The sequence below is a fragment of the Phasianus colchicus genome, chromosome 4, assembly GCF_987193195.1.
Source record: "Phasianus colchicus chromosome 4, bPhaCol1.hap1.1, whole genome shotgun sequence".
NCBI lineage: Eukaryota > Metazoa > Chordata > Aves > Galliformes > Phasianidae > Phasianus > Phasianus colchicus.
In genome coordinates, this window is record NC_143439.1 from 59,495,203 (window position 1) to 59,615,425 (window position 120,223).

General features: G+C 36.4%; 1 long non-coding RNA gene and 1 pseudogene across 1 annotated transcript; both read right to left on the reverse strand.

Moving 5' to 3' along the window:
* Positions 1 to 44,974: 44,974 nt before the first annotated feature.
* LOC116225802 (uncharacterized) lies at positions 44,975 to 112,387 on the reverse strand. Its single transcript, XR_016466210.1, has 6 exons — positions 111,879 to 112,387; positions 67,676 to 67,729; positions 65,620 to 65,685; positions 65,047 to 65,122; positions 52,260 to 52,388; positions 44,975 to 45,221 (listed from the first exon to the last, which is right to left on the reverse strand). It is a non-coding gene; the product is annotated as an uncharacterized LOC116225802 (long non-coding RNA).
* LOC116226063 (U2 spliceosomal RNA) lies at positions 66,300 to 66,442 on the reverse strand (annotated as a pseudogene).
* Positions 112,388 to 120,223: the final 7,836 nt, after the last annotated feature.

Consider the following 120,223-nt stretch of genomic DNA (forward strand, 5'->3'; position numbering starts at 1 on the left):
ATTCTTCATGGACACAAAACCAACAACTTTTCCCTTCCCATCATATTTTTTTCTTTTTGATCTTGAGGTACACATCTGTGCCATCTTCACTTCAGTGTTGTGCTTCACTGTTATGTAAAGGGCTCACTCTCCCACCTCACCTGATACTTCCTGGCCATATTTGTGAAAATTGATTTGTTCAGATTCTAAATTGCACTTCTTTTTAAAACATGAATGGAAAAAAATATCCAGACATACATAAAATCCTATGGGAGGGAAGGGAGAGAAAGGTATAAAGGTGTATCTTTGAATCAGACAGTCAGGTTAGCACGAAACTACTTATTTATTTAATTAAAAGAAACTGCGGACAATGGGATGATAAATAAGCATAGAAATATTAAATTCCATTAAAAAATCCTCCTAGCTAATAAAAGACCCTCCTAGCTAATGAAAACTTAATATAAAAGGATTTGAGGATTATTAATTACAGAGGCACCGAGGTTTGTCAATAAGACAGTCCAAACCACAGATGGGAATTTTGTCTGCATTTCAACCAACAAACACAAGCTGTAATGAAAGCTCAGACACAAAGCCATCAAAGATTGAAGGATCACTTGTTAGCAGAATAAGAGAAGCTGAGATGTTTGGCTCATGCAGGACTGCAAGAAGTTAGCAGGACATAATTTCATTTGTTTATGGTACATAAAGAATGTGAAATGAGTTAAATAAATGGAGATATGGTATTCAATCCTTGATTGACTGCACCTGAAGCATGCCAAAAGAATAAATTAATCAAAAGTTTGCAAACAGAAAAATACATATGATCTTTTGCTATTAACAATATAGGAAAACAGCACTGTATGGTGCAGCAACAATTCTGAAGATGTCTACCTACTTACACAATCAGGCTGCATTCTAAAATACATACAACGCATTACCTATATTCCCTTTCTACTCTGACAAAGATTCAAGACAACATTTTGCAAGAAATGGATTGGAAGATCAATTTGTTCTTTATAAAAGTTAAATCAGACAGCTATTGTATTGATTAAATACCTACAAAACCTTACAAGCCCTAGATAGGTATAACTGCTTCCTAGGGATGTTATTTACCCATTGTGGAGGTGAAAGTTTTCTCGATTTCAACAGAACAGAAAGAGGTAATGTGTAGAGGATCCAAACAGCCAGAAACATTTGAGAGGAAAAATCTGCCCCATGATTTTAAATTTATAAAGGTGTAAGGAGGTCTGCAGAAGAAGAGGTCAGTGCATACTCCAGGTCAATATTACTGAATTTCCAATGAAATGTGCTTTTAACTTGGAAAGTTTTAGGAAGCTGGAGGGTCTTACAAGAGTTTTTATAATGAAAATTTATTTGCAGTCCAAACCCATAGAAAACATGTGTAGGTCTGTTGTTACTTCCTTTGTCTTATTTTTTCTAGCTGCATTAAATCATAACTTTTTGTGGAAATTGTGTTACCTACACAATACACCTGAAACAGTTGTAGACATATTGAAGGTCAGAATTTTTTTTTGAGGACAGGAAGGAAAGAAATATAAAACACACTTATCTTGCATAGATTTGTCATCCCAGGACAGAGCAGGGGAGCAGGAATCAGCAGCTGTTATACCACGTCTGTGTGTAAACAGCCCACCTTGTGAACAAACACTTAATGGATAACAATTATAACATTCCCTTCAGGTGCTGCAGAGCCATAATGGCAGCTATGGATCAGCAGTTGCCAGTAAAGAATTCTCCTCTTCTGTGTTATGTTTCAAACTAGAGCTCGTGGTTGGCTGCCTGCTGATGGCCACACAGAAGGATCACCAGTTAGTGCTCTCATTTTGTTCTGCTCTGGGATTGGGACACCAATGTATAGGGAATATAATCAAATATTACCATTAATCTGATGTGATCCTAGCTACTGAAGATTCATGATATGCTTGTATAGCTATATATAGAGATATTTAAAATGACTATACTCCCAATCAGATGCATTGCTGTTTTGTACCATTTATTTGAAGACATAGTTTTGTTGCTCTAGAAGAACTAATTACTGAATGTGTTTGTCAGACTCTAGTATTGAATACAGGAGGGTGGAAGGGATACGCTGGTGATAAGGGGATACTGAGGAAATCACAGATCTTTGCTTCTGATGAAATTAGAGTGATGGCGCTTTGGGGGCAAACATGCAGAAATCTTTTTGTTTCTTCCAGTAATTTAGAACAATTGCCTACATGTGAATCTTATAAAACATGCAGAATATGGTCAGGAAAGAAGAGGTGTCTCTGAGAAATACTAGTTAAACTGACCCCGATAAAGTAATTTAGCCATGTCTCATTATGCTCCACAATAAACTTCTGTTTAGTTCAAAACAGAGTTTGAGAAAAACACCAGGAAAACATACAAAATGCCAAAGGAGGAGGGAGATCTGAGCATGACTGAATGTTACTTTTAAGCCTATATTCTTCCTTTGATGCAGGCTTATAAATCCAATTAACATTAATGAGAAATGTGTTGTGCCCACATGCTAACAATCAGCTGAGAACCCCTACTGCCCCCTCCTAGATTTCTTTGTATGTTTCAAATATTGATCTGTTACATTTAAAGCATATTTTGATTTGAAGATTTTCAAAGTTTTATGTTCATTCTGCATTAATAAAAGCGAATAGTGGCAAAATGTGATTCCTTCTAAAACATTTTGCAAAAACATCAATAGCATCTTTTAATTTTCTGCACATTTGAAAAAAAAAGACAACAACAAAAACAACAAATAATGTAAATGTATTTTGCACAGATCACATAACGCACATTGTCTAAATCACAAAGTGCTGGTGGTTCTGTAAATAGTGTTTTGTGACGTGTTCATGTTAGATTTCTAAAAAGAGAAATAATAAACCAAGTGAAAAGAGTGTGAGAAAATGGGTCTTGATCTGGAGTAAATTAATCAGTGGTGTCAATAAGAGCTTAGATCTGTAGAAAGACTACTCCCTCTTCAAAGAAACAAAAATCTTCAAAATAGAATGAAAGACTTCAATTGTTTCCTGAAACAGATTTTAAAATGAGGAAAGTAACTCATCTGCATTATTAATCACAAAAACACATCCTACGAATTTTAATATTGTATTTAAAATTTCCTACTCAACACAGTATTCCTCACAACCTGACAAGGTGACAATCCCAGAACCGGAACAGATGGTCTTTAAAAAGATATGCAGATCCTCGTTTCTACTGAATCTCAAGAATCCTTCAGGATTTATAATAAAGCAACACTTAGGTCCCTTCCAACCCAAACAATTTCATGATTCTACTCATCCATATAAAAAGAAATGTACTTCTTCAGTAGCTTCTTCAGCAATACTTCTATGAAACCAGTTAGCTATGTCTGGAAGGTTTTATTTCTAACTTAAGGGACATCTTCCTGCCCCACAGATGATGTTACAATGCTATCTTTTAAGCATTAATTGAACTTTTCCCTATCTGGATCAGGATGTTTGCATACTTTTATTAATATTCTCAATTTTGGTATGACAGCTACTTCAGATTCAGATCTTTTTATTTTCCCTGATAGCCCTTTCATGACTTTCCTATTTGATCTTCTTGGCATAGGAAAAAACAAACAAACAAACAAAAAAACCAGCATCAAAATTTCTCAATCTTCCACTGGATTCTTTCTCATTCTCTACCTGAACTGTGAGTCAACTGTTCACTCTTCTTTTGACAAATTAGCCAAATGAAGATCTGCAATGATGGCATGTTATCTAATATGACTAGTTTGAGGATTTCATTCTGTCTTGTTTTCAAAGTCATTGTGAAAACTTTTCAAACTATCCTCTAAATTACAGAATGCAATATAATGATAAGTAGAAAGGAGATGCTTCCTAAAATTCTTGGCAGAATATATCTATCTCATTTCTGACATCATAATGGATCTATCTCTCCTAGAAAAAACTTACACAACTTTTAAACTATATTTTGTTGTTGGTTTATTTTATTATTTTATTTCACTGTAACTTCTGTGAAATACACAGAAACCATTTTCTACTCCTGAAATCCTTCAGTTAACTGCAGAGTCTATCACACAGTTGTGCAATTTCCGTTACTGTCACATTTGGCTCTTTTAATTCTTCCTCAATCCTTTCTCTCTAACCTCTGTTGATCATTGCTGATGTTGACCATACTACCTCTTCTCTGTGATAATGGGATGCTGCTTGTAATTTTCTATAGGAATCTCTCCTAAGAGAGATTAGAGTTTCAATAATATTTGAAATTCTACATGTATTGAGTTTCTGATAGCAAAGATGTGGAGCTTTAGTGTGTGCCTCCCAATAGCCCCCAGCTAGTAGAAATTCTCTTGTTGTTCAAGTGGAACAGGCCTATGATTTCAGAGAAGAAAGTTGTAATTTCCTCTTCATTCATCCATTCAGTCTGCTGGTAAATGTGATTTCTGAGTATACAAGCATCCATGAATGGTTTTATAATGATCCTGCAGTAAATTAATGTGATTTAATCTGAAGAGACTTGAAGGCTGCAGCTGCATCAGATAATGTTGCCTTCCTCCTGAAATGTAACAGTAGTTTTGGTGGTATACAGAAAACCAAGTATACAGAGGGTCCAGTGGTAAACAGAACAGAAATACAGATAGATATATATATGTCCAGATGTACATAAATATCAGACCATTATCTCAGCTACCTTACTAACAATAGGACTGCAGAAAAGTTGCTGATGATGGACTGTAGATTCAAAAAGAAAAGGGGTGGGCAAGTGGAACTGAAGAGAGGGAAATGTAGCCAGAAGGAAAATAAAGATGTTGAGTTAGAGCTTACATTGTGAAATATTAAGAAGCAGAGAGCCCTTGCAAAATGTAGCTCAGTGAAACCTGCAGGGCATAGCCACAGCCACAAATATAAAAATATGGACAATTCATTCATTTGTAAACACTCCAGTTTTCCTTGAAGGTAAAACAAGATAGTGAAAAAAAAAAAAAAAAAGAAGAAGAAATCAAAATTCAGAGAAAAAGCTACTAAAAATACAACCTTAGAAATGCATATGTACAGAAATGTAATATTCTGTCAGAGAAGTTAAGAAACTGCAGATGGAACTTGTCCCATTGAACTACATATAGCACATGAAAGAGAGGGAGGTGATAAGAGACAACCAGCATGGCATCACCAAGGGAACATCCTGCCTGACCAACCCGGTGCCCTTCTATGATGACATAACTTCATCAGAGGATAAGAAAAAAGCCACTGATGTCATCTATCTGGACTTCAATAACATATTCTACTTAAATGGGAAAGATATGAATATAATGGGTTGACCATTCAAAGGATAAGGAACAAGGAATGTTGAGAGCAAGATCATATGCGAGAGTCAATGGGTCAGTGACTGGATGGAGATCAGTGATAAGTGACCAGGGGTCAGTACTGGCACCAATGCTTTTCAATATCTTCATCAATAATATTGGGAGTGGGATTGAGTGTACCCTCATCAAGTTTGCTGATGACACCAAGCAGGTTGATGAAACCGACAAGCCTGAAGAATAGGATGCCATCCAGGAAGACTTAGATATGTTCTAGCGGTGGGCTTGGGGGAACCTTGTAAATTTCAACAAAGACAACTGCAAGTTTCTGTATCTGGGTTGTGGCAACTCCCACTATCAGTATAGGCTGGGGGATGTAAGGATAGAGAAGAGCCCTGCTGAAGAGGACGCTGGAGTACTGGTGGATGACAAGCTGGACATGATTCAGTATCGTGTCTTCACAGCCAAGAAAGCCAACCATATCCTGGGCTGCATCAAAAAAACAGTGGCCAGCAGGGTGAGGGAGGTGATTCTATTCCTCTATTCTGCACTAAGGAGACCTCACCCGGAGTACTGTGTCCAGATGTGGAGTTCTCAGTACAGGAGAGATGTGGACCTGTTTGAGAGGGTCCAGAGGAGAGCTGCAAAAATGTGCCAAGGGATGGAACATCTCTCCTATGAGGACAGGCTTACAGTGCTGAGGCTGTTCAGCCTGGATAAGAGAAGGCTCTGCTGATACCTGAGAAGAGACTTTTTGTATCTAAAGGGAGGCCTACAAGAAATAAGAGGACAGACTCTTTAGCAGGGTCTGTTCTGACAGGACAAGAGGAAATGGTTTCAAACCAGAAGAGGGGGATTTAGACTGGATATAAGAAATAAGTTTTTTATGATCAGGGCAGTGAGGCACTGGCACAGGTTGCCCAGAATATGTAGTGGATACTGTGTCCCTAACATTCAAGGTTAGGTTGGATGCGGCTCTGAGCAAACTGATCAAGCTGTAGATATCTCTGTTCAATGCAAGTACGTTGGGCTAGATGACATTTATGCATCTCTACCAACTCAAACAATACTATGAGTCTGATTTCTTGGGCTATTTTGCTTTACTTTGTTTTCCTCAGAGAAGGATCTGTTTGGTTTCTAGACGCAGATGACTGTTCTTCATAAATCCTAGCAGAACAATCTCTTATAGCAGACTTATGAAGAACCCACCAAGAAAAAACAGGAGGTGGAATGAGCGTTTACAAGGGTGGATAGTGATAGGAAAAGGGGGAATGGCTTTAAAATGAGACAGGGGAGGCTTAGGTTAATTATTTTTAGGAGGAAGTTTTTCACACATAGCATGGTGACGCACTGGAACAGGTTGCCCAAAGAGATTGTGGATGCCCCAACCCTGGAGGCATTCAAAGCAAGGCTGGATGTGGCTCTGGGCAGCCTGATCTAATGATTGGTGACCCTGAACATAGCAGGGGGGTTGAAGCTAGGGGTTGAAATGATCATTATGGTCCTTTTGAAACCAGGCCATTCTATGATTCTATGATTCTACAAAAAAGTCATTTTCTCAAAATCTATATAAGAAATGAAGAAAGGACGCGTTGCATCTCCTCCCACACCAGGAACTCAATTTTGTTCTAATTTCAATTAGCAGAGTTAATGGGGATACTGTTAAAGAGCTCAAGTCTCTGATTCAGCCTACATCTGACCTCTAGAAAGGGGTTAAGCACTGAAAGTTCTGATAGCTCATCTGTGTTAACCCATTTGATCAAAACCCTCCTGTGCATATACAGTTCATTTGCTCTCAGATTTTACTTTGGAAGTTATGAATAATAAAACACCTACACATTTCTAAAAATGCAAGAGGGTATAGTAATATCAGATATTACACATAAAAATCAATACTTACTTAAATCAGTGGTTAGAAAAATGCAAAGTGGGAGAGGGTTAACCAGTTAAATCTGATACAGCTCAGAGAAACAGATGCTTTTAAAAATATTTTCCAATGATTTATAAATATCAGTGAAACTGAACATGCTTATTTTTCATTCATTTCGTAAAGCAACTTTTCTTTCACAGTTCAGTTTCCCCACTACAACATTTTTATGCTCTTATAATATTCAGCACTTGAAATTCTTGTCTTCCAACATACCGTGTTTTGAAAAATAGACAATACACATTTTTCTCAACCCTTCCAAAGGACTTAATTCAGTAGAGTCTCTACAGTACAGTTGTTTCTACATTCAGATCATTTATTTTTTGCTAGTACTTACTGGTACCACCTTGGTTTTATGCATTTTATATGTATGCAATGTAAATGAGGAATGCTGGCAAAAGTTTAATTTTCTGGAATTATTTCTGTGTTCTGGTATTACACTATCTAAGTATCTGGATTAAGGTGCTGCATAAGAAAAAAACTTCAATGAATGGAATTTTGATGAAAGAATTCCATGTACTATTTAGCAGTAAAGAATTTTCACAGCTGGAAAAATGTAAGCCATACAAGTATTATTTGCATGAGATAAGTTAAGAGATAGACTTATGTCATGGATAATGGACACACACCATTTTTTCATTTTAAAACAAAACCAGCAAGTTATTCAAATATTATTGAATTTGTTTTGCCCCACTCAAACATTCTGAATGAACAAGCCAGCAAAACAAATAACACACATACCAAAACCCATAAAGTATAAAAACTTAAAGAAACAAAAGACACTGTCATCAGCAATCATCAAGGAAAAACTGTTGAAAATTCTGCAGCTTCTTTCATATTCCCTAATATTTTTATTTTTATTTTTCATAAGTCACAATAATATCCAGAGTACAAATATGTTCACTGCTCCTTCCCCAACTTTAGCAATTAAAAAAAAATGCAATCTATAATTACAAAAAATTGAGAGTAAAGAGGAAGTTTGTTATCTGGGAATCACTTTGTTTATTCTATCACTTTGTACATATTTGTCTCAGCACTGTTTTATTTATAAACATACACTGGGGTGGGGGGGTTAGGTGAACCTCAAGGTTACAAATAAGATGAATGATGGGAAGATCTTGTGAGACTCCGAGAAGGGAAGGTTCAGGAGTGAAAAGCAGAAACCTCGGGAGACTAAAAGTATCTGGGATGAAAGTTAGTGTACAGAAAAGAAACCTTTACTGTAAACATGGAAGAGGACAGAATGGAATGGGAAAAAATAGGTCTGAATCGTATGGCAAAGAGCAGAAAAGACCAAGGAAAAAAAAAGGATAATTAAATAAAAGGTGGCAAAGTTACCCAATGCTTAAGTTGCTTATTTATACCCATATACAAGATTCAAGGTTTGAGGTCGAACAAAGTTTGCCATTCTGGTATATATGCACTATATTATGTACTAAACTACAGGAAGTAAACTTCCTACAACAAATTCTGTTAGAATGAACTGTTTGTCATCCTCACTCACATAGCACTCCAGCAGGAAGAGGTTAACGTGGAAAGAAGAAGCTGGCCCCATGCCATGTGTCAGGAAAACTCACAGGATACACCCTTCAAGACTCTTCCTGAAAGGAAAGAAAGTTTGGGTGGAGTTTGGCAATGCATAAAGCAGAAATCCCAGGCATATCCGCGCTGAAGTTTAAAAGCAAATTTGTTCCTCCCAGGAACTGAGTATCATATCAGTAGGGCTGCATCTCGGCTAGCAAATCAATAAAAGGACAGGATAATAGAATATTACTCTGTAGCTGTAATTTTTTCTCCTAAAAAGAATGAAATAAACTATTTTTTATTAGGACCCAAGTTCAGTGGAATTTTTGACTGCTATACCTGTATATATATACATGTATTTAGTGGAAATATATTGACCTACTAAAATAGGACAAATATCTTGGAAAAAAAAATAAGTAAATACAGTTAACATTAATACTAGAATGCTACATTTCTGAAATCCTAGCAATGAGTGGTATTCAAGGTTGAGCTGTCAATATTTTTGGTTGCAGTGGAATGTCATCCTCTTGAATATGAGCAGTAACAGGTAGCCAGAAGGGATGGAGTGCAAAACATTTACAGGGAATAATTTGAGTCTCAGATGTCTTCATTATGCTTAGAAAGTAGAACACCCAAACGTGTGCATGAGCATGCAGACATAAAATGTCTATGTGCAAAAAATCTGTGTGCAGTTCCTTCTTTTACTGCAGGAACGCGTGATGAAACGTTCTCATGCATATGCATTTTAAAATCATCTTTCTTTTTTTAGAGAGTTAACAGAGGGTTAAAAAGCAAAACAAGTAAAATGTTCTGCCTTTAACTACAAAGACCTTGAAGAAATATAATGAAACCATTTTATAATTGTGTCTCAATTGTTTCTGCATAAAAGAGTGGAAGGTAAGCAGGCTGAAGTACATGATTTCAAGTTCCATTCAGTATTTGATTTAATATGTACAAAATCCGAATAAGGACTATGGGAATAGATGTATAAAACTCATCCAAGTTTGTTTGGGAACCGGTGAACATCAGCAATTAACAATTTTAGCATTTTCCTCTATTCAGTAAAAACTGTAGAACTTAACCGAATTCTCACAGAAGTCAAAGACAATCTACGTGCTGCTTTCTAGTCACCAAGAATTGGATCTTTTGTCACGGGCTATCTCATAAGGAATTCAAGGATCTATTCATTGATGTACATTATACATTTCAAATAAGCCCTTTCTGTAAGATTAATTGCTATTATATGATAATGCAAATGACAAGCTTATTTTCTAATACACAATTTTCAGATAATAACTTGAATGTGATGTGCTAAAGTGTTGCACTGAGGTATACTGAATTACTGGAAGTCAATTCAGACAAGATATTTAGCAGTAAGCATATATAATAACATTCACCAGGCACAAAGAAAATAAGTCATTTTCTTTTTAGATGAAGAAGAATGAAGCACATTTTCTTAATGTGCATTTGTGTTTGGTAAATTGTGAAACTTAGACGTCCTTGTAGTAATAGACTCTCACAAGTTCTTGAGCACAAAAATACTTCGAACACTCAACTCTCTTAGAATCAGTAGGAATTTTGTCCCATTCTCACCTGAACTAATCTTGGAGTGTTTACTTCTTTACTGCTTTTTGAAGGAGAATCACAAGAAACTTAGCTTAATTACTGTTTTGGGTTTTTTTTTGTTTACTTCTTTGTTTCTGTAGGATACTATCACAATATATGTTTTTATAAACAGTATGAAGCAAGCAATCTCAGGTTAAAAAGGCAGATGGAAAAGAAAACCAATAAATTCATTATTGCTTCCTTTGCAAAGAGCTGGGGTTTCAATTTGCTGTTAAGAATAGTGAAACCCAGAGACAAACACAAATAAAAGAAAATTTGATGGCACTTTTTTTCAGAAGTGCATCTGTTTTGGAGTACTGGTAGAATCTAGATGGGCAGTTGATGGAGGTTCCCTGATTCAAACACTTTTAAAATACATAAATCAGAAATAAATGTCTGGAACAGGTGTTCTTTTTGTAGTAAACACTGCGAGAAAAGCTTTGCAGAAGAGTCATCTGTGGATTTCTGCATGTAATGAAGAACTATTTCCAAATGTCTGCTTTTTTAAAAAATTCTTTTTTTAAATCATCATCTAATAGAACTTTCTGTCCAAAATGCTTGTGTTACATATTCTCTGGGATCCAATGAACAATGTTCTCTAGGTCACTACAAAACACATGCTCATTATCATGTGTTACATTCAACATACGCTACAGCCACTGAGGTCTGTTCTGATTCTTTGATAACATATACTGAAGAATTTCACTCCCATTCACTCACTAACTTCTACATTACACTGCCTAACTTCTGGTTAAAGTAACACATATGCCTTTTTTTAAGTCCCACTCTGGTAAAGATTTCAAGTGTTCGTAAATTCACACTTTTTCTAGTTGGTTGAAATAGTAATTAAATAGATTTAAGAGGAGATGCCAGTTCCTGCTTGAATTTGATTAATCTTTTTTCAACACAAAATGCTTCAAACTTACAAGAGGAATCTGGGCTGAAATTGTCTTCATTTCATAACCTGTGCGCTTCAAAGACTCATAGGAAGGACAGATTTTGTTTCACTAGTGCTGAAGAACAGCACAAGTAATTTCTCTGGACTGAGAAAAGGTCTATTAAATGCTTGGGAGACAAAACTTTGTCAATTCCCCCTTTTTAAGTCAATGACAAACACAACTGAGCTTTACAGCAGCAGTGCTGTTACAGATACAATTGACAAAAGATCCAAAGTAATTTTTCGGCAATACTTTGAGACGTTATTGTTTTTGTTTCCTCTTAGGGATTGTCACAAATTAGGCATGGAAACACAAACTACACCAAATTTAGTGCTGGGATATTTAAATAAAATTAAATTCTACACCACAAAGTTTTGGAGATTAACACCAGAACTGGATTTACTTTCAGCTGTAATTTGGAAGGAGTGGCAATCCCGCATCACAAGAAATGTCATTCAATGTTTCAGTACAACACAGCCTCTCCTGATAACACTAAAAAGAGACAAAATCTTGTAGAGCTAGTCCACCACAAAAAAATAAATACCTTGGAATTTTTATAGTTGGAGAAAATAATTTATTCTAGAAAATGAAAGCCAATTTATTTTTCACAAATTATTGTATAAAAAATAGACACTCGTATTTTTGAAAATATAATAACAATATTTTGATCGGATATTAATTACTTTCTTACCCTCTGATGCATCCCACTGCAAGATTGGAAATATGTTGGGTACCCTCTAGTGGGCAAAATATCATATAACTTCTTATAAAAAATGAGAATTTGTGCATGCATTTCAAGACGGTGAAATATTAATTTCAACTTTAGAAAGAGTATGAAAAATTCTGATGTAGCTATGATCTAAAACATAAAGGAAATGTAGACATGACTGCTAAAAGAAAAGATAGTCAACATTTCATTTTGTTTCTAAGAATAAATCATGGGACTACAGCCACATATGAGATTCCTTTCCCCTCTTACAGGCTGGAATGTGTCACTGTAATTTCATGGCATTTACATGCCTGTTAAATCCCAAGGTAATGGTTGTGTTCTTCAGCATCCTATCAATAGATGCACAACAGTCTCTTCAGAATGAAAGGTAAACAAAAAGCTCATACTAGGACATAATTATCTTTTTTGTTTGTTTGTGGTAGAGTATGTAAGAAAGTATAAGGTGAAAGTGCTATTAAAAATCCTCTTTAGAGGATTTTTTAATAGCACTTTCACCTTATATATATATACATTTTTTAAAAAAATTTATTTATTTTTAACAAAGACTCAGGAATTCCCAGCTCCTGCTGACCTCAGATTCATACTCATTTTTTATCTCAGTTCATCTACACACTAGACACTCAGTGTTGGAAGATATGGATCAGACATCATAGATGTTATTGGTTTTCTCTACAGAGAAGCTGTGAAAACTTACAGATGGAACTGAGGATTATTGTGGTACATAGATGCTGCAAACACTTTGTCTAATAACAGGCATTAAAAGGCATCGTCAGAACAATCATTACTAGCTATGTGGAACAAGCAGTAAATCAGACATGGTATATTCGTTTTTTTCCCCTTTAATTTGTTCTTATCTCCTATCTGTCATTTCTTTGAGGAATGTGAACTTTCTGATGTTTTGACGGTCACTACGTAATTTACACTGACTAATTTCTCTTCCTCCATGCAACTGACTTACATCACTGATTTGACAGATCAATTAACACTTTGTCAGTCTTTTCTTCCCACATTATTCATTAGTAGGTCACCTTCATTTATATACCATCTTTGTATCTTTTCATTTCATAGCTATTTCTAACACTAATTTGACACGTGTATTATTAGTGCTTCTGTTTTCTGGATGCAAATCAGATGCATTTAAGAATGTTTCACTCCTTACCCATGATAGAAAATTTCATAATGGAAATTTCATGTTCTCTTTGTATCAGTCATTCCTTTCTCATTTCAGGAGCCTAGGAGAGCACACAATAAAGGATTTATGTGCTTGAAACCAGTGCAGGAGTTCTTTAAAAAGGAATATATGTTTTCTAGGCATGGACTTGTGTATCTGAGAATGGGAAACAAAATATCTGGCATGCAGAATAAACACAGACCTTCTGTTAGCAGGTTTCAGATGGAAGGATAACCAAACTTATTCCTTTTGAGAGCATAGATTTAGAGACTCCCTTCATTCATGGCATGAGCCAGGCTCAGCCCTGGAGCTCAGCTGGTGACCACACAGTACAACCCTCCAGGTCCTATCCAGGATATGCAAAGTCAGAGTTTTGACTTTCTTCATAGATTCAGATGCTTATCAGAAGGAAAGAATGAAGTTATCTGTATAAAAATACTCTGGGGAGCTTTCTATTTTGTCTCCCACTGCCCCCCTGTTCACTATGGCTAAACTTCTCTCATGTGAGAGCAGAGAAAAATCTTTTTATTCTATTGAAAAGAAAAATCGTTTTTCAAGGAACAAGGAACAGAAGTTTCAGGACAATCATCTTCTATGCACCAAAAAAAAAAAAAAAAGATCTACTGTAAAGTCCTAATGGCAACAACTCAAGATTAGATTATAGAACTGCCTTTCCAAGGTTTATGCAATCTCCATACTTCAGGCAAAACCTTTTGTTCATCTTCATACTTGAAAGATGGAATATAACTTCCTTACCTCATGTGGCTTTTTTTCTCAGAAGCAATGATATTCATATTTATAAGAGAGTTTACATGTATACTATACTCCTGGGAGTTTCTCTCTGGTATAAAAGACTGATTAGTATTTCTTTCATGCCTGAATCGAGTTCAAAATGATCTCAACAAGAAGCAGGGGAGGGGAACCCAAGCCTTTTTCTCTAACAAATCCCTTGAGCCTCACAAGAGCTCAAAAGGTAAGGTGAAATCATAACACCCATGTAGAGCAATTCTGTTCCTATTTCCCTCAGAGAAGTGACACAAACCACACTTAAAATCTAAATCAAGCTTCTAGTAGTAACCCAGAGGAATAACTGAATCTTGAAAAACAATTTAATCTGATTATTTCTATGGTTAATCACTGTTCAGCATAATATTTCCTATAAATACCACAGCTCTATGTAGCTCCTCTGTTTTGCTTTCTGTATAGATATTTTTAACACATCATATGTTTAGGACAATAGGCTAAATTAAGCTTGCTTCTTCAGTCTAAGATTCTAGTGGCAACTGTATTTTTGTGAAGAGCTTAAAAGGGTTGGCTTAAACTTCAATCCAAACATTTTGTAAAATTAAGCAGATGGCTGCTGACTCCATAGTATTATCTAACAGAAATGAGTGCTGGAAAGACTACACTCCTGTTCAGGCAATGTAAATATTTCTGAATTTAAATAATCAAAACAAGCAGCTCATCTCAAAATTAACATATTCTTTGGTGAATACATGTACACCAATAAAGGAAAAAGGTAGGAAATTGTAGGTACTTAAATAATGATGGTTTAATAATCCTGAAAAGAAAGGCACTTTAAAAGGGACAGGACATTCAAAGATGTTAGCCCATTTCCCAGTTTAGGTAAGTACATAGCTGCTTCATCTGTGGCTCCATTTCCATGGCAATAGCAGAAGACAGAGTCATGGGGTAATTTTCAGGTTCTGTTCCCTTAACATAAATGTTCTGATGTAGTCATTAGATCAAAGCAAAGAGACCATTACCAATATCTTTAAGCAAAATGGTTGTCCTAGGCTCTGAATACATTTCTAGCTATGTTCACCGCTTATCTCGTGAGGCCATTCACAGGAATAAGACTTCCCCCACATCAGATCACAGGAACTGCTTGTATCCCTGGAAAAAGCATGAAACAGGAAGGAACCTGATTTAGGAAAGGGCAGAACCATGATATCACCCTCTTCTCATGCAGTGGAGGAATGTGAATGCGGGTAATACAGATTTCCTTCTGACAGCTCAACCCAGGGACAATGAGGTAAGGCCTTGAAGGCTTCAAGTACAGCTCCACCAGTCCAGCTCTGTGTTCTTCCTAGCCCCAGCCTCCCCCAGCCTCCTCCTGCAGGTCCTCCTGGGCTGCTGCCTCTAAACAAGGCTTTCTCAGCATTTCCCTACCACTCCTTCACACTGCCCAGCAATGTCCTTGCCATGTTCCTTGCTCTGTTCCCAAAATTCACCTACAAAATATCTCCAGTCCTTAGCTTCTCACATGCATTCTGCACCTGAGAGACACTACTCTTTGTCTGGCTAACTACAATATAGGAGATAAGTACCATCTGGATGCTTGTATTAAAAGTATTATAAATCACTTAATTGTCCACTAATTTTGAACTCTGGAAGACATTCTGTTTTTAGATGCCAAGAAAATAAATCATATATTTTCTGAATGTGTGTATTGTGCCATGTTCATAGAATCATAGAATCATTATGATTGGAAAAGACCTCTCAGATCATCTACTCCAACTATCCTCGTACCACCAGTATTGCTCACCAAACCATGTGCCTCAGTGCCACATCTTGAACACCTTTCTTGAACACCTTCAGAGACAGTGACTCCACTTCTCTTGACCCATACTGAACTTGAACTACCAATAACAACTATAAAAAAATCATACAGATAATGCTTTAAATACTACTTGAAAGCTTTATCCTCTTATTCCTCAGTCTTTAAATTCCAGTGCTGCACCGATATCTTCACTTCAGCAGATGTTTCCCCATTGAGCTTTTCCTGTTTAATATATTTCAAACTGAAGTTTCAATCTGCTTGCTCACCTCTCTCTACTTCAATGGATCAGCTGACATGGAAGTAGAAAAATAGCTCAAACAGATGTTTCAGAAGTTAGAAATGTTAGAAAAAAGTAGAAGATGCTAATGTGGATATTATATTTGTGTGTGGCAGCATTAACAGATGCTCACTGAGACTAATAACTACTTCTATCATTCTCCATGGAAACTGATAGCGAATTTGAATTTTAAAAGTTGCATTGAAAAGCTCACATGGAGTAATATGATTTATTACACACAGTGAAAGTCAATGAAATTTTGCCAAGGAAGCATTTATTATATTTCAGACAAATGAAAGTGACAAACCCTTGCCCCAAGGAACTTAGCAGGTTGTGGCTTCCCTGTGTGTGGTTGTACAAAGTGCTGAGAAGGAGAAATTAGCCTCTACGTTGCACTTCACAAGACCCAATTAGTCACAGGCCTGTACTCCTTTTAGTCTCGTTTCTCTTAAGAAAATGAAAAGAATATAAAAAAATTGGAAAAGACCCCATAATTTATCTTGATCCCAGGGGCTATGCCACTTAAATGTGAACAAGCAGTCTTAGTTTATATGTTTGTACACACTCTCCTAATATGATCAGATATTGGCATTAAAAAAAAAAAAAAAAAAAAAAAGTTCAGTGTGTATCCAGAGTATTCCATAACTGTTGCTCTGCTGGGAGTTAAAGAAACAAACAAGCAAAAAGCATAATATCCTAGGGTACAAGTCTAAAAATGCAATATATGGGAAAAGCCATAATGGCTGATGCACTTGTTATATGCTTACATTCTTAGTCTCATTTTGGATTTATGTCTCCAGATTGAAAAACAGAGAAGAGATCTGTTTTAGTGAGAAGCAAGAAATGGCAGAATGGAAAGGACTAAGTGCTAAGCTCTAACAAAGACAAAGACTATAGGAAATAGAAGTGATTAGCTTCCAGGAGCACTGCCTATCTTTTGCAGTCAAAGAATACTGGCACCTGAACAGTGTTTGTGGAGTTAATGTGGGATACAGTACCACAAATGAGTTCAAATTTGGTACCTGGTAGATTACTTACCACTCATACAAACAATGCGGAAACTCTTTTGTCTAATAAATACATTAAAGAGAGTGAAACTATGCGGTTTGCCCAAGGCCAGGAGGCAATCTGTGGAAGTTAAGAAAAAAAAAAAACAAAAGAAACACTCATCCCACACACTCATCTGTCCTATTCTGAATCTCAGCCATGGATCCTAACTGAGAGAGCTTTGCCTTGAAACAAAACCTGACAGCATCCTACTGAAAGCCTTAATCCATTTTCCCCACACCTCAATAACTGTCAAAAAAAAAAAAAAAAATAAAAAATAAAAAATTCTTTGATTTCGACAAGAGCTGAAGTAGATCCTTTATGAGTGAAAAATTAGGAAACTAGATATTTTTCCCCTTCAGCTTTCAGTGATAGACACTTTTACACTACATACTGGTGTAAAAACATTTGTCATATGTTAAAAGAAGCATTTGACAAACTGCTCTGTTTTTATAATGCATTTTATAATGTACTTTAAGTTTTATCCAGAGATGGAAGAAGCTTGAAGCTCCTGAGAGCATAAGAAATGCACTGAGCTGCAGGGAATACACTTTAGAGAATAGTCATTATGTAAGCAATAGCAATTATATTTTAGCATAAGTCAGGTTATTTGTGAACCAAAAACTGTGTTTTGAATTTTGATTGTAGAGAAGAAATAAATCTTTTCACATGACAAACGCAGATTTTTACAGCAGCTGAAAAATTAAATGGTCTTGCAGAAAATACTATCCTTTTAAATTCAGATTCAGACATATACATTTATAGTTAACACTGTGGGAGTTTCATATTATCATCCTTAATTTCTGAGCCAATGCAGAACAATGGAAATCCCAAAAAATTTTTTCCCACAATTTTCTTCTCAGGCTCAGTTTTTGAAGAAGCATTCAGGTATTGTGACCATTGACTAGATTCAGGAAAGTTACCTGAGCATAACGTGATTATTGTTACATAACAGTCATTTAGCCCATAATTTCAGAAATACAGTACACAATGTTATTAAATGAAACTGTGAATTCTTAATCTATTTCTGTAGAACTTTATTTTACATATATGTACTACACTAAAAGAAGATCAATTCAGAACAAAAAAAAATTAAAAATAGGACAATTGTTTCAGTTAGACAAATATATACTCCTTGTTTTGAAAATGCATTTAGAATGCTGTGTTTGACACAGGTTTATTTACTGGAATATACCTATTCTATGTCCCCAGTAGGGCCCACTGTGAGAGGAGACTGGACCAAATGACTTCCATTAGTCCCTTAACGATTATAAAGCTTTATGACTCTCCACTGAAGATTGGTATCAAAGCCATTTTTAGAAATTAACTTTCTATTTAGATTTTACCTATTAGTGTTTGGGAATGGGTAGTAAAAAAAAATGTAATATTTGTGACTGTGGATATGGTTTGAAGAAGCCCATGCAGAATTATTTGCACCCATTCCAGACCTATGCCAGAGCAATGCAATCTTTCATCCTAAGATTTTGTGATCTTATCATTCTGTGAGAAAAAAAATAGTTCAGAAAATGAGAGCTGACTTTTTACTTAGAGACTAAAAATGATAATTATAGTTTCACAGGTGAGTTCACAGTATTCTCATTGGAAATAAGAGTATATTCCTGTACCTGTGTTTTCATTAACTTAATCATTAAAATAATATTTAAAAAAAAAATAAAGAGATTGTTCCTGAATTTGAAAAAATTACAAATCATTAATTAAATAAAATATAAATAGAACCATGCTTAAACATTATATAGTACTTTTCTTTTGAAATACAATATAGGTGCTCTCCATAGAGCAGCTGTGCTGGTAAATAATTACTTTTTAAATAAAAATATTGGATATTTGGATTTAGATAATATACTTTTCTAACTTCGTTATATTTATGCACTGACCATTTAACAGTATAAGAATAAATTGGTAAAAGACTTTTTTTTAAGACACAAGTGGATTCATGTCACTAAAAATGACTTTATACTCCAACAAACCCAGAAATTATTCCAGTTTCATATTTCCTATTAATCTACTTTGAAATACATTTGAAGAAGTAATTCATGAAAGAACTTTCAGTGACTTAAGAACTCACAGAAGTTTGATTGATTGATTGACAGTACTCCCAAATTAAGTCCCCTAATCACAAAGAAGAGGAAAGGTATCTTTCTAGTTCCTCTAACTCAGACAGAAATGTTTCCATTTGTTCTGAAAGGCTCACTCTTCTCTCCTCATGGTCCTTCCATCTCTCTCAGGCATTGCAGGTACCAGACAGTATTTGCTTCATAGGGTGAAAAATCTTGCTTCCTTTCTCTGTGTACTCCTGTGAATTGGTTGCGTTAAAGCAGGTTGCTCCATGATGACATAAAGCCAGAGCATCAGCCAGATACCACAGAACCACTGAATAATTTATACTGGAAGGGATCTCTGAAAGTTATCCCATCCATCACGTTGCTTAGAGCTCAGCTGGCTTTGAAGTTAGGTCAGGATGTTCAGAGTCAAACCCAGTCAAGGCTCAGGAATCTCTGAGGACAGAGATTCTACAGCTGCTCTGTTGAAGCTGGTCTGACCTTTCACCACGCTTACCGTGAAGAATTTTGCCTTAAATTCTGTTGAAATTTTTCTTATAACTTGTATCTTTTCCCTCTTGCCCTTTCACTGTGCACCTCTGGGAAGAAATGGGCTTCATTTTAATATCTACAAATTAAGGATGTGAAGATGGCATTTGAATCTCCCATATGTTTCCTTATGTGTCTATAACTTGATTTTATTCTAATTCCTCAGATGCTGCCAAATGACACAGGAATCTGTGAGCAGATCTCACTAGGAAGGAGCTGTGAGAAGCACCCTATTCATCCTTGCTTGCCTTCTTCCACACTCACTTGTCTTCCTGCATATTAGAACAGACCAATCTTGTGCTTTGAGGAGCCTGATCTAGTATTCTTCTGGACCTCTTTGGTCTTCCAAACATCTTTTCCAGTAGTCTAGTAGGTCTAGTAGTCTAGTGCTAGTAGGTCTGCTAGTAGTTCCCTAAACACAGTGTAGTGCACTCTACACTGCTGGACTACAGGTTCATTTTTCTGCTTCTCATTGCTTTATTCACTTCAGAATTTTTCACAATTCAAAGTTGCTACAGCCTGGGCTGCTTTCATTCTTCATAATGTCAGTCAGTTCCTCTTTATTTACAAGTTATAAGTCCAATAGAACTATTTCCCCTGTAAACTCATCCACAACCTGCATCAAAAACTTGTCCTCAGCACAATCTAGAAACCTTCAGGATTGCTTGCATCCCATCAAGTTTCCCTTTCAGGAGTGGTTCACATTAGAATGAAAAACCAGAGTATGTCATGATTCTTCTAGTTTTGTAAAGAAAGATTCATTGATTTCTTTTTCTTCTTGACTATGAAATATGTAGCAGAAACCCAATATGACACACTCCCTTTGTTTAGCCTCCACTCTTTTCTCAGTTCATTGACAAGCCAACTCATCACAATGGACAATACAAAGACAACACTGCATATCAACCCCTTCTTTATAGAGTCCACTATACCACCTCTTTCTCATATTCATGTACGGACACTTGAGACAAGTCCCTTAGCAGTACTCTTTTCCAAGAGTACTTAAAAAAGTCTTCCTAGTCATTTTTTTCAACAACACACTTGGCTCTTGGCCTTTCTTCCTCCATCTGTCTTCAGTATTTGTTCTGTAGCCTTCAAAGTATCTAGTTATAAATCCCCATCACTGTGCGTCAAACTGAATCTCAAGAGTGCTGTGGACTACAGGCCTCATAAAAACACATCAGTTCCAAGTGGATCTTCAAACAACCTGAAACAGTACAGTTACTACACAGCCTACACCTCTGTGCTCCCTTCCATTATACTTTCAGTTCAAATGATTAGGAAGACATGGCAGAGGCAATGCACTACAGCATGCACAGCTTACCAGATACTATTGCAGGGAGTACAGGAACACAGGAAAATAGGGTGATAATCATCCAACCATAGTGCTTCCTTTGCAGTTTCTCTCAGCTGTGTGCTGCAGTAGTCTCTTATGGAGCCAGCAGTGTCCAGCAACAAATGACCTCTTCCACCTGAACCCAGCCCTGCAGATCCCCCACTACAATGACCTTGCCATTGACACTCAATATAATAATATAGTTCTGTTTTTTTTGCATTTTATTCTGTTTGCTTTGTTGGCTGTTGTTGTTTTGTTTGTTTGTTTTGAGAGGTTTTTTTTCTTGAAAAAAGTGTGGCAATCACAGCATTCACTGTGTTCAGTGCATATTCAGTTGCATACACTGCAACTTTTTGAACAATTATAAAGGCTTTAAAAGCTGGATTACTGCAATATTACTGTACACACCTGCCATGAGGAATAGTGCTTCAATCATGGTTTACAGCATCGGAATCACTGGAAATCAACACTCTGTAGAATTAAATTAGTGACTATTTCTATTAACTTTTGATCTCAATTTGTAATCTTACTCACTGCTCACTTACAACAGAGCGAATTCTTGTAATTGGATTTACTTAGGTGTAATTGCTTGCAATTTACACCAATTTAGTATTAACTTCAGTTTATTTCCTACTCTACTTTACATCACATTCATTTAAATTTGTAGAGATGAATGCATCTGTTAAGATATCACTTAAACTGGTGATGAACATTTCCACTCAAAATAGTTTTTCCAAGTATAGAGTTTCAAAAACAGTAGTGTCAAAATTATTTTTTTTCCAAATGCATTGATTTGGGATTTGTTAGCATAAAAGATGTTTAAAATTTCAGAATATTACCTGAAATGACATATATTTATTGAGTATTAAAAAAAAAAATGGTAGCTATATTGATAAAGGGAGGATTTGGGGGTGTGAGTAGGTGATTGGGTGAATTGTTCATTTTATTTTTCACTTGGACTCCAAAGAGCAATGAAGGAAAATCATGTAGCTACATAAAATTATTTCCTTTTGTGTTCTGTTTTTGTAGGTATTTACAGAGCATAACTGTTAATTTTGATTTTCTTTGTCCTGCTGTGGCATAAAATTACAGGAACGGGGGGTCAGCAAAGCTTTCCTATACTTCTATTGTTTATTAAATGATTTTTCAATTGTCTTTCCTTTTTTTCTTTTTACATCTCCAAATACAAGCTAATATTTAGATCTAGAATAAATACTGTTTCAGGTTTCACAACAATATTGAAACCATACGTGTTTTAGGCCCCAAAGTAATCCCAGCATGTTTCTTTTGTATTTCAGGACTACGTATTATGGTCCCTCTAGGGCCAAGGAGCCAGAACTACACAAATCCTGCCTCTTTGGTATGACAGACCTAATGTAATCTGGCTGTAAAATGAAGCTGAATGAGTGTGAAATTCTATCTCTGTAGCTGTGCACAGAGATACACAGACAGACTGCACGCAGAAAAGTGTGAGAATCAGTGAGAATCTGATCTGGGACATATTTTCTTTGATCTGTATTTTCTTTATCTAAACGCCTATGTTTATTTCTCTGCAATATCTGTATTCATATCCCCAAGTCATTTTTGTGATGTGGGCTTTATCCTTTCAACAAATCTCAACAATGCACTAATTTATTTGTATGCCTTTGAGATGTTACCCTGACTTTCTCATTGTTCTTATGCACTGCACTTTTCCCATCCACAGTCCTATATCTGACATGTTACTTTCACATCCATTCACTGCTACCTTTGCCAAAGAGCAGACCAGAACTAACATGATTCAGAAGGTAAATCTGCCACTACCAAAGCTTGACATAAAAGGTAGTTAACACATTCCATTTACATTTTCAATCCTTTAATAATGTAATGTCTTTTTAACCTAGGTGGTTAAAAATGGGAAAAGGACTCGGTGGAAAAACAGGGTTTCAGTAAGGGTTTTGCAAAAAATAAAAATAAAAATAAAAATAAAATAAAAATTAAAAATAAAGATAAAAATGAAAAAATAAAGAAAACACCAGTAAAATGACCAGGTAGCTACTCTACCTTAAGAAATATACTCTATCTCCCTAACTCTCTTTTTTGGCTCTAAGCTGTAAAAAGGAAGTAGCAGAGAGCAAAGAAACAAGAAAATAGGTCAGTCAATGTTTAAATGTTCATGCTGCACAGCAGTTCCTGCCCTTAAAAGCTGTTTTATTTCACAAGAGCAGTAGGCTGAGTGCAGCATATTGTGTAAGAGCTATTCAGTGTAGTCATTTGGGGGTTAAAAAACACACACACAAAAGACCAAAACAAAATAATTGCCATAGTAAACCAAACAGTTTTGCTACAACAAAGCCAGCGTTGCATATTGCAGTTCTGATTAACTCTTCTTTTGACATAACAAGTTGCTTTCAAGGGAATAATTTAAATGATTTATGTAGATTCATGGATTTTGTCTTAATATGACTGCAGAACTACTGTCAGAAAGACTTCATTGAACCAGTAATAAAGCACATTAACTATTTACTATCCGTTATTTAGTACTTACTCCAGATATTGCTGACAAATATTAAATGTTCCTTCTTGTCTAAGACCTTTGTACAATAAAGTTGAGATTCACATTAGCCTTGAACTGAATGGCAAATATTTACAATCTTTTTCTGGAATTCTCAGTTATTTTGACGGTAGTCATTGCCTTCACTACACTGAAAGCATTTATATCAAGATATGTTGCATGTTGCACAGCAAAGGTGCAGGCTATGCCTGCACTGCATTTCTTCCCTGGCAATTTGATATTGCTAACTACAGACTCCTTGATGAGCAATGCCTGTTGTACAGAACTTCTCTCTTTGACCTTTCAGGCTCAGGAACAAAGGGAAGAGATGTAACTCACAGTGCTCTTAATAAAACTTCCATTCATTTATATCTGTTTTTAACCCTCAGGGTACATCAATCTACTCAGTAATTCACCTTTTGCTATTCAAGTATCAGCAGTAAATTTGCCTGATGAACACAAGTTGATTTGGTTGAATGAAGAAAGCAACTTTTAACTTTCCTCCTTTTTGCTGAGAGATTTCTCTGTAGTGGGGTGAATATCCAGAGCAGTGAGGTGAATATTCCCATGAGAGAGCCAGATTACATCCAATGGACAGAACAGAGAAAAAGGAAAAACACTAGTAGCTCATAAGTATTTAATGGGAGTCTAAAAGATGAAATCATTGCTATGGATTCATATGATTTTTAAATGGCTACTCGGGGGATGGCTAGGTGCAAAAGATGCATCCAGGCTTCTATCTGCAATCACCATGATACAAATATGGTATATCTCTCACCAAGTGCTGAATGCTCCTCAGCTTGTTCTGCATGTAGTGTCCATACATGCAGTCATAAATATGCAGCGAGTGTCCCCTTTCTCTCCCCCCTCTCTGAGATCTTGTTAGACCTTAAGTAATCAAATACCAAGGTCAGCAAGCAATTCTACCTTCTACTCAAAGAGAAAGAATCACATAGAGTATTACACCAAATAGAAAGACCAGAATTTAGGCAAATATCAGATAGACAAAAATAGGCAGAACAGAAGGCAGTAGATACAGATACCAATACTACCAACTCTTATTAAATATTTTTAGCTCAGCTCTCAATACCAGTGCAGATTATTTTTGCACATCAAGGACAAGTAGCATGAGTAACATGGGGAAACTAACTGCTATGGGAAAACAGATCAGATGTTACTGCAAGCTGAATGGAGGAAAATACTTCTGCTCCTCCCCCTAGAGAAATTGGGTGAGCTTTCTAGTCATGTTTCTGTACTTTCTTTGGTGAGCCTACTCTATCAGCAGGCAAGGAAAACCAGCCTTTTCTATCTAGTGTCTCCAACATAGGGGTCAGACAACTTGTGCAAGGGCTAGATTGAAAAACAGGTTCCAGGAGTAATACTGCATAAAAGATATATACTACGGAATATAAAGACTCTGAAAATGACCTCAAGTCTGATAGTCCTTTTAGCTCTCAAAATCCTTTTCAGTTACATGCATATATTTCATCATGCACTTCCCTTCATATGATCCTGTATTCCTTCTCCCTGCTATGCCTAAATGCAGAGCATCTTTTAAGCCATTTTAAGATCTTATAATTCCCTCTGCACATGCCATTAATTCTACACTTTTGTTGGATGCTCAGATCAACATATTATTGCTCAGGTGGAATGCAAAATGATCTTAGAAATGAACATAGAAGTTAAAAAAAAAGACACAAAAACTGAGGCTATAACTGAATCTTATGTGCTTCACATGAGAAGAGAAATGAGAGTTAAATACTGGGGCAGGGGGCAAGAAAGGGGAATTACTGTGGTCTCTTCATTTAAAGAAAGCAAGCATCTTTTAAATTCATTTTAAAACAAATCACACTGAAAGCGCGGGAAGAACAGTTCAAGTTTTAGCAAGAACTGTAATGCTCTACTTTGACATTCTAGTCTGGACATTAAGACAAAGGCACTTCTAAGAATGAAGAAAAATAATGATATTAGAGTTTAATGAATATGATGATTAAAAGTCTCTTAATTAATTTGAGGAGATGATGGAATCAAAGCTTGTATCTTAATGGAAGATGATAATTTAATTGCAAAGCTGCTCCAGATGTAACTATACCAGAGGGAGACACCAAGATAGTGCCAGATTTACAGTTTACCTTATTGCAAAAAGGAAGACAAGGTCTCTTCTACAAATTATACAAAAATATACAAAAATAAAAGGTCTGGCGGTGAGCTGTAATACACCCTATAAATACAGCTATTGGAAAAGCTCACAAAGCTTAGCAGTCCCTAAGCAAAATATATTCATGGAAGAAAGGCATCTCTACAACCTTCCTTAAAACCCCTCTCTGTGCCGCCCAACAATTTCCATTTTCTTCCAGGTGTATTAGGCTGTCTGAAAATCCTGACTACCTTAGGACTACTTCAGATTAGTGCTATTGATATGTCCCGTGCTGAATATTACAGAAAGCAAGAATATCTTATGTCCCGTGCTGAATATTACAGAAAGCAAGAATATCTTTTTGCTTGCCTCCAAACAAAATAAAAATAAAAATCAAGTAGAATGGAATAAAAATGTGTCTAAAACCAGTCATCCTTCCACAAAAGAGCTCATCAGATTTATCATGATATTAAAAGAAGAATGAGAGTCTTGTACAAATTTGGTCTTTCTAAACCATTCAGTAATTCATTTCACTGTCAATTTTTCCTCAGAGACTTATTTTCCAAGGGAAACAATGAGGCTCTCTGATGCTAAGAGAATGTTCACAAATGTTCAGGTTCCCTGACACTCTTTCTCCCTGAAGAGTTACCACTTTTCTGTTTAAACCCAGACAGCTTAATTTTGGGAAGGAAAAAAAAGGCAAAGGCAAAGGCAAAGGCAAAGGCAAAGGCAAGGCAAAGGCAAGGCAAGGCAAGGCAAGGCAAGGCAAGGCAAGGCAAGGCAAGGCAAGGCAAGGCAAGGCAAGGCAAGGCAAGGCAAGGCAAGGCAAGGCAAGGCAAGGCAAGGCAAGGCAAGGCAAGGCAAGGCAAGGCAAGGCAAGGCAAGGAAAGGCAAGGAAAGGCAAGGAAAGGAAAGGAAAGGAAAGGAAAGGAAAGGAAAGGAAAGGAAAGGAAAGGAAAGGAAAGGAAAGGAAAGGAAAGGAAAGGAAAGGAAAGGAAAGGAAAGGAAAGGAAAGGAAGATAGACAGAAAATAGTGTCACTATTACAGGGACAGTTAAGACCTAAAGTTGAATGTGGCAACTGAAAAGATGAAAGACAGGAACTTCTGCTCTGTACTATAAATAACATTATTTAATGAAGTCTTACAGTCCTGAAGCTGAACTGTCCTGGTGCTAACAGAAGCAACAAAAAAGAAGTGGACAAGCAGGCCTTCAGAGCCTGTCAGTTTCCTTTCATTATTATTGGACAAATATGATGGTGCTACACTGAGATCTCTTCTTTAAATTCCAAAAAAATAAGTATGGAATGGAATATGGCATAAAATTATTTTTTTACTCTATTAAACAAAGAAATGTGCAAATCAAGAGAGAAGTTCTTCTGTTACGCTTATTTTAAAAGGACTATTACAAACTCCAAGACACTTGTGCAATAACTTTGATTTTGGTAAGTGTTGCATACTTTTGGTCTTGAAATAGACATGGTAATTCCTATTCATCAATGGATCTGGCATGATAGCTCACATTTGTTTTTGAGGAAGAGCTAGAGGAGAAAGTACATATCATTGTCCTTTAGCTGATAAGATCCCTAAATTTTGGGATCACTTTATACTCTAGAATTGAAAATGATGTTTTGAGGCTTCACAAAAGCAAATCTCCCCACTGAATTTAAGAGTTCAAATCCTTTCCTTTTCCATTTCTGTTTTATTCTTTTAGTAAAAGATATTTTTAATTAGATTTTAACACATTTATGAGGAAAGCAAAAGTATTGTCCCACTTTATTTCTAGCATAAAAAATAAAGACTAATGTAGTGAGGGAAAAAAAAATCATTTTCCCCAACAATTTTGAAATAAAAACACATGAAAAAAAGTTGTCTGAGTCAAAAAAAAAAAAAAAAAAAGTCTTATCAACAATGTAATTAGCTTTGGATAAGGTTTGGAAAATAATCAGTATTGCTTCTACAGTTCTGAAGACACCCAGCTCTCTTTCCAGTCTGACAGATTGTTTAGACTGACTGTGAATATGGCAAGGAAATATTCAAATTGTTGTGTGTAAGCCAAGTTCTCAAAACACTAGAAAGGCAGAGAGGCAGAGTTGCCCTGAAAAAAAGCAATAAACAAGCAAAAAAGTAAAAATCTTAATCCTTTTTTTTCCTTCCCCCTAGGAGTTTTATTTTTAATCTTACCAGTAAAGAAGCTATATCCCATTTGAGTAGCATCTTTCAAAAAGGAACATTGCTGGTCATTTTTTATTTTTTATTGTTTTTTTATTTGAAAACCATGTAAAGGACAGTTAGGTATTCCAAGTGAACACAGCAGCAAACTACTTTGGATGGGAATTAATCTACAGAGAATGGCCTGTTTTTGCTAAGACTAACGCTTGCTTTTATATTTGTTAGTTTTACTGACTTCAGTGGATAAAAGTAGTTGGGATTTAATTCATGAATAAGATAAATTAACATTGAAAATACCAATTCATTTTTAATTCTGTTTAAAACAAAAAGATTGCAGAGTTTATCTCACTCTGGCAGAAACTTACTGAAAGGTATTTTTTTTATTCCGGCTAGACTGAAGTATGTAGAATGATAAAAACTCAGAATATAAAAGCTTTTTGCAAATACACTACACAAATAAATCTGCATTTGGAACAAGAATATGTTAAAACACTCCTTTCCATCAGCTTAACAAGATCATTTCCAGGTGTTCCCTAATGAGCAGAGGAGCAGACTTTGCAGTTGCCATTCACATTATCCACGTCCACAGATTTTCACTGTATTCAGCATCTTGTTTGTTTCTTTTTTTTTTTTTTCTTTAAAGGCTTTTTTTAAAAAAGGGAAAAGATTAGGAACTCTGATAGATCATGGTAACCTATGTCAAGACAGCCTTTGTTACAGCAGCTTTATCCTACTTTCACTTTGAAACATCATACTCAGTTTTACCAGTGGACAAAAATTCCAGTTCAAACCATTTTTGCAGCATATATCTGTTTCTTCTGCCAGAAACTTCCACCACTTCCTTTCTTTCTGCAAACTGTTGTTAACAAGTTGGATACATTCTGCCATGTTCAGAAAACAGTGAGTAATATAATTCCTCATAATTCCCTTCTCTATAAGAAGGCTCAGGGAACTCAGATGAACAAGTATGTGCTAAATTACAGGTCATAAATCATGTAAGAAAACTATCTTCTGTGATGTAGAGCAAAAGACAACTTTGTCACAATGCTTACAGTAGGCACTTTCTGATGCATTTTATCACCTGCATGCATTAGTAAGCCCTCTGTCCTATTCAGTCATGTTGCACTTGTGCATAATCAGTCTGCTCGGCTTTTAAAACTTCTAGTACATTAATTCTCACACGAGGCATTCATCTCGAATTGGATTCTAAGAGCTAAAATAAAGCTGTCATTAATTTACTGTAAACATATTCTGACTCTAGATATTTAATTTACTTGTCTTTGAAAAAGAGCAGTAATAACAAAATAGTAATATTGCTCTTTTTTTACCACCCGTTTTTATAGTGTTTTCAAGTGCTAATCTCAAGACAGCATTTAAAAGAAGCTAGCTGTAATTGCCCTCACTTTTTCACAAGACAATCCATTAAATACAACTCTTATGAGCTGATTACCACTGAATGTATTTGAGTTTCTTAAACATGAACATGTACTTATATATTTCCAATTAGGAGCTTGTCATATACAACGTAAGGCATAAGAGTGCAAATTTATGATTTATGATTTATCACCATAGGATGAGTACTCAGGAAATACTGGTGGGTACAATCTCTTCCTTCTATCAAATCATTGGACTTACCATTATTTCCCTTGGCATTGATCAACACTTCATAAGATGAAAATTAGGACTATTAAGGTCAATACAGCTGCATTGCTATGAAGTCTGGTTTAGCCATCAGTTTTAAATGTTTCCAGATCATTAGCCATGTGGTGGTTTACATTTCAGCATGCAAATAAAAGGTATGTGAAAAAATATGTGTTGCAATATCCAATTTCTAGCACTTCAGAGATGCTATAGTGGCTTCCTAAAATGTTTGGAAAATTATCTTTTCCTTTATTATAAAGAGTATAATTTCTTTAACTTATGCAGACATTACTCTAATTTACTGAGGTACTCTCTAGACTCATGATTCATCAAAGTGAAAGCCAAATAAATGCAATCCTGGTGTATATATAACAAGACCAGCTTATGTCACTATAAATTACCTCACAAGGCACTGGCATTATCCCTTTTCCTAGCCACAGTGGGTCATTTCTACCTCCAGGTAAGCACATGTTTGCAGGTAACATTTTCAGTCAGTGTGTTGATTTTGAGTTCTTGTACAGTGTGACGGCCAGAGTTCACATTGCAGCTTCAGGCTTTCACTGAAGACAAAAGGAGCCGTGATGAAAAAAAAAGAAAAAAAAAAAAGAAAGAAAGAAAGAAAGAAAGAAAGAAAGAAAGCTAAATTTTAAAAGACAAAGAATGTCCCTAACTTAGTAGGATAGTACTTTAATTTGAGGTAGAATTATTAGAGGGAACAAAGAATTGTTTTAATCATCCTATTACTTACTATTATCGTTCATACCTGAAAATAAAAAAGACAAAAGATAGAACCATAGGTAAAGACTGTCAAAGTTAGGTAGGGACATAAAAGTTTTAAGCAGTAAGTATATCACATTTTCTCTTCAGACATTTTTTCCTAGAAGGCTTTAAAGGAGTTTTGCATAACTGCAGCAAGTAGGGTATTGAAATTTGGTTTATAGTGAATGAAGCACACAGTTCTTTCAAAAATACAGTTTAGAAGAATAACAGAAGTAAGTGCTAGGTAGGAACTTCTGTACTGTACTGCACTAATGATTAAACTTCTCAAGGAAATAAGTGAGCAAGTGAAAATTTGTGTTTAGATTTGTTTTTAACCTGTACCTACTAGCTCAAATATTTATGGAAATTAAGACTGATTATAGACAAATTTGAAGAGGCAGAAGTATTCAAAAATTGGGGAGAAGAAAAGTATTATTGACTACAGCAGTACTTCCTCAGCAAGTTGAAAGCTGAAATGTATCTACTGTTTATCCAATACTGCAACTTCCAAACACAAACAAAGGCAAAATTAAAACTCCTTGATACAGTTCTCTATGCAGTATGAACCATAATTTCTTTCTGTAAGTTTAGCTTTGTGCCTTTTTACAAGACACTTACAAAATCCTATTTATCTTTGATCCTCTCAGTGCTTAAATGTGAGGCAATAACTGTAGCTGATGCTATAATTATTAATGTCATTATATATCTTAAATGATTGATAAGGTTAACAAAGTTTATTAGAAGGCTAATGAAGTTTAATCTTACTCAAAACTTTGCTTCTTATGAAGCAGAAAAGTGTTTACAGACATTGTGAGAGAGCCTAAAATAATTCTGAGCATCATTAATCAGTGCCAACTGAACAAATTGTTCTTAGATTACATGCAACCATTCGCTCTTCACTTAAAACAAAATATGTGCCTTTGTTTTTCTCACAATTTCTTTTGCTGCTCTTTGTTCTTTTAAATCATGAATCCCTTTATATTCTTTTATTATTTCAGGCAGAGACAGTGGTATTTATCATTGAGTTTCCTAAGCAGCACATCTGTGCATGTTTATTTAATCAGTTTCAAGATTGAACCTGGAATTTCATATTTGTATGGTTATTCCTACTACCTCCATTGGAGGTAATAGTAATAGTTTGCAACTCTGCAATACTTTGCAACTATTGTGTTCAATTTCCTGTTCCTTTTTTTTTTTTTTTCTCCACAGTCTACAGAATTCAGAGTATGATTTTTGGGAAAGAGATTAAGATGTCTTTTAAGACAAAAGCACTTCTTGTTTCAAAACAGTAAGAGTAATTGAGGGTACAGGACGGATGTCTCAAGTGGCTGGACTGAAGTGGAATATTAGTGTCCTTATCTTACACATAAGTGTGAGGCTTGAGACACCTATTCTGCCAAGAAGGTTTCTTCATCATGTACTTCAAATGAGTCAAAAAGTAAGAAAGCTAACAAACATGCCAGTAAAGCAGGACTGTAACACTAGGATAGTCAAAATCCCACCCCCAGCCTTAGTTTTGATCTCTGTATTAACTACCATTGGTTACCTATAGAAATAGCCATAAAAAGAGGGACTACAGATATTGAGTCCCTGGTTGTGTAAATAACCTGATGGTAAAGCTGGGGCTGCTGTGTTCCTTGCCTAAAGGCTCATGGAGAGACAGCTTTGCAGAACATAAGGATCTGAAATTCCTTAAGAGGGCCAGTAAATCTTAAGTGAGAGTTCTTGTTCTTATCCTATTAAGGTGGGGAAACATCAATCTCAGCAGGTATCTCTGAATAGAACCTGTGCTGTCAGTATTATGGGATTTCCAAGCAGAGATGACAGCTGTAGACCTTTCAGAAAATTTAGGCTCAGGGATGGCTGAACTGTAAATTTCAGACAAGTGCGGGAGAGAGACAAGTATCAGGCACACAACTCATCCGAGAGGATACCAGTTCTTAGCTTGCAAAGAAGGAATGAAGGCACCTAGGATTTTGGTTTTGTAAAATTGAGACTACTGTGCTGTTTTACAGGCACATCTTTAGAACAGGAGTTTTATGAAATAGTTAAACTCTTAAATTTTACCTTTTTATCACTTCTAAGCTCAATCACTTCTAAGCAATCAATCCCTCTTGTAGATCTGGTATAGAATGATCCTAAAAGAATTAGCTCCAGTACACAAATTTGTTAACCAATTACATGGCATCATTGTTATGTGGTAATCCTCCAAATACAGTTGTTCACATGCTCCTCCAGTTTTATTACAGGAGCTCCAGCTGTAAAAAATCTATTAAAATGAAAAGATAATGAGAAGAAATTTCTCTCTCTCAGAGAAGGACCATCCTTTCTTCTGATAGTAATTCATATGATCCCATATGACCATCTTGAGAAAAACCAAAGAATAATAATAAAGAATGCATTCAGTTACATATAGCATCCAAAAAAACCTTTTCCAGACAAAATATCCATGAACGCTTGTAATTATCCTGAGTCTGTTCAATTTTGAAATCTGTACTTAAATGTGGAGTAGTGATCAAGAACACAATGGAATTCTACTACCATATGTCTTATATCCTCCTTTCTGCTAAAGATAGTATGACTACATAATATAACACTTACATAAGCATTTTCTTAAACAATGTCCATTACCATTTGTACTTTTCTTAGAACAGGGTTTATTAGGAACCTTTCTGGAAGAGCAACAGTTCTCTTAACAAAAAGTTGTGATAAAAATACAGAAACCATATTGTTTTTCCCTTGAAATCTGAACTTATTTTACTTTTGGCAGTTGCCAAATGCCAATTGTTAACTAAAGTCCAGACATTAGAATGAGATTTTTTCTTACATATAGTAACCAGTAGCAAAAGTGAAAATGATACTTATACTAGTTTTTCTATAAGATGTTCATAGTTTTATGCAATCATAGAATTTTATCATGTATCACATAAATAAAGACATTCAAATGAAAACATGTGGGTATCTATCATAAACAAATTCAAAAAAGGAACACTTAGGAAAAGTATATAAATTCAAGAATATTCTCTAGAGTACTTTGTGTATAGGCTCTTGAAATACTTTCCAAACATAAAATCCTCACTTAGAAGCTTCAGATCTGTTAAGGAAAACATCAGTTTAAGTTGTTGTCTGTTTTTTGTTGTTTTTTTTATTTTATTTTTTTATTGGGGGGGGGGGAAGGATTGAGAGTAAATAAATCACCCTAGATCATAATTATTTTTACTGGGGCTAAGACCAAATGACTGATATTAGTAAACCTGATTGACTCTGATGAGGTCTGATGAGCCTTTGAACTCACTTTTTCCTCTTTAAAGTAGATTGCCTGTTCCCTGTGATATGGAAAAATAATTTCTTCCTTCATCTTACTTGAGCAGAGAAGGCTGCATACTTTTACTACTTCACAGTTCAAATACTCCAACCCAGCTTCCTAAAACCTGTTCTCCTCGGACTAAAAACGTTGCATTATATACTTTGATATATTCTTTGGTACACTTTCGTAGGTCAAAAATCTCATTTTCAAATGGAAATTCTCATAGACTTTTAAACCTCTTCAATTTCACTACAAAATTCTATTTAAAAGTTATAAAGATGGTACTAATTAAAATAAATGTGCTGTATCTGAGACCACTGTAGAGATAGAAAAAGACTAACACACCAGCAGTTGGATTCTCAGTAAATACTTAGAATGTATCAGCATACAGGAAAAAAAACAATATTTTTATTGAAAGTAGAATCAAAGATAATAAACAATGAATCACATGGAAACCCATAATCTTAAGACTGTCATATCAGCCTAGCAGGTATTCATTTTGGATAAGTAATCTTAATATCGCAGAATAAAAATTATATAAAGGAGTTACAAATATTTTGTTATGGAAATGAGAATATTCAGGGTTAGAGCAGAGGCAAGCAATTTCTTTTCATCAATGAGTGAGAAGATCAGCAAAAATTCACATGTAGTATCTTTCTGAATCTTTGTGGGAATCTGCTTCTTGTGATCTGCTGCTGCCAGATTTAATGTGCTGAATGTATTACACACGAAGCTGTCTGACTCACATGTGCTTTTTATTTCCTCAGTAGAGATACTGTTTTGTGTTGCTGTTCAATAGCACAGAACAGTTACCTAGAGAACATTTTTAGCACTTACAAAAAATGTAAGGACATGAGCTATTTAAAATATGATGTACACAATAAAAAAAAATTGTTGGCAAGTCCTGTATGTTATTTCTAGAGCAGACTCTGATTCCTTCTCTATGTTCTTCCAGGACCATACAAGATTATCAGATTGTCTAGCATGGCAGATAAAAAGGACTATCATGCAACTAGCATGAACATTATTGTGTACCAGCCCCTAGGGATATCACAGCTGATGAGCATTTCCTAGCCAGGCAGAGCTGTCAGGCAAGTTGCAGAGGGGACGGTTCTTTCTTCTTGCAACTGACTGATCATCCTTGTTGCTGAACTACTTTCTGCTAATGCTCTGGTTTCTTTGTTTATGTTTTCTCTTCATGTGTTTCTTTGTTTATGTTTTCTCTTCATATATTTCTTTGTTTTGCTTTGTTTTTCCCTTAGGGATTCTACTTTTTCATATCAGTATTTTTCCTCTTGTATCCTTGAGATGTTGGCTACTGACATCTCAGCTATTCCATCTCTGTTTGTGTTTTTGCTTTTCTTTTCTTATCTTGCACAGATTTTGCCCACATAGTTTCCTCTTTCTTAATAACATTTTTCTCAGTAAAAGCAAGTCAGTTGCAGAGCAAAACCAGGCCTGGATTACATTCTGCTGAACCCTTGGGCTGTGTGTTACAAGAATGGTGTTCCCAGCTAACAGATTTACTCAGTGTTACGGGTGAACCTAGATTACAGTCTGGCAATTCCTGCTGAGCACAGTGCCTTATCTGCTAGGCCACATTGCCTGCCTTCAGTAACAGCACTTAGTAGTGCTGCCCAAACCACCATGCTAAAGAACAACAAATTTTCAACATTTACAGATGCTGCAGTTGAGTTAGAGATACCACCTGATTCACTACCCTTTCTATTCGTAATTTATTGTATAATTTATATGTGTAATTTATAATTACGCAATCACCTACAGCTTTCTAATAAATAGGAGTGCTGTATTATTCAGCTCTCATTTAAGAAAGAGCTATTCAGTAGTCTGTTGCTTTCCACTGCATTCCAGTTCCTCATTTGTTTCATGTTATTAAAGGCAATTATTATTTACTTAATGCATTCCTCACAAAGTTCATCACTGCAGATGACTACAGGGTTTAGCCACAAGTTTGGAACCTGTCTTCTAGACTAGAAGATATTTACATAATACTTAATTGTTGTTTCATAGGATGTAAAAGTTGGAAAAGACCACTAAGATCACCTAGTCCAACTACCAAACCATCCCCTCCATGCCCACTAAAATATATTCCTCAGTACTTCACATTTCTTGAACACCTTCACGGACAGTGACTCCACCACATACCTGGGCATCCTGACATTAAAGTATGAAGATTAAGGATCAACCTTCCATTTTATCCGGTTTATTCTTGTCCTAATAGCAGCTGATAGTCCAGCATTAACAATGTACTACACCTTTTGCCTTCAGCTATTGACTGTAATGAAATATGAAGACAGTCAGAGTCACAAGCCCATAGGAAGTAATTTAAAATGAGAAGGCTATAAAAATTGGGCCTGCAGCATTGATGTCAAGTATGGATTTAACTTTTGTGCATACTGCTGTCTGAAGGAATTCTCAGTCTCTTTCTATATCTGTCCAAAAATTTACAGGGAAGGAAAGTTACTTTGAAAGATACTGATAGAAATATATCTGTAAACAGTTTAATTCTGATCATAAAAATCAGAGATCTTTAGGTAATTTATGCAGTTTCCATGACTTTCACTTGAGACTCCTAGTTTTAGACCCCGAATACATCTTTACAGCTAGATCAAGTCCCAGTCTTTAAAGGTGAAGTACTGAATATATATTTTATATAGATAAGACAGCTTTTCCAAGCAGACAATAACTTATTCGTCTCTAAGAATCGGGCCTTCACTGTGCAGATCACTGAAACAATGTAAGAAATACAGGCAGAAAAAGAAAAGCTTGAGTCTTTGAAAAGAGGGTGTCTAAATCAGTTTCAAATGTAACCACAGCTCAAGTAGCTGTCCATCAGTGCTCACTTTCTAGTGTCCTTTTCGGTCTTTAAGATAAATATAAATAAGACACTTCCTCCCATATTTTGGAATTCTGGATGAAAGGAACAAAAGCTGTCATTTTATGAGACAGGAGTGAATGGATATCAATGACTTCAAGAAAAGTTTGTTTTTTCTTTATGCCTTGTGTAAGAATAAGGTGTTTCCTTGAATAGAAGTTCATACTGTCTGTGTCATCAACATAGAAATTGCCTAGCAGTCTTGACTAGTATTTTTGCTTTATGTTTTTTAAGGTGTTTAACATTTCCAAAATCCTTGCTCTTATCCCTGTCAATTTATGAAAATCATATTTATAATGCAGTAACTATATCCACAGTGTAAATATGCCCATTGAAACCAAAGAGCGAATACTGTTACCACAAAATAAATGACTTGTTATTTTATATTTTATTTTCTCTGCCATATGTAATGAACTATATAAATAATGTAATGAACAGATATAAATAAACCCTCAGAACAGAGGGACATACTGCTTCAGAAGGAAATCAAATCCTCCACTAGGTTACAATCTCATTAGGCCTTACTTTCCTGTTTTTACCAGTTTCCTTTCTGATTTATTTAAGAATTTAGAAAGCAAGATTTTGACACTACAGACTCTATTTGGCTCTTCTTACTACTCATTTCTTTCAGAGAGCAATTGTCTCCAATTAAAGATGGTATAGTTTGGGGATGTATTAATAAATAATGAGAGGTTGCACCTTCCATGCAAATGCTAACACTTCATTTTAAAGACCATGGAATTCTCCCACTCACAATTTCTTCTGCTTGTTGTTTTCCATCAGAAGCAATGTAGGCCAGATATTTTGCATTTTTTCTTGAAAAAAATCTTCCTAAAGTTGCAAATAACTTAAAAATAAGTGCATATAACATTTTCTAGAAGTAAGAATTATGTTTTCCCCTCTCATGCGGCTCAGTTCAGTACCATTCACCTGCTGTGCTGCCTGTGTGAGGTATTATCTGATACAAGGTCCTGATTTTTAATAAGAATTTTGCATTTTGGCAGTCAACCTGACTGTCTCAGATAATTTATGAACTCCTTTGCTCACAAATTAAACTGATTCTGTTCTGGAGAAATCCATGATCTATTTTTTCATGTGTGACATAGTGATATATGTTTTCTGTGATGAAGTGGTACTTTCCTGAACCCTCATCTTTCTGTAGATATTAAGCACTGATACTCTTCACTTTGCTGAAAGGGATCTCAGATTATTAACAATTATGCTGACTAATTTAATAATAAAGACCAATTAGCTGGCTGAAGTGTTCAGATAGGTCAGCTGTAAAATAGGCACTGAAGCTTGGAATAATCTACTGTCAATATAAATTCTTTTTTTTAATTAAGTCAACAAAATGAATATCAGCTGTCCATTGCCTACAGTTTGTTCACTGTTTCAGACTGTTTTCTGTGGAGCAATTGGAATAATTTTTGCTGGAATGCAGATCAATACGATTTAGCAGGTAAGGAAAGTGGAAAGCACAGGTTTGATTAATTGAAGACAGTCTTCACAGAGGCCTGAAAGAGGCTGATAATGAAAAATTATTTTGATGCAGCAGATCAGAAAAAGGAGAAATACAAATAAACAGACAAACAAAACTAGACACAGAAATGATAAACTACAGATATTTCAGGCATTAGTGTTGGTCAGGTATGAGCTTTCTTACAGTTGGTTTTACTCTGCTTTACCCTAATAGGTTAGGCATTCAGCAGATTTGAAGGGTTTACCAACAACAATCCTGGGTATGTTACTCTTTGTCACTAAAGCAATTCTCTGCTTAAAAGATGGTTTGTGATTTGTTCTGCTCCCGAGCTGTCTGCAGTTCTACTGATCTAATAAACCTGTGTTCTTTATAGTGCCCCATCAGTGTGGAACCAGCCCAGAGCTGCCACCTAATTCATTAAAGTTCACACTTCTTATCTGTGTTTACATTACTGTTCTGTAGTGTTCAGAGGAGACAAGGGAATTATCTGCAAATTAGATACTTATACTTTGTTAGACAGCCAAAGTTATACATGTCTCTATAAGAAAATTATTACATTTAAAGACAGTTTCTTTGGCTGTCTTTCCACACCTATTCTGGACTTATGTGCTCTCTTAGAAGTATTGTAAGTCCTCTAAATCACCTTAGATTTCTCTTCTGTCAAACAGAATCGGATTAAAGCTCTCAAGAATATTCCAAAGGCTATGTCTTTCTGAAAACCATAATACTGGTTTTATTTTATGATTATTACAATGCAAAAGATTTACTGATTTATCCAAAGGCAGCAAAGAGAATTTCTGAAAGTACTGAAAGGGATTCTGGGTTAGAATGATGAACTGCCTATTGCCTAATGGCTGGTTCTTTGTAGCAGAGAGCAGCTCTCTGTCATTACAATATATGCACCAGTCAGGCTTTTGCTAAAATGTGTTTAAGCTTTAGAATGTATTATTTATTAAATAAACGTGACTTTCATTTGTCTCTTTGCCTCTTCTAGTATTCTAAAATATTTTATTTTCATTTCTATTCAGAACAAGATGTTGCAATTCTATGATTCTATGACAAGATTGCTAAATGTTTCCTGCTAGATTAGTGGTTTAAAAATTCCAAAGAAATGGATAACAAAAGACTGATAATATCTGTATGAAGCTGGTGGCTTTCTCTAGCAGAGCTATATGCTTTTGCATCAGTTGCTTCATTAAGTCTTCGTTTTTAAGACGTAGTTCTCTCACTCTTTAATTTGGAAAATTCTAATATTAATTTTTTTTTTATGTTGTAGTTACTGAAAATAGCTTAGCTATCTAGTTTCTAAATCGTTATTTTAATTCTTTGATGTATAACCACTATAGTAACACTTCATTCTGCTGTAAAAATTTAGGAGCTAATCTAGAGCAATAAGATCATCCAGGGTTGTTAATAATTGTAAATGATGACTGGACTAGGAAGTGGACAAAGAACATCTCAGGATGTAACTGCAGAACGATATCACAAATTTACAGATTCATATGGGTTGGAAGGGACCTCTGGAGATGACCTATTCCAACCCTACTCCAAAGCAGTTTCCTACAGTAGGTTCCACAGGAAAGCATCCAGGTGGGTTTTGAGTCTCAAAGGCAAAAACAGCTGCTTAGGCCTATATAGGCAGACTAGAGAATTTACCTATGGCTACATGGCTTAGGATGCTAGGTTTTGGATTTGTTTCTTTTTGTTTCTTTCTTTCTTTTTGTTTCCTTGTTTTTTGGATGATACATTCATATGTGAAATTCAAGAAACTTGAAGACATCCTTGTCTCAGTTCCTCTTAAAGCCATAGAAGAACACCAATTGCATTCCTAGCTGTTTCTTCAGAGGGCAAAAAGATAATTATTTTTTTTTCCTCTGTATCTTGCTGAGTGCAACACTTTAAAACAAAAAAAACAAAAACAAAACAAAAACAAAAACAAAAAAAGGAAACAGCCTAGTAATTATGTACATACTAAAATGTACGCAGTCATTCACAGTTCACAATGTCTTTCAGAAAACAGAGAGATAGTGGCATGAAATCCCAGGCCAAATTCAAATTCTATTTCTTTCTGAATGCATGCATGAAAAAATATGGGGCAAAAGAGGAGGGATGCCTTTTACTCTGGACAAAGTTATGTAAAGACAAATAATCATTAGATAAATTAAAAAATATATTTTATTTCTGTATATAGGTATATTTAAAATTAGATTATTTATTATATTTAATTATTAGGAAAATAAATTAGAGGACAGTTGTCCAAAAGAAAACTGATTTTAAAGTTTTGCAGCTCAGGTGGATGCCTTTACCAGCATCAAATCCATCAATTGCATGGGCTTCTGCCCGTATGAGAAAAGGAACTGAATGGACTCACAGCTGCATAAACACACAAAAACAAAGGCAAAGTGGTTTTCCACACCAAAGCTTTAATTCAGCATATATTTAATCAAGATTGCATTCTTCTGTTTTGGTAATTAGGCTGGGTTTTTTGTATGAATAAAATTACTGTCTTCTTCTACACTTCCTCTGTAATTCTTGCTCAGTTTTACAGAGACTAATGAACAATTTATTATAGAATAATTTAGTTTCTATTCTGTATTCATGCAAAAAACTCAGCTTGAAAGGTGAGTTCCACTGTTTTATTTTGCTAACTCTAAAAAAGTTATTTCAAACAAGGAAATTAATTCACATGAAGCTGAGACACAGCATATCAAAAATAACACAAAGCAAAACAAACAGGTACAAAACCCAAGTTTCCTACAGTGGAAACTGTTGCCCTATGAACATATGTGGGCAGAACTAGCAGCAGTGTGGATTCCCAGTCTTGTGCCAACGCCCAGGTACATCCTGAAGAAGATGCACCTCGTTTTGCTTGTTTCACAATTGCACAGCACAGCATCAGCATTTCTCATTCCTAATATTATAGTCTCACGCATATGGTCCTCCTTACCTCCCCATCCCCTGCAAAGCAGGGCCCAATCCTCTCCCTTCCTACACTCACTCAGGTTCTCCACATTCATCTCTGTCTTTGCTATGTCACATTTTTTTGACAATGCCTCCATATTCAGAAAACAAAATACAAGTCTTCTGAAAGGAAGTTAAGCTCAGGATCAAGTTTTATGCACATGTCAGCAATTTACCAACAAGCATCATTTGTTGTCAGTATACATATATCTTACAGACCAAATGAAATCTTCTCTGTAGAAAACGTCATTACTATCACATTAAAATGATCACATTCCCTCATTGATACATATATCACATTTTTTAAAAACTGCTAGAGTCAACCAGAAATCTAAAATAAAGAATGCAATTCCCCTTTCAGTATCTAAACAGGTGAGATTTAGATTGGATATAAGGAAAAAGTCTTACAGTGAGGATGGTAAGGCACTGGCACATGGGTTGACTCGTTATCTGCAATGCAAGGTTAAAAATCTCATCATTTGTGACTGTGTACCCATTTTACATGATAAAAGATTGTTTTGTATTTGTGGCTTGCTTTGGTAGGAAGCGGGGCAACAGAGAGGACAGGACATGTATTCCCAATAGAAAGTCCTAGATTCAGAAGAGGTAGAACTTAAGACTGGTTTCAACAAAACCTGAAGATAAAGCAATGAGTGCTGAGGCAATTGGGCTTCTATGAGCCGTTTACAGACCACGGGGAATCCGTAGATGATTTCACTGTTCTGTTAGAAGTAACATTTAAGAAGCATATTTTCAGTAGGCTTTAGTGTGCCAGAAAGGGAACAGGTATTCATGGAAAAAGCTTCTGGAACACATGAAAAACAGATTGGAAGAGCTCCTTAATGGTGAAAACTAGCGAGTTTGCAGCAACAAAAGCCCCAGTTCATCAAGATGCTCATTTGAAAGCTTGAATAGAAGCAAGTGAGCTCTATGCTTTTTAAACTCGTTTGAAACAGTATTCTAGTGCTTGAAACAGCTTTTAAGTTTCAGGCAGAGGCTACACATCAACATCCTAGTCTTTTTGCACTGGAAGTGCAGTGAGAAACAGAATCCTCTGCTAGAAAGAGCGTATCTCTTTAGGGGTGATATTCTAGTCCACATTTTACAAATGTGTTACAGGAGATTATTTCAGCAGGAGAGAGAAAGCAAGGCTGACTAGCTAAATCATCCAGAAATGTTTGTGCATGGGCAGGGTATCTTCTCTAAAAACCTTTACCAGTGGAACTCCCCAACAGTCCTGGAGCCCTGGCTGTCAGCCTATATCCACAAGCCCTTGAAACAGGATCAGTAGGTAGGAGACTCATTTCTTAGGCCAATATTTGGATGTTTTTTGTTTTTGTTTTTTGGGGTTTTTTTATGGCTAGTAGAGGAATTTGTGCATTAGCCAGCTGGCAAGAATTTCTATATGCTCTTAAAATTTGACTCCAAAGTCAGTGTAACTAAACAGTATCTAAATCAAAAATGCCTATCAATGCTATATATTAAAAAACAGACTTATTTTTCCTCAATCTCAATTTCTTTCTACTTCCACTATGTGAATTTTAAATGTTTTTATCAAAGAAGGTCTAATTTTCAGCCTAAAGCAAGCCTTTTCCCATGAAACAGTGAAACTATTGTATATATGCAGTAGCAGTGCTTAACAGTAAAGGAACAGGCTATGAGTATTCCAATCCCGTATCTTATTTCTACAGATTTTGAAAAAGGGGATAATTTTAAGTGTATTGTATAACATTGGGCTTTAGATTTCCCGGACATTCTTTGATTGTTTCTTTTCTGTGTAACATTTCGTTTGACAACAGTATTACCATAAGAAAGTAATCCATGTATGCAAAGAGTGAGAGAAACCCATCTTTCTCAGAGGTATAGCTTGAGCCACGGTTAATCAACAAGGTTACTCAAATTTCCCAAGCTACGACCTGCATTTTGCTTGATTATGCTATCATGAACTTTGAAATAATTTAGTCTGGAATTTTCTGTACTCTGAATCCCTAAGTCAAATGATTTGTGTGTACAGGTTCAAGGAAAGCTTCAGCCCAAACAATATCAGAGTAAAAAAGTTTGTTTTGACAAAAGAACAGATAGACAAAAAAAAAAAAAAGTTGTCCATTTAGGTTTATGTACTGTGTGCTTTGCTGTAGAGAGCTGCAAAGCTCATTTTGCATATGTATTTCACTCTCTCCGAAAGTATTTGATCAGATTTAATTGAATTTCTCTCAACCACATTTTACCTCTTTACTATGTATAATAGATTACTGAAGAAAGTCAAAAGTTCCATCTATCTACTGTGTCTAAGAAACAACACAAATATAAACTTGCATAAAATCATTAGAATCCTACTGGATTTGAGAAGCTTAATTATTTGCAAACTGTGCCTGCAGCTGTCAAGTTTTTTGGGGTTTTTTTTTTGACTGAATTTGTCTTTCTTTACTCTAGACTTTGTTGTGTGTAGTCTCTAGATTCGAAAGGAGCACAGAGACAAAATGTGTCCAGTATTTCCAGTGTCTTCTGCTAAACATCAGCAAATACCAGATGGCTCCCTCCATCAGCTTCAAAGGCACAGAACATATTGGGTGCAATACCACATGAAGATCAACACATCGAAGTGCAAAGTCTTGCACCTGGGTCATGGCAACCCCACTATCAGTACGGGCTAGGACATGTGAGAACAGAACACAACCCTGCTGGAAGGGACTTGGGTGTCCTGGTAGATGGCAAGCTGAACATGAGTCAGCAATGTGCCTTTGCAGCACAAAAAACCAACTGTATCCTGGACTGTATCAGAAGTGTGGCCAGCAGGCTGAGGGAGGTGATCCTGCCCTTCTACTCTGCGCTGGTGAGGCCTCACCTGGAACACTGCATTTAGATGTGAAGTCCTCAGTGCAGGGGAGATGTGGACCTGTTGGAATGCATCCAGAGGAGGTCTACAAAAATGCTCCAAGGGATGGAACACCTCTCCTGCAAGAACAGGCTGAGAGGGCAGGGGCTGTTCAGCCTGGAGAAGAGAAGGCTCCAGGGAGACCTGAGAGCAGCCTTTCAGTATCTAAAGAGGGGCTGTAAGAAAGAAGGGGGCAGACTCTTTAGCAGCTTCTGTTGTGTCAGGACAAGGAGAAATGGCTTCAAACTAAAAGAGATTTAGATTGGATATAAAGAAAAAAAAAATTACAATAGGGGTGGTGAGGCACTGCCGTAGGTTGCCCAGAAAGATTGCTGACCCATCCCTGGAAACATTCAAGGTCAGGCTGGGCCAGGCATTGAGCAAACTGATTCAGCTGTTCATTGCAGGGGAGTTGGACTAGATGACTATTAAAGGTCCGCTTCCACTCCAAGGATTCTATGATTCTATGATTCCATTATATATGAGTAAACAGGGGACAAGGATCCTGGATGAGATATTGAGTCTGAAGCTACAGAAAGTATAAATGAGGAGGAAGACCTGATAGACATGAATGACACTGGCTGGGGCCAGACAGCAAATAAAATGATGTTGAAATTATAAACGTGGACCCATAAAAACCATGAAGTCGAATTTTCATCTACTGAGATAGAACTGTTGCAGACAACTTCTGTCAATTTCTGGTTTTGAGGTGCTTTTTCAATTTTATTATAATTTTTCATGCTTCCCCTTTTTCTATCCTGGGAATATTCTGTTTGTTTGTGCTGATGCAATTTCTCTCTGTGTGTATCTATGAGGGCACATACATGGAAAAAACAACAACCAGGCAACAACTGGCTATTATCAGTTGTACAAAATTACTCAAATTAAATATGTATATATATATATATATATATCTCAAGCGATATTCTTCACTCAAAACAATGTTTCTGCCATTTTACTCAACCATCTCCCTAGACTATGCAGCTTTCACTTTCAAGACCAAAATGAGCCAATAAAATTAACAGATTTATCCTTTCACTAATTTTTGAAGAACCACTTTTTGGAAATCAGGTTTCTTGATGATAATTGACTATAATTAAGCTAAGCTGTTAACAGTTGCTCATAATATTATTATAGCATTATAAACAAGCTCAGCAATTTTATTAAAAAAGAAACTGCAAAAACAGAATTACTCATTCCCTTCCAAGCTTTCTTCTATTCATAATTTGCATCAGCATGTTTGCTTGTTGTGATAAATCAGTGATATGACAGACTGAAGAAATATGTCAAGAGTTCTTGTCAACAGTTTACATCTCCCATTTACCACTCTGTGCTGCGTATTACCTCGCATGCCGCTGTTCTGAACTTGTGATTATACTTCTATAGCTGGTCAATTGCAAATTGAAACAACAGCACCAGGAACATGAGATGGTCTTTGAAGGAGATTTAGTCTTAAAATAAATAGAAAAAAGAAAATTGCTTCATTTTAGAAGGATTTAAGAATGTTATTTCATTAGAAATAATGCAGGTTAACATTTTCTTGAGATTTAATACAGAATTAGTTTGGTTATGAAATCTGTTGTTTTGTAGGCCATATAGTTTCCCATAAAATATTATACTTGCATAGAACCAAATCTGATAACATGAGGAACGTAACTAAAAAAGCAATTTTCCCATAGCCAAATTATGTTAATACTGGGAATACAGAATTATGTTTCAATTTCAAAGAAGTCCAGGAACTCTAGGAAAATCTTAATCAAAACTTATCTTAAAAATACATAAATTAATGGAATTTACATATCTTAATGATGTATATCTTTGTTAAGTGTTTCTTCAGTCTCACATGATTTCAACTACAGATTTCTCTGGTTTATATCTTCAGTTTAGGGATATCTAACACACTCAACACTTTGAAAGGGTAGATAATGGCAGAACAAGGGGAAAAGGTTTTAAGTTGAAGGAGGGAAGATTTAGGTTGGATGTCAGGGGGAAGTTCTTTACAGAGAGAGTGGTGAGGTGCTGGAACAGGCTGCCCAGAGAGGTTGCGGGTGCCCCGTCTCTGGAGGTGTTCAAGGCCAGATTGGATGGGGCCCTGGGCAGCCTGGTCTAGCATTAAATGTGGAGGTTGGTGGCCCTGCCTGTGGCTGGAGGGATGGAGATTCATGATCCTTGAGGTCCCTCCCAACCCTGGCCATTCTATGATTCTATGATTCAACAATTATAATTTATCTTAAATTATGACAACATAAAGGTGGGTTAAGTTAAACTGCAGTATTTTTTATTTAAAAAAATCTCTACTGCTCACAATAGAGAGAATTAGATTGTTTGGGAATTAACAGTATAAATTATAATTGTTTGTTTTATTTTTATTTTTTTTAAATAGCACTGTCATAGCAGTTGCAACATTTCAAAATGGATTAAGTGACTTGGAAATTACTTTGTAAATGATATAATCTTTGAGAGTTTAAGTTTTGTTTAAAGCTCTTTTAAATGCATAAACGGAATTGCTGACATCAATTACACGTATAAACGTTTATATAAATGTGTTAATGAACATGAAACTTGACATCACATTGAATCAGCCACATAGTGATTGAAATAGTCCCTGAATGTTTTTAAAGCTCTTTCATACAGAGTTCAAAAATACTGGAAACATAATAAAGTATCAATAAAGTACTTCTTTCATTGCAAGAAAAAAAGAAACTGTCAGAATACGTAGACTTACTTCTAGTCTGCAATCAAATGCCTTAATGTAGATACAGTTTTCAGTACAGATATTAATAAAACTCATATCTAACTTTTTGATGAGACTGTCTAGACCATGCACAGAAACTTTTTTGGGTCACAGCAGGTAGTTTCAAGCTACAGCTTTTCTGACAGTCTAGAAATATAGGGTTTCATATCTGTCAAAGAATTTCCTTCCATATAAAAGTAAGCTACACTTAATTTTAGACAGAGACTAAAAGAAAAAAAATATCACTCATGACTGTGATTGTGTAGAATAGATTGGTGTGATGAAAAGAGGATTTGACTGTTTCTAGGTGAAGACATTTTTTACTGACTGCAGTTCAAGCAACACACTGAAACCTAAACCGGTACGAAAATTATGCAAGTCTAACAAGCACAAACATCTTTCCATAACCCTCAGGACTCTGGTCTGTTATTCCCAGGTCCCCAGGTCTCATCCATTAGCATAACAAACTCAAGTAAACAGGCAAACAAACAAACAAAAAAACACCCTACAAAAGAAAAACAGACAATATTTTGACAATTTGCAATTTCTAAATATCAAACCATGAAATAGATTCCCTGGTTATTTGTTTTCATTGAAATAATGCATCAGATGATCAAAAGTTCTTCTGAAGAATACTAAACAAGACTGGCAAATACAAGCAGAATATTGGAGCTTGGTCATTTCTTAGAAAAGTATTCTGAAGTCTCATCTACTGTTTTATAGTAATAGAGAAATCATGGAGAATTTCTGAACTTTTAAAATACTCTTCAGAATATACTTTAAGAAAACTTTCAAACTGATAATGTGCAAAATGTAGTGTGAAAAACAAAAACAAAAAAACACACAGGGAATTTCAGGAAAAAAAATATTGGACATATGAGAATAGTCTGATAACAGAAAACTGGAAAGATAACCTCTTTTTTTTTTTTTTTTGTTCCCCACTTTTCCCATGTAATGACTCCATGCTACAACATAAAAAGTAAAGGAATATTACAGCAATCTCAGTGTCTCTAGGACAGCTCCCAAAATCTTTTAGATGAATACCCCTGATTGACACCAGTAGAGTAATTCATCACTTGTAAAGGAAAAGTAATAAACTGGATTTTATACCAGGAGAGCAAGCTAATCAAGGAGGTGTTGGGTACTGATAATGAGTCTTTACCAGAAAATCTGGAGGTTGGTTTATTACCTATTTATACGTTATTTGAGTTCAGATCCTATTTATAAATTTGGGCACATTCTCTGCTAGGTGATTCCAATTACTTGGTCTATAATTCAGCTGCTGAATCAATTCTATCAAGATGAAGACGGTGCACTTGATGAGATCCTATTTGCTGAACAATGGTAGATAGACGTTTTCTTAACAAAATAATAATAATAGAAAAATCTGTAAGTAGGCTAGACACAGTGGTAAGTCAGCCTACAAATGCAGGCCTGTGTTCTGTTGCACAATGAGTCACTGCCTCACATATGTGTGGTGGAGTGTTACTTACAGATGGAACTGTCAAAATCAGGTTTTCATTATACAGGATGACAAATGTAGTCCTCACGGGAGACATTTCTCAGCATAATGAGATCTAATCTCTTTAATTTCAACAATGGTGTCTGTATTTTTATCATTAGATCCAGATTGACTCTCTTCATTTCTATTTCCTCAACTTCCTTCTAATTACTACATTTTTTATGAGGGTTCACATGTTATCACTTTCTTTGTCATCTGTAACCAAATGTGGGAGAGAAGGGGAAGAAGCAGAAATACCCCAAACTGAAAATATTTATTCCTCCCATGCACAGTTGTTTTCTCTTACTTCTGCTCTCTGCCACATTGCTTTCCAACTGATGGAACATGGAAAGGAGTGCAAATAAGATCTTCTAGACCTATGTCAGTATGGCCCAGTTGAATTTTTGTCTGTTGTGAGGTCATGTACAGCACTGAATCCTCCCATGCATTTGGACTAAGTGGACTGTGTTGCAGTTTTGTATTCCAGGTTTCTTTAACCATTTGCAGTGGAATCAGCTTCCTCTGCGTCTCTGCTTATCCCAAAACTGAGATGTCTTACCAACTGCTAAGCTAACAATGCTAAAGAAGAAGCAGATGAAGTTGCTGCTGACAAATGCAGATATCATTGCTGTGGACTCAAAATTTGAAGGTTTGTTTTTTTTCAGGAACTGCAGATTTTCAGACTAAAGTATAAAAACAATAAGAAAAAGGTAAAATCTAAAACTTTTGTTCTACAAAGAGGCTTCTGTGCTTATATATCCACCAAACAGCTTGTGTTTCTCAGGTACAACAGAATTCACCCAAGGATCTATGTATATACATTGAGTTACATATTTCACAAGATCACAAAATCATAGGAGTTGGATGGGACCTCTGGAGATCATTGGGTGTCCTAAAGTAGGTTGCACCTAGGGAAGCATCCAGGAAGGTTTTGAATCTCTACAAAGAATGAGACTTCAGAACCAATCTGGGCAGTTTGATTCTATGAGATTCTATGACAGAGACAATTGCCAAGATATGACATGAAATAGAATCAGTCAATGTAAATTTATACTCGTTACTGAAAGTGGAAATAAATTATTCACTTTTTTTGCCTCATCTCATAAAATTACTGGAAGCTTGCAACATCTTTCTGTTGCTGTAGCCTAACATCTGGTTTACTTAACAAACTTAGCTGTAGTGCTACTATCTTTCACGTTGTTTTTTTTTTTTGTGTGTGTGTTTTTTTACAAGTTTTTTGTGTTTGCTATTTTACCAGTTAATCTATATAGTTACACTGATATTTTGTTGTAGTTTTTTCCATTTCCCATTCAGCAACAAATCCTAATTCTTGACAACAGGAAGAATACACAGGTAGTTATGGAATTCTGGTCAATAATGAAGTTGCTGTATGTCTAACTGCGTCAGCAGTAAATCCATGAAACAAGTCCTATGTTATCACTCAGCACGTCTGGACAGCACTACAGATCAGAGGAAATAAATAGTTGTATTTTTTGTACATTAAAAAGATGCTTCAAGCAGGAGGAAAGCCAGGTTTTATTAAAAAGGGGGTAAGGGGCCATCAAGAGTGAAAAATCCACCAAACAAAATAACACTTCGGACCTGTATGGGAACTGCTGAGTCACGGCCTGAACCTCTGATTAATCACCTGAGGCGAGCAATGAGTCAGCCCTGGGAGCACAGGTGAAAGCAATTCACCTGTGCTGCAGGAAGGGGTGGAGCCTGGCTGCACCTCTCCTAGACCCATTTAAAAGCTGACGACCAGTGGGGAAGGTTCTCTCTCTCTTTGGAAGATCCACTCCATTGGAGTTTCCTGAGCAAGCCCATGACATGGGTGAGCATCCTATTTATTCTCTTTGTCTTGCTGTGCCTAACTCTCTTGCTTATTTCATTGTTATAACATTTTAATATTATTTTATTATATAATATTCCTTTATATAATTTTCATTGATTATACAGGACCTATCAGCCATTCATGGTGTAATAATACTAATATGCTAGCTGCACACCGGTGAATCCCTTTGCTTAACATTAGTACCTGCTGGAGAGAATGTCAGAGGAGACATGAGTTCTATTTGGATCTGTCAGGGTGTGAAAACTGGCTTTCCTATATTTTCCTGGGATAGGCAGAGCTGATGTTTCCTAAAGTGAATGCTGGGATTGCTGATATTCATAGCACTCAATGAAAAAGCAAATTATGAAATGTGATTCAATTATAGAATTGCTCTTTTCTTATTTAATTGCCACAAGATGCCTTTAAATGATCTGATCATAACATTCTACTTCAGAAGCTGTTCTTGATATTGAGTGAAGGGCTACGGAAGAATTGAGGGCAATAAGGAACAGTTCTCGTTCTGAATACTTAGAAACTTGTCCACAAAGATATAAGGTCCAGGTGTTGTTGGTTTGGATTTTGGTTTAGCACTTTGCAGATCAGTCAATGAGCTGTAGTAAAGAATTGAAAATCTGACCTTTTCCAGCTAGCATGGCTCCACTAGAGAAATCACTTCTGCTTTTTATAGTAATAAAAAGACCATATATTTCAGCAGATATCACTTTCTTACAACTGGGAACTCTGCTACAGAAATCAGGAAAAAGGCATGTTTTCTCTTGAACTAGTTGCTGTATTTCCTATGCACAGTCTATGCTCATAACCTTTCTTATTCTTCCCCACCCTAGATTTCTGATGCAACTCAAAGGAAAGAGTGTATGTCTATCTACAATACTTCAGACAATCATGTAGTCTTTTCCTTTTTGAGTCTTTTGACACAAAGATGTTTGAATTTGCTGTTCAGGCTCCACATCTAGGCGTCATGCTACCAGAGGCTTGAGAGAGGGATGTGCTGAACTATCACTATCCGAACAGTATCACACTTCTTAGCTTGCTAACCCACTGGTTCCTGCACAGAGACAGCAGTGACAGTTAGGCCTATGCGCATCTACTAATATCTGTAACAATGGAAATGAGCATAACACTCAAAAGATAAGGAAAAGGTTGAACGTTAGTGTAACCATACGTAACTGATATAGATGAAAAAGATGGAGTACCACCTTACTGGCTTTCATCCATAAAGAGCTATGAAGATTACACTGCGGCCAGTACTTAATGCTACCTCCATTTGCTCTTGCTCAGCATGATTTCACTTTTCAGAAAGCCCTTTGGTGTCTGTGGGAGTGAGTGCAAACTATACTACTGGTATTTGTAGAAACAAACAGGTGTTTGCTTGTCAAGTCAGTATAATGTCCATAATAACTAGTTTGCACAAATCAGCGTGCTTGTGTGAGGTAAACAGATGGTGGGAAATGCATCATATTTTCCCACCTGATGCAAACGCTTGAAAATCTCTTACGAATATTGCCTCAATGGAGTTAACAGTGTCACAGACAAACATATTTAGCATTCCTTTTCACTTCTAATTCAAGGCACTTATGCATTTGCACTTTCTCTATCCATACCCATATGTCTCAAGACATACATTAGATATGACTCTTGATTGTAATTGGACCCTCTTCAAGTTAGAGGAACTTTTGCCATACATGTAACTTGTGACAAGTAAGGTTTTTGTCAAAACCCCCTTTTATTTTAACCTCAAGCTTTCTCCCTGTTTCAACACTCAGTTGCCACAGCTAAGATCTTCCAAATACACAGTTAACTTCATGTAGATAATGCTTTCAGTCAGATTCTACTCATGTGTTTAGAGTTGAGCAGGTGCCCTGGCAATTTTAGGATTAGGGGTCATGTGATGGCTCTGATCCAATTTTAACATATACACTGGATATTACCTTTTTGTTGCTTAAAGCTTGGTTTGGTTAGAATGAAAGTACCACATCACTGTAGAACACAGACGAATAAGCATACCATCCCAGGGGCAACAAAGTGTCTGAATCTCCAGTTACTCCTAGCATCTGTAACTCTCTCAAATAGGTAATGTAACCAAGTGAGTTTACTGTAACATCAGCATATGCAATGCCCTTCATGCGAGTCAGAATGTAGACAGCCTTCTGCAGCTGAAGCAGAACCTCTCTGAAAACTCAAGATGCCTTTTTGCTCTCTTGAAAGGGTGACAGTGGAAGCCCTGCTGCAAACTGAGCCTCAGTTTTATCAATGTCTTGCTAGTTCCACATGTCTTATAGCTTAGACAGATGTTTCCTACAATCCTAGCATTAAAATAGAAATAGAAAATCTAATGCATGTTTTATTTCACTGGACAGGATTTAACAATTTAATTTAACAATCGGTGTACGAATACTGACCTTGTCTTAGCACAGAAGTCATGGTCATCTCCATATCTCTGCCCCTTTCAATTGATTTTTCCTTACAAAGAGTGGGCAGGCACACTCTGCTTGATCACTCGTAGTCACCCTGCGTCAGCATTAGCAGTTCTGTGTGCATGAGAAATGTGAACACCGCTAAGCTCAATAACCAGCCAACAAATCTGATAGGATTTGCCTCTTATTTCTGCTTCCTACATCTGAATTGGTTTACTAGCTTTGCTTTACTTTAATAAGAAGATAGAGACATTGGTAAATGCAAAGCTCATGTTACATTGTTAAGATTTAAATTGAGTTGAGGTCGCACTATATTGATTACATTGGCTATAATTCCTGATGCAGGCACTACTAGAATGAAACCAGCTCTTTCACCAAAATAACTTGCTATTTAAATTGGAAGGTAAGATTTGACAAATCACAACTGCAAAACCACAGACAATTGGTGTAGATTCGCAGTATCACAGCCCCAGAATTTCATAAAATCTGTGATTCTCTCACAGCTAGCTCAAAAGGTTACGGCTGAACAGACAATACTGACAACAGTGTTTCAAAATGTTATAAACATAGATAGCAACAAATGACTACTCATTAATCTTACACAGTAGATCTGTTTGTGTTTTGTCATTAGTTCTCTTTTAGCATCAGACTGGCTGAAAGGAAGCTGGAGGTAGCAGCCAATGACAAACAAACTGCCACCAGACACACATAAATTAGAATATAAACTTTCTTTTAAAACTGTCATGTAATTCAAAACAAAATAGGAATATGGAAAATAAAAACTATTTCCAGAACCCTGCAGAATGCAATTTTTTGTTGCTTTGGCTCTATCATTTTTTCTCCTGACAGAACAGGTTCAGCGAGAGATAAGGGAGTCTCCTGTAAGTCCCTGTTGTGATCCAGTCATCCTGATCTTAAGCCTAATCTAAACAGATTTACATATTTCAGGACAGTATTGTACCACTGAAGGTTAATCTGTTTTTTATGTTTTGTTTTTAAATCACTCTACACATTATTATGTATAGGACTTTCTGAATTAAAAAAAGTAGAATCTTGAGAAAAAAAAAGATTTTTACTGTTGTTCTCCACCTTCATCATTGTAAAATTGAAACATATTTTCATTCCAATCAAAGGGTAGGTGGTAGACTTCACTCTTAAATCCCTTTTCCCGCAAAGCAGAACAGAAGCTATGCCCTTGTCTTTCTAAGGCAGGTCATGAAGGGGACTCTCATCTTTGTATCCTGAGTCCAGAAAAATCTTTCCATATGTGGTCACATCTAAATTATCATTTTTCTAAAGAGCATTTTGGTTTCAAAATATAAATTTTTAATCATTTTTTTCTTTCTAATTTTATTTTCAATCTACTTTGGTTATAACAGACTCCCAAAGCAGCAGACAGAGAGGATATTGATTCCAATGTTGATTCCTGATTCTGTAGACATTGTATTTACTTGAAAGTGAAATAAAAATTTTTTAAAATACATTTTTTTCCGAAATGACATTAGGAGTGACAGAGTAAGATTAGAAAAGTCAGTCAATGAATAGTATGATGTAAAGCAGATGAAAAGAACTATAAGCAGCCTGGGGCCCTATAGCTGATGTTATGTTCTGACACAATGTTCTCTGCAAATCACAGTCCCTGTCTTTCTTTGAAAATTAAAATAAAATGTAGGAAAATGTAAGGCAAAACAAACAAACAAAACCCACATACTTATGAACAGAAATGACATATTTAAAGGAATATGAGGTCTTCACAATAGGAATCAAAACACTCAAACTTCAATAAATACATATGGTGATAGAAAAATAAAAAAAAAATCTTCTGGATTGTTGCTGAATCAATTTCTTTTTGCAAATGTGATTAAGATTTAATCTCTCTGTCACTGTGGTTGGAAAACAAAAATGAAAAATAAAGACATTCAAACAGCAGATTAAAAAAATTGTGAGAACACGGTCTGAAAGCACAGAGGCAATCTTTACTCTCTTCTTCGCTAAATTTCTAAATGAGCAGTCACTGGCAATAATAAATGCTGTATATTGCACTGAACACGTACCATAAGGCTGCTCAATTCTGACAAGCCTTTGAGTAATCCAGGTTTCAGACATTGCTTTCTCACAGCTCTAAGCATTCTAAATAGTGATAGTGAGTCAGAAAAGAGAATAGAGGAATAGGATGAAAATTAGCAAACAAATAAAAAGCCTAACAGCTTGCATCTCCAACTCCTGCCCATGCACTTGCGTATTTTTAGAGAACATACTTTGATACTGTTATATAACATACTTATACACTATATAACATACTATAACAACAACAAAAAAGTGAAGATTGAAGTCCTTTTCCAACTACCAATTCTTCAGACATTTCTGAAATATTAGATATTATTTAGATTAGATCTACTTTTATTTAAATCCTGATGCATCAATTTTAAAGAAGTTCTGTATCTCAATTAGAAAACATCTTTCCAGATCATGTCAGAAAGCCCAGAATATTGTTCCACAAGCTGACAAAACTGGATATGTTAATTCAGTAAGCCATCAGTCCCATATGCTGAGCCCTAGGACAGTGAAGCTGAGCATCTGTTCTGCTGCACCACATGCACATGAAGATGCCTGTGAAAACCTGACTTCTTCCAAATGGTTCATAGCAAGTGGCAACCTATTTAGGATAAATCAACACACAGACTCCAAAACATTTGCATTGTTTCCTATTTTAAGCTACATCTCAACTACTTGCTCACTGTTTCCAAAGCTGTACATTGCTTTTCCTTTCCATTCTTTAATATACTATTTAAGCCTCTCTTGTTTTTATCAACATCAATGGTTATCACTGCCATTCAGTTTGCTGGCGCTTGTCACAATTTGTATAATCAGACAAAGGAAATAGTTCCTTCATTCCTGTTCATTCTGGATAGTGATCCATACCATAAGTTTTGTTTCCATGACTTGAAAATAAGGATTTGAATGTATGTAATTAACAACAACTGACACTTAGTATCAGGGATTTTTTTACATTTGTTGGTAAGAAAGATGGAAAGAAACTAATAAGATTTATCCCACGTTTATCTTGCACAGAACATCTACAGTAGATAGTTTTTAAACATAATGAATATAACTCATTACTGGTGTTACATTTGGCATATCGGTTAATTTCATGTTCATCTTTTCTCTCTTACTTTGAACCATCATCATGCCAAAGATGAAAGATTGTGTAATAATACAAGAAACTAATTTCTCTTTACTGTGAACACACATGTAGGAGGGCTTGGTTTCTTCTTGCCAATTCCCACATTTTAATCATATGATAATGGGAATTACCTTGAATGCTCTCCAAAGTCACATAAAAATAGGCCTTGGAGGTGTGTGATGCCAAAGCTATTCTGCTTTGGAGAGACAAGGGGGAACTGTACGTTATTAATTGCATATTAATTTTACAAAAGACTAAACCGTTTGAAAAACTGTTTATTTCAGAAAGAACTAGAATACTCAGCTTAATGCAAGACTTTTAAGTGCTTTTACTGAATAGAAATTATTCAAGCCCTTATCTTTGACATTCGATTTGCACATTTAGAAGACTGTGAGTGTTTTTAACATCAGTTTGCTAAATAAAAGACAAATTTACAAAGATTATATGGAATTATTCTGAAGGAAAAAAAAAAAAAAAAGAAAAGAAAAATATATCAGGTAACAGTGGAGTGGGAAAAGATCCTTAGAAAATTTCAGAATTTTAGGTTAAAAAAAAAATTGTTTACTAACAAATAAATATGAAATAATGGTATGATCTTAGTTTGTTTTTCAGGCAGGCATTAGTCATACAACACAGAGGGAAAAAAAAAAAAAAAGCTGCAAGAAATCACAGATTTGCAGAACAGTTTAGATTGGAAGCGACATATTGAGATCATCTAAGTCCAACCTATCTGTTCAAGCAGGGCCATTAAGGACCACGTCTAGTCAAGTATTGAGTTCTCACTCCAAGGAGTGAGAGCCTGCAGCCTCTCCAGGCAGCCTATGCCAGTGCTTGGTCACCCTATCTTCTGCTCAGAAGAAATTTCACGTTTGTTCATTTCTTCCCATTGCTTCTTATCTTGTTCACTAAGGATCGGTGTCTTAAATCTGTTGTCTCCCTTCTGCAGTCCTTTCAGTTACATCTTTATCTTTTCATCATTTTCTTCTTTTTATGTCATATGTTCACAAAACCTCTCCTCTCATCCTGGCAAAATACAAAAAGCAAAACTGCAGCTCACTTAGCTCATCTGTAAGCCACCTCACTCTGATGTTACTCGTTTTCTATCTTATATGTTCATTATTTTCTCACTTGCAGGAATTCTGAATTTCTCAGCCAGACACAGTGGCACAATTATTTTTACCTTATTTTATGCATCCTGCTGTGTGTGTCTACGGGCTCAGAGTCAAATGTCTGCTTCCTCAACAGCTGATAATCTTCCAAGCTCTGTGGGACTTGTTTACTACTCTGTGCCAAAGGGGCACAATGTTCTTTGAGTGGCTCTAGTAGAGTACTGTTGAATTTTTTACAAAGATGAAAATCGATGATGGACAAAAGCAAGAAGGAATTAGCTTTCACTTAAGTACTTCAAATCAGTACATTTTTGAAGGAGAGTTTCATTTACTCAATTCTGCTATTGTAAAGATATAAACCTCATAATTATTGGCTGTCGTTGTTGTTGTTGTTATTGTTTTGTTTTTTAACTAAAGCATAAATGTGCAATCAGAGTCTGATCTGAAGAAGTCAGAATGGGATTTAATTTTTCTCTTAAAATATCCAGGTTAAAGTAGTAGAAAAAAAAGGTCAGATGTACAATACCGTTATACAAATCCACCATATAACCTAGCTAAGTGTTTAATAATACCAAAAATAGTCTCTCTGTATCCAATATGTACTGTTGAATCACAACTTCCCTGTTTTTTTGACCAATCACTTACATTGTGATGTAAGATGAAAAACTGGATTTTTCCCCATGTGCTTTACTGTGTGTGAGAGATAGCCTGTCCCAGTGGAAATTAGAACCTAATTTTATTTCATTTTTCCCTTTGCAATTCTGCCTCTGGATGTGCTGGACAACAATTTATCCTACGAAACAGGAATAACAAGGCTGACCTCTAATGAAAATTGCTTTGAAATCTCATGAGAGAAACAAAATAGAGAACATGGGAATTATCATAACAAGATGATAATCATTTAATTGTTCACATACCAGCAAAACTTTACAAGGTAGTGCAATAATCTTAAAATAGTGTGAAAATGCTACTTTTGAAGACTGCTCTGCTGTGTATTTGCTAAACAGTATACTGATGTTTTCCATTTTTCAAGAAGATGCTATTACTTGTCACTTGGAGCTATACCAGTTATCAGCAACTTCACTGATAAGCAATAATTTATTGTAGATACCTGAATTATTTTGTCAGTGCAATTTGAACATTTGTTCTAATACATTTGGGTACTTTCAGCGTGCTCAAGTTTTGCTTTCCTACAAAATAGAAGAGTTAATAACCACTTCTGTTAAACTATCAAGTTGATTGCATAAGTTCCAGGCAAAATTTAAAGCAATCAGACTTCTGTAAAAGGTTGAGCTGGAACAGCATCCCTCTGACATTTATTGCCATTTGTGTAGAAATGGAGAAATTGTCTACTTCAGCTTTATCATCCGGAATTATCCAAATCATACAAGGTTGTACTGCAGAATTTTCTGGAGTTTTTCTGTAATAGTGTTATAAATCATAATAACCAGAAAATCCTACTGGTTTTGGCATAATCTCTTTTAACAATTTGGATTAATTGAAGTAGCAAGTATGAAAAATATGTGTGCTAAACAGTAGAAGTCACTGCGAGGTTCTGCAATTCATGCTCTTTTCATAACAAATGCAGTAGGCCATTCACACCACGATATCAACATATGTTTCCCATTTATTTTTCCAAAATAAAAATAAGTGAGCAAGCCTTTCCCTCACATCCACCTATTCATTCTAGTGCCTTTGGTGAGTAAAATTTCTGGAATAAGGTGTAAATTGGCTATTCTATTGAAATGTATGTATTTCTTGATAGAGAGAAACTTTTTGCGTGTTGCTTTGAGTATTGCTAATTGCCTCAGAAGCCTGATGCTGAAATATGAATAAGCAGTTATGATTATAACTGCATGATATAACAGCCATAGCTGTATGCTTGTCTTACCAGTGTTAAAGCGTAACAAATTGATACAGCTACAAATAAAAAGGTTTCTTCTTATATTCCTACCAATATCTTCTATCCTAGTGGGAGTCCAGAAAAAATAAAAAGTATGTACCAAAGTATAATTATGTGACTGTTTTTCTCCTAGGGCCCACACAAGAACAAAGGCATGGATACTGGGGGGCAAACACTCAGCCACCAATTGACATGAAAAATAAAATAAATGTACCAGCTCCAAGGATAAAAAGAATAATGGCTTGAGTAATAGGTCAAACTTCAGGCACCATGCTGAGTAAACTGTCAAATTTTCTTTGTCATGGGTTGTAGACTCACCAGATGAAAGAAATTGTTGTATAATGGTTTTAAAAACTTTGATAATATTCAACTACGCTAACTTTTTCCTCTTTACATAACAGAAAACTCAAGTGTTAGGATGAAAAGAATGATATAAGAAGGTACAGCACTACAGATATAGTAAATAAATTACAAATGGGAAAATGTATTAAAATAAACAGAATTAGGCAAGTACCTTCTATAGAATAAATATCTGTGAGTTGACTGCAACACATGAAATTAAAAAAAAATCCAAAATAGAACAGAGATGGAATGAGGTAATACAGAAGAATTAATTCTGAAAATATTTATTTTCTTGTTTTCCCCTTGATACATCTACTAGCATTTTAATTTATTATTATTCTTATTTGGTAGTATTGGTAATAAGCTGCTTACTCTATTTTAACACACATATATTGTCATTAAGATTTAGAACCATAATGAAATATGAATAAATATTATTTTTGATGTCAAAACATCTCTCATTCGCAATACTGCTATGCTGCAATTTGTTTTGTAAGCTCTCTATGTATCTATATAAAGTAGTATGCTTACACAGAATGCAGTAAGCTTATTTAATAAAGAAAATTACTAATTATTCTGTAGCTTCATATATCAGGACATATGAGAGATATTCATATGTTTTCCTTAAGGGAACTTACATTTCAGAAGTAAAAAAGAAATGCATTTCAGGGTATATTCTAATTTAATATACAAAGCTTTGGAAAGCATACTATAGAAATTGGCTAAGAATATGGAAAACCCATATTTTAAGCAAGATATTAAAAACTTGTTTATAAAATTTGTTTATATTGAGAAATGAACTTTCAGCTTCCCTGACTCAGACATGAAGCTCCACAGAGTGAGAATAGGATTTTTTTTTCCCACTGTACTATAACTTCTTTAAGACAGCTAAACCTAAGTTCTTGCAGAAATTCTCAGAATTAACAAATCAAATTATTGATTATTCAATCAGACCTTGATCCTGTAAATATTTAAGGAATCTTAAGTTTCAATTCTTTATATTCAAAGGTAGCTCCACTGCTACCATATACGAACTAGCTAAATAAATACCTAAACCTTTAAAACATTTGATAACAAAAAATCTATTATCATAACCTATAAAATTAAATCAGTGAATCCAGTAAATCTGAACACAGTCATTGGCCCACAAAATCATTTTCTAGACAGGGAATTTTAGCATGTGCAGTATACTGACAATGAAACGGCCTTTAGATTTCTCAGGTGAATGGCAGTGCTCATCACCAGCTCCAAGAAAGTGATAGGTGGTCTCACCAGTGGGTTCTGATGGGTAGGATACCTATATTCTGCTAAGAGGAATTTCTGGAACACTAGATTACATTTTGGCATGATTCTTAAGATAAAGTTCAAAAGTGCCTACACACTTAATATTTGAACTTTTAGAAAGGACATACATATCCTGGGAGCAATTACTGTTGGAATGATTATTGTGTTTTCCTTTCATTGTTGTCGAGGTTAACTTGGGGAAAATGAAATCTCCAACAACATGTTTAAAAATTGTGAGCAACAAAGTAATACATATCTTTATTTCCTGAGGTAACATTTCTCTTTTGGTGCATTTTTGTAATTCTGCTACAAATGACTAATTTACAGGAGGGAAAAAAAGCAATAGGCCAAGCATTTTTGCAATTCTGCTGTGAATAGATAGTATTATTCCTAGAATGTACTAGGCTACTGTTTTCTGCCAAGACTGCATATTTGTGTCTCTTAAGAGCTAAATGAGTTTAGTTAAATCCTTTACATCTCTGAACTGGAACTTTTTCCTACTGTGTTTGAATCAAACGCATTAATGCACTAAGGCCCACAGAACCAACTGTATGTCTGTGCCTGAAAACTTCTGCTACATTCAGTTTAATGAAGCAACAAAATACTTTGAGAGGAGAAGTGCCAAATTTTACTGCACTTTACTGTAAAGCAAGGGATGAAACTTTAAAAAAGTTTCCTTCCAAGTGAGGAACACAGCAACTCAGGTTTATTTCTGTTGTGTTTGTAAATTAAGATGGGTACGTCTCTATGACATTGTTACTCGGGTGATTTTGGACACTAACAGTACTCTGCATCTCTGCATGATGCATCTGAAAGGGTGTGAATTGGAAATAAAGTACACAAGAAACTCTTAACAAGTTCAAACAGTTCTGCTCCAAAAAAGATGACTATTTACTCCCACTGAAACTACAACAGAAACAAAGAGCACAATAACACTATTTGACAGAGCAAATTCTAAGCTACAGAATGCTATTTTTCAACATAGTCAATGGCATTATGAGCTGAGCATTTTCACCTGCAATGTATAAAAGCCTGCATGATGCTGTGCTCATGTAAATCTGCATGGCCATCAGAATGTGCCTTGCCTTTCACATTGCTTTAACCACTGCTGAAACACAACACTCAAAACCTCCATGTGCACAAATCCAGTCTTTGGTGTCCATAACATTCAGCAAGCATTCCACATGGAGGAAACATCTTTTCTTCATGCACGCTTCCGTGTCAGGAATCAATTTGTCAGACTGCCCCTCTGCTGCCATCTGTCACATGGCAACAAAATGAAATGGAATATTGGTGAGAAGGCTCAACTTTTACTGCCATACCACCAACATTCGCCTCTGAATTGTGGGCTACCATAATAAAACAGGAGGTGTTACATTCAGAGAAGCCATTGCACATGTTACTAAGACAAATTATTTTTTTAATTATCTCTCATCTTCTTTAAGTCATTGGGCATGGAAAAATCTCCACTCAGAATATGAGGTGTTTTACAGTCAACAGATTGTAGGCAACATTCCCTACCTCACACTCCCTGTTGTTCTTACATTTACCTGGAAATTCTTTCACAGTTCTTCTCCTAAACAGAATGGTATTTGTAGACAAGTTTCCATTTCGCTACTTTTAAACTGATCAAAGCAATTCCTGTAATTATGTGAGCTTCTGGCAATTTCTGTACTAAAGCTATTTCATTTAAGTGCTGCTGTTCTTTTCTAATTTTCACTGTATCTGTCACTTATAAAAACTCAAATCAACATTTCATACATCCACTTTAACTGTGACTAGAGAAACAACTTACTGGTTGATTCTTTTGAAAAATCTACCCTAAACGAAAATGTATTAAATGAAATGACAAAGCATGAATTAGCATACCCTGATACCAATTAGGTAATCTAATGTTAATCTTACTTAACTCATAGCAATCATGGCATTGTTCACTTAGGATAAGGAACAAAACATGACATACTCTCTGAAAAGTGTAGGGATTACAACTGAAAATAATCAGAACAGAATATGAAACCAAAGTATTCCTAAGATTATCATACTGTATAAATATGCATGAGGCTACTAAATAGAAGATATGCTTTCTTATTTTATCTGTTTGTTTTCTTATCATTTGTCATGAATTATAACTACTCTACATTATCTCACTATATTCCCCCTCCATTCCCAATTTATGACCTTTCACTATGATGGGATTCTGTTTTCAACAAAACACACTGAAACTATTCAGGGGATGGATGTAGATATTTTGCATCATCAATTGAGATGGTAAAAAGGCTCAGCTCCAATAACTTTAACAGAGACAGTTGCCATAGTGCTCTCATCTGCATGTGTTGGAAATACATGTTTGATGTAAAGTTCAGAAAATCTGTGGATAAAATAATACAACTCCACTGCAGACAAATCTTCTTAAACTTTTGGATTTTTACAAGAAAACTAGCATTAGAACTGAAATTATACCATTTGCATAGTTCCCTATAACCCTAGATTCTTATCATAAATGCACCTAAACCTATTTTGAAATGGTTCCCAGTCCCTCAGACCTTCAGTTCTAACAATTCTCATTTTCTTCCCACAGCTCAGTCTCCTCAAACCCCCACACTCTGTCCTTAAAAATTCTCAGTATTTCCAGTCTTCTGAGGAGAAATGTATTCAGACTCATACAACATTTAACAAGTGGCCCTTGGAAGTCAGAGAGAAATCCAATCACCTGTATCATATTTCTGTTAGAAAGCATCGTCTTTGCTTTGGCTCATTCCAAGTAGCTCTTTCCCAGTAGAGGGAACAAGTTCTAAGATATTCAGACAAAAGCCACATTTATTCTTGAGGAGTAGTATTCAGTTCTCAGACTTCCTTTACTCAGTAGTATGGACATAGCCCAAACAGGCTCCAAACCCTGAAGGTTCCAGAGATTTCAGGAAAGCAATCTGCACACCAGAAGACTGCTTCCAAATTAAACCCAGTCCATCACATTGCATAGGACCACATCATATTCTTTTAGATTAATTAGGTAATTAAAAAGCTGGAAATACACTCAATCTGGCATTTTGATAAGTTGTTTCAAACAGGCTTATAAATATTTCTGAGAATATGTGGTCTGAGTACAGTCCTGTAACATGCAAGGATAAGCAGCCATAGAAAATAATTTAAATCTGAAATATCTCCATGTAAAGTGGAAAAAAAATTATGAAGTGACGTCAGGTAACTGGTATGGAATGACCATTGTTCAAGAGCAGGAAAAATGGTCATTTAAAACTGACAGACAGAGTCTGAGAATCCATGGCCCTACCACTTCCCTAAAATTGTAAATTTTACATGAAGGAGCTGGATGCAACAGAATATGCCATTACTTTAACAGTACTGTTGCAGACATCAGCTAACAGAAGGTCTTTTCCTGGCCCTTATCTCTCTTGTAGCACACAGGGCGCTCCAAGGAAAGCTTGGTTGAAGAGTCCAGGCTATCAACAATAGGTAACTCTGATAACAGAAACTGGATTCCTCTACTCCAAATACTGAAGTCAAGTATTGGAGCTGAAGAACTGCTTTGGTTTTAGTAGTCTAAGACTAGCACAAATCCAATAGCAGTACAGAAGGAAAGGAATGACTAAATGAAGGAAGAGTTTCAGTAAGTATTGCACTGACAATTTGCATGTGGCTGGTATCAAATATCATATAGCAGAATATATGAAGTCTGTGCAAAGATATACAAGAACATCATTTTTCTAAAAGCCCTACTTTAATATAGCATCTATCTTCTTTGATCCACGTTATTCTCTCGTCTCTTCTCATCCTTTCAGACCCTTTCATTTTAGTTGTTCATATCAAATTACCAAAATCTATCAACATTTAACTGCTGTTAATCTTGCTAATATCAGGAAGTTTTAGAATAGTTGCAGCTATTTTGTAATTTCAGGAGGTCATTTACATTCTTTATCATATATTGTTACTAAGCACCAAACAGATGTGATTTTGCTATTCCAAACATTTTAATCTCCATATGGGAACAGAAATAAAGTGTATTTACTCAGGGCATTGTTTTGTAAGATTAACTGTATCCCTGGGGAGGTTACCCTGTATTACGACTACTGTTAATATGTTGCAAGTTTCACATATAGCCAAGATCTCGGCTGATTTAGATTGACCATTACAAGTGAATACAGTAATTTAAATGATTTGCTCTGTGTTCCTGTTTAAGGAAAAGAGAACTACTATTATGCAATTTGGTATGCCACTTTTAAAAAAGCAGCTTGTATAGAGCCTGTTTAGCACAAGTAGCTAAATTTGCTGAAGCCTAAGGCCACAGGTCTTGAACTTTTACCCAATTATAAGTAAGGAAGATCACACGGTCAGCTGGAAATGAGAGATAAGAAAGTAAGAAAGACAATATTGACAGTTTGTGAAACTTGGTAGATTCTACAGCCCTAAAGACAAGAGAAAACAGCTCACCTAGAGACAATGAAAGGAACCAAAAAAGAGAAGTAAAATCTACAACCCTAATATTAGTATTGGTCCGGACTGTTAGATAAAAGATTGGGAATGTAGAATGTAAAGAGTAATTGCTCAGGGATTTTTTTGTTGTTGTTCTGGGCACATCCTCAGAGGCACCCAGCTTGAGCTGTTACTACAACTTTAACTCTGCAGATTTTTTTTTGCTTGGATTATCAACATTGCAGAAACAGATAGACAAACCCCGTTATGGTGGCTGACTTGCATAATTTTTATAACAACTATGTAATACATATTTTTCTCTGTCATCAGCAAAATCCTTATATCATTTTTTCTGTCTCCAGATTGCTATTTATTCCCGGTAACTAGTAACTTGGTGACAGCAACTGTTTTATTTTTAATTTTATCTTTTAAAAAGCATAAATTTTAGCTCAGACAGAATATATGACCCTTCTAGACAAGGTGTATATATTATTTTTCGCCTGTGGTCGATTTTAAACTTACCACGCTCTTTGGATTTCTTATTCAGGTTTCTTTCAGTATTACCACTATGACTTTTCAAGCATGTGCTTGGATGCCACTGTGAATTTTATGTGTAGCAAAAAAAAAAAAAAAAAAAAAAAAAAAGTATCATATTCCAAACCAATGCGTCTCTATATATATATATATAAGCATTTTACATAATATAATATTTCTGATTGTCTATTTTCAGTGCGACAATCATAGAAATCCAGGGGATTATTTCATTCTATACAGCACACACCTAGAAAAACCTTGCCTCTACCTTAAGTGTCCAATCTGATCAGACAAACAAGGGACAACAAGTTAACTCTTAGGTCCAAATACTGATTGCTAGTGAGCCACTAATAAGAATGCTTTGTTTTCTGAAAACAAAACCAAAAACAAACAAGCAAAAAACACCACAGAACCACCAAGAGCTATGGTGCTTTTTCACACTATTTCCTTTATCTCACCGAAAAATTCAGGGTACACAGTGCGTTTTCTGACAGAACAGATTAGAGGTTGTCAGTGCAACTACTTTCTAACCAAGCCTCCTCAATGCAGAAATGTACTCACTGCTACAGAGGTGATGTCTCACATTGCTCTCCCTCCTCACTTGTCTCCATTTATCTTGCCATAATCCTACATGAGAAGGGGGAAGAGAAAGAAAGAAAATGTACATATTCTCTTTACAAAGCAGGACTTGTTTTCATAACTAGGAACACTGTGACACTCTTGAGATATACTCCTCTGCCTTATGCTTTATATAACATTTATATATCTTCAGTAAGTCCAGTGCTGTGCTCTGGAGTACTGTTATCCATATTGCAAAGGGACTCCATCACCAGACTGTATAAAAATTGATTCATAAACCTGCTATGGAATTGAAAACCTAAACCTATGATTTCAAAATCTAAATGTTAAACTCTGAATCATCACAATGTATTGCTATACAAGAAATCATGTGTTTTGCAGAAATACATCATACTAAGAATAGGTTGGTGGATTTTTTGTTTTTATGCTCATCAATTCACTAGGCAGAAGACAGACTCTGACTAGGATTTAACAAGTATGAACCAAAGTCTGCTACATTTTGCAACTAGCTTTTATCATTGATCGCAAAATATTTACTTCAATGTTTACATTGTCCTTCCTCATGTTTCTAAATTTATTTCTCTCTACACGCTAAACAGACTTTTATGGCTTTTCATGACAGTATTTAACCTGCTGAGTGAACTATATCAGTTCTGTTTCTACTAGTTTCTACTAGTACCAGCTTCTACTAGTTCAGTACCTTCGCCATATATAGACTATATATAGACATCTTTGTAACTTATACTGATGAGTTCCCTTATCACAGATATTACACTTGATCTTAGCCAAAAGGCCGAGAAGCAATTGTCCCACCACCAATATGTCCATTTCTTTAAATAAATTGCTAGTATCTTTGTGTGTGATAATATTGTTGGGGCATACATACATTCTGGATAAGATTGGGGAAGAGGATGAATTTAATTATTCTATGCTGAAAATCTCTTGGTTAATTTCAGTCTTGTCTTGCTCTCCTGTTGTTCTGTTTGACCTACTAGCATGATATGCCAAATTTTCAAAAGTCCATTCATGCTTCACTGTCACTTTTCTTTAAACATTATTAAAGCATTGATATTTAGAAATTCCAATTTAGTTAAAGGTGAAAGTCTGTTTTTTAAGTATCTGTCTTCAGAAATGTGATGCTTAAGCAGAAACATTAAAGTATCAAAGAGTGTCTGAATGTCAATTTTTGGAATACTGATAATCATCTGAACTTCTGACATCTGGCATTTTTCTCAACTACCTAAAGAATGTGCTTCTAAAGTGCTATTACAGTGGAGAACGTGACACAAGCTAATTAACACTAACAGACACAGTACTGATTTATCAACAGAGGGGAAACTTGTTATAAGAAAGAAAATTATTGGTGATTAGCATTTATAATCTTAGTTGGCTTGAAATGTGTACAAGGGCTGCTCCGAAAGTAACACCTCCTGTTTTATTATGTTGGCCTACAATGTCAGAGGCAAATTTTGGTGGCATGGCAGTAGAGGCTGGACCTTCTCACCAATTTTCCATTACGTTTTGTTGCCATGTGACAAGTTGCAGCACAGGGGCAGTCTGACAAATTGGCTCCTGACATGGAAGCGTGCATGAAGAAAAGGTGCATCACTGAATTCCTCCATGTGGAAAAAATGGCACGCACTGACATTCATCAATGCTTGTTGAATGTTTATGGAAACAAAAGAGTGGATCTGAGCACAGTGAAGCTTTGAGTGTTATGTTTCAGCAGTGGTGACAATGAAGTGAAAGGCAAGGCACATTCTGATGGCCATGCAGATTTATATGAACACAATATGCAGGCTTTTGTTCATTGCAGGTGAAAATGCACAGCTAATGGTGATGACTTTGTTGAAAAATAGCATTTTGTAGCTTAGAATTTGCTGTGTAAAATAGTATTCTTGTGCTCTTTGTTTCTATTGTAGTTTCAGTGGAAATAAATAGGAGACATTACATTCAGAGTGACATACATAGAAGGTTTGCACCTGTACTGTTGGAGGAGAAGAGAAATAAAAGGTAGCAGATGAAGTAGACACATTACCTCTTTCAAACATGTGCTGTCTGTCACCAACTCAGAAAGCCTGGCAGGTACATGCTACATGAGAGACCAGAAAAAGATATGGGGACAAAATAGAGAACTCAGTCAGCCTCTTCAACGAAAGGGATTTAACTGCTTTAAGTACATTGGCAGAAATAGCAGCAAAGAAAGCTATATATTTCCATTGCAATAAGCTCTGCTGATTGTTGCTGGATTGATAACCCTACAGGTTCTAACCATGAAATCCTCATTGGGTTGCCTCCTAGATTCACAAAGAGTAAAGAGTCTTGAATGATTGTAACCTAATCTAGCTTTCAGAAAGCAAAAGACTGGGTAAGTGAATCTCCTAAATTCGTCATTTACACTCCTGTAGTCTTCAAAGAGAGATGGACACAGAATAAGGCTATTCATCTTATCTATCTTGAGACAGAATAAATAGTTCTGTAAAGATAGTGATATCTCTGCACTGACTACAGAGTGAGCCTGATCGCTATCTTAGATTAGAGCTGTATATTTTTGATGGCTGAAATAAAATAAGATGAATATAAGCCAAAATGACTAGAATTTCTCGAAATCCATTTATTTTTCTTTTCATCTTGAGTAACTTGCAATCACCAGGAACAGTACAAATTACTACATTTTCTCTGCTCAGTAATTTTAATTCAATAACATTTCTTACTTAGTCTAATATGAATTTATTCAAAGATGCCATATTCTGTTCAAGAACAATAAATTCCTGCTCAGATTTCAACTGTTTAATTTTTGAAATAGATTATTTTAACCTCGCATCATCAATTATGCAGTGTTCCATTTTATTTAAAAAAATCTGAACAGTGGCCTGTAAGATGTAAAATTTCTGTTCATTAGTTCTCTTTCACTTTTTCATTCTATCTTTTTACCGGTAACAGTAATTTAAAAGACAGATCTACAGGAAACATCATATTGGAGAACTAGCATTAAGTAATTAGTGAAAAATGTTATTTTAGTTCAACAAAAAGGCTTTTAGCAACTTGCTTTTCATTGCTGGAATAACTTTCCTTTGTAATTTAGTACATCTCCTGCCTAGGCCTGTATTTCTCACTTTTACACCCCAGATGTATAAACCTCCCCTCCATCTTCCCCAGACTGACTTTGGATTCAAAGGCATGTGAATAGGAATTGCTCCATGTTCTTTCTGCTTAAGCTACTGCTGGTCAGCAATAAAGAACAAATAGAAGTACAGCATTAGCTACTTAATAGTAGCTAATTAGTTTGTGGCAGGGGTGCTGTGAGACAGCATAATGATGTACAGTTGGTACATGATAATCATAGAATCATAAAGGTTGGAGAACCACATCTCCCAGTGCCACATCTACCCTTTCCTCAAACAGCTTCAGGATCAGTGACTCCACCATCTCCCTGGGCAGTCTGTTCCAGTGCCTCCTCTCTTTCTGAGAGGAAGTTTTTCCTAATATCCAACCTGAACCTCCCCTGGTGCAGCTTGAGGCCATTGCCTCTCATCCTATTGCTGTTACCCAAGAGCAGAGGCTGATACAACCTTGCCACAGCCTCCTTTCCAGAAGTTGCAAACAGCAATAAGGTCTCCTCTGAGCATCCTCTTCCCCAAACTGAACAATCCTAATAATTAGATGCAATTCTAATTTGTATGTTATGATGCTGATATCTGAGCAGAATAGCTACAAAAGCTCAATATGCTGGGGTTCTTCTCTTTGCTTTGTGTTTACTGCAAGGGTCACATCCACACAGCCAGTAAATTAGACAAGGAGAAGTAAATGAGAAGTGGAGTGAATGGAAAAGGCAAAAGACATGTAAAAGAATAGGAATTTGATACTTTAAAACAAAATTCAATGCTTCATAATTAGTTTTTTAATATTATATTCAAACAGAAATCTAATTATTAATAATTCGATCATCAGGGCAATTTCTATACTGTAAATAGAGATTCTTGCTTAACTAATTAGTCTTGAAAGACCTGTTTTTGAGTGTACATTAACTTATTTTATTTTTTTTATTGTTGGGAATTTACCAAAGACAGTAGAGAGAAGTAGAGAGAGGCTTCTGTGTGGGCTTCTATTGGAACACTCCTAAAGGGTCGTCACGCTCTTACCTACCAGCTCACATTTAGGGATGAAAGTAGCATGCATGTGAATGCTGAGCTGCAAGGCTCAACACATCTCATTTAGTTTTTCTAACTGAACCCTAGCAAGGTATGTCAGGCCTCACGTGATTTTTGGCTAGCAGCCATCAGGTACAAACATGTGAGATTGTGAGGCTGCAGGCACAACCTTAAATGTGGGCCACTTCAGTAGTTAAAACATGTTAATACTGGTGTCATGGATGGTTAGCACCCCCCACAAACAGTGCTGGTAAGGGCAGCACTAGATCTCACTTGTTCATGCCCCTGTTTTCTTCCCTTATTCCCAACTCCTCCCTCCATAGAAATGGAGCAATTGCCCACAGGCTTTCTAGTATCATGGCTGGTTCTACAGTAGCATTTATCTAGAAATCACTCTTTCCAGGACTCAGCTGATGAAAGTGATGAAGCAGGTGCACTGCATGAGTAAATATGCATTGGCAAGATAAAGTGTCATTTCAGCTGAAGTTGTGATTCTGAAGCAAAATCAGCAATGTTAATTCCAGTTTCACTGAGCAGGGAGAAGTAACAAGGTTTGTCAAAGTGATGGTAATTTTCACTTTAAAGAGATACAAGAAAAATATTCTTCTGCAATCTGTACTCTGGTTTTATTTAGTAAAATATTCCATCGATTTTCTCTTAACAGACTTTAGGACTGAAAGGGTTTGATAGTCTGAACTTTACTGTAGTATATAATTGAAGACATTTAAGAAATTAACAGAATACCATGTGATGAATAAAGTCACTAAAAGATGGGCTTGAGTGACCAACATCCAGATCATTTGATCGTAGGTTTAAAAGTGCTTCCATTGAATGTGATCTGTTTTAATCAATGATGTGGCACTTTAAAAAGCCTTTTTTTCTTACGCTTAGAGAAAGAAGACTCTACATCATTTCCCTTTGTTGGGGCTGTGATAAGAGGGCAACATTTTTTAAAAACTAAGATACATACATACTTGCTCTCTATGACTGACTACATAAGTAGTCCCTTTGCTCCTGCAGTTCGATGTTCTTGCATCTATAAGCAGTGCTGTGCTTTGCGGGTCTCACAGTTAAAATGGGAACTGCTGTCACCTCAATTGTCACACTAATAACTGCACTATCCTTCATTCCCTGTACTGCAGGGTTGACATAGTATCTCAGAAGTTAACATAAAATAGCATGCCTCTAAGCTCTAGATTTTACAGCTGTCTCTTAAATGCAAACACCATACCCAGCCAATTAAGGATGAGACTCAACAACCCGCTGCCTAACTGCATGTGCCAAGATGAACTTTTCCAGTTGTGCTGACATATGAAGCCAGCATTGTAACTTGGGAGTAATATCTGTTCATACAATCTGGCATAACCAAAGTACAAAAGAACGGGTTCATTGCAAAAATTATCCACAGGAAAGTTATTCCTCTTTCATTTTCCTATAATACTGTCTCTTACAATATCTATTCTGGCATATGTATGCATAAAGACATTAATTTCCTCGTTTTAGCTTAATTAATATATGAAAATCTCAGCTGTATGTGTAGATAAGTTATAATACAGATGATACTTTTTTGATAACTTCACACCTCATACTTTGATGAAGCTTTCCAGCCTGGGTTGTATTTTAATTGCAACCAGATAATATGTATTTTGATGCTCTTGTGTAAACTTAATGACATAAATAACATAAATTTGTTTAAAAAAACTCAGTCATTGAAAAAGAAAGAAAAGTAGTTTTGAAGTCTTCTCATTCAGGATTACAGAAAATAGAAACAGCTCCAAGCTTGGATTCTTAGTGCACTCTCCTTAAAGTTCAGCTCTACACAGAGTTCAGTGTATAGTCTACATAAAGTTCACTGTTTTCAGAATATCAGTCTACAACTAAAACAAGACAGGGCTTTGTCCGGTTAATTCACTTAGTCTGGCAGTTTAAAGAATATAAAGATTCAGTGAAGTAAATACACAGGCCTGGAAGACAACTGAATTCCATCACTGATTTCAAATGGTACAGTTCCCACATGAGATACGCCTGCCAAACTGCAATCTAACATGGGCAAAATTTGAAAAAAACCCAAGAAAATAAGTGAATTGTGCAAGTCTTTTTAACTCATCAATTTGGCTGTAGCTCTCCTGGAGATTTGTACATCTTTAATCTTCCTGTAAGCAGCCAGCAAGTTTACCTGGCAATTCATGTTATCAAAAATAGCCTCTCACAGTTTGAACATTAACACAGGATTTTCAATGTGTGAATATCACCTCAGATAAGAACTTCAGTACAAGATTTCAGATATATATATGACCATCCCTGAACTCCTTATCTGATCAATACAACTGCCACATTAATGAAGAATTTACTGATGATGAATTATTTTCCAAAATCTATGAATTTCAGAAATACGGATACAATGTTATAAGTGTTTTGTATATTAGCATGCGTTTGGTAGCTCTTCTTCTTAACTGAGAGCAATACCATACACTGGGAACACCTCTATTTTATTTAGTTTTGAGGCCAAAAAGTAGATTTTCTTTTCCAAAATGTTTTGAGAAGTAATTCTCAAACTTACGTTGAACACCTACCCATTAATATATAGCTTCTAAGCAGTCATCAGCAGGCACACATTACACTGCTGATAATTGCCACTGAGAGACATAAAGAGGGAGGGATGAATACTTTTGAATGCTCAAGTATTTTTCTGTTATAACATCATAACTCTGTATAATAAAACATAGGCAAGGATGCGTACATTTCAGTTCTCACCAACTGAAAACTCTAACACTTTCCTGCAAGAGAAACCAGTCAAAGCAAATGCAGTGGACAACAAGAAGTGTTCTTGGTTGAAACATGGGGTTCTGCTGTGTTCATAGTAATTACGTTGTACTCTGGTCACAGCCCTGCAGGAGAGTGTTTCAAACTGAGCTCATCCCAGTCATATTAAAGAGCCTATGTTTTTATAAAGGAAGCTCAATCCTCTGTTAGCTATGATGGTCTAGACAGACGAAGTCCAAGTGCTCCTGTGAATTCATAGCATTCATTTTCATCTCTTGAATTAGACCTGCTGAGGAGTTGGATTCTCCTTTCAGTTTTGTAAGTTCTCAGCAGAATAAAAAATAAAAAGAAAAAAAAGAAAAAAAAAAGAAAAAAAATAATTACTCTGTAATTCAAAATCTTTTATGAATAACACCTAAAACAGAATGTTGCAGGTTTTTTTAATCACTGGGGAGACTTGTTAATGGTAACTGCACAATCTGGTGAATATATCTTCAAGAAAAGCCTTGACTTCAAAATGGAGGAGTTTTAATTGTTCCTTCATTCCCACTTGTCAACAGTTGGCACAAATTTCAGAAATTTCAGTCAGCAGCAGTTAGCTTCCTTTGCTTTGTCATATGTGACAATTTTGTCACCCCTTTCAATTTTCTGGACTTTTGCAAGTTGTCAGAAAGAAAAATATGAAATTCTGTGACCTCAAAAGTTCAATAGCTACGTGACCCAAGAAAATGTCTCTTTATGAATAGCATCTGTTTCCCTTTAACATTAAAATCTTTGCATAAAAGTGTACAGAAAGTTTATTGTTAAAAAAAAGTAAATCAGTTGAAATTTAGATGTGCCTATTCTTACATAACTATATAAGTCTGGAAATTCTGCATGGCTCCTTCTGTATTAACTCAGCCTTGAGTCACTAGAAATGAATTAAAGTAATCTGCCTTTCCTTTTGACACGTTGCACAGACAAAACAGAAAACTTTGAGTTTATGAAGATTCCATTTAATAGGTAGATCCATTTTAACAGGTCTGAAACAGGTATTGACTCAATTACAGTTTTCAGATGTACTCTATTAGAAATCAACAGCAGTGATTTAACATGGCTAAAAGGAAATTTTACGTACATTGAAAAATTGTAGATATAAATGAATGAACATTCAGTTGAGACAATTTAAATACCTAAGTGTTCCTGACATACATTGAAAACATGTCTGTTTATAGTTCATTACTTGATTCAACTTAATTACCTATTAAATGTTCTAATTAATTTCCAAAGATATTGCCAAAGCTAATCCTTATTCCCTGTACAAATACTCATCTACTCTGATTGTTCTTAAATTTCTGAATAGAAATACTTTTAATCCTGCATGAACAGCTGAATTTCAGATTATCTTAAGAATGACTCAACACAATGATATCCTACTATTAATTAAAATTAGCATATGATTTAAAAGAGGAAAATAATGAATATACATTTTAGAAAGTTATGTTCCCTCCATAGACATACTTGTCCCAGGATTTGTACACAGACATTTTCCAGAAGCTTCTTAGAATTAATCAGTGCCAGCAACTGATATTTGTGGCCCCTTTTTTAAAATAACAAATATGATACTACAATTATTTGTAGTACAATGTTGAATCAGCAATGCAATAGGAGTAAGCAACAGAGAAGGAAGTGGATGAAATGAGACTTAGAAATGTTAGAAAGTAATTAAGCCCAAAATATCAAAGGTAATGGGTAACTAAGTACAAAAGCTTTTTTACTGCCCTTTTCTAAGGATTGTTTTCTGATAAGAAATGAAACTTTTAATCTGACAGCATCATACTTCTTATTAAAATATAGATATCAATTTTACAGTAAGTGCTATTACAATCATTTCAGAAGAATATTTTTTTCTAACATTTGCTTTAGAAATCATATAATAGTTGTAATGTAGATATAGCCTATCTATATGACTATAACATTGTTAAAGATTGACTATGCCTCTCCAGGATACGTTACTTTAGTCCTTAGCACATTATAACTGCAACTATATTTGTGCTTCTCATGTTCATTCATGTCTGTGATTTTCATAGACCTGCATGATCACATTGCATGCAGGAGGATGTGCTTCCTCTTCACCTTGCCTCCCACTGCTGATTGTCTTGACAGACAAGCAGATGCAAACACTGGTAATTCAGATCTATTGTTGGTGCGTAGCTTTTTAAAATGTTTCCTACTTGCCATTTTGCAATTTTACCACAAATTTTGTTGGAATCAAATGACAGCTAGCTCAACTCCACCACACTGTGCTCTCACTTTCTCTTGTCAAAAAGAAAAAAAAGAAAAAAAAAACAAGGAGCAAATGTATTGGGGAAAAAAAAAGTCACAGGATGAAATAAGGACAGGGAGATCACTCACAAATTATCTCATGGGCAAAACAGACCCAGCACGGGATATATATTAATTTGTTACCTATCACTAGCAATCTACAGCATTGAGAAACTAGAAGAAACTCAAAACATCTTCCTCACATCCACTGTTTTCTATCACCTCTCTTCAAACAGCACAGAGGAACAGGGAATGGGAGCTGCAGTCAGTCCATATCCCATATAGTATATGGAACATCCTCCTTGCCAGTTTGGGTCAACTGTCCTGGCTGTGTCCCCTTCAAGTTCCTTGTGCACTCCCAAACTGCTCACTGGCAGGGCAACATGAGAAGAGAAGTCCTTAGCTCCATGTAAGAACTGCAACAATGAGCCTCTATGAAGAAAATTAACTCTATCCCAGCTGAAAACCATGGCAGACCTCTACATCTAAGTCTGCTTCACTTCCTTTACAAGCCCAATCTATCGGTTAAGGCAAATGTTACTTAAAATGTGACAGCATCAAAGTGTCCTGAAGCAATGGAGTCACGAATGTGCATGCTAAGAATTTAGTGTTGTAACACCAGACCTGTAGCAAATATAGTTTGTGATAAATTGGAGTAAACTTCCACAGTATAACATCTGTTTTCTTAAGAAAACTGTCATCAGGAAGCAACAGCTTCACGAGAACCTTGTATCACTACTATGCACAAAGAAAAAAAAAAAAAAAAAAAATTATTCCCAAATGTGGAAGTCACAGTGAAAAAACAATCTTTTTAAATGTTAAGTTCATTTAAGTATTTGAAACAAGACTAGCTTTTTCCCTCTACATTTACAAATTCCAGATGTTTCAAGATTATAATGCCAGCCAAAATTTTGATTTGGCATCAAAAGAGAAATGGGAGGAATAACAAACTTCAAAGGGAAGAAAAGGAACAAAATACATTTATTGGAAAATATTCCAACACATTTTAAAGAAATCATTATTTTCAAATCTCATACAGATCTCCCTGCAAAGTTGACTCTTCTCTCAAAAACGCTGATATTTCAGACTCCAGACTAGATCCTAAGTAAATCACCCTGGTATTTCAGTGTCTCAGTTTATCCAGCTACAAGGCCCAAGAGAACAAGGATTTCTAGTCTCAAGCCCTTTCTGTTAGATACTGTATACTTGTTTAATGGCTTCTTCACAACTACCACATTTACAAAGTTGTATATGAATAGTGGGGAGAAGCTCTGCTTCATTTTCTTCAGTTCAACCTGTGTAACTTGAGTCTAAGAAGCCTTGCTTGGAAGAAAAGCAGTCTAAACAATTCAGCAGTATCTTACCACGTTGGGCATATGGTAACTTAAAAATATATATATGTATTTGGATAAATACATTTTTTTGATCACTTAATGTAGTACTATCCTTTTAGACTTAGACAAATGCTTTGGATTCCAGTAGCAGTAACAAAATTAGGGATCTTTGGTTCAACTCTGCTTTTCCTTAGCCTATCAGGAATAAAAACATAGACATGATGCTCTGTCCCACAGCTACAAGGCACTTTTTGTCAGTAGTCTGCCACAACCTCTCTCAAGTCCTGTGGTTTTGTAGTCATATCGGTTTTGGCATCTTCAGTTTTTCTCTCTGTGTTCTGGCTTATTTCTGCCTCTCTCCAAATAATGTCCTGACCCAAACAGACCAAATAAAAAACATTCGTTCTAAAAGGCTCCAACTTCTAAGCGGTTATATGTATGACCTTGTTTCTTTCTGGAAAACATTAATCTTGTAGTTTTCCACAGTTATAAGTGCAGGGCTACGCTTTTCCCTAAGTTTTATTACCTTTAAATTAACAACTCTCTAAATTATTTTCAGTTCCATAAAGCAGGCCATTCCTTTATTCAGTAAGAGTTTCCTATTAAGATATTGGATATTTAAACATCTTTTTTTTTTCCTCATCACTGTTACTGTTTTGGTGTTTATCAGAGGTATTTTCTGGTACTGAGACATATTTATTACAGTGCCAACAAATTTTTTGTATTTCCCTATGAAAGAGAAATTCTTTCATTCCTTTTTGCCAAGTGGTCCTTAGTGAAGATTGATCAACAACCTGAAAAGATGGGTGACTTTTCTCCAGGGAACTACACCATGTGCATTTTCTCCTTCCAAAGTAAATGGACTTGACTATCCAAGCTCTGTATGTCCCCAGCTTCTGGATACTTCATACTGTGGCTCTAAGTTTTTGTCAGCTATCTAATTCCAGCAAAACAAGATTTTTTTCCACTCCAACTTAAAAGTTGACAATTTTTCCCACCAGCTGCTCTGTCCTTTCAAAACATTGAAAAAAATATTTCCATTTATGTTTATTACCTTCCAAATTTGGTCTGATTTTGTATTCTCATACAACTTTGATCCTGTCCCAATTTGTTTTGTTTAAATAACTCTTCCCTCCGTTATTCTTCCTGGTACAGAGAATCTCCTTCCAGAATTTGACAAAAAAGCAAGGTTCTTCCTGTTGTTTTTCATCAAATATGCAAAGAATGTAAGAAGAAAAAGAAGAAAAAAGAAAAAACATAGAATAATGGAAATACAGACGCAGCCATATCCATCTCATGCTAAATTTTAGCAAAGATCTATCAATAAGGGAGAAAGTTATGAAACATTAAATGCTGTGGACCATCACATGAAAAATGTATAGCGAATCTGAAGGTTCTCTAGAATGTTAAATATACTGATTTCCAGAGGAAGATAAGAATTTTTTAAAGTCTTCTAATCGTAACCTTGTAACGTATTGTAATGGAACTTCTCATATTTTTCCTCTAAATGAAGATGACAAATAGACATCTATCAAGCATTTTTGTGCCCAATTTCATGTGTCTTCCTCTTTCACAAGAAACAAGTTCTCTACTTCACAGTAGCAATTAAACACGTACTTAACTCACCCACCGAAAGAGCAGTTGTCAGAAAATAATAAATATTTATTTTATCCCACAAACTGTGGGCTATATCTTCTACATAAATCTTTCTAGTCATGATACAGCATTTCAACTTAAAGCCATAGACTCAAAATGACATATCTGTGTTTGACTGGTTGGAAGATGAGGATCACAACATGCAGGATGTTGAATCTGTTACAGAACATGGTTCAACAGAACTTAATTTTTCCCTGTGGTGTTGAATTTATAGACGGAATGCACAAACCTTGCCCACTGATGTACAACTAAGAAGTATTAAAGCTAAATATATTTGTTTCTTTCTCTTGCTCCTGACCACAGAATACAGGTTATTTCTATCCCTCCTGTTCACTTCATATAAACCTCAGTAATATGACAGCTTTCAGGGGTATATCAAAGCATTTAAAACAAAGACATTTCAATTTACATCTTCATGAATTTGCTATCTATGCTACTAGTTTTCATGCTAAATGCAGCTTCTGAACAAAACACGATTCCACAATCAAATTCAGAAAACCTCAGATACAGGAATGCAAGACTTCTTGTGAGTGGCTCAACAGAACTTCATTATTTTCTGAGAAATCCTCAGACACACTTGTTTTGAAAATCCAATGAAAAAGTCTGCTTTTAACTATGTACCATGGCTGTAAGCATGAATTATCCAGTTTCAACAATCTCTGACGAAATTAAATTGATTCCTGGAACACCCGGTTAATTTATCTGCATTTTGAAATCTTTCTGAACTTCACTTGAAAATACAAGACAATGTTTTAGGAATATTCGATCAATCATGTTATCAAGTAAGAGGAATGTCAACAGGGGGAAAAAGAAAAGAGAGAGAATAAAAGAGCAACAAAGTACATCCTTTTATCCCAAAGCCCATAGCTATATTTCCATAGCTATATGCCTTTTCTCAATGAGAGCATAGCCAGACTACAGCTTTCCCCAACCTGATTAAAATTAAAAAAAAAAAAAATCAACAAAACATCAATGTCATCTAATTTCAATAGAGGTAAAAGTGAATAATTTTAAACTCCCGGTCTTTTCAGTGCCAATTTATTAATGTCCATTTCTGCCTAGATAATCTGGAATTCATCTAAGTGAGTCTCATCTTCTTTATTTTGCTTCAAACTTCTATCCCTGTTTATGAAAGCCAGAAGACATTATTTCTGCTATTAGTTTATTTTCTATATTCCTCTGCAAGTAAGCATTTTTTTTACATTTTTAAATTCTCTCTATTTCAACTAATTAACAGGTGTGCTAATAAGTCTATCACTAAAATTATATTTAAATACAATAGGAAGGAAAAATATTATTCAAAATTAAAGTCATTATTTATTTCCTCTTTTGTTTTTGTTTTTGCTTTTTAATTTTATTTTGGGGTTCGTATTGTTGTTGGTTGCGGTGGGATTTTTTTTTTTTTTTTTTTTTTTAAGTTGGTATTGTTTGGTTTGGGATTTTATATTTATTTATTTAAATATTTATTTGTTTAAGAGTATAAGCTTTACGTTTTCAAGATTTCCTCTGAGAGTTGGAAGCATAATTCCCTTTCAAAGAAAAACTGAATCTGACATAGCCACATAACTTTGGGGCTGTGGTATTTCAGAGAAAAAATAAAATATATAGCAAGACTCACCCATGAGAGTTGGCAGCAGCAAATACAATGCTGGTCTTTCGATCATCAAAGCAAAATTTGGAATCAAATACATAAAAGAAACCAGCAAAATGTGAGAGAAATATTTTTATCAGCCCTAACTGCATAGAAGTCTGTTGATAGGTAATATACAAGCCAAATATAACTTGGCACATTCCTGTAAACCAGAATAAGGAAAAAACTTGTAGGCTACTATGAATAATGTTTTTCAAGAGCAAAATCTTCTCTGAATCTCAATAAAAGTAGTTCTGTTGGATACAGAAAAAAACATTATTTCTTATTTTCCTTATATTTGTTGTGATTATTTAGTAAGCTGCAGAAATGGAATTTTAAAGACATTAGCATTTACATGTAAAAATAAAAAATAAGTAGCTAAGTTTTATTTCATGATATATAGTAAAAAAAAAAAAAAAAATCACAGCATAAAATAATTATTATCTCCTATAACTTCTGAGAAAATGAGAGAGGCATACTTTGTCTATCTGTCCATAGGATGATGATGTGTTTTTTAATAATGTGATCCTTTATTGCGTCACGCAGTTAAGATGCTTCCTTGACAGTGCCTTCAGTATGCTTTGAGATGAGCTCTTCCTGGGAATATCCTCAAAAAACATCTTTCAGTATCTGAAACAGATGTAACTAGCTGCTTATGAAAGCAATTACGTGACTGTCAAGCAACAATGATCACTATCCAAGAAGACACATATTAAGGAAATTAGAATTACTCAGATCTGTCTCTAACATATACACAGCTGTAGTGGAATGAAGAACTTATTGGAAGTTAGCTTGTGAACAGCCTTTTTCAGTAACATTTTTCATTGTTTTAAGTCAAAAGGTCTCATTCTGGAGAATACTATTTCAAACAAATATTGAGTCACTTCTCTTAAAACATCGCTTTTTATTGCTGTTTCCTTCCATGGAAATTAGGAAAAATTCCTCAGGCTATTTGAAGTAGCTGTCTGTATTTTCCCTATCAATTCAGCAGCAAAGTACACTTTCACTAATAGATATACATTCCTCATGCACGTACACATGCTGTGTAATTAAATCACATAAGCATTCAATATAAAGTATCAGATTTCAAAAGCTGATAAAATATTTTCAATAAATTTGCCACCACAGCAACCTTATAAGCTTCAGGAATTGATTATTATTATTTGCATAGGGTTGGCACTGGGCTTTTGCAGGGGGATACTGCTGAATTACACTCAGTAACTTATCACTGTTGTGATAAAGAGTTATTCAGTGTCTTTATGGACTAAACTTATTTAATTAAAAAAAAGAAAAACACGGAAGAAAAAAATAACGAGTAACAAATGACATACTCATGCTGAAATGGGGATTCTTCCATTTGCTAAATGCTTTAGATCCCATTTAGTATTCCAGTAGACTTTTTTTTTCTACTACCATTAGAAAAATGACCTTTCCTCTAGTAGATAATGGGAATTATATACTGAAGATTAAAATAATTTCAATTTGTTAAATATACAATGCAAAAATAAATGCAAAAACAAATGCAAAGCAATAAAAACTGTATAAAGCAAACAGGGAGGTTTGACTGTAAAATAATGAATACAATGCATACTCCTAGACCCCAAGAGTGGTATTTCTTCTATCTTTTAAAAGAGTGACAGAAAATTAAAGAAAAAATAACCAGAAAATAATTGTAACAACATTGTCAGTACATAAGATACTGCCTACAGTGACAAACTAATTAGAGACTCTATCAACAAATAATTATGGACAAACTTCTATTGCTACTATGACCATCACTAGTAGCCTTTCCCTTCACTGCAGTCCACAGATGAAGGACGTAAAATGAAAATGCAAGGCAATTCAAAGGAGGGCCGAAACAATGAATGTGGGACTGGAAAAATAAGCTGTATGACACGAGATCTAAAAAGCTCTACTTATTTCATAAGTGCTTGATCATAACTCCATGAAATAGTTTCTTGATAGTGGGAGGCCTTTGAACCTTGCTGACAATGACATAACAAGGTGCAATGAGTAGAAATGGAAATTAGACAACTCAACTTCAAAGTAGTTGAAATTTCAAAAAGATGATATTTCAGAGAAATGACAGCAATTAAGTGTTCCAACAATTTAGCTTTACTAATACCATAAGCCCAGAAAGTGAGATTAGATATGTTTCTCAAAAAAAAAACAGAATTAATTTATCTTTTAAAAAGAAATTCCTTGGCTTGTGAACGTGCCATGAATGGAAATAGGGTTCAAGAATTCTTCTGGATTCAAACTTTTGGAATTTGATGAAATATCACTCATCTTTTATTTCTGAGTCCAAGGGAGAAGGCATATCCCCTAAATGCTCTTCTGCATAAAAGCAAGGATTACCTTAGGAACCAAGATAATGACATGGAGCTACTGTCAGCAGAGAGTTAGAAGAAGATTCTTTGCTAGTAGATGTTGGGCATGAAACAAGCTACCCAGGGCAATGGTGACAGCCCCAAGCTGCCATAGTTCAAAAAGTGTGTGGACAGTGCTCTCAGAAATATAGTTTAATTTTTGGGTGGTCCTTTGTGGACCCAGGAGTTGGACTCAATGATCTCTGTGGGCTTCTTCTAACTTCAACATCCAGCTCTTCTATGAGGATAGGATTGTATGATTACAAATTTTGTGCATATTTTTGTAAAAATTTGTAAAGAACTGAAAATTTCCTCAACTTGAAATTTGGTGCTGCTGAAGCAAGGGTATGAGCTCCCTCAGAAGCATCAGAGTTCAGCTATGGGAAAGGGGAAAATATTGTGAAAGATAAGCCTCCAAGCCTATCAGCTAGAATGTCTTATTCCAATTCTAATGAACAGAAAAAAATAATCACTGAATTTAGAGTAGATAAGAAAATCCAGCACAAATGGCAGAAACATTGAGTTTCCAAAATTCCTAATGTAAAAAGAGTAATATTTCTCTCTCCAAGTCCTTGTCACAACAAAAAATTCAAACTTCCATAGCATTTCACTGTTACCCATGTTAAAATGCTTTCTGAGTACAGAAGTCTGTCTTTTCCTGACGTTCATTAAAATAAACAAGCTAAAACAAGATGTTCACATACACTGTTAGTTTTTGCCCTCATTAATTCCTTTAAATTAATCAAAACTAGTTAAAATTAAAATCAAAATACTAACAAAATCTGGCCTGTATTATTGTAAAAAAAAAAAAAAAAAAAAAAAAAAGTGAAATATTTACCTATAATATCTACATATAAATCCAAGCAGGCAAATGTGATTGAAGTGCTTAAATAGAGCAATTTCATGAACATAATCCTTTTCCTACTTATGGTGATCACGGTTCTGTATTTGCTCTTACTACACTACTTCTTATCATTTTTACGTTCATAAGTGCATTAGCATTTAGAAACTCAGAATCGAAACCACAAAAAACATTTTGCTTGTTTCATGCCTCAGCCCAAATGAGTCTGTTATTTCTGAGATGGATACTAAGGATGATCATAATATTTTATCCATATAAAAATACTTTAATATTTTAAACACATGAAAATGCTTTTCACTATTTTATAGTATTCCAGCCTAAATAAACTGAGAACTGGCTGCCCAGAGAAGTGGTGGAGTCACTGTCCCTGGAGAAGGGTAGATGTCGCATTCATAGAATGATAGAATGGCCTGAGTTGAAAGGGACCACAATGATCATCTGTTTTCAAACCCCCTGCTATGTGCAGGGTTGCCAACCACCAGACCAGGCTGCCCAGAGCCACATCCAGCCTGGCCTTGAATGCCTCCAGGGATGGAGTATTGACATGATTTAGTTGTATGAAGGTGATGGGTCAATGGTTAGTCTAGATCTCAGTGGTCATTCCAGCCTATAATTCTATGCAATTCTATGCAAGATTCTATTCCAATCTATAATTCTACCTGTGCAATTCCTAAGGAAATCTTGCTACATAGCTAATCTAGCTGTGCAAAGTCTTCCTGTGCTCTACATCCCAGTTCCAAAGCAGTCTGAAAACTTAGATGTGTGTTACTAGAGGTCAGAGGTTCCCTTTTGTAACAGAGAGAGCTGCAAGGCTAGAGTCAGTATTGTGCAGTCATTCTCTGATCAATTAGGGTTACGAAGATGATGAGGGACTTGGAGCATTTCCCTTATGAAGAAAGCCTGAGAGACTTGAGACTGTTCAATCTAAAGAAGAGAACACAGACAAGATCAAATCAGTGCTTATAAACATCTAAAGTGCAGGATCAAGACGATGGAGCCAGGCTCTTCTCAGTGGTGCCCAGCAACAGGTCAAAGGGCAATGTGCAGAAGCTGGAACAGAGGAAGTTCCACGTGAACATGAGAAAAAGCCTCTTTATTTTGAGGGTGACAGAGCACTGCAAGAGGCTGCCCAGAGAGGTTTTGGAATCCTCTACCTCATGCTACAGAACCCGCGTTAGCAGAGGGAGTTGCTTTATTTATTTATGTTTTAGCGACTACTTTTATTAATTGACATCAAAGGGATCTGTACTTTAGATTAAAAAAAAAGCTATAAAAATATAAGCACTCCAAAAAAATTTAATTTTTGTCACTTTTTGTCAATCTCCAAAATTAATGGAAGCCTTTTACCTAAATCTCTCAGTTTCTCATCAATCAAATTCTGATAATATCATGCTTTGAATGATGCACTCAAATACCACAATGATGATGTCATAGGAATGACCCTCACAAGTCTTGACATTAAAATCACTATCTTCAAAACAGTTTCCAGCACTGTGCAGTAAAAAGATGAGATTTGGACTTAAGAAAGAAGAATCATAGAATAGCTTAGGTTGGAAGGGATTTTAAAACCATCCAGTTCCAACTCACGTGCCATGGGCTAGCTGCCATCCACCAGATCAGGCTGCCCATCCAACCTGGCCTTGAACACCTTCCTCCATGGATGGGACATTCACAGCTTCTCTACACACTCTGTTGGAGTGTCTCATAATCCTCACAGGAAGGATTTCTTCCAAATACCTAACTTCAATCTATTATCTTTTAGCTTAAAACGTTATTTAGCTTAACCCTTCATCCTGTCTGCAGTAAGAGACCCCAGACCTTTCTCTTCTAAATGACTCCAGTTTTCTGAGTCTTTCTTTATAAATATGCTCCAGCCCTCCAATTATCTTAGCAGTTCTGTTCCAGAGCCTAACAGGTTGACGTCTTTCTTTTGCTGAGGGCCCCAGAGCTGAACAGTTAATGTATCACAAGAGTGGGTGATGTCTCACAAGAGCAAAAGAGGAGAATCACTCCCTTCAAATAAATTGTTTCTGAACAATTCTCATTCATTGGATGTACTCAGCTGATACTTTTTCTTTTACTTTTTACTTTTTTAACTTAAGTAGTTAATTAAACAGAGAGAAAAGAGAATTGGAATAATTTTGCACACCCAGAACTTCTGGCATTTCTTAGATTCTCAGTTCTGAGTGCACAACACTCCCAAAGCTCTGCTAATGCTGAATCTTTGTATAATCCCTCAAATAATCTCTCCCATCATTGTGAGCAAACCAATGCCGATAACACTCTCATGATTTAGTTCTTGCTGAGCATCACTGTGTGGAGCCAAAAATGTTTCAGTTTCTGAACTTCCCATACTGCCCCTACCAGTGAGAGGGGCTGAGAGTACACAAGAAGCTGTGAGGGACAGAACCAGGACAGCTGGCCTAAACCATCCAGAGGGATATCCCATACCATAGGCATCACATAAAAAAAACCTATAAAACTGAGAGGAGTTGGCCTGGGAGGTACTGCTGCTGTGCCTACAAGCCCCCCCATCCCTCTCTCCTATCCCAGGTGAAAAGAGAACAAAAAGGCGATGTGGTTTTTAACCATTGGCTGTGTATATCACAAGCATTCTTTTAACCAAAACCTTTGTTCTAGTGACCTGTACCAGGAAATATGACCAACCACAAAAAGAACTGAAAGAAAAACTACTAAGAAAAGCATAAGCATGAAATCTTCAAGTAGCTGGTTTTTATTTGAGTCTCGTTGACGTTTTTCCTAAATTTTCTAAGCCATAGTGTGAGGTTTTACTATCTTTTCTGTCTAAAATTGGTCACCTCCAATTTGAATTGGTTAAACGTATTATTAGTAAAATGTCAAAGTACCTTGTCTTCAGTCAAACTCAAGCATGAAATATGTTAATTTTGTTAACAAAAAGCCCTCTAAATTCAAAGTGCAGTCAGCATTACAAAAACAATGTTCAGAATTCACTGTTTCAGCCATTGATTTATTATTCCATAGAGAACATCACCTCAGCACTTCTGAGCAACGCAGAGAAGCCACTACTGTGTTTGACTTTCCCATCTCCTCCGTCACATCCACTGCCATGCCAGCCAGCCTAGCAGCTGAGAATGTCCAAGCAAGACTTGAAGGTGCCTTTTACCAAGTTGCGCCACCTGTGCCACAGAGAGATGAACGAAACTTCCTCTGACAAAAAAAGTCTTCTGCAATTTCTGCAAAACCAGGTTAGAAGAAGAGCACAGATCTAAGGAAAGGTTGAGGTTAGAGTGAAAATCCTTCAGTTTAACCTAGACAAGGAGCAAACACAAAAGGCTTCCTTAAAACTGGAATCCAGGGCAGGTGTGCATGCAGAGCCCATTTAAGCCCTATGAATCAGACGTAGTCCAAAGGATGTGGATTTGTTCCATGGCTATATATTGGCCCCATATTGAGTTTAACCCTCCTGCAGCACTTTCAGGCCACTGTTCATTGTAGAGGGATAATTGCTTGAATTTAACTCCATGCAGTAACTTAACCCAGATGGAGCCATGGCTCAAGGCTGGCCAGGCACCCTTGACCTTAAAGCTGTGCTTCCTCTGCAGGATTTTGAAGGCATATAGAGATGTGATGGAGATAGAATCCAGCTTGTACACAGACTTCATATTCTGCAACAGGACTGGCTGGAGGAATATTGCCCGTGACGACCAGAAGATTGCAAAAAAAGTATCAGCATGCACAAGAGAACCAAGGACACTATCAAAGGGGCAGGTGAGGAGACAGAGGAACTTGGAATGGTTTACAGCACTGAGCCTGGGGAGGCACAGCATGAAACTGCATCAAAGCAAACTCCTTGGGAGCCAAGTGCAGTGGAGGAGATTCAGGAAGGTCTCTCACAACAAAAGAGATGATCCCATACACAAGTACTAAGCCAAGGGCCTGTCTTTATCCAGGCTGTATAGGTACTGGTGTTTTAATACGAAAAAGCAATGACCAACAGCCTTACCAGAGTCAAGTACACAACAGATATGCTTCAGGCTACATAAAAGTTAAGTATATGCATAGAGGGGGAGGTGTGTGGTTTGCTTTTTCCATTTTTTTTCTTTAAATTAGCCCTCAAATATTTTCACTGTATTTTAAGTAGCACCAGAAGTAATTCTGAACATAAACCATCATCTCCAAGACTTTCCCCATTGTCTTACCAGAGCAGCATCACCCTGCTCAGTGCTGCACAGTGACTGCAGCAATCCTCAGCTCAGCACTGAGCAAACCACCCAGGCTGGCTTCACTAACAAGCAACAAAACAAAAAGTACAGCAGTAAAGGATAAACTCAGTTCTAGTCCTTTCTTCAAGCTACTCTCTGTAACTATAAAAATGCTATAAAATTCATGCCTCCAGCTGTATCTCTTCAAATAGGTCCATAATAGCGTATGTCCAGACATCTGTCTACAGTAAGCACCAAGTAGAGCTCGTGTGGCAGCATGTAAGCTGTGTACCTATCAGACTGTCCACTTGCAACCTGCCCTTGCAAGTTAAGCAAGGAGAGCACATCCTCATTTTGAAAGGGACTCCTGAGTTAGGGTTGCTGTATCAATGCACCCTGCAGGTAAGGTCCTCATACCTTCCTCTGAGCCCCAGTGTCCTCAAAGTCACCAGATCTGTTTTGAGAAGGGTTTATGCTCTGGGAACAAGACAAAACAACCCAATGCACTTAAACTAAATTTCTGGCTACGGGCAGGAAGCAACAGGGCTTTGCTTCAGTTGGCAAGCCGAATACAATCAGCTGTAGCAATGCCAGATCACTTGTATCTTCAGTAGAGTGTAACTGTGCTTTCCCCCCATCTTGTCCCTTCTGCAGAAAGCAAAGAAATCAGTACCTCCTCTGAGAGTGATCCTGGAGCAAGAAAGTAAACCTTTCCCATGAAGGCATACAAGTGGGTAGAATGGGGCAATGGATTGACCATGAACACTGAACAAGAATCTGAGGCTCCATGGCCACCTTGTGTTGGCACAGCAAGTCCATCTGCTGCTGCAGGGGTAGAAGCATCACCAGCAGCTCCCTCAACATCCCAGGGGGTCTCCACAGCCAGGCTGGGGAACGCAGCGTAAGTGATGAAGGGACAGGGGGGAATAGAGAGGCTTCAGTTCTGAAGCAGTTTATCATGTCAGCAGAGAATTCCAGTTCACACAAGGAAGGCAGAGTATCCACTCCCCCATTCAGGATACTGGCTCACCTATCAGCTTCCTTTCAGACAGCAAATCTAGCCAAGGCCTCCACTAGACAGAAAATGCTAGCTGAAAAGAATGTGTTTGCCAAGTGCTTGCCTAGAAATGGGGCTGTTTAGGCATCTGTCTGCAGGGTCTGAACCTGCTGCTGCACTGAACAGTGGCCAGAGATACCAGATCAGACCTGCGTGAGATGTGGATGATCTGCTCAGCCTGGTGGCAGAACTCAAGGAGGAACTGGAGAGATTAAGGAGCATCAGGGAGTGTGAGCAAGAGGTAGAGTGGTGGAGAAACTCCCTTCTACATCTAAAAGAAAGGCACCGGGGTGATACACCTCAAGTAGTGGTGAATATTCTATGAAATTCTGGGCATCCACTGACACTGGTCACGTTCCATGGCCTTGACAAGCTTGCGAACACTGCTGTGGCTCCTGCTCAAGAAAATTAAGAAGTGTCTGGGCATGCAGACAGTGAATGCCTCTGTGGAGAATCCAATCTTGATCAGTTTTCCATCCTGCATGGGGATCCCATGCATTGTAGCTGCAGCCTTCTCTTGAGAACTGGACTTTCTTCCATGCCTACTACTACTGCTTCAGCATCTTGATCTGTATTGGCTTAGGAAACTTCACAGCCCTACAAAAGAAGCTGCCCTGTGTGGCACTGAACTTTATGTACATCCTGGTGGGGTTGACTGTTTCAGCCATTGACTTGTACTTTCATACAGAACATCAGCTAAGTGCTTCCTTTGCTGGAAAACAGCTGAGTTCAGAATATGCGCAGAAACCCAGCCAGGACTTCACACTCACAGACAGGCCAGCTCAGCTTATCTGGTGTTACTTTTCATAAAGGAAAAGATGAGTTGACATGGTCAACAGAATCTCATCTTGTGAACCAGAGAGGCTCCTGGCTTATGCTTCCTGCTAACTTCAGAACTTAGTAGCAAATGCAACCTAATTTTTTTTTTTTTTAGCTGCATGCCAAGCCAGAAGCTTATGGTTTCCAGGGTGGCAAAAAGTCACTGTGGTACTCTGAACTACATGTGTAATACCTAATAATTATTAATACCTAATAAGACCTGCATCTCTATGCCAGACAATGTTACATCAGTGCTATACTGAGAAAACATTGCTTTTGTCTGTAACACTTTGTGCTGAGGTACAGAAGGTGCTGGTGGCCACAAAGAAGGCAGCCATGGTTTTATTATTATTTTATCTGATTGATAACTCTCCATGGTAATCTGTTTCAAAGCTGGCATAAGAAAAATAGTAAAAAGAAATAACTCATGCTTCTCATCTTTGTAACAAAGCCCAGCTTGATTTTTTTTAGGAAAAAAAGAAGAGACAAAATATGACACTTCATTCTAATGCCTGGGAAACGTGATAGTGACACTGAAACACAGATGAGTGAGAAGATACAGAAAAGAAACTGCCCAATTACTCAACTGCTCCTTCATGTCCCAATTAGACATGAGATGAATATGTTATCTTGTCATATCATCTGAACTAGAAGAGACAGAAATAAAGTGGGTTTTCTCAATGTTTTAAAGGCACAACACTCAGCAATGCCTCACTGATCCATTTGGCAACCCCCTATTAGTACCAGGCAGCTTTGAGAGCATCCTGCAGGTAACTGCCTGCTCCAAAAGGCATGATAAGGTCAATCGGCAATTTCTAAGTATTTCACAAAGATATATCTAGATATACTTGGTACTTAGCATTGAACAGCTTTTCCATATGATGCGCTGTTCCCTCAATGGCAAAAGTTATTATGTCAATATTTCTTGTTAAAATGTATACTTTAAGAGTGAAACCTGACAAAATCTATGCAGATGAGTACCAAGAGACTCACACTGAAGAGATTAGACATTTATATCCTCTCCAGGCCCCCAGTGCAGAGAACAGAAACAGACCACTTCACAGAGGACACATAATTCTGAGAAGCATCTTTTAAGAACTCAGTCTCTCTCATTTGAGGGCATAATAAGCAATCTCCTATTTCAGTGTGCTAAGCTTCACATCTAAAATTTATACTGCACAAATGAAAAAAGGTGAACAGACCCATCAGCGGAAACAGAGCTAAACACATCTTTGTGGACCAAAATTTCAGCTTTCTCATTTCTGCAGAAGTTACTTTTCCTTCATTCTGACATGGATGGGTACAAGATTTTTTTTCTGCATTTGTTTTCATGTTATTTTTTCAACTGATTGTTCAGGTTTTTTTTATTAAACACAGCTCAGATTATCAATATAATCTCGCTAAAAACTCTAAAGAACTACAGTAACAGCTATATATCATATCCAATAATTAAACTAACATTCCCATAAGTCTTCCCTGGCATTGAGATCTTTCAATTTAGTTTGGAAGCATACTTTTAGGATAAGAGTGATGTGACCTCATTTATACTGACAGAGTTGATACATTATGCAAACCCTGTGATCTTGATTATACATAGGCATTCCATTAACATGGAAGTGGTCTTCAACCAAAGTGGTACACAATACACAGATCCTCCTACTCCCAACCAGATGTGCCAACCTCATTTACATGAGAACACACACTAGTATTTACAAATCAGAGGTTTGGCCTTGTATTTGAAGCTGTGGAATCTGTAGGAAATTAACCCAGGTGTCAGCAAAATCCACTGGAAACAGAGGGAAATGCTTTCCTTTTCCAAGCAACAGAACAGGGAAAATTATCCACAAAGGTTTGAAAATTAACCATTTCCTTGAAAAGTTTAAATGTAATTCTGTAATACTACACCCCGCTCACTACTGTTTCAGAGCAACAATGCACAATATACATATAGCATGTATAATGGTATTCCATTATTTATTAGTCATAAAACTATCTATCAACAAAAAGGGAGAATTGGACGTCTTGTGCTTGTTCGGTTTATGCTGGTTTTTGTTGTTGTTGTTTGTTTTTGGTTTGACTGAGTTTCCATTGATCAAAACAAAAAAAATCTATCTTACATTATGCCAGCTGTAAGACACATTTTTCATTCCACTTTTTCTAGATACTACTAAAGCTGTGTTGTAAAAGCTGTCCCTTCCCATCATAACTAATCAGCACAAAAAAAAACACCACTACTTTATTAGAAACTGAGACCCTGTGTTGATGAATAACTATTATTTCCAAGTGTATGTGATGTACCTTTGCGGTCATGAACAACAAAATAATTAAGAAAAAACAAAAGGTGTAGTTATAAAAGAGAAGTAGAACAGACATCTGAATGTATGGATTTCAGTTCTTTATCCAAGAACTGAAAGAAATTAACAGAATATGCAGTATCCTCCAAAAGAGTACAACCCATTCTTCCTGCTACTCTGCAGAGACACGTATTATGTCTGTGTTGTTCAACAAAGGGCATCAACACTAATCTCATTAAGTCTCAACTCTTCAGTACTGTAAGTTTACAAGACCAGCTTTACACGGGACAGGAGAGCATCCTCCCCACCACAGGAGAGCTGCTAGGACCAAGGATGCCTGGGGTGTTCGTACAAAATTAAGTTTGTCCCGCAGGCAGTCCACAGGCTGTGCACCAAAGCAGCCATGCACACAGAAAGCTTGTAGGAAGATAATCATGCTGTGTTTTCATCTGCCCTGGGATGCTGCTATTTTAGAAGCATAAAGACATGGGCATTGAGTCCCATCCCTGTAAATGAGACATTCTCTTAACAGCGAACAGCTTGGACGCTAAAGTAGCAATGTACCATTTACTAAAGGCAAAGTCATACTGACAGCAACTGTAATGTTAAAGGAGCTTTTTTGAAGCAAATGAGAACAGAAAAATTAGCAGCTAACCACTTTAAGATGCTGTAAAATTTTCTGAGGAAGTATTTCAATTTCTTATTGAAATTTCCCCTGATACTTACAGATTTAAGCCTCTGTCAAAAAAAAAAATATATATATATATATACACATATTTTTATATTTTTATATATAAAAATAATTCATATATATGTATATATATGTATTATATATAAATATACATACATATATATATACACATACATATATATATATATATATATATATATATTGCTCAGGTATGACAGCTGCACAAAAATTGAGACTTCTCACTCCACAGTAGTGAAACATACCTTGTTGTTCAATCTTAAGTAGAAATACATTTGTCACACATACTTCCGTATGATGCACAGAGCCATTAAGGAAGACTTGTTCCCTTGAAGTTAAATAGTGCTTTTATAAATAGTACCTTTGTCAACTTGCTGAACATAGTCTGAAAATAAGATTGAGCTCATAAGTCTCAAAATCAACTGTTTCAAAGTTATTTTTAAAAACTTTCTTCAGCTGAAGCATTAGGGGAACCTATTTTGCAAGTAGGTACAGATTAGCCAAAATAATTTCTGCTTGCAAATAAAGCAAGTCTAGGCAATAAAAAACTAATTGTACAGTCACAAGCACAGCATGAAAGATGTAATCCCACCAGAAACTGCACACAGATAGAGAACTTTCTATTCTACAACATGAGCAAGTACAAACTACAGGAAAAAAAAGAGGTCAAATTAGCATTGCCTCAGTTAGATAAAACACTAAACTTGAATAGAAAAACAAGAGAACAAAGGATAAACATCTGAGGAATCATTCCTGCAGTACATAACAGAGTCCATCCTACAATGGACAGCAGTAAATGGGACAGAGAATGTAGCATCACCACTATTCCACCTCTTCCTAGGAATTCCTGCAATTACTTTCTTTAACGTGAATATGTAGGACCACCTCTAGCAGAGTAAGGAGAGGGGAAAAATAAACACTTGAATTTTCAGGTTGCTTTACAAGAAAAATAGGGTTCATATCTGTCCCCTACAAGAAAAATTAAATAGAACAGGAAGACTCCTGTTGAATCTAGTTTCTGCTAAATCAAGACTCTATAGTTGTGGAGTCTGTAATTATGAAATTGTCCATCTGCCACAATGACTACTTCATGCAAAATTTTAAGTTTTCATTTATACATACAGTACTGTAAATTTTATGGCTTCAAATGCTTTCATAAAAGTCTCAAATAAAGCATAGCATGATTTCCAAGTACAGCCAAATCTCTACTGTTTCGCATGCCATATGCTAAACGAATTGAGAGTTGGAATAACCCATTCTATTTTAAACTGATTTCTTGGACAATGAGCAGATTTTCAGATAAATGTTTTGGCTGATAACTACAAATCTGCAGCAAAGCTGTACTTGGGTGGAGGGGGGGGAGGAGGAGGGGAATATCAGCCTACAGCAGGAATACTTGTTTTGGAAGTGACATTAGCAAGACTTACTGGGGTTATACTACTGTAAGTGCCCCATGCATACTAACTTCTTGATCCCCTCAAATGCTGGACATCATTGCTTATGTTATAGTGAGGGTGGATGTTTTCATGATCTGTAGTTTCTCTCAAATCAACATTAGGACTTTTTATATATTTTTTCCAGTATGTCAATTTTAACAGAACTATATGTATCCTTTCTTAAATACACTTCTAGACATATCTTTTAAAAATAGCAGACATAGGTCTTATGCTTTAAAATATAAGGAAAAACATTCTTTGTATTCTACACAATTGTCCTATATAAAAATATGAAAATCCTCTGAAATCCCAAGAAACCAGTATAATAAGCACATTGTTCTCAAAATATTTTTTTTCTCTTGAGAATTACATAATAAAATAGTTACACATCTTAAAAATAACTTATCAGCTCTTTGAACAGCTTGAGAAATGAGGAAAAAAGGGAGGAATCATCATTTCTTCCCCTTTAGCAACTGTCTATCAAAAGAAACTTATTTTCTCCTTGCTAAGATTTGAAACAGCAGTGAAACTAAACAGAATTATTGAATACAGGTTAAAGTAGATGAGTAAGAAAATGCACTTTGTCTTATCTCACTTTGAGGTAGATGTACAGATAACTAATAATGGTTCAGTGCTCATAGTGCTGATTGGTTGCCTGTGTATGCTAGCCATCCACAGGAAACTCCAAACAGCAACAGAATACACTTGCACTTAATCAACTGAGACCATCACTGACCTCCAGATAGCTTTGTGAGGTATCTAGCAATGGCGTAAAATTTCTTTACAGCGGTAACCATCTCAGCATTTTGCTAGCTCAGAGCCCAAGCACCTAAAAGGAAAGCAGCTGTGAGTTGCCTTTATTTCTTCCTATGCTCTTCTGATTTGAAAATATTTCGCGGCTTTTAAGAAAGGGATTAGCCCATTTATCAGTGTATTTTTCTTCTAGCAGGGTAATTTCTACTAGGATGTAAAACATTTGGTTTCATGATTTGTAGGCCCTACAACCCACCTCACTAGGCTGCCTCTTGGCTCATGCTTGCATTCTTAAACCAAGTGTGCTCTTAAATCAAAAAAGCCTCTATCAAACAATTGGTCCTTTTTTGAGTAATTCTTCTGTATGTGACTTTTGCATTGCTGAATTCTGTTTAGAAGTACAATATTAAAACAGAACAGTAGTATTACTTTCACTTAAAAAATAGATATTAATATCTATTTATAGAGAATTTACTAATCATAATTTATAGATATTAATTATCTTTATAGAGAACACTGGTGGCTCCTATTAGAGATATTTTCTTACTACGAAGCATCTGGTTGCATTTCTGGCAAGAGATAGAATCAAACTAATGTGCTACTAAAATAAATTGAACAACGTGCTAATTATCGCCAGAAAAAGATTAGTGAAATCAGATTGTATTCATTTAAATCAGATAATTAAATTCTTCCTGCTACTGTTTTCTGTTGTTGTGAAGACAGATACTGAAAATAATCTTGGCAATGCCATCTGACAATACCTTCACACATGCTTGTAATACAACTCTTTCAGGTCCCACCACTATACCCCACTGTTTTTGCTACAGAAGGCCAGGTACTACAAAGTTCAGAAGGAAATAGCACAGGATACTGGCAGCATGAAAATTAATATATCAACATTTCCTGTACCTTAATTGTAGCTTTATAATTGATTTTCTGAATCACGTATGCAGTGAAATTCATCCCTTTCAGTTAAAAGTAATCACAATTTTATTACAAGAATACAGGTGGCTGAGGGAGAGAGGATAAGCAGTATAAGTTCTGTGCAATGCCGTTGTAATGTCACAGTCACTGAATGAGGACTTGGCTCCTGGTAGACATTTGAGCTATAAGAACTGATATAAAACTTGGTTTAAGTTCATTAATTTTTTACACAACTGAATAGCAAATTCTTCCTCCTGTGGTGCCTGATCAAGACTCAGGCTGTGCTGTGAGCTAGATCTTCAAATCTGTTTTTTTTTTGTTTTGTTTTTTGTTTTGTTTTGTCTTTTTTTAAATAGGTGTCCAAATGATTTAGAAGCTTACGTTCAGTTTTCAGGAGCAAATTATTTACATGGTAACCAATGCTTGATTGGAAAAAGAAGTAATCAATTTTTTGCATTAATACTATGTATAATTCATTTGTTTTGGAGGTGGCTTTGTTTTGATTGCTTTACTTTAGATGCCCTGAATAAAAACTTCCAAGTACTAAGTAGCAAGTTGTTTGTAAGACAAACTAGCACTAACTGCTCATAAGAACAGACTACTCTTCTCAAACAAGATCTCTGCTCCCATTAAGACAGTGGGTCATTCCAACGACACTACTTCATGATGTTTGTTCCATCCTACTCTGTTTGGACGGACAATCCATGAAATTTCCTGGAAATGCCAGAAATCTGCTTGGGCTGTGCATACAATGTCTGAAAGTAAAAGCCCCAGGAAATCTGCTATATTTTGTGTAGAAAAGCAAGGGTACACAATTCTCACATTTTTTGCTTCTGGATAATATTTGAAATTTCATTCAAGCAACAATATTTGAAAGTTCTGATCAATTTCATTGCTCTCAGCAAATATGAGTACTTTTTAACCACGTTTCATAAGTTGACTGTCTTTTTTTTTCCCCCACAGAGTACATGAAACCTAGTTCTCATTTTCTCATTATCATTAGCTTACACTTTTAATAAACTCCTGGTGGCTTGGAGTCTTTATATTCTTTGTTCGTCATTTCACAGTTCACCAGAAGCATCCAATCCAAACTTGTGGGAAAGTAGATCAGATGGACTTCACTGTCATTATAACCTGATATAGACACTTATAATTTGCACTGTTTGTACTGAAAAGATTAAATTTTGGAATTAGCTATAATAGAAATGTCTGATAATTTGTCTAGTACTTATTCCAAGATATTTATTTCCAAAGCTGCCTATACCACAGTGAAGGCTGGAACCCAAAACCAGCAGGTGAGGTGTAGGTTGTCAAAAGAGTGGCTCATCAAAATAGTCATATGGGGAAATTTTTGGGTAGTGTTCCATCCCTGCTGTGGATGATTTCTAGCCAGGTTTAGTTAGAAGGAATAAGGAATTAGGTGATCAATTATCACATTATTCAGCTATGTTGTTATTAGCATTGCTTTTAGTGTTCATCTTCCTCAGTTGGATGTCAGTCTTTTTGACATTTCCTCCCTACTTCATTTTACAGAGCCACTATTGAAAACCTCAGTCCCTCAGTACACTCAAAATAGTCCCTAGAATAATTGCAAGATTTGTTTGATTTGCTTTTTTCCATGCAAGTTTACTCATATCGCCCCCCTTTTATTTTAGGCCTTGTACTTTTAAGCATCAATCTGTACAAAAATGCAGAAAATAAATTAGAAATGTAATACTTATATATGCAATAACAATCCTCCGATTTGCAAGATTTTGAGTAACAAGTAATTGTTGGAGTTGCTACACATTTACAATTTGACTTATACTACCTTATAGCACTAGACAGCTTTCTTCTGAACACATAGCACTTTTCAGATATCTGAAGCATAATAGCCAATATTTAAGGCTTTTGTTACTCCGTGACAGAAGTTAACACTGGTAAGCTTTTTAAGAAGTAGACATTTAGTCACAAGTTTTTTTCTTCTTCTCTTTTAAAAAAAGAAAACCACATCTTTCAGGATTATTATAATCTCAATTTTTAGAAGTAGTTAAGGAATCATTTTTATCTATCAGATGTCCACCTACTTCTACTGTAAATCACAAGCTAGCACTGCCTATTTTGGCCACCACAAACACATTTTCAAGTAAGGAACAACCTCCCATAGAAATCTACTAAGAATTCTACAAACACTGAATAAAATCATCAACACAGGAAAGCATCAGGATAAAATTAAATCTAGAAAATAAAAAATCGTGGCTCACTACAGGTGACATTCATCAATAGCTACAATGGGTGCAATATATTTTAAACTGTGCTCAAAGTGCACACTCTTTTCAATAGAAAACTCTGGAATTTTTGTGATGACTTTGGAGGCCTACCTAAAATGATAACATGAAATAAAGACAGTAGAAGGTTTAGAAGCAGTTTGTCGCATAAGGTTGCAAAGCCTTTTCATTTGACAAGTGGCTGCACACGAGGAGAGAAGAAAATAAGACTTTTTTTTAACTCTCCCTACAGTTATTAAGTGAGAGAAAATAATGGCAGTAGACTGTGATAGAGTAAATAGAAAAGCTATGTATTTTTAATGTCTAAATTATGGGACTACTAAGGGTTCTGTTAGGATATGGTTTAGTAGTTTGTGGTAGCAATGGTAATGGGAGGACAGTTGGACAAGATGATCTTGAAGGTCGTTTCCAACCTTGTGATTCTATGATTCTATGAGATGTGAGTCAGAGACGAGTCGAAAACCAATTGAGTAATCAGTATAGAAAATCTAGCAATAAAATACTTGAGAATTCTGATATAGCTTTTAGAGTCGTAGGTGCCTCCAACAAAACTGAAAAAAAAAAAGAAAAAAAAAATCCCTGAACTTTAAAAAATGTGTATGCATATATTTTCATTCCTTCATTTGGGACCAAGGAGCTTGACTTCTAGATAGTCTTGACAGAGCCTCTTCGAACTGTACACTTAGTTTGTAGCACTTAAATTTCACTTCAAATTCTCATCAGAATACAGATCTTTATGTATAAATTCAGCTTCTGAGCATGCAGCGGGCAGCAACAGAACAACGTGCACATGAATCAAAGCTTGTTCAGGTACAGTGAGATTCCATTAACATTATTTTTAAAAACATGACCACACTATACATTTCCTGATGCTGTTCATAGTCACATCTTTGACTACGCTACTCCTGCCAGAAGTGAAACATTTTCTCTTCACAATAGATGACACCACATTTTAGGTTCCTTTCTAGCTTTGAAAAAAAAAAAAAGAAAAGAAAGAAAGAGAAAAAAAAAAAAAAAAAAGAAAAAAGAAAAAGACAAATACACACATCCAGGTTTTTAAGACTCCATATTTCCTTTCTTACTGCAGGCTTATTTGAAGATTTGCATTTCCACAAATCAGGAATTATGAACACAGAGTAAGTATTGTTCTTGAACATTTGCCAGCCTCTTTGGCACTCTATACTTAGTAGTTACTGCATTTTGTTATGGATGTTATTATGTTTCACTTCGACACTTCTTGCTCGTAACTAGAAGTTACAAGGCAGCCTGTCTTTCTGCATCTTCTGTAGTTTGTCCCTGCCTTCCACCTTGGTTCTTTCTGAAAATGTCATCACCTGCCTCACCTCCTTGATCTAAAAATCACTCCTCACAGAGAATTTCTCAAGGGTGTCCTTAACTCCATTACATTTACCTCTATGAGTTTGCATACATTGAGTGTATAAAACTCAGCCATCGTTCTAGCAGAGCATTTCCTGGATTTTTTTTTTAGGAGGCTGCAGAGCCATCAGTCTGCCACTGGTTACACAGTGCTATGCCAATGCTGATGGGATGCAGGGAAGCAGTGAAGACAGCTCAAATTATGCATATACAGCTTCCACAGATCTCAGGAGACAGATAAACTGAAGGATCTCCCTAAACCTTGGAAATGTAGCTACAGCATCCTGGAATTAGCTCGTAGGAGGATCTGGCAGTAACTGTGTTTATGTGATAGGCAAAGTCTAGGCTTGGTTCTGAAGCCAGTTAAATGCACTGAATACATGGCCAGAATCATTTATCTGAAATCACGAGCAAACTCCATAGCACACCCCAGAATGCAGAGCATGCCTCCAAAACCCACTGTGATGTGTGATGCCCTTCACTGGAAACACTACCTTCTATGTCTCTTTTTAACAGCGATATTTGAAGATAAGGCTTTTTTTCAGAGCAGCTCCAGAATTACACATTAATGGATTGATCTACAAGGATGTTTAAAAAAAAAAAACTGAAGTCAGGAATTTTTCACTGGTAATAAGAGGACTTACTATTCAGCAGCAGCAATAGGCTTTTTAAGGGGGTGGCTGCTTTTCCTTTGTATAGGCTCTGTTACACCACCCAGGATCACCTCAAGTTTTCCACAAAGACCAAGGGATCCCCAGAGTTCATTGAACTGGACTAAGCACAAGCTACAGTTCCTAAAGCCCTCTGAGCTCCCCAGCAGCCAATTTCATAATGTTTCCTGCTTGTAAAGCTGATTTTCACTGGAGAATCTGAACTCGAAAATTTAGGGAGTTGACTTTTTGAGGTTTCTTTTGGTCTTTAAGCACTCCAGACACCAAAAACAGTTACTGCAGAAACACTCTGTAACTCAATTTAGTAAAGAAATTAGCTGAAACTACTCACAGCTGACAACTGGTAGTAATGCACACAAAGCAGCTCGGTGTTCAAAACTACTCACCTGAGCACTGCAGATCTGGAGCTAAAACTAGCTTTATTAGGTTCACCTGGGCTGAGATCTCTCCAGATACAAAGGCACACAGCCAGGTTTTATGTACGCGGGGGTGAGTTGAACTTGCAAGTGTGTATGAACATAACTTAGAACAAATGCATGTTATGGCTGGGAGCTCTGATTTTTTTATTTATTTATTTTCTGTGTGTGTGCCAGCACTGTAAGAAAGAATTTGTATGACAGCTGGTATCAGTTCTAACTGCCTGAAAAATGATACCTAGGCTGCACTTGCAGCGTTCTTGTTCAGTTGGGAAAAAGGAGATTCTTTCCCTTTTCAGAGTTCCTAAATGGGAATAAGTACCTATTTTCTGAGCTTTCACAGAAAATACAATACAAGTTAAAGGGAGTTAGACTTACAGAAGATGCTAGATTTAGGAACAGGAAGGGGCACTTCTGATTCGGAAAATAAAGAATAGTTCCTGAAGTTTTGCCAGACCTATCAGATCTACACTTTGCTATAGCTGTTATTGCTAATTATACAGCTATTTAGCTCACCATTTTAGGTTAACTGCCTTCTTGAGGCTGACTGATCAGTTGCAGGACTGATGCACTACACAAGCATATTATCTTGAAAGCATTTTTTAAAAATCCAAAATTATGACAAAATCTGAATTTGAACCTTGACTTATAATGTTCTATAAATACAGGAATTCAGTAATCACTAAGTAAGCTACTCTATTTGCTAGATCTACCAGCAGTGAAGCACATGCCTGTGAACCTGACCAGGACATTTTTGTGGGGAAAAAAAAAAAAATTGTGTATAAAATCACTTAGTATTTGTAGTATCAGAGTTATAGTATAATAATAATACAAAAAAAAAATTTAAAAAGTAATATGAAACCCCAAAAGAGATGCATAGGTGTTTCCTTCCTAACTTAAGAAAAACAAATCCACGTATTTCCCCTAATATGGAAATCAATGGAAAGTAAATACATTAACACTTTTAACATGGCTTAAGCTCATGGATTTAAAGTCAGCATACTCCTTCATCCTCAAGCAGACATTCCAAAATCTCCCGAGACCACGCTGCAGCATCATAACTCAATGAAAAATAACAGGAATACAGAGAAGGAGGACAGTGTCTAAAATGGCACTGACTTTGTACATAATAAAAGAACACTGAAAAGAACAAGCAACCCTTCCAGTTCACTTTTCCACATTCTCTTGTTCTGTGGATGCGGCATCAAAATAGGGATGACATCACTCCTGAAAGAGCAGGCTCATTCCTTTTTTCTTTTTCTATTTTGTTTTCTCATAAAGCTGACCAGAAGGAAAGAAGCATATTGAAAACTATATGTGGCAAGAACTACCCTCTTCAAAGTCTTACAACAGCCATATAACACATCACTTTAAAAACATTTTTTAAATGAACAAGTTGCCCTCGAGACTGAGGACTCTTTAAACCCCCCGTGCTAGATGAAACACAGTGCTTTCGGTTTCAGCTTGGGCTCCTGCTGAGGCTCCTCCTTTGAAGTGCTCTCAGGTAGGGGCAGCTCAGCATAAAGCCCTGCTGGTTTGCACCAAGGAATCTGAACCCAGAGAGCTCACTTTCTGCTTGTTCTGGAAAAAACTCCTGCTGAGCAGTGGGCAGAGATATTCAAAGAGAAGGGCGATGGGTACATTAGAAACACTGCCATTGATTAAATGACATTTTGCATGGGAAAGAGGCTCAAATTTAAGCTAAGGTCTTTACATGTAACAGATGCTCAGCAATAAAATGAATTTAAACCTATGTTTTTAAGCTGGTGGCTTACCTTTGCTGTCAGAGTAGGTTTTTTAACTACACCTGAGACTGGAGATGTTGTGGTATCACCTGCCTTTGAAGCAGATGCAAAAATGGCTTTCTGCATTGAAAATCAAATCTTTAAGTCAAGTTCCAACTAAGCTGCAGCAAATTTAAATCCTATGTTTTAAGCTAGCAGGTTGGGTTTTTTTTGGTTTTTTTTGTGCGTGTGTGTCTGCAGGGAGGAGCTCCAGCCCCAGCTGTGAGTACTTCAAAGGCATCAATGCCACAGCTGTAACTGTGGCTGGAAGATGCCAGCTTCAACACACAGTAGGTTTTACTATATAAAGATTTCCAGCATCAGTTATAGAACTCTACAAATTTTAATGAATTACAAGCCATCTATAACATTCATTTACCATTTTAAAACAAGCTTTAGTGAGAAATACAGCCACACTTTAAAATATTATTTAGATGAAGTAGATGTTTTAGCATTTGTGAATTATTTACATTTGTCACAGGCTTTCCTTTTCAAAGAATCACAAATATGCCTCCTGTAGTTTTGTAAGGTGCTGGAAGTGAGATTTGCCTTTATTAGTGTGTCAAGTAGAATGGTTCCTGTGATCAGTCAAGGCTTTTGAAATATTCATCCATTATACCAAGGAATTATTTCACAACCTAGCCAAGTTCACTATAGAAAGGCCAGTACTACTATGCAGAACGATAAATTCATTGCACAAATTTTGCTCAGAAATAACCCAAACACTTCATGCACGCCACTTGGTTATCTGATGGAGAGCTAAGAGCACGACAGGGACTTTCATTGCTCTGTAAGGCACAGTGAGAAGGAGCTCCCAACACCACGTTTAAGGGAAAAAATAAAGGAATATAGCAATCCTCATGATGTATTTCTAACTGCTGTTTCCTAGATCAATCCACATACCTACCCTATCAAGTCCCTGATCCACGGGTATATAGGTCTACCATTCTCCTCTGCCTTATGAATTTGCAGTCTAAGGGGAGAACCTTGGTCCAGATCTGACTAAGTGAAACAAAAGGAAAACTCCTGCTGGTCCATTGTCTGTAAGGGTTATGGAGCCAAAAGTGGACAGGCTTTTGAGGGGGATGTAATTATTACATTTTTTAGTCACTGGTTTTATTTCTTCTGAAATGAAACTGTACTAACAAAAGCTTACCCTTTTTCTTTTTAATGAAAATACTAAGTCAATAATTCATAGTCTTCCTTGCAAAAAGGGCTCAAACTTCTCCAGATTTCCTTGGTGTGGTAGACTTATTTTACATTGCCTCAATTATTTGATCAAGAAAACATTCTAGTCTATTTGACTACACATATTTTCTTGAGAAAACATTGGGGAAAAAAAGGACAACAAGTAGAGAATGAAGTGCAATCAGGATGAAAAACTAAAAGAAACTGGAGACAGCTCCATGTTTCTTAATAGTCCTTTCTACATATTCATTACAGCTCCCATTTCCCCCCCTGGGCAGAAGGCAATACTCTATTTTACTAGCCCTCTATGAGAAGCAATACAATGTTTGTTATCCGGTCAGTCTGGAATTACTATCAATTAAGCTGCTCTGTGAAAGGCACATTAAAGTGCATCTCTTATTCCATAATGGAGCTTACATTTTGTCTACAGCTGTGAAGTTTTGTGGTAGTTTTTTTTTGTTCATTTGTTTTTTGGAAAAAAAAAAAGGCAGCACAGTATCTTTGGAGGGATTATATCTTATCCATTTCTTACTGGAACTTGAAGTATTATAAGAAACTACAGAACAAATAGAACGCTGTAATTAACTGGAGTGGCTCTGCTGATTTTATTAACCATGAGCATGTAACTCAAGTAGCTTCTGAATTGCCACAAAGCCCCAAGAGTGAAATACAGCTCTGTATTCACTACATAGCCATCTGTTATTTTTAAATGTTGGATTTTCCCTTTAATATTGAAAGTTTTAAAGTGAGGTACTGCTACGAGACATTGTAGAATACTTTTCTAGATGGTATATGAATAGGAAAGTAGGCAAAAGCGATAACTCCTTGATACTAAACATCACTTTTATTTAACTGTGTCACAGTAGATGCATGCTTGTAATGCTGATTACCTATCTTTTTCCCCAATGCAATGTTCATTTCCATTCTAATTCTTCCTTCTGAGCAGCTAATATACATCTAACATAAGTAGAGTGGAAAGCAGAGTTCAAAGCCATTTTGTTTCTCCCTGCCCTGCAATACAGAGCCCAGTTTGCAGAAGTCGTAGTTACATTAAGGTCAACATCCCCGCAACTGGTAGAGCAGATGATGCTCCTGTGGTTTTGATCTGAACACACTAATGATTTCCTTCCTATCTGCTTTCCCTCACATACTAACTACTTAAACTTCAAAAATTTGTACACATAAAATTCAGCTTACCAATTCATATGGCAGTACTTAAAGAAAGGTTTGATTTTTAAGGTGCTTTATATCAACTATAGCCCCTGAGAAAGCTTTTGTAAGGATAAGAGGCAGCTCATAGAGTTGCCTTTAACCAGTCTTAGATCACCCAAGAAAGGTAGTGGTTACAATTCAGTAATAAAGAAAAAAATACCCTTTTGGAGAATCAGAGCTCACAGGAAACTTACAAAGGAGACAATCTCCAATAAGAGATGCTTCCTTTTCAGTTGCCATCTCTTAGAAGAGGCTAGGGAGGGGTGGAACCTGGATCCACCCTTTCCCATCAAATAGGTGAATTGCTTGTACTTGTGCTCCCATGCCCCCTCACCAGGTGCTCAATCACTGGTTCAGACTGTGACCTAATGGTTTCATACAACATGACTGGAACTGTAGCTGCAAGAGTAAAGTTTTAGCAGGTGTCAGCCCTTATGCTCTCAGCACAGAATTGGATATTCTTGATTTTTGCTATGTCCCTTATTACATGCAATATTGCTCTGGTTCTATTTCTAGGAATGGAAGGCATATCAAGACAAATGATTAAAAACATGAAATTGGTCACAACAGGGACCAATTTAAAGGAATTAGAGAAATGAACTGTGCTAGGTGCTCCTCAGTATTTTCCTTTCTATTACTACGATCAAAAAACCTCAAGTGTCCAGCCAAGTACCCACAAGTCTCTGTCAAACCACCGTAGTTACACAGAAAGAACTAGGGCTGAGACAAAAGCAGTCAGCAGAAGTGTGAAGTCAGTTGATAATGTAGATACAGAATAGTGGAGAATTTTTTTTTTAATTTAGAGCATAATCAGGTACAGTACTGAAGATTGAGACTAAGGAAACTAGAGCTTGCTTATTACAGGATGGCAAGGCAGTTGGAGTTAAATGAAGGGCATGCACTATATATGTATATAGGTAGCATAATGTTCTCAGTCTATAAAAACTGGAAAGGACATTGTGCAGCTGAATGCTGGTGAGACTTGTGGGACCAGGACCACAGTCCTTACCAGCAAATACTTGTTATTGGAACTGAACTTAGTACGTTAGGTGGACTTCATCAGAGTTAGGATAAGGGCTGCCTCAAGGGGCAGAAGCCGAGGAGCATGACAGATCTGTCAATCTTGGTCCTTCCACCATCCCAGACAGATGATCAGAGCACACCCAAAGACAGCATCTAGTCTCCAGTGATCCAGATGGTGAAGCAAGTTGGTGGCAGGAAAGCAGGACTAGCATCAAGCCAGGAAGCCCATTGCTGGCCAGGGTTACAATCATATCTGGTGAAATAAATCAAACACAACCCCATAATTACTGAGCAGCTCCAACACGATGAGGTGGGTTCAAGGTCAGGCTAGGAAGCCCTTCTCTAGGTTTTGGCTTGGATCAACAGAATCTATAGCCAGACATGGATGTCACTGAGCTGGAAGCTCACACTTCAGTGGCATCGTTTGCTAGGTAGGGTCTGACAGCTCTGGGCTGAACTGAATGGGGGGGGTCTTTACTCATTGGCAGGGACGTGGGGAAGCAGCAGGTGAGACTTGTCAAGGCCATTAAGATGTATTAGTACACTCAGGTGATGATGAGCAGTTTGCAAGTGTCCCTGAGCTGCCTTTAAGGTTTAGAACTAGAATTTGAGATCTAGATCGAAGTACTAAATTTAAGTTGGATCCTGTAAACCCTACAGAATTCAGATATAGGCTGACAGCAGTGGTATTGTTAGACCTATGAAAATTTTTTCACAATCTTATTTGGCTCTAGGTCATTCATTAGAATATGAATGAACTTAATGATTAGGTAGCGTAATATTAATTATTCTGCCATAGACTGCAGATGTAGCAGAAGTGAAGTAAGTGTTTTTAGAAGGTTATGCCGTTAAGTTAGCAGCATTGATTTTTACCAAGTAACTTAACTGTTGTGCACTCCCCAGGCACTAAGATACTCTATCTCTGCTCCTCTAAGCAATATCTGACAGCAACTAAAGTTGCTACGTGCAAGAAATAAGTATAGAAATGAAAACAAACCATTGACCCTAGTAGGAAGTTAACTAGCCCAGTGTGGATCTGAAACCCACACCTGTTCTGATTCCAAAGCCACTTCACAGCACAAAGAATGTACAACTTTTAAAGGACAGTCTAAATTTTATCACTTTCAAGTCTTCATGCATTACAGAAAACTGGACCTAGAAACCTTCGTTGCACAGTTATTGACAGAATAGTAGGTCTATTTGTGGTTCCTGGACTCTGTTTCTGCTTCTGTTGAACCATTGTCAAGAACAGAACTTGAATAAGGACTATATATTAGGTTGTAATTAAAACTGATGGTTTTAAAAATCTTTTGAAAAAGGAATGTTGTGCAGCTTGTGAAATGTGTCTGGTTTACATCTTTGTCTGATGCCAGAATCAGGCACTAACTAGAAAGGCTTCAGAAACAGTATAGCCTAATCCAGTCTAGTCCCTCTCCATTATAAGCTTTTTGTGTAGACATCTCACCATTCGAGGTCTATAGCTGCCAGGCAACACGACCTGAAATCCCAGAAAGTCACAAGGCTGAGCAAGTACCCAGATACTGGAGTGGTCTACAACTGCACAAGAGTGGTAAAACGCAAGAAGAGGGATAATCTAGAATTAATCAGGAAGAGAAATAGATAAGCTTATAGGACTGGTGAAGGACATCAGTTCTTGAACAGAAGAACTTGAACTCTGTCTTAAGTGGAGGGTTTTTTAAAAATTTTCAGAGGCATTTGGCTACAGCTAGGAGAGAAGACTATTCCGAAATCACTGCCCACAGAGAGTCAACAGCATTAATTAAAATACCTAATTTATATTTAAGGATCCCGATCTAAGTGACATGAACATTTAAATAGACAACATAACTTGTTAAGCCCAACCCTTTCTCTTGTTTTACTATTTGCTATCATCCATGAATAACTTTGTGTTTAGGAGATGTTGATGGCTATCACATAAATATACATATTTGTTTGTCATTTGATTGCAAAACTATAAATAGTAAGCATATAAATGAAAGATACTTTCATAAGATGTACAGATAGAATCATAGAATCACCAAGATTGGAAAAGATCTCCAGGATCATCCAGTCCAACCATCCATTTACCACCAATATTTCCCCACCAAAATATTTCTCGATCACCTCCCTGGGCAGCTCATTACAGTATTCGACTACTCTTTTGGAAAATAAATTTTTCCTAAAGTTCAACCTGAATCTCCCCTGACACAACATGAGGCTATTCTCCCAGTCCTATTGCTAGTTTCAAGGGATTATGCCCACCTTGCCACAACCTCCTTTCATGTAGCTGTAGACAGCTATAAGGCCTCCCCTGAGCGTCCTCTTCTCTGGACTGAACAATCTCAGTTCACTCAGCTGCTTCTCATAAGAGTTGTGCTCCAGACCTCTCACCATCTTTGTTGCCCTTCTCTGAACACATTCCAGGGCCTCAGTGTCTGTCCTGTAGCAAGGGGCCCCAAACCAAACACAGCACTTGAGGTGCAGCTTCACTAGAGCTGAGTACAGAGGGATGATCACCTTCCTGCTCCTGCTGGCAACACTTGCTTGCCTTCCTTTTAACTTAGAAGTATGACTACTATACATACTTCAAATTCACCATGGAAACCACTCTTGTGAGAATACACAGAGCAGTCATTTTCATCCACTTCTAAACAGGATTTCACAGGCAACTTGTAACTGCAGTGTAATATTCTCTGGTTCACAGATACTAAGGACATGGATATAGGTTTACAGTGCAACTGCAGTAAACTGAAGTCTTTTTCTTCAGATATATATTCCCTTTCTGCTTTGAGCAGGATAATTTTATTCTTCTGGATACTAAGAGCCATACTTGAGGTTAGACTCTATGGCCATGGTGGAAGGATCCATTTTTATATTCCTATGAAGGTTACTCCACCCTGACTCAGACAGAGTGAAATTAAATTGAAATCTGCTTACCTACCAGCTAGCTCCTGACAGTAGATGGGCATAGAGGGATGGGAATACACCACATTCTTTTAGTTCAGTCTAGTTACTTGCCTGTCACGTGCAATACGTCTGCTCAGCTTATTTTATGATTTGCTGTTGTAGAGCAGCAGAACACCATCAATATTTCAGCATTAAGGAGGGAGTTTTAGTTCCAACAGTTAACTCAGAGTCAAATGTCTCCAGAAGCAGCAGGTTTGCCTGAAGCTATGGGAAGATAGCCAGACTCCCCTGTCTGCTAGAAAGGGGTATACCTAATGACAGTACCCTGAACAGCTCTGGGTTGCAGTCTCCCCCCACATTCTGGCAAGTAGCCCCAGCCAACACTGCATGCTCTAAGATAAGATATAATCTGCTTGCTTCTTGCCTGTTCCCAGGATATTGCTCATCTGTGGAGGTGGAAGAAGATGATAAAACATCATCTGCTGAGAATGGAATAACTCAGTGTTCTTTAAGTGGAAAGCTAGAAGGCTTCATCTTCCCTTCTCACATCAGGCAGTCCCCAAGCACTGGGGAGATAATTAAGTTAAATATTTTTCCTCAGACTTCCCCAGGTGAACAGGGATTTGCACTCATCATTGCAAGATGCAAGGGCAGAGAGAAACAGAGTATCCTAATGCATGGACTTAGAAAGCCAGTACAAATCCTTCTAGGTAGCTACACAGAACACATCTGGAAAATATACTGTTTATAAGCAGCAGAAGTGAAAACAGGTTGAAATCTGTGGATGAACCTTCTGAAATACATGTATTGCAAGCACAGGTAATGTTTCAAATTTAGCAAGTCCTCAGAGAGTGTCTGTTACCAAGACCTTCATGAAAAAGTAAAACACATTTGTTTCCTATTTGGATGTTTGTTCTTCATTCCAGAAGAAACTCTCTACTGTTTAAATGCCAAAAATCCCAAGAGCCTGCAGAGAAGTTAAGAAACATGAACACGAAAATAGTTGCAGTGATGCAATCCTACTCTTCCGTGAAGTGTTAGTATCATCCCAGGATCAAATTCAGATGAGGAGCTGTAATTGAATTACTCTGACTTCTATGGTCAAAAAACCACAGCGTTTCAAAAGTATATTTTCATTATTATTATGTTCCTATAAACCATTTTACATGCATTAAGAACTTCCCTTAGTCACACTCAAATTAGTATTTAACTACTTGGATTAAAAAATATGAAAACCTTTCAGATACCCATTGCCCCCACTCTCCTGACAACACGTGCTCAGCCTGCATTACAGGGGCTGAAGCTACATGCACTCAACAAAATACACTGAGATTATAGAACTGGTTGCTAACCTTAAACAAGTTCATATTGTGTATATATAAATATATACATACAAATATATATATTTATAGATGTATGTATACAGAAGGTGCTGCCTTTTGCATTGTATTACTATTAGGAGACATACCAGAAGGGTACACAGAGGAGACAGCCTCATGGTTCATGCTCCTTTATTCAAGGGCAAAATATTCATGCCACACCCCCTCGAGTAAGCTTTGCAATGTGGTTTATATTATATTGCAGCATTTGGCTTGAAGTGTTACAAAACACACGGTTGCTATTTGAATATGTTTTGCTTGATTTGATAGAGGAGTTCTGAGGAGAAATCTGTGCCAAACACCAAACCTTTTCCAGGCATTTCTCTGCACAGTATGGTATTACACACAACAAAACATAAATCTCCACTTTGCTGCTATAAAGGGCAGCTTCTGTTTGCAAATAAGGTTGAGTATAATCCTTCTTTTCTTTCCAAGATGACCACCACTTGACTTGAAAGATACCTTAGCGACATGCCATTCCTTTCCTCAGCCACAATGGGTAATCATTTTTTTCTCTTTCGAACCTCTTTCAACCAGTGCAAAGTCACTGGGCTAGGATTCATTACAGCAACTCCAAACAAGATGAATATAAATCTGTAACACAAATACAGGTGTGTTCTGTGTGTCTTAATTGGCACCCTGAATACTTGTCCTGTCCCATATTACAGAGGTAGGACTCATGACACCTTCACCTTCTGTTTCCTGATAAAGGAATTAGGATAATTCCTAAAGAAAAAGGATAAAGGCTTTAATATCTTCTAATATTTTATAAGTGAAGCTTCAATTAGCTGTCATTTTGCTGACTGTTAATGCAGTTTGGCACCAAGAAAATGTCTCAGTTCAGGACTTCCAAATCCATATTTAACCAATAGGGTAATTAAATAATTTTCCCTTTATCTGTGATTCTATGTGGTTATTTGAACTGATACTGTGAAGACTGGTTGGGGTATTTCTATGTATGTCATTTTAAAGGTTTTCAGGGAAACCCACAGCACTTTTTTTTTTTAAGAAGATAATTCAAATGAATAATGCCAGCTGTAATTAAATAGTTTTTCAAATGATCAGACATATAATTATGCTAAGAGAGTATAACCTTTAAGATTTACTATTATGCTCCTAACATTCCCTTAGCTAAAGTCTCTTCCTACTTGACAAGCTTATAGAGCCAGAGCTGAAGCAGCTTCAACACATGAATCGTATCAGCATCCGTTTATGCATTTTTTTCTGTTGTAACAGCACTGCATACAATGCTTTCATGGATGATCTTATTACTGATTCATAAAAGCTGACCTTTACAAATTAAAAGCAAAAGAACAGTTTTTTTTCTGGACACTGTCTGGGAAAGATTTCAAAAAAGTGGTTGGGCCTTTGCGTCAGACCTGGATGATGCTTATATTTGTGTGCCTGTGTTAAAAATTGTCATCCTGAATAACAAGTGATGCAAAGGCTTTCACTCACCACCTCCCATGAGTAGACCAATGCCTAGCTGGTCTCCAAACAGTGTCCATCTTCCAAAAAAAACCCTCCCTCATTTTTTATTGCTGAATGCAATGTCACATGGCATGCAATATCCCTTTGGTCTGTTGGGATCAACTGTCCTGGCTGACCCCATCCAAGCCCATTCTCACTCCCAGACTTCTCAGCGTGGAACAGACTGGGATGAAAATCAAGGCTTGATGCTGTGCAATCACTGCTCAGCAACAGCCAAAACAGTGATGTGTTATGAACACTGTTTTAGCCACAAATTCAAAATGCAGCCCCATATGGGCTGCTACAATGATTAACTCCATGTATGGAGCTCTGCAAATTAGATCAAATGCATAGAAGCATACATAGCATACTCTGTGCTAGCCTCAAACTATCTCAAAAGGGCTTAAAATCAGAGGTAATTTGGGGTACAGAGGATCCATGTCAGCCTGTTAAAGGTCCAGAACAGCCCCGCTTAGAGGTGCAATCCCCATGTGCATATGGGGATTGCATCTCCCCAGCAGCATCATCCCCAAATCACCATTGCTGCCCCTAGAAAGGATGGTGCAGGGAAGCTCTGCCAATGTCCTGCACACAGTTATGGGGTTCAGGAAAAGGAAAATTTAGGCTCGCATTCTTAGGGGATCCTTCTTGAGCTGTAACAGGAGGCCAGGCAGGATGTGTTTGTTGCCCAAGGTGGCAATGAATCCCAGCGTTGAAGCAACTTCAAAACTCTCTTCAATGGGGAGCTAGCCCAATCAAGCCTGATTCATGATCTCTCTTACTAGCCTGTATCACTTCCAAAACCGGGGGGGGGGGGGGGGAAGGAGTCTGGCAGTACTCTCTGCTGCTAGATTTAAACATTATTTCTGCCTTACTGACTTTAGTTTTGCTTAATTGGGGCCACAAAAACAGTACCTAAGCCTCCTCCCACTCCAAGCCATTCTGCTAGGTAATTATGCCTGTAGAGAAAGATGCTACAGAAAAATGAAATTATCAGTACCATGCACTTTCAAAGCACCATTTAACAGAGTGACCTCATGATTGCAGTGTCCCCAAAATCTAACCACACTGCCACATGCAGCACACACAGTGCATTTAGACACAAAGCCAGGAAAAAAAAAAAAAGCTATTTTTTGAATTGACAGCATCCTTCATTTACCACCCTGGTAAGCACTTATTAGCAAAATAAGCCACGAATTGGGATAATCAGAATGATAAATACTAGGAACTTTCTGTTTTAATTATGTAGACAGTAATAATACTATTTTATATAGTAGTAATGATACAAAGTTTGACAGGTACCTAGATTTTCAAACTGATCCCCTTCAGATGTCTGCAGTCAGCACAGGCTTGCAGACTCCATAGAATCATAGAATCCTTGTGTCATAGAAGAATTTGGGGTGGAAGGACCTCCTAATATCATCCAGTTCCAAACCCTACTGTGGGCAGCGCTGCCACCCACTCCATTAGGCACTAAATCAGGTTGCACAGGGACCCATCCAACCTAGTCTTGAACTCCTCCAGGGATAGGGCATCCACAACCTCTTTGAGTAGCCTACACCAGTGCTTTACCAGCCTCTCAGCAAAAAACACTTCCCCCCGACTACTAACCTAAATCTCCTCTCCATTAATTTAAAACCATTTTACTCCATATTTTATTCCTTCCCTTTCAGCCCAACTTTTTCCACCTTCAGCTTATTTTGTACTCCACTTGTAGGCGGTATCCACCTCTTTTCTCATTTTATGCATTCTTTGACTTTATGAGCGTGAATCATCCAGCACAATGAGGATCCATTTTATGAGAAGTACTCTCAAACATCTCTGCCAAACCAAATAAATATGCAAATAGCTGCAAAAATAAGTAACTACAAAAACAGATAACTGCAATAATGTTTAACCAATAGGGAATTGCTTCTGAATACTTTGGGCCAAATGATGGCATTTACAATCTCTCATGAAGAAGGATTTAACACAGAAGTATGGCAGAGTGTTTGGAGCACAGTAATTCATGGAACAAAATATCAGGCAATATTGAGCTGCTTCATGTAGAGTACTGCAGGCAGAGGGGAGCCTCTGAACATGATAGTTACTTTTGTTGTTATCTCACTATTAAAATAGAAGAAAAGAGAGAATAAAGGCAGAAAGAAAATTACTTTTTTTTTTTCCCTTTTTTTAAACCATTCATTTATTGATTTAGCCATTTTTTACTCCTAGCAAGTAAAATTTACCCTAGTAATAATCGCCTTAAATGCTCTGAAGTAAATAAATTTCCAGATGGCATAATATAGCTACGCATTTCATGACTCTGGGAAATTCTGAAATTTGGAAACACAAACATTTATACATCCAATTCAACACGTATTAATCATAGCTTATTGCAACATAATCCATTGAGAGGAATTCAATTTACATTAATGTAAATGTTATTTGGATGTCTTTACATGCTCCATAACAGTTTGTCTGCCATTAAATATTAGTGAAACATCACATAATGGGAAGCCCAGCCTACATTTTCTCCTCAGTATATGTTCTTGCCATACACGATGAAAACTGAACCTTGAACTAAATAGGTTTTGCTGCTCTCTCTGTGCCACTAACCTGCACTGTTGGAGACAATTTAGGTTTTTGCATCTGGTTGGTCTGGAATGTTTAATAAGTGGAAAACATTCTAAAACATAGCCTCTTAAGTTACATGAGGTGAAGCTTTCTCATTGCCTTTTGCAGAAGGAGGAAGCAATGTCACTTCAGTGACAGTGTCAACAGTGGTGTTGACAAGAGAAAGAAGAAAATCCTAGGAAGGCAAAATGTTTTAGCACTGTAGTCATAGAAACTTTAAGAAATTGTATCGAAATACTTTAAAGCAATAAGCGGTGGAGGACTTTTGAAATCTTTTTAGGCAAGGTAGGTATTTTACTACATTCTGAACCCACAGTGAGTTTCAGATAAATCCTGCACTTTATGCTATTAGTTACCTTTAAAACATCTGCAGTTCTGAAGGACTACAGATGTAGCCATCAAAAGAGGTATTCAGCCTCATTGCTGCATCCCACATGCAGGCAAAGCCATACAAAGCTGATCAAAATAGTTCACAACTGTAGGCAGGCAGAACTTGCAGAAGGTCATTTTTCAGGTACAATAGGAAATAAACCACACAGAAGAGTTGGGGAGGAATGCTGCAAATTCAAATGCACAAAAATTGTGTTCATTGCACTCATAATGCTTACATGCAGTAGAGGTTTGCATTTGCAATACACACTTCATTAAAAGGAATGTGGAAGAATTTTGTGAAGAATGGAATGGTTCTCCTAAAGGAAAAAAAAAAGATTATACATGAATTACAAAGAGGATATAGATGATAGAAATCAGTTAACTGATTGTATTTCTGATGTTCTACAGAGATAACTCAGCAGAAAAATTTAACCATTTATACTTCTGGTGGCTAGGGACAAAGCTTCTAAAGGTCTTGTCTGGCAAACTAAGAAATACACAAAGTTCAGAATTCAATTATAGCCAGTGTTCAAAAATATTTCTTATACTGAATGAAATCATGTCCTCTCCTAACTCTAACTTTTCTGTCTTTGCATTTGTGGCCATTGGTATTTTTATGAGAATTACAAAATGTTTATGCATTCACATATTCAGAACTTCTATTTTGAGAATTTTTGAGCATATATATACAAGGAAGAATATCTTTATTTGGCAATACCGTTTATAGAATCTACAAATTTAGATGAATTTGGGACTAAGCCCAAGAGTTCAAGAGAACATGACCATCTTGACAATCTATAGGTATCATTTGGCAAGATAATCTTCCTTTGCTGCTAACACTGAAGTTTCCAGTAGTTAAGGGGCAAAAGCTGAAATACTTTGTATTTCAGATCAATATCATTTTAAATGAGTAAATTAGATTTCAAAGTTAAACTCAAGAGCAACCAGAAGCAGGGAGCCAAAAGAACAGGTCTCTGTTACTTTTATATCTACAAGAAAGTAAGTCATGTTTGGGGTAGAGATGGGAATCATTTACATACATTTTTCCCAGATTTGATAATTTCATTTTAAATTCACATTTCTTTTCCACTTACTAACGCTTGCTAACAGTAAGCTTTGTTCAATTGTGGCAGAACTAACAGGAAAGCAATGATAAAGCACCCAACAGATTCAAATGGGAGGAAGAAAACTTTGCCAAAAAATAGGTAAGTAAATTGCTGTTTAAAGTGCCGATAAGTAACTTCAATAGAAGCTTTATTATTAATGTGGCCATGCTCTAAGCAGCAAACAGCAAAGACCAAATGAATCTATTGTGGTTTACAGACTCACTGAACAGGAAACCACTCAGCTTCATTGTGTTCAAAAGCTGCTGCTAACAGAAATTATGTTGTAATTAGAATAGTGGGGCACTTGAAGTTCAGTTGTTTCGCAAACTTTGGGTAATTCCAAGGGTGTTCAGAAACTAGGTAAAACAAGAGTGTATTAATACAATCCCAATGTAAGCCCTGACTGCATATTCATTGAAAAATAGTTGTTGTTTCCGAATATTGAATTATAGTACTGCAATTATCTGTTTACGCTGCTGGTCAGGCTGGCATGGGGCCAAGGACCAGCAACTAAAGAGGGAGATAGTGAGAGAACTATCATCCTTGACAACAGGGTTAAATCAAGACCTGTCAATGTGTTTCTTCTGAACTCAGTGTATCTCACATACTCTGACTAGCTGAATTCCATCCTAAAGCAAGATGGAATAATATCAAGACAAGGTTGGGAGAAATTGTGATACCTACGGGAGCTGGCAAAAGGGGAAAGGAGCCATGTGAAGTGGCATAGCTACATACTAAAAGAGATTTAGATCCTATTTCCCTAAGCAAAGTCATCCCTCAAATTATGTTCTGAAGATGTAAAAGCATTAATAAGATTGTTGCAACACTTATGTCTAAAATTAATATTTGTAGTACCAGTAGAGTTCTACTTGCCAAATTTGAGGCTGTAAGAAATTGCCAAAAATGTTGAATTTCTGTATCCAACAAATTATTTTTCAAGTTTAAATTATTGTACTTGCAGCTTATACTTGTTCAGCTATGTTAGACTGTTTGAAAATTTTCATAGATCAATGGTAATTTCTAAAATTTAAGTGGATCTTTTCTTATGTCCTTAGTTCTTGCCCAAGTTTGTTTGCAGAAATGAATCTGGAAACACATCCAAAAGGTAAAATTCTTTTAGTACTGAAAAAAGAAGTACTACAGCATATCTTTTTGCCACACTGATTACTCAGTCAATAATAGCTCTTAACTAAGAAGGGCCAAAATATTTTAACATCATAAAAGAAAAGAAAAGAAAACAAACAAACAAAAAAAAAAAACAAGCAAAAATTAAGTAGTTGCAAGAAAAGAAGGAAAAGAAAGCTAAGTTCTTGAATACCTGCTAATGAAGAAAGTAAGAAGACGTTTAGTTCCAGACTGCTCCAAAATATGTTGGCTTCATAATGTTATACATTGAAACAAGCTGAATATGAGTCATCATCTTGCTGGAAACTGAAAACCTCACATTGGCTGATAACTTCTAGAATGCAATTGAGGGAATTTAAAAGGATGCACCGCTTTTAAAATAATCTGTTTTGTTGTTGTTCCAAGGGCACAATGATGTAGGAGCTCTGAATCTCATTCCATGATAGTTATGGTCAGTACTAAGCAGTACTAAGTATTTGAATCCCTTTTACTTCTTAAGCACAGATCCTATTTGAGCATTTGAAAAATAGTATTGCGTTTCACAACTTTGGCTGAGCTTAGAGATGTTTAATGCAAAGTACATAAATTATCTAACTAAATGGGGGCACAACCATCCAGATAAATTTATTTGGTACACTATGTTTACTGTGTTGTGTGAAGTTTTCTCAAATGCATGCAATATAATACATAAGATTTAGATTTAAGGCTGGAAAAAAAAAATAGTTCTGGAAAAATATAACTCAACAATCTAGCAGTATATCTTTTATACTGTATAGATAACTAGCCATACCACAAAAGCTCACAAAAGTGGCATTTTTTTACACATGCTTTTCACAGTCTCTGAAGAGAAGACTGCCTAGTCTCTTCCTTGGTTCTGGAATTATAGACATATGATTTACGAAGGTTTTGCTTGCCTTACCTAATGTCTCTAGAGGCCAGAGGAAAATACTGACATTTTTACACTGTACTTTTAGACCAGAAATATTGATGAAAACTCCTATGCAGATTCTTCCTTGCCATTTTTCAGCTACATTTTTTTTTCTACTTGAGGGCTAAGAGACACTCAGTAAGTATCACAAGATTCATTGAAATATAGCCCACAACATTTTATCGCTTTCTGTCACTTGCTGAAACACCACAGAAATGACTGAAAAAAACCACAGCGCACCCATAACTCAAAGTCTATGGAAACAGATTTACTTTCTGCTTTTTCATTTAAATAAGGGATGCAAGTCTGATATTGGGTTTTCAAGCACAAATTGTTAACCTGTCACCCTTTTGAACAGACTTTTTTAGGTCACTAATGAAAAGTAAGTAAGGTTGCCACAAAATGCATGCAATTCTATTTCATTGCAAATTAATTAAAAAATCACTACTTCTCTTTTGTCCTTTTGCATCAGACATTCTGTCAGCTGGCAGAAGCCCACCCACACATATGCCATAGAAATATAACTCCTTACCATTGTTACAACTGACACACTCCATCTATTAATTTTACTGAGGCTGTAGCATAAGAAATCTTAATACTGAGCAGGAGGTGTTCGGTTTCCATAGCTTGAGAAAAGTCCTGCCGGGTGTAAGTTGTCATATTTCACTGAAAAAATACTGATGGCAGAACATCCCCTTGATTGCAAACTATCTGGTAAAAATATGAAAAATTGCTAGAAGAGTTGGGATTGCTCAGGATAGAGAAAAGAAGGCTCCAGGGAGACCTTCCAGTGGTCTTTCAATAACTAAAGGAGCCTAAAGAAAAATGGGGAGAGATTTCTTACAAGAACCTGTAGTAACAGAATAAGAGGCAGCAGCTTTGCTGCTGTAGCATGTAGATTTAGATTGGAAACGAGGAAGAAATTCTTCATGATGAGGGAACAAATTGTCCAGCGAAGCTAACAATCCCCTACGCCTGGAGGTATTCAAAGCCAGTTTGTATGGGACTTTGGGCAAGAAGGTTAATTTTGGAAAAGTCTCTAGTAAGTAGCATCTGACTAGATAATCTTTAAGGTCCCTTCCAACACAAACCATTCCATGATTCAGTGATTCTGTCCTCTTTCATACCTATACAACAGGGAGTCAGGGAATTTGAAGTTCTAGAATGATAAAATCATAAAATGGTATGGATTGGAACAAACCTCAAAGATCATAAAGTTCCAACTCCCCTCCACAGGCAGGGTTGCCAGCTACTAGATCAAGTACTAGATCAGATTGCCCAGGGCCCCATCTACTTAGAATGTATATATAGTAAATAACGGAAATCATCTCTTCCTAAGTGGTGAGTCTCTTTGATAGTGTTTCACTACCTACCCAGCATTTTTCATTGCAGTATGTCTAGCATGTCTATGGCCCAATATTTCTAGCATAGGTGACAAAATGAAATATTCATTCTTACTACAAAAACGACATTCAGAAATTGCTCCTCCTGTAATTTAAATCTGTTGCACACTCTGTAGCTAACTCAAAGCAAATATCTGAGAATTCATCTCATGTAAAAGGAATGTCCACAGGATACCAGCAACTCTACTTCTTCCTTCACTGGCATTGTGTAAAGCACACGTTCTCAAGGGAAAAGGAGAGGGAGGGCAGCAGTTCCTCCAAACTGTGGTGATTGCTGAGTAACAGAATAGATTATAGACTAACCTGGACATCAGTTTGTAAACTGATGTTAAATATCAATAAATCATCCTGAAGGCTCACATCTGCCCCCTTTTAGAGTTAAGTCATGAAATGTGTGGCTTAATAGCTTTAACGTTTACCACTATTTTTCAATTCTGTTGTTCACTGTGGAAGATAGAATCACATTTTTTATTAACAGAAGTAAAAAGACAACTATTTAAAGACTGCAACTGTCTTTTCATTTTTATATTGGCCCTAATTATCCTCTCATCTACATCACTTTTCCTCAGTGTCATTGATTTAACTGAGCTAATTTCTGATCCACATCAGCATAGCTAAACAGAAAATCAGACAACTAATTCACATGAATAACTGCCTCTCATTCATGACCATCTATGTAAGAGATTAACACACTATCTGTGTTGTATAAATGAACATTGAATGCCATCTGCTGGGGCATACAACACTCTGCAATAACAGGCTCATTCATTATTTAAACCTTAAAAATAATACCTTCAATAATTTTAAAGAGGCTGTGTATGTAGACTGGCTTCTCTGAGAACACTGTTGGAAGACAGGTTACTAGGGCAGCACAAGATAATCTGACAACCTACTTTCAGCACTGAAACTAGAAAAGGAGTATGTTGTAAGTTACTCTTGACAGAAGAACTTTAATGCTCAGCTTTTGAAAGCAGACCATTATGCAGCCACAGACGCAAGATCTGAGGCTAAAGACAGGCTGTGCAAGGGTTTGTGCCCCCGGACAAGGGCACTTGCTGGGTACGTACATACTGTGACTGTTTTGCATTCACCAGTCCCCAGATTAAAAGTGTAAATCAAGATATGGGCTAAACTAAGGACTCTTAAATGAATGCATTTGCTTGTTCATCGTCCCTTTGGATCTGCAGTGTGCTTTCTTGATGATATCATGAGATAACATCCATTAGCAAACAGCTACCAGTTGCAACAGTTTGCGGCCTGATAGCTGTTGCTCTTGATTTTGGGAATTGTGGATTTGGAGCTTCTCAAGCTGAAACCAGGACTCTCACCTCCTGGGCAAGAGCTGCAGATGCTGTGCTATTACACCAAAGACATCAGCACAATTCTTTTTCTAGTTCCATCTTGAAAGCAGGAGGTCAGATTTTCTTAAACCACTAAAGGGACAAGACATATTTTTATGCAGAAGAGGGATTTCCAGACCATGATCCCCAAGCTCAACAGCAGTAAACCTTGCAGTTCTGCACCAGGCAGCAAAACTTGGAAAACAAGTAGGAGCTCAAGCACGTGTTTTCTGTGAGCAGTCATGGGTGGATTTGCATCAGCTCCACTATTTAAACAACTTATCTAAAATACTGTACTGATGACATACTTTTAGTCCTTTATGTAAGCTACTAGTTATTGTATCCTTTTCAACAGAATGATATCTGCTGACATTTTTTCTCCATTTCATATAGAAAACAAAAGGAGGAATGTTCCAGCTAATACATATTGTACTGTAAGTATCTGTACCTCCTAAATTTTTCCTCTTTCTTTCACTTCTAGATGTGAGTTCTGGCTACAACACTGGTAGCACAAAATGTAGTCCTCAATGTTAATACAGTAAGGGAATTTTTTTTTTATTTTATTTTTTTTAAGTACATAGAACAACTGTTACTTTGCATTAGTGGGAGATAGATCAAAGAACTGACCTAATTTTCTGCTTACAGTATGTATCTGAACTACTTTTATTGTAAGATCATGCAAAATTAGCAGAAGTCAAGCTGAACAAGCACAAAAATTGTAAACCTCAAGGTTTAATAACTAACTAATGCAAATAAA